At 43.6% G+C, this 138,159-nt stretch overlaps 4 protein-coding genes across 7 annotated transcripts; 2 read left to right on the top strand and 2 right to left on the bottom strand.

The window, feature by feature from the left end:
* Nucleotides 1–3,660: 3,660 nt before the first annotated feature.
* cin (Molybdenum cofactor synthesis protein cinnamon) lies at nucleotides 3,661–25,948 on the bottom strand. 2 transcript variants are annotated; one of them, XM_075867606.1, is made up of 19 exons: nucleotides 25,496–25,945; nucleotides 24,321–24,399; nucleotides 24,162–24,219; nucleotides 23,036–23,128; nucleotides 22,865–22,959; nucleotides 20,611–20,677; nucleotides 20,456–20,551; nucleotides 17,456–17,492; nucleotides 17,236–17,385; nucleotides 15,452–15,544; nucleotides 14,054–14,109; nucleotides 13,865–13,984; nucleotides 13,392–13,450; nucleotides 11,116–11,269; nucleotides 8,651–8,772; nucleotides 7,320–7,407; nucleotides 7,189–7,262; nucleotides 5,506–5,674; nucleotides 3,661–4,017 (listed from the first exon to the last, which is right to left on the bottom strand). In XM_075867606.1, exons 1-19 carry the CDS (start codon nucleotides 25,533–25,535, stop codon nucleotides 3,787–3,789), a joined length of 1,881 nt encoding a protein of 626 aa, XP_075723721.1. In that variant the 5' UTR covers nucleotides 25,536–25,945; the 3' UTR covers nucleotides 3,661–3,786. The 2 variants fall into 2 exon arrangements, with proteins under 2 accessions (XP_075723721.1, XP_075723722.1); XM_075867607.1 differs by lacking the exon at nucleotides 7,189–7,262 and having other exon boundaries at nucleotides 3,698–4,017; nucleotides 25,496–25,948.
* Nucleotides 25,949–35,557: 9,609 nt separating this feature from the next.
* LOC119168224 (uncharacterized) lies at nucleotides 35,558–51,261 on the bottom strand. The gene is made up of 4 exons (XM_037419629.2): nucleotides 51,126–51,261; nucleotides 39,916–40,060; nucleotides 38,002–38,268; nucleotides 35,558–36,789 (listed from the first exon to the last, which is right to left on the bottom strand). Exons 2-4 carry the CDS (start codon nucleotides 40,056–40,058, stop codon nucleotides 36,627–36,629), a joined length of 573 nt encoding a protein of 190 aa, XP_037275526.2. The 5' UTR covers nucleotides 40,059–40,060; nucleotides 51,126–51,261; the 3' UTR covers nucleotides 35,558–36,626.
* A 6,436-nt stretch (nucleotides 51,262–57,697) lies between these two features.
* Nucleotides 57,698–90,589, top strand: LOC119166911 (BTB/POZ domain-containing protein 7). The gene is made up of 12 exons (XM_037418304.2): nucleotides 57,698–57,915; nucleotides 60,840–61,002; nucleotides 62,650–62,799; nucleotides 65,318–65,563; nucleotides 74,428–74,620; nucleotides 77,788–78,111; nucleotides 78,167–78,375; nucleotides 80,028–80,103; nucleotides 82,308–82,612; nucleotides 83,107–83,287; nucleotides 87,222–87,583; nucleotides 89,999–90,589. Exons 2-12 carry the CDS (start codon nucleotides 60,967–60,969, stop codon nucleotides 90,140–90,142), a joined length of 2,226 nt encoding a protein of 741 aa, XP_037274201.2. The 5' UTR covers nucleotides 57,698–57,915; nucleotides 60,840–60,966; the 3' UTR covers nucleotides 90,143–90,589.
* Nucleotides 90,590–95,459: 4,870 nt separating this feature from the next.
* Nucleotides 95,460–136,586, top strand: LOC119166910 (protein phosphatase 1 regulatory subunit 21). 3 transcript variants are annotated; one of them, XM_075867605.1, is made up of 22 exons: nucleotides 95,460–95,655; nucleotides 96,279–96,347; nucleotides 96,407–96,547; nucleotides 98,680–98,772; nucleotides 100,168–100,332; nucleotides 103,587–103,645; nucleotides 106,015–106,109; nucleotides 107,290–107,504; nucleotides 107,969–108,070; nucleotides 111,662–111,750; nucleotides 111,809–111,945; nucleotides 115,070–115,168; nucleotides 116,647–116,774; nucleotides 117,296–117,457; nucleotides 118,134–118,232; nucleotides 121,386–121,424; nucleotides 121,491–121,553; nucleotides 122,963–122,993; nucleotides 123,062–123,171; nucleotides 128,111–128,209; nucleotides 130,935–131,075; nucleotides 136,339–136,586. In XM_075867605.1, exons 1-22 carry the CDS (start codon nucleotides 95,584–95,586, stop codon nucleotides 136,363–136,365), a joined length of 2,235 nt encoding a protein of 744 aa, XP_075723720.1. In that variant the 5' UTR covers nucleotides 95,460–95,583; the 3' UTR covers nucleotides 136,366–136,586. The 3 variants fall into 3 exon arrangements, with proteins under 3 accessions (XP_075723720.1, XP_075723719.1, XP_037274200.2); XM_075867604.1 differs by having other exon boundaries at nucleotides 122,963–122,999; nucleotides 130,935–131,072; XM_037418303.2 differs by having other exon boundaries at nucleotides 95,461–95,655; nucleotides 122,963–122,999.
* Nucleotides 136,587–138,159: the final 1,573 nt, after the last annotated feature.

The raw sequence follows: 138,159 nt of genomic DNA, 5'->3' as shown, positions 1-138,159 counted from the left end.
AGTCTGACTCAAGGCCCGATCGGCGCGACCAGCATCCATCAGCATGGCCTCGTGGCAACCAGCCCGAAATGCGACATGCTATGTTTCGCGCCGACGACACAGACAGCACCGCGTCTGCCTCTCTTTCTGACAGAGGGACACTGTGTGCGCTGAAACGCGCATGCGTCAAAGCAACGCAGCGCGGGCCTGCGAGTACATGGCAGGCAGATCCGCAATGGAGTGGCAGATCCACTGATTTCTACTAGGGGGATATCGGCGCCTGGCGTGGCATTGTCTGTGTGACATGATGAAATGAACGCCAGCGCGCATGCGCACAGGGTCACGTCGAAGTGCATTGGCGCTTGAGTGTGGCATGGATTAATGTTCTTACATGACAGGCATCTCGTGATTATCATGTTTGCACCCGTCACATACCTTCGTCAACCATTCACGTAACGTAATAAAAAATTTTGGCATATGTGAAGGTAGCGAAACGGCCGCGAGCGCATCATGCGTATGGGACGTAGTCATGTTGTTACATGACACGCATGTCATGATCATCATGTTTGGACGTGTCATTTACCTAGGTCGTTCGTTCGCTCCACATAATACCGAATTTGATACATGTGAAGCTAGCAAAACGGCCGCAAGCGCATAATGAGCGTGGCATGTAGTCATGTTACATGACACCCATTTCATGATTATCATGTTTGCACCAGTCACATACCTTCGTCGTTCATTCACGTCCCGTAATACCAAATTTGGTATATGCAAAGCTTGCGAAACGGCTGCGAGTACATGAGTGTGGCATGTAGTCGTGTTGTTACATGACAAGCATGTCATGATTTTCATGTTAGGGTCTGTCACTTGTGTTCGCCATGCAGTCATGTTATACTATACCAGTTTTGCGACATGTAATGTGAAAGAAACCACCAAAAGAGCAGCAAGATCGTGAAATGTAAACATGTCAAGATTTTCATGTTATGACAAGTCAGTTATGTTCTTCATACAGTAATGTTGTGCCATACCAAGTTTGGTATGGATACCATTATCCAAATGATAGATAGATGGATAGATATAGAGATAGATAAATATAGATAGATATAGATTGATTGATAGACAGACAGACAGACAGTGAGATACGCTCAAAGTCGCTGAAGTTTGCCAACAAATGCCTCGCATTTAATGATTGTGTAGCAGATACCACGCTTCTCCAAAGAATGATGAAGGATAGGATTGTGAACGCCGGCCAAGAAAAAGGATTTAAAAAACCACTCTTCCAGCTTTCACTGCGACTCTGCTGCGCGTTCCGTGCAGGCCTGGCGTTTTTCGAGCTTTTTCAGAAAATGCTTCCGATCAGTAGTTAAGGCTCCCGAAAACACGCGAGCCAAATATTGTAGCACAGTGCGTGGCTTAGAACAGTCGGCTAAAAATAGCTATTTCTTCTCGCAACAAATGAGGCTACAGGCTGAAAAATTGCATCGAATATCAAATATCGGCTGTTGGCCGATTTGAGCATGGCATGCTAGATTGTTTCTGGGGCCGCCACAGGAGCTGATAACCTGCCATTTACATTCATTGCTAGAAGCTGCACGCACACAGACTTCTGAATTTGTTAGTTTAAATGATGTCTGCAATGTGTGAGAAACTGCTTACTGCATTTCCAAGGTGTGTGGATAAATATCTGAACTTTTGAAGAACTTCTGCCTTAATCTACTTTCAACAGACATTCATTATTATCGCGTGCCTATTTCCACAGCAGGTAGAAGGCCCCTCCTAGTGATCTTCAACCCACCTTGCTTTGTGCTAGCGAATTCCATTTCATGCCTCCAAATTTCTTTTGGTGCTCCACCTAAACCTTTGCTCTCCGCGATCACACTTACCATCTCTTATGATGTTCTGACATTTGGTAATCTGTTCTGATGATGTAGCCTGCCTGGGTCCACTTCTTCCTCTCAATGCTCATTTACAAGAATGCCGGTTTGTTGTTTGTTCTCGGATCTATTTTGCTGTTTTTTTATACCTCTTAGTGCTTCGTCTATCATTCTTCATTCTATCGTACACTGGGTGGTCCATAGATTCTTTGAGTGCAGCTTTTAAGCACTTGTTGCTGTGATGAGAAGCGTCGCCATTGCCGTAATTGATCGAGTGAACGCGATGTCTTGATATCGTAAGCCACTTGGCCCGAGCCTCGCTTTCTTCTTCCATCATGCACTTAAGCTTGTCTGCATGCAGGGATGGCACTACTGCGGCTGGCTTCACTTGTAACGGGGCTGAGTGTTTCACTTGGTTTACGACGCCTGCTAGGCAGAAAGTAGTGTGTGCTACACTCGAGCGCTGGCAATTACTATGGAAATATGCAATGCATGTTGCATTGCTGCAATTGCGGATAGCTTAAACTACAAACATAATTGGTGTTGCCCCAAGACAAAGTTGCACTCACAATTCGCATTAGGCAGTATTGTAATCATAGGTGAATTTTTCGTTTTAGATGTGAAGCATCTAAGCGTGCGCTTGATCCGGTGGCATCCACACTCCACTGCGCATGTGTAACCTCCCCCTCTCTCTTCTCTAAGCATCCCTCTTTGTGGCACTAACACCCACATTGCACGTGTGCATCCCCTCGCAAAGTGTCTGCAAACCTATGTTCACTCCCCTGTTTTCTAGGCATCCCTCCCTGTGGCGTTTACACCCTCTTGGCTTACACCCCTCTCTCGCCTCGGAACAGTGACACAGACAGCGTCTGCTAGTGAGTTTCTTAATTGAAAGAACCGACTGCACACACTGCACAACCGTGCACTGGCCACCCCCGTATATATAGGCACTTGGAACTCTAAGGTAGTGAGAATTCTCCTGTTCCTTTTCGAACAATAAAAGTCTACTAAAAGCAGACTGCAGGTCTCTGTGTCCAATCGAGTTTTGCCTCTCATTGCCCATTAGCAGCGATTGGCATGTTCCAGTTAGAAACACCAGTCCATCCCTGAGTGCTTTGCACCTCCCCAGATTTCTCTCCTGTGCAATGCCGCGATGAGAGCCAGCGTTAACGCCACCGCCTGTGTAACCATTAACGCCCGCTGTTTCGCATCTACACATGGTACCCTTTAGCGAAATATGGTGTAATTTTATTGTTCTTCTCTAGGTTTCTGCCCCATATGTTAAAACAGTACAAGTTCGCTAGTTGTACATTTTTAGTAAAGCGGCAGTGGCAAGTTACTGGTCAGAAGTTGAAAGTGCATGTCATATGCGCACTAACCCATCCATTCATCCTAACCAGCTCATACTGGATTGCAAATGTTCTACATGTGGAGGGATCCACTTAGTGTGCGAATTTCTTGAAATTTATTTCCAGCAAGCTGGAGGGTCTTATTCTAAAACACCACAATTTTGTTTCTTGAAAAAAAAAATGTAGTTAGAGAGCCTGTTCTTTCTATGCACAGTGGTAGCATTATCTCTTCGTATGTCAGTGTTTGCAAGCGTATTCTTTTTTGATTAACACTGTAAACTAGAGCTTGGCTTTCAGTTTGTCTTCACTTCTTAAAGCGACTATACTATAATCTTTCTCAAATAGAGCAAGCTTAATCCAGATTGGTCCAGAAGTACACTGCATAGCAGCTGAGAATGGCTGCTGACTGCTGTTAGGATGACAATACTTTTTAGTCGGGATGCAATAGAATAGGAGAATGTCTTTGCACTCAACTTTATTGCAATGTGAACAATGTAAAAAAAGAATATTTATATTTAAATGCATGTTTTTGGTGAGCAGTGGTAGTAGCAATCACATACGTGACAGTGCAGCTCCAGTACTTTCTAAATCGTGTCAGTCACAAGTGCAGTGACAACCGTCCCTGCTGGAAGAGATTTTGTCTCGGCCGTTGCTGGGGGCAGCACTAGAAGGGCATTGGCTCCCTGTAAGCTGAGCAGCCGGCTGCTAATTTGATTTCCAGTGCTCTTGGCAACTGGTAGTGTGCAGTCTTCAGACCAGGACAGCACTGCCCTGTGGTACTCTGGTCTTGGGTCCAGGGTCGTGTCGTCTGCAAGCTGCGAAGAGAAAGAGTACAAACATTCTTTTATGCCATCTTAAAGCAGTCAGACACTGACATAATGATTCGCTGTGGATTACTGCTACAACAAAGGTACCCTAGTAGCACAGGGCTAGCCTGTTCATACTGTTCAAACAGATCATAGACTACGATCTTTTGCACGCACGTGCACACACACACACTCACTCACTCACTCAAAAAAGGACTGTCTTGTTCTCCCCTCTTATTTCGTTTTTGAAAAAACAACTTCAATCTGGTACATTGCGAAGATGTTGAAACTGTTTCCTTTAAGCGTCAGGCTGCAGCATGATCAAATGATGCACAGCAAAAATCCAGCGACATGCCTTGTGTCGAGGCAGACAAGGGCAGTCGTGTGTTATGCTTGTTCTCAACACTGCTCTTCCCCCTTAACTTGACATTACAGCCATCAACGACAACCGTGATGCACTCTGCAGTTTTAGCTGTGCGACTGTCTATGTAACTCCTGCACTCAACTCCAGTAGCCAGCTGAACAAACAAAAAGTACCTTAAGATGATCACAAATAAGCTTTTAAACACAGGCAATCTGATGGTGTCTTCAGGGATGAAGTTATGACCACAGATGTGTGGATCCTAGTGTTGATGGGGTGGAGAGAGCTCAACACATGAGCTGAAGTAGAATGTACTAGAGTGCTCGAGCAACTCATCCAACCAGTTGCCTTACACAATATTGCAGCTTCACATGTCGCCAATCACTAGATTTGCAGTCCACGACACAGCAAAGGCAATTTATCAATTCAAGGAAAGAAACCTCGCAGATCGCATCAGTGCTGAGCACATTGTAACACAGGCAGAAAACTCTTGCTGTCCACTGGAGGCTCAGTGGCGTGGACTATTGATTCACATCACTCACTGGTGCTTCATAAAGTAATAGAACAATGCTACGTATATAGCGAATTGGGTGGCTGAAGACATGGTTAAGCCGCTCTGATTTGCACAAGTAATTAAGGTTTTGTAACAATTTACACACTTGCTGTAGAAAGCTTTAACAGTTTAATGCTTTACACCAAATTGTCAAAGCCAATTCAGCATCACTAATATATACACATGAAGGTTGTAAAGTGCATATGAGTGATGCTAATTAACTACAGTATAGTATTTAAAAATAGATATTTTCCCAAGTAGTTCTTAGTTTTACACTTTGAGATGAAACTGTAGCACCCTCAATGTGCGATTCCTTATGTTTGGAATTATTTTTGGAAATGTTAAATAGCAAGAATTAAAGTTTTTGTAAAAATCTAAGTTGCTGTACGGAGACTGCAAAGAAATTTTTATCTTAGATGCTCATGAAGTGCTTTAAGTTTTCCATAAAGCCTAGAGGATGAAAACAGGTAGTATATAAAAGAACACAAGTGGAGTTTGGGTATTTATGCGTTCCCAATGCCGTCTGAGTACGCAAAATCTAAAATTGCATAATATTTTGTGGCCATAGTGTACACAGACTCGCCTTTGCTCTGATGGATGTCGGATGAACTGTGGTATGTCCGGACATTTTTCTGAGCCCGGGCAAGACAAAGAGCTGGCATGTGACAGCTGCCGACACTGGATTGCCCGGAAGGCCAAAGACTACCTTGAGCCTGTCGCCGTACACGAGAGACGCAAACGTTGTCGGCTTCCTGCAAAGAAGCGGCAGTTCTTAAATTATCTGTGCTAAACTTACACAAGCAGCTCAAGGTGTGGTCGTACGGTGTCTTGCATGCTGTTGGGGTAGTGAGATTAATCTTGAAAGTTGTTACACGTGAACTGCATGGATGCACGAGACAGCTTCAAAGGTGAACCTACTACTTATGTAATATGAATGGAAAGTTAAGCATGAGATCTGGAAGTGCTGTTCAAGAGGGGAAGCTCATGAGCGTTGGTTGCTTTCTGATAGCACACAAGTTTGTATCTCATTATCCAGCAATTATCAGTACACTGTACTTACAAACAGCTGGAAATGAAGCTTAAAAGTAGGCTTCGGACACTTTAATTAGTCAAACAAGTATTGCAGTATTTAAAATAAACAAATAGGTGTAAATTAGTCCACATGTAACCTTTCTGCACAGGTGGTTTCACTGCTGCGTATGGGTATTATCCCGCAAATACAAACACCTATTAAAAAAAACGTGCACTGCCATGAAGTCCCAGTTTAAGGTTAAGTGAACATACAGTAGGTTTTCATAAAATGGAAGTTGAAGGGACTGCCAAAGTGTGTTTCATTTAACAGGAGTTTCATTTAGTGAGACATGAACTAGGGTGCAGTATGCAGGGATGAAACCAATCGTATCAGAGGCAGTTGTCCCATTTAAGAGGACCCTGAAACGATTTTATTGAAGTTTTGTCAGAGTTTAGGCTCGAGTCTCGTCAACCCATAGCACCAGAAATTTAGTGACACGCCGTGTACCAAAACCGCTACGCACAATTATATCACACTCTCCTTCTCACCTCTGCCTGGCCTCCTCAACTCGTGAGGCACGCTAGCGATTGCAGAGCTCTCATGAGTGCGCTCGACAATTTGATCTTTTACCAGTCTATAACTCAGAGATGGGACGTTGACAGGTTGTATGCAGTCATCACATAGTGCGCCCGACAGCAAGCACGCTGTCCGGCAACGGAGCCTAACATCATGGAGGGGTTTATATCTGCTCCGACAGGTGCCGCCACCCCACCAGCGGATCTTACTTCCATGCATTCTACAGCCCATGACAACCTATCAGATTAGCAGCCACAATGACATGGCTGCTGACATGCTCTGGCCTTTTAAGGTGGCCAGAGCAGGTCGCTCTGTGAATGGACGGTTGAAAATCTGTTTGGCCAAGTCGCAAGGATCTGGACTGATCTGCAGCGATTCGCAGCTTTAAAGCGTTGTAATAAATTACAAAGTTTATGCTGAGGGCGCAAATTGGTCTCTAAATAACCCTTGGGACTTGGTCTACCGGCCCAATGTGTTCGTAAAAAATCCCCAGAACCGTTTCAGGGTTCTTTTAAGCAGCTGTTTTGTCAACAGATTTCTATTTACTGGGAGTACACTGAATTACCTTCACAATGATTCATAATTTTGAAGTTTAAAAGCTTGTTATATTGGTTTTGCAGCTTGTTATATGCTTTAAATGCACACACACACACACGCACACACATATGGTCAACTAACCCAGGCTTCATGAGGACTCGCCCAAAGTGGATCGTGGCGGAGAACTCCTTGACCAGCACTGCTTTGAGAAGGTCCTGAGGAAGTACTAAAGAATGTTAAAAGATGCACACACATGCACATGAGCATTCTACCTTTTCTCCCATAGAGACACCTCCCGATGACACGATCACATCTGTTGCCTCGAAAGCCCTCTCGAGTTTTTTCACGAGATCTTCAAACCTGAAAGTATGAGACAGCTTTTGTCAAGGAGGTTGATACCTTGTCTTCAGAAAAAGATTTGGCTTAATGTGAAGTCCAATTTCTGTTAAAATGCATGAAAGAAGGAGTTTGTAAAGTAATGCTCTTGCAACATATCTGTTGTAATATAGTTTCAAATAAATTTGTTGCCCATTTGAGAGAGTTAGAATTCTAGAAACTCTAGGATATATACATCCTTATTTGTTAGCACATTACCGAAAAAAATTCACACAAAACACGTACAGATAAGTGGTGCACACCATTCGGATAAGTTTTTTTTTTATCAATGCGTTTATTACGTCATAAAATTGATTGTATTGACCGTCCCGCAACTTCTCAGCACTACCTCCCGAATCGGTCCACCTTTTACAGTTTACAATGCCAGCTGATGACGTCATGATGTCCCAAATTTTGGTGATCTGTGACATCAGTGCTTGTCTGGAGAAGGTCACATGGGCCTTTGGACTGGGTCTTGTGAGACCTTATGATCTCGCAACTTTTCGTGCAAGTCTAATGAACAGGAGCACTAACTTATCAACTCAGGCCTTCCTTTGCCTTTAATAAGATCAAGTGAACAGCCACAGGCTAGCCACTTTCGTAGTGTTATGTGCAGAGGAGACGTGCATCCTATAGCACTCTAGAACCCTGAAAGCAGAGTTTTAATTTGGAGCCCAAAGCATTTTACAACTATGTTCAAAAGAAGCCAGGAAGTTTACACAATCAGTAACTATACACTAAAAAGTGTCTCTTTTCCTAAAACTGCATTGAAGCAGATAAGTTTGATCTATGAACTTACAGCGTACATGAAACTGTTTTATGTATTAGCAAGAATTTTTCTGAAGTCCTCTTGACAAGTTTGTGGTATATTTCAGGATTGTGAATGATGCGTCAATTTTGTCCATTTCAGATGTACTAGTCGGTCCAGTTTACCGACTTGTGATGTTGTTCTTTATTATTGGGTTACATAGTTGTAAACTTGATGATTGATTTGTTTATTTACCAACAACTTCCATTAAAAATTTTGAAGCATAAATGAAACATTTGCTTCATTGGCCACCAAATTTCAATTTCTTTTAAATGCAAGAAACTTAATATAATTTGCTGCAGTGGTTGCCAAGAAAACACATTTCTCAATTTCCATGCATGCTTCGACAGCAGTGTCTTGAAACCATAGCCATGATTGAAACGACTATAGAAAGCATGGGAAATGATTACGACAACATACTCGTCACGTGCAATTCCAGCATCGAAGGCTGGAAATCCACTTTTCCCGAGCAAAGCGATAAGTGCTGTCTTGTTGCTGTCCCTTATCTGGCCTGGTTTTAGTTCATCATCGGGGCGCACAACCTGTAGATTAAAATAAACATGAGGGGATGAGATGAGATAGACGAGAGACAATTGCCCAAAGTTATCGACTGCAAAAAGTAGCTCCTCTGCAATTTGACCCGACTCATACATACAACTAAACAAACACAAGCAAAGCTTAAGAGTAGTCTTCATTTTGCTCAAGAGCTTTGTAATGGCACTCACACTTGTTATTATCTAAAATGAACAATGACTATGTGCTTTAAAGGGGCCCTGAAACACTTTTTCAAGTGATCATGGAATGAATTCACTGGAAGAGCTTATTGTCTCACGAATTCAACGCCGCAAAAATTTTAATAATCGATCCAGTGCGAATGGAATTACAAATGTTTGTCGCGTGCTGCAATTGCATTCTCTCTTCTCTCGTCCCAACGAAAGCGCTGGAAGCTAAGCAGGCAGTGATAGCAGGGCCACAGAAAAACGTCACGCGCGCCTCGTGACCTTGAGCACTTTTTTATTTTTCTTCGAATGTGTGGCTTTTCAGTGTGATCGCGCGCGCATGCGTAGACAAGTAGCGGTCTTCCGCGACGATCTCTGCAACAATCGAGCGCGCCAAGTCAGCCAATGGCTGATAGAAGGGTTGTTGACGTGTGATTTTTCGGCATGTAACGTGATTTGTCGAGAGAATTTTCTGCTGACTTTGATAATTTATTGTGAATTCCAGGCCGTGTCCTGTGCAATAATATTTGGCTCGCATGTTGTCGGGAGCCTCCACTACCAATTGGCAGCGTTTCCTAACCATGCTCAAATAGTGTTGCAGGGGGTTTTAAGCGCAACTATACACTCAAACCTCATTATAGCAAAGTTGTGTTTTACATGAAAATAACTTCTGTTATATCCAAAAATTTGTTTTGAAGGTATATTCTTAACACTGTCTATTGCAAGATTATTTATTTACTTAGTTATAACCAATATTTCATTTTATCCAGGTTCATTATATATCGAGGTCTGAGTTTAAGTTACATTTGCTGTATTTATTGGTCTAAATTTCAGAAAAATACCTATATTAAAGGGGCCCTGCTACATGTCATCCTCAACATTGAGTGACCGAACTTGAGTGCCTAAAAAATTTTCTGATTCTGGAAATATGAGTGGAGTTGCAGGAATTTCCGACCGTTATTTTGTCCCAACGAGTACGCTAAAGACGGGGTTGCCAGACGCTGTTGGGCTAAAGATAAAAAAGCAAATCATCAGAAAAGAAGCCTATAAGAAGCGGACATTTACCCAATTTATTTGTCAATTCATAAATTAATCTCAATAATAATAAATTTCACTGAGATATGAAGAAAAGTAGAAAAAAATCAATTTAATTATATTGTACATTGAAAATGTACGCAATTATGAACGAAAGCACACATTTGCTTTTCAACATTGTTTCCAGAGTAGTCTCCACTCAGTTGAATGCACATTTTATCAATGTACGATTAACATTACTTGTTGATTTTACCAAAATATGTTTGACACTTCAACACTCAACTACTCAACTTCATCGATAAATGTGCTATTAGTGCATGACGAACATGCTATTGGTAAATGTGGTCATCACTAATGTAACTATACAGTTTTTTAAGAAAATGCAAATAAATCCCCCGAAAAACACGACTTGTGTCTGGAAAATTCTACAAGTGACTTGGCAAAAAACAAAAAACAAATCTGCTATTATTAGCGGAAGTGACAACTTTGATTGGCTTATAACATCACATACACAGATAATGTTTAAAAATCCAATTACACTTTGACAATTACAAATCCAGATATAACGAAATATGAGTTAAAAGTAAATGAAAAATCGTCTTGCAATAGATATAGTGTTAGGAATATACCTTTATAATGAATTTTCGGATGTAACGAACTTAATTTCGTGTAAGGTGCAATATTGTTGTAATAGGGTTTGAGTGAGTGAAATAACCTTATTGGGTCCACAATAGACGCGAGTTAACTCAGCTTCACCTGGCTAGGCTCACTCGGGGACGGTCAGGTTAAACTTGACCGCCCTCGCGTGGGCCTTCTGGACGGCCAGGATTGAGAGGCGAGGTCCTGTGCCTTAATCAGCTTGTTCATTTCTTCTTCTTGGAAAGCGGGACCGGCAAAGGCACAGCCCCACAGGTCATGCTCGAAGTTCGCATAGTTCTGCTAATTAGAGTAGTAATGTATGAGCCAGTTATAGACATCAGCATACTATAGTGATTATTATTATTATTAATAGCCATTATTATTAATATCGCGGCCCCTGGCGTCCCTATGCTCCTGTTGCATGGAAAGATACCAGGAGTGAGTAGCGTTCCCTTCTTTCCCGTTTCCATAATGAGTAACTAAAAGCGTTACCTCATTTCCGGTGGAGAGGACGGCCACTTGCGGCACTTTGTGTATTTTAACTGTGGTTGCGCCAATGCTGGCAAGCAAACCCAAGTCTGAAGCGCTTAGCTTCATTCTTTGAGTCAAGATACGCTGTCCTCTTTGAATGTCTGATCCCACTGGGCTAGGAGATAAGACATCGAATTACTTTATGACATGGCAATCAAAAAGAATGAAAGTACACGAGAAAAGAAGCATGAAACAAACAAGAAAGTTTGACACAAGAATAATATCTGGGGATTAATGTTTCAAAACTACGATATGATTATGACAGATGTCTATCTGGAGATTAATGTTTCAAAACTACGATATGATTGTGACAGATGTCTATCTGGCAATTAATGTTTCAAAACTACGATATGATTTTGACAGATGTCGTATTGGAGGGCTCTCGAAATTTCAACCATCTGGTGTTCCTTAACTTGCATTGACGTCGCACAGTACACGAGTCTCTACCATTTCGCCTCCATTAAAAGGCGACCGCCATGGCCGGGATCGAACCTGGGACCTTTGAGTCAGCAGCGAAGCACCGCAACCGCTATGCCACCGCGGCGGACTGACAGTTTGACACAAAAATGGAGATAACGTGAAAGCAACAGGCGTTGTCTTGATTAAGACAAGTCTGCTGAAGTGTCGAAACGAAATGAAATGATGGCTCCAGATAGTACTGTTAATCACTAAAAGGTTAGCAATGTCATTTAAGCAGACTGATTTTTGGCTAAAGAATAAACCAGAACTTATACTTTAAGCACACGTCACATGTACAGTACTAACTTAACATAACTCAATCTAACCTAATCTAACTTAATAAACTGACCTAACCTAATTGCTCTACTGCTCAAGATAACCACGTCACGTCTCATGAAATCTGGTCCCTAAAGATAATGTTAGCTTTTATGTACACATTTGAATCAAAATTATGCTGGTATGACTTGACCTGACAATGTAGGAAATGAAATTATGCGCATTACTGAACACGCATGTACTTTTAGCAGACATCTCGGCGGGATGCACTGGAGATTTTTCATTGCACACTTTTACAAGGCTCATGAAAGTGCAGTGGTTTGCTGGTGTTCTTTAACAAGCACTGACAATGCTCATACTGTTTAAGCTTAAGAAAAGACAAGGCCATGTACTAACAATAGGACATAGTCAAAACCATGAGAGATATTTTTAAAACAAATTAACAAGTAAACAAAAACATCTCCCATTTGTTCGAAGTTAAATGTTAGCTATGCAGGACTGACGTTTCTAAGCAAGACTAAAGGTCTTTCTGTATTAAAATCAAACCAGATGAAAGTAAATGTTGGATTTTCTTGGTGTTTCGTGATGATTTCAAATGCGCAAAAATTTTTCTGATTCACCAATTCAGAAGATCAACAAAGCCGCCTGTCTACTGCTTCTGGAGATAGTAGGGCAAAAAGCACACACACAAAAAAAACCAGCTCCGTGCAATCTTAACATTACTGAATTGCTAAGTATAATAATATGCAATATGTACAATGCTACAAACACTTTTTAGGTCAAATAATAATTAGGCATTCTGCAGAAGATCCAAATTAATTTTTTGTGCCATGAATACCATAAAAAAGCAGAATATCAAATTTCTGAAATATATGTGCAAATAATTAAAGTCTGTTCTCAGCACTTAGCGATATACAGGTCAAGCTTTTTGTTAAAAATATTTTTAATAGTTAATATAACTCTAGCAATACTAGCTCATTACATATGACAATGACCATAACATTTATTTTTGAATCAATGCAGTGTAATTAAAAAAAGGGGTCGGTGAAAAAACCTATCCTTCAGACAGCTTGTTGAGGCCACAGGCTCCTCATTGGCAATAACAGCAGCGATATATTAGCAATATATCAACATAATTCCACAATACGTATCACTCTCTCAAGCCAAGTCGGTGACCCAAAAACATTTGAAATTGAGCTTGTACACATTACATAGTTTACAATGCAGATGAAATACTTGTAAGGCCTAAGTTATGCTTTTCATGTGAAAAAGACACCATATATATATAGTTGTTGATTTTGATGCTGTCATAAAAACATTCTATTTATAATTTCTTAGTTTCAACTACTTATGCCTGCCGTTAACGTCAACGCTACGATTACAAAAATGAAATTAACTGGAATGCACATTTAAGTTGTTGCAGGCATTCTGCCACTTGACAATGAGCAGCATGCTTCCAAAAGATGGCGATACTTCTACAGCACAGAGTCTCTCTTACATACCGAATGTCCTGTCCGGCTGTAGGGGCAGCTAATATGTTCACTTTCAATTCCTGAGAGCCCTAGTAATACAAGGAGACAGGCATAAGTGTCAAATTTTGGGTGCAATGCTACACACAATACAGGAAGTTACCCTAAGAAGCATTCCTTTACAAGCCCTAAAAAGAGAGACTAGGTTGTTATTAGGTATCAGAAGTGATACATTTCTTCACATGATGTGGTCAATACACTTGGTATATAACACACTCAACGCAGCAGAAAACCAAGAGTTGCAACAACAGCAATCACGATATCACGTCCCAAAACAAACTGAAGCAAAAAGAGTAAGAGCAAAAACATATCTGCAGTGATAATGAAACAGTTTAAATTCACTGAAATTTTTACATGTGCAAATCATACAAAAACTGGGAAGTAATACAATTGTGGATTCAGCCAAATGCCATTATGAAATAGGTTTCAAAAAGACTTCTACTCACATCTTCTGATGCTTGAATTAGCTCAGTGTCTTCCACTTGTACCACTGCATCGCAGGGTTCTGGTACAGGGGCACCTGTGCTGATTCTCGCACACTGTCCGGGCTTGACGCGGAGCAGAGGCTTTATATGCAAGAGAGTGAATTCTGCGTTTTCATATCTGTGATTTGGTTAGAAAACTGCAAGACTTACGTTGGAGCCTGCTGGGATAGCATCTACCACCTCTCGTGGTCCGTCACCATCTGAAGCTGTCGTAGGAAGCATGAGTGTGAACTACAGTGTACCAGGATTCAATTTAAACAATACCATCACCATATTTCTTTTTGAGTGTTGTCGTTTTTCTTGTTTTCATTCAAAAGCTTCAGGACGTACTCCAATATGAAACAGTAAAACTTCTCTTGAACCTACATGTCACCATCACAAGAACACTTAGAACCCTTCGAGCTTCACTGACTGCAAAGACCAATGATTACAATACTGCCTAATGTGAATTCTGAGCCCAGCTTTGTGTTGTGGCAAGGCATACAGTGTTTGAAGTTCTGGCTTTCTAGACTGTATTGGCTACGCCATAAATCATAAATTTTGAGAAGTAGGACAGCACCTACCACGTCCTTATCAGTCTTTCTGCGAGACTGTCCTGGCTGGACAGCCGTTAGGGGTAAAGCTCCCACTTGTTTTTTTGCCAGTTGCAAATTCTGCACTGTGATTCATTTTTTGTGCACAAGAAACACTGCACCGGTGAACATTCCCTTTCATATGTGTGAAGTACATATGTGGAGAAAAGCTTATGAGTGCACAACACATGATCAAATGCATGTGTTGCGACTACACAGTGCGGGAAACTAAACAACCATCGATTTGGACATTCTGGTCTCGAAAGCTACAAATGTTCAAACAAGGCTGTCTGGCAGCAAAACTATAGGGAACGTCTTAGGAAAGAAGGAGTTGAAAAACTTTCTTCACGCTATTTAGAACAGGAAAGCAGGCTCATGACGGGAGTATGTTCCCATCAGGGGGATGTGCACATAGGCCGTGTAACAAACGATCTCATCAACCAACCAATATAGATGAGATATTCTCACAGACCCTTCTCTACTAGCAAGACGAAGCCCCAGATGACTACCACCTTTTCCCTGAATTTTGAAGATGCACCAGGGTGGGATGCATTTCAGAACCAGGGAAAGGCTGCCGAAAAGAGGTTTTAAACTACCCTCGCTTTATAGCAGGATAGTGCTACGACTGAGACGGAAAGAACATTGTACACCGCATGTAAAAATGCATTGATCTCAACAGCAATCAATACAAAAAATAGGAGGCAGTCTAAGCTTTACAAAAATGTATTACTCAATGGCAATAAACATGATTTTAATTGAGAAAACATAATCAGAAACCTTATTTCACAAACAATGCTCGAATTATTATTCAACACTACTTGGTGTGGTTTGGGGCGTTCTGCCTTTTATTTATGCAAGTTTCTATTATACCTCAGCTCCAAACTGTACCATCTCCAGCATAGGCCCACATTTCATAACAGAAATCTTCTGGGGAGCTGGCCACATAATGCTGGCACATTAAAATATGCATACTTGCCGATAACAGCATATCCATCCTTGATAGATGCTGGAAAGGGTGGCAAGGGGTCTGTGGCATACACATCCTCTGCTAATATTTTTCCCAGGGCCACTGTAAAATAATTTAAAGTGATGACCATTACTTTTGCTGGATACTCGTAAACATATTAGCAGGCTTGTGCAAATATTCAAACACTTCAAGTATTTCAATGAATGTTACAATATTCAAGTTCGCTTCGATTCAAATTTATATTATTGGAAATTTTGAAGTACTATTCAGAATGAACGAATAGGTGTATATTAGTCCACAATTAATTCCCCTGCGAAAGTCGTTTCGTTGCAGTGTAGGAGTGCTACAGTTAAACCTGGGTATAACGAAATCAATAAATTCCTGCAAAAGTTCATTACAAAGAGGATTTTGTTATATGCAGGTTCGACCCAAAATCTCGAAAATAAATGCACAAAAATAAACAAAGGAGGAACAGAAGGCAGAGCTACCCAAAACACTTATTTTACAGCAAAAACTACGTTATTATTGTGACAGCAATTGTATGGGTACTCTCGGCGGGTTTTCGCTGTCGCCGCCATGTTCTCTAACAAGCCTAAATTGATAACACGCCCCCGCGCATCATAACTTTCACGAGCAGGTAAAAGCACGCGAGCACTGCTGAAGCAGAGATTAAAAGAGCCCATTCCACATCGCCTAGAAACTGCATAACATCACCGGCGTGTTAGAACTGCCATCGCACGCCCAAACAAAAAGTAAACCACTCGTCTGGAATGAGCACTTCTCCCTGGAACAACCGTATTTGCTGACACCAGCGTTTTGTACGAAATCCGCGATATCAGATCGAAAGTGAAGAGCGACGACACGGACACAGACACAGTGCAAAAAACTATTCGGTAAAGCACATGTGGAACGCGGCCGTACATATGTGGCGCTAACTACAAGCGTGGCACTGCTAACGCGCAGAAGTAGTTTTCTTTTTTTATTTTGGCTTGAGGTTTAGGGGGGGGGGGGTCACACTTGCGCAGGCAAGAACGGTGACAACGCCAGCTCGTGGGGTGCATGCCCGCTTCGCGCACACCCGCACACACTAACGAGTGCTCCCTCTCTCCTGGTGCGACTTCGTCGACGGTGGAGCAGCCGCGGAAGATGCACGCTCGTACCAAAACACCAAAATGCGGAGCGAAATTCCTAGATTGTCCGTGGGGAAAATTCGTTACATCAAGGTTGTCTCCCGCTGTTACTTAGTTACATAGAGGTTAAAAATACATGTGCTTCTATGAAGCAACGGCGGGGAATCGAAAAAATTCGTTATATCGAGGAATTCGTTACATAGGTTTGTTATAAGCAGGTTTAACTGTATAACGTGAAGTCCCATTTCGAGATAAACGAACATATTACCCTCTCATCTATTCATCATAAGTTTAAATTCTTGTTATACCAGCTCATATGCTCCAAGTACAGTAAATGTTCAAACATAACCTATTTTGCAGGTTATCACTTGCATTCTATCGAAAATCATGTCGTGCTGCTATTCAATGTTGCTTGTACTTCCTTGAGACAAAAAAAAATGACATTTGCACATGCCTTGTTTCAATTTTGAAAAATATTCAGCATGCTGGTTGGCATGCTGGTCATAAGTATAAGTACGCTCTTTTTTTTTTTGTAATGTGACACACACTGTGTCAAGTTGGATTCGAAATGATTTAGCCAAATCACTAATCACTTCGGACCTTTAGGTTATACAAGCCTACATATTAGCATGATGTTATGTTTGCTTAGGAGTATAATGTTACCTTGTAGTACTGCCTCCTCAACACCGATTTCAGAACATCGCTCCAGTATTATGGCTTGAGCATCGGCAACAGAGATCAGTGGATAGGGAGACTGCCTTGGCCGAGAAGCAACAGTGCTGCTTTGGGATCTCTCTGTGGTGCAGTGGCAGCCTTTTAAGGAGTTAGACAATAAAAATGCATAAATAAATTGATTTACTAGCAAAATCTGTACACCACTTACCATGACTAGCAATGGCTGGAGATGGAGATCCATGCACCTATTAAGAAAAATAAAACCAAAAATATTTGTAGAGGAAGCAATCATTGAATTGACATTAAATGAAGACGATATCGCTGTAATCACAGAGGAGAGCCAACGTAAGCCAGCACCACCTAACATTAGCCGATGCTGGTCACACAGAAGTAATATCTGGGATTTAATGTCCCAGAACCATGATTTGATTACTAGGGATGCCATAGTGGAGGAAAATTCAACCATCTGGTGTTAGTTAGTGTGCACTGACATCGCCCAGTACATAAACCTTCAGAATTTCATTAAAATGCAGCCACCGAGGCCAAGATCGGACCAGCAACCTTCGGCCTTATGTGTGGCAGTACTTCTGAAGTACTAAATAAATAAACGAGAGATGCAAGAAATCATCATGTTAAGACTTCACCATGTGACATCACGATGACATCACAGATTGGCAAAATTTGCGATCTCATGATGATGTCGCATGACGTAGCACTGACATAGCACTATGACGCCATAGCTTAGTCAAAAGTGGTCCGATCACAAAGGCCATGCAAAACGAAGAGAGGTGCCTAAATCAAGCAGGCAGTGCGAACCCATGTTTGATGCAGAAAGCTTTCTAATAAGTAGTGGGGCAGGACTACTACATCAGCTGAGAAATAAAAGAAGATTGCCAACACCTTTGAGTTGTCTCAAGCGAATGCCTAAGGAACCCTGTGAATCTTTGCTTTTGTCTTTCTCAGTCAATTTTTTTTTACACCCATGGCAGAAAGACGGCTTCACCAAATGATCTTCAATTTACCATATCTTGCGTAAGCTGTTTCCATTTAGCACCCTCGAGCTTCTGAATTTCATCACTCCATCTAGCCTTCTGCCATCTTTGGCTAGGCATCTCACTTCTTGGTATCCATTGCGTCAATAAAAGTGACCACCGACGTTTCTGTACTATGCAGTACGCGACCTGTCCATGTTCTTCTTCTTGATGTTGGCTAGAACATTGGCTACTCCAGTGTGTTCTCCAATCCACTTTGCTCTCATCCTGTCTCTTAACTTGTTTAGTTCACTCGTTATTCCACAAGTCTCCACGCCATATGCAAGTATCATGTCATTCACAACTTCTGGTGACAGCACAAGCATGTGAATGCCTTAATTATCTGTTTAGTACTGGTGCTTCCAACACAGAGTATGTTATTGAACTGTGCATCTGTTAAAAATTGAATGAACTTCAACTTTAGTGTTAGAATGACCTGTACATTAGCTCTGTGACCCACATGCTATTCATGTAAGTTCAATAGTCAATCCCGCACAAAAGTCACGACCACAGAACCACACCTGTTAATGTGTATTTTTCATTTGTGTGGTCGTGATTTTGGTGTGAGATTGACTGTTTAATTCAGACATGCATTAACTAGCCCAACAATGAGTTCTACCATTCATATCTATTTCGCGCAAGGGTACCATATGATTGTTTTTTCTTACTTCAGCAATAGAAAATTAGGAAGAAATAAACTGGCTGTATTCCCATGCGCAGAAATTATCAGGAAGTGCAGGTGATGGTTCTATAGCCGATAAGGCCTGGCTCCCAGAGCAAGATTGTGAGCTCTCCAAACCTGTAGCCAGGAATTTATTTGGGGGGAGGGGAGGAGAAGCACCTGCTGAAAGCTGTGAAAGACCTGTATTTTTTATTATTTATTCTCGGAAAAATACCACCCTGCATTTGAATTTTAAGAAGGGGGGGGGGGGGGTGCTAGGGTGCCCCCAAGGCTATGGACCTGAGGCTCTCACACTGTCCCTGTTATGAATGTGATAATGCATTGCATCATACTATCGCATCAAAATTGTACTTATTACAGTGCAGTTTACATACTAAAATATTCTGAAGATATAAAAAATATTTACTCATAGTGGCTATCTGAACTAAAAAACTAATCGAGGAGGCCACTATTTGATAAGTATTCAAAATTTTTAGACGCTTTCAATGCACAGCTACAAACAACCAATCTACCAATCCATAGAGTGTTGCACCTCATAGTGGTTGTGGTCGTGAAAGGGAGATATGGCACTGCCTTCTGCAGCCCAAGAAGAAGCACGGCTCCTCAACACAAGGCACTCATCCAGGCCACATAAAAACTAAAGATCTTCCTCCCTCTCTTTACACACACATAACAACCAGATGAAAAGATCCATAAACAGGGGCTGTGTGCTCAAGTCGATGTTTTGCAAAGTCCACTTGTCGAAACGTTGGCTTGGGCACACAGCCCTTGTTAAATCATTATTTGATCGCAAGCTTCTATGTTCCTTTTTCTGCAATTTTCACATAACCGGGCTACATTAAACTCTGAAAACTTTCTTTGTTGCTTTAGTGGTGTAAGGGCTATTAGCCCTTTACTGCCTAATGCCGCGAATATGCAACATATCAAAAAACTTTGAGTAAGCAAGTCACGGAATGTGTGCCGCCTTTAATGCTGGCTGTGAAGTGTCCACAAGAAACGTAGCTTTCAGCATGAAAAATCTAGCGCTATCTTGTGAAATGTATTTTATGCTAGAGCCAATTTTGTTGAAGGCGCAAAGTGCATGCGAGAGCGTAATTCTTCATTCTTTCTCACCTGGCTGACGCAAGTTCTATCTTAAAATATTTTGTTTATTTGGTGCGTACACGTTTAAGGCATGGTACAGAACATGTTGCGTAGTTCTGAAGTACGTTCTTCATTGCAAGGTCCTCACTTCTGTGGCATGTCGAGAATTCATGATATACATAAGAGTATGCATTAAATGCGCATTTTAGATAATCTAACTGCAGAATTGTTGCCATTTAAAGCTTGAAAATGAAAACAATTTTTATTTCTTTGGCAGTTTCACAATTCAGGCATTAAAGGGTTACTATTGTATTTTCCAAAGGCATAGTACAATGCACACATTTCCATATGAAATGCCCAGAAGCATCTGCAGGCCTTCATGTCTAAAGAGCACAAAGGAAGATATACCTACAGAAAGCAAACTGTGAAGCTTGTCTGTCTTCATTTTGCGCTCCTGAAGTTGATCAACAGCGTGTGGGATGGCAGGACTAGCAAATTCGAAGCACTCCTGCAAGAACAAGAATCCATGAACCAAGCCATCTTCACAGTTTCATTCTCCACAGTTACCTGTGCACCTTTGCGGCTTCCTGGGAGATTTATTATGAGAGACTGGTTTCGAATGCCGCATACAAGCCTGTACACACACAAAAAAAAGAAAAATCAGCAGCAGCCACGTAGAGAGATCACATATGTACTACCTGCTTTCCAAGTGTGTCAGGCACACTAGAGTCGTTTTCCCTAGCTCGGGGGTGCCCTAGGGGCCCAGGTCTTTTCCAGCATTCAGATAAAAGGGGACGTTTTACCGAGAGCAAATTATGGAAATAGGTGTTTTTTTAAGGCCTTCACCAAAAGACCCCCCCCCCCCCCCCCACACACACACACACAGAGAAAATAATTCCTGGCTATGAGCCTGCCAGCTAGTAACAAGTTGTAAAGAAGCCCTGCAACTTTTTTTCAGCATGGTAACAAAAAAGCTGTCAATTGGTAGTTGAGGCTTCTGAGAACATGAGAGCCGTACATTATAGTACGGCATGCCGCCTGCAATTTACAAACAGTTCTCAAAGTTGGCTAGAAAGCAGCTCCCTTTTCTCTCTACAAATCAAGCCACATACCAAAATTGCTGCTCCACATACCCCAAGACCCCATCCATCGGCTCATTGTGAGCTGCGTAGTTACCGTGGCTGCCACTGCATGTTGCCTTGTGCCTGTGCTTGCGATAACACTGAAAGTAAGTCATGCGTTCACAGAAAAAAAAAAAAAGAAAAGAAACACCAGGCCTGCACGGATCGCACAGCTCAGTCACAGAGAAAGCTGAAAAAGCGGCCTTTCAGAACCTTTTCTGAACACACATTGGGCAGCTGCTGCAAGCACACTTACAGGGCACCCACTACGCCATTAATTATTGTAATTTCTTTGTAGTAGAAAAGTATTCACTATGCCCACCTTCGTAATTCTTCAGAGAAGTGTGGTACCCGCTACACACTAGCAAGGAACTTTGTGCAATTTTTTATGCTGTCACTGACGACAAAGTATTATGCCAGAAGTTTTTGTAATCCGCACAATCCCACACAGTGGGTATCAATAGGTGAAGAAGATAAAGCTTTATAAAAGTCGAAGAATTCGACCACCCCCTAGTAGCGTGATTCCCATTTTGTCTATGAGACTTGGTTGTTCTTAAGCTGTTCTAAAATCCTCTATCATTCATGTTAATGCGGTTCCTTTCCTGACATCAAGCCTGCCGAAGGCAAGTTTGCAAAGCAGTTTGAAGCTCTGGCATGGCTCAGGGGTAAAATACCGAGCTGGCACGCAGGGAACCTTGGTTCAAATCTCATTGTATCTTTGGCGTTTTTTATTTACGGAGTTCTTTTCTCATTTCGTGCGATAGTGGTTACGGACAAGGGTGGCAGAAGCGGCGTGCACGCGACCCGTGTTGTGATCTCATCACAGCTTTCACTGTAAGGAAAAAAAGAAAGTGCTCAAGGTCATGATGCGCGCTGACAAAGGAACCCGCCCTCTTGCCTTCCTGTCATACTCCTGCCTGTGTAGCTTATAGCGCGCTGGGTGGTATGAAAGGAGAGAGAAAGCGCTTAAAGCGTTGCTGCTGAAGGGGTTAATAAGAATAGCAGATATTGCGCGATAGCCTTGGATATTAAAACTACGACTGTGTGCGTGGGCAGCGGATGATAGCATTTTCCTTTTCTGAATATACCTTCAGTTGATAGTAGCATTGACGTCGTTTCCTCTCTTTGTCCGAGTGTGCAAAAAATAAGTTAATATGCATTCATACCAACTAGCTTGTCTGCAGAGACATGGTCTCCTTGGTAAATGACACCAGACACATAGCAACTCAACATATTGCATGCTAGGATGCATTAAAAATTTGCGGTTCTTTATCACAATGACATTGAGAGGGGCAGAGTACTAAATTAGCTATTTGTATAGCAATTTGTATCAATCTAGTTAGATTGTCTCTGTTTAACAACAAAGCTACAATCTTTTGAAAAAATGCTTGCTAGTCCAATGAAGCACAGTGCAACGACAACCCTCTTTAATGTTGCCTTTTCAGGAAAGATTATAGCATTCTTTTGATTTGCCATTCATGCAGTGGCTCATCTGCCCTACATCCTCATTGCCAAAACTAAAACGACTGATTCTGCTCATGGCATTCCATTACAGCATATGAAAGCCATCTATGCATATAAATACGTTCGTCTGCTTAAATAAACCAATTGTTTATCTAAGTGCGCAGTGTTGCATCCTTTGTGCTAGCCTCGTCCGAGTGCTCAATGTTTGTTGACTGCAAATGCACAGCTCAACTCACCTTGAAAGCATTGCCATTGGAGTGATGTTCAGGGACTTCTGGATGATAGCAATCGCGATGCCTGGTGCTTCTTTCGTTATGACTTCTCTTGTAGCCTGTTGGTGAACAGTTAATAATACGCTAGAGCAAGTACTTTAATTTGAGGTGATAACAAAAGTGCATGTCCGTTACCTCGGGTGTAACGTCTCGTGCAGAGAAACCAGTGCCACCAGTCGTTAGGATGAGATTAATCTTCTCAACATCGCTCCATTGTAACAGTGTCTTCTGCAAGCAAATAAGGACCCATCACATGTGCAGCCATTATGACATATGTGAATGAAGAATATAAAATAACAAACTTTGAAAGCATTTTAGGATGCGAGGAGAAACATAACATTAGGATAGTGATAGATTGCAAGCCCATCAGTCTATTTTTGTAGAAGTTCACACACAGGCCACGTGTTCATTCATTAAACAGTCCTTTTGTGGAAGTCTGAACTTTATTATTAAAATTTTGGTAATATCTCAAATGTAGAACACAGAAGAAGGCCCCATAGTCAGAAAGAGTATTGAGATCTGTACAAAAGCAACTATGGCAGTTAACAACTTGAGACAATGGTACCACATAATAAAGTAATGTTCCAGCAAAAACAAAAGAGATCATACCGCTTCTTGTAAAGCAACCTGATCAGGTTAGCTTTTGTGTGCAGGGACAAAATTAGTTTATAAAACATGAGCACTTCTGAATAACTTCGTTTGAATTGCTACATCCGATTGTTTATTGATGACCACATAAAAAACACTGCAGAAGCCACACCTTGCGCCACTCATTTTGATAACTTCAGCTACTGTTTCAAATATTACTTGAAAAGAGCAGCGTGATATTTTATTATTAGTGGTGGCGAAGTGAAACACCCACCTAATAATTGTTTTCATTTTCGGAATGCAAATTGTTTAGGCATAGTGTGCAGTATCAGTGTATCTTTTATGTCTGTCTGCCAGTGCTTAAATACTTTTTAAGTACATTTACAAATATGTCCAAGACGCAGCTGTATTTTGGCATGACACATTTTATACCAAACTAAAGGTAGAAGAACTAAAGTTTTAAAATTTCTCACTTTTTAGTTTAGTGCACAAACAGGCAAAGACAGAGTCTACCATGCAGCACCAACCAGCCCAATCGAGCACCTTGTTAAGGCAAAGACAAAAAGTGCTATGTCCGTGTCAATTTTCGTGCTTGTCTGTTTGTCTGCTGTAAATTGAGACATAAATTACCAACATATGCTTTTTCGAGACTCAAGGATAATTCATTCCTTACCTTGATGTCTTCAATGTCATCTGGAACACACTGTCGAGCTACAACCTTTCCATTTATCCTGTGCCAAAAAATAATAATAATAATAATGATAACATGGTTTAAGTTGCAGCAATTTTCAAAGAGGCATGTTCTGGAAAAGTCCAGAGGACACAAACATACAGTGTTTTTGCATTGACTATCGCCTCCAGGTTCCTTCCGCTAGTATCCTCGGCTTCACCTCTGGAGCATCTGTCACTCACTGGAACAATGGTGCACATACTTTGTAACATAATCCACGTGCCATTTAGTAGCGTTGGTTATGTCTACAAGCTTACATTGAAGTAGCACCTATGTGGCCTTTTTTTCTTTTTTTCTTTCGCTGGCTGTGTCTTAGTGCACATTACTGCTCTTAATATATGTGTGCGCATACCAAACATCTGAGACGCAGGCCTTACAGTTCAATAAAATGAGGCCACAATAGCTACCTTTGAAAGTAAAGCGTCACTAAATGCTCCTTCACATGAGCTGCTGCACAGAGTAGAATGGTAGCTCACAGAGAGAGCTGAGATCACCTCTTCAGGAAACTCAATTTTGCAATTATCATGTACGTCAAGTTAATTACTTTGAAACAAACAAGTCATTAGGAAACACAGGCCATTCCATACTGCAATCCACTTTATGACATTATTTCCCCAAACCTGAAATACGGTGCCTAATGTTTGAAATAGCTTGAAGGCTTTATGGATGCATTATTTGAACTAAAGATGTGATGTACTCGTTTGATTAATGCAAGTTTGTAACAGATGTTTCAAATTACTAGTGGCACTTGTATTCAGTATGGGTGACTACCACAAACCTACAATTATGCAAATGCAGTACCGTTACAAGGTATATAACTTTGGGGTTTCATAATGGAACAGCTGAAGATTTAGTGCAAAGTATATTCATATTATAAGGCTAATATATAACAAGAATAAATAATAACGTGCTGTCATCTAAAGATCAAAAAAAAATAAAGTCCGTGGGGTTTACAGTCCCAAAACTACGTACGATTATGAAGGGTGCCGTAGTGGAAGGCTCCGGAAATTTCGACTATCTAGTGTTCCTTAACGTGCACTGATATTACACAGTACACGGGCCTTCATTTCGCCTCCATTGACGGTATATATTGAATATATCGATGATAATAGCAACAAGCCGTCATGTCATTTCTCGGGAAAGTTCTGCGCGCCGAACATCGTGCCCGACGTTTCGGGAACCTTGTTTGAAAAACGAGCGCGTGTGTGCAACAGCCGCGAAACCAGGCGCGTCTCCAGGCAAGTACACCTACGCTGCTACAACACATTCACACCCACCTGTAAGTATTCCGGTCCTAATGCAGTGTTCGCTGTCCATTTTGCGCGCTCCGCAAGTGCACTTGAGGACACGTTTATCTCGTCAACTTCTTAAAATCGCGGCTTAGTTGATGCTGTTCTTGCAACAGTAGCAAAGCGTAAATAAGTTAAAACGCTCAGAAAAGGCGAGTTAAACCTACTACGCAGCAGAACACGTTTAAAGGACGAGTTTACAGGGACGACCAAGTTGTGTATCCCATTCGAAGCTGTCTGCTACACTATGGTGGCTAGAATTGGGAGGTGACGCCAGCGCCCGCATATTCGCCGAGCGCGCGCGATCCTCGTTTTCAAGCGCCGCCGCGACGGCCACCACGGCGCTCCTGTCGGCATAGTGATGCGGGCGAAGCGCGCGCTCCGCGCTCTCTCGTCGACTCGCCGCTGGGTTCGCTGGTTCGCCTCTGGAAGCGTGTCTGGGTGTGTGCAGTTTTCCGCGTTGATGTCTCGCTTATGGCAAAATGTATTTAGTTGCTGACATGACAGTGTGAGTGCCGACCTTAGGATGAACTCCAGCACTACGAAAGCGAGGCAACGCCACTGCTTTGCTCCTGGCTGCACGAGCGGCTATGTGTCATCGAGGGAGCAAGGTCAGCGGGCTTCTCTTTTCTCTGTTCCCAAAGACCCTGCCCTCTTCGAAGCCTGGCAACGAGCCGTACCCCGTGCCGACAAGTCGTTGGACGTGAAGTCGGCGCTATGTGAGCTTCATTTCGACGAGCAGTTTATTGAGCGTTTTTACACGCATGTGATAAACGGCGAAACTGTTCAGATTCCCCGAGGGAAACCGGTGCTGAAATCTGACGCGGTGCCAACCATATTCCCAAATGTTCCTGCGTATCTTTCAAAGAAAGTGCCGAAGAAAAGGACGTCAAGAACATCCACTTGCGGCCTACCATCGAAAATTCGGCGTCAGGAACCAAGCGCGTCTGCTTGCGAGGAGACAGCTGGCTCGTACAGCACAGAAAGCGACAGTAACCAAATACCTGTTCCGAATGTGCCCGCAATTCCCGACGTCCGCAAGTGTGGTCTTCCCAGCGCTTACTGGGCTCGACATCTAATTGCTGGAGCCGACAACGCCACGGTGTTTACAGTTTGCGCACTAGATGGTGACAAGTTGACTATTGACAAGTATGTGCTAATGACATCAGATGAAAACAAACTTCAAGCGACAGCTTTTGTGCAAGCCACAAAAATAAAGACCCTTGACATTACCGACATCGAAATGGCAGAAGAGTTGCTTCGCGACGTCGACTCCATGATACCATGCAGAGGGTTTGGTAAAACTGGTGAATTTGGAGTGAATTTAAAGTACAAGGAGAAGACTTTTGATGGCAGAACCTTCAGCCCATCTTGCCGTGGGGTTGCTCCAACGCCAGAAAAAGCCTGCCCACAATGCAAGCACCTCAGAAGACTACTCCTGAATCGTGAGTCCTACAGGCGAAGAAAAGGCAAAAATGTGGCCCAGTCCCAAAAGCTTTCATACAGGCTTAAGCTGCGAACAGCGCAAGCGAAAAGGAGTCGCCTGAGTGTCCTGCAGGCTAAATCACTCATCAAACAAATGAAAGAAAAGAATGCACGGAATGATTCTACAGCATTTGAAGAAGCGGTGAAGGCCCTACCCATTAAGCAGCAGCAACAAGTCAAGGCGTGCTTTGCTGCGGCTAAAAGAAAATCCACGAAAGGGATGAAGTATGAAAGTGAATGGGCTCTAGAGTGCCTTATTATGTCCATGAAAAGCCCACGCCTCTATGAGCATATACGCAAAAACAACATCATGGCGTTGCCTTCTCGAACATCACTACGTCGATATCTCAAGCGTTACAGGAGTGGATTCGGCCTGAGCGAAAAAGTGTTTGCTGCTGTGGCGGAAAAAACAAAATCTATGGACTTGTTCCAGCGCCATGGTGGGCTGTTAATTGATGAGATTAAGCTATCTGAACACTTGAGCTTGGGAACCGATGGCACCATCGAAGGTTTTGTGGACCTTGGGAAGTTCACACCAGAGAGTGAGCGCTCCGTAGCATGTGACCATGGCCTTGTAGTATTGTTCGTGCCTTTTACAGGCACGTGGCACCAGATTATTGGTGTGTTCGCATCACGCAGCAATGTGAAGTCCGAGACGTTAGGCAAAATAATCCTCGAAGCAGTAGTCATGAGCGAAAACGCCGGTCTGCAAGTAGACTTTATCACCACTGATGGAGCTGCGTGGAACAGAAGCATGTGGCACTCATTCGGCATACACGGCAGGAAAGAAAACACAGTATGTAGAAGGCAGCACCCTACAGACCCAGAACGTTTTCTGCACTTCATCTCGGACTTCCCACACCTTCTTAAATGTGTGAGGAACACCTTTGTTCGAACGGGCGTGAAACTGCCAGAAGGCCATGCCAGTGTTGACCCTATTGACTGTGCCCGGAAGCTTGATGAACAGCATGACACGACTCTCAAAGCCATGCCTCATATTAGCAAATCGGTTGTGCATCCCAATGGCTTTGAGAAAATGAGGGTAAATTATGCAGTGCGGCTTTACAGTGATGAAGTCCTCAGAGGCCTTTTCTTGTACAATGCAACCATCGAAGAAAAGCATGGGAGCACAGCGGCGACAGTCAGCTTTGTGGAAAGAATGAGAAGGCTCATTGAGGCCATGACTTCAAGGTGCAGTTCGGGTGCACTTAAGCCTGGAGGGATGCACGAGAAGTGCATTCAAAACTTCTTGACTTACCTGGACGATTGGGAAACAGCGGCTGGCTCCGGAGGTTTCCTAAGCCGCAGTACAGCCGAGGGGCTTCGTGTTACCTTATCAAGCACGCTACACCTTCTCCGCTACCTGACGATGAAGTTGAACTTCAGCTATATGATGACATGCCGCTTGAGTCAGGACCCCCTGGAGAGGCTGTTTGGAATCGTCCGACAAATGTCTGGATGCAATGATCATCCGACTGCCTCCCAGTTCCTAATCTCGGTCAACACTTTGAGCTTCCAGAATTTGGCAAAACCACCGAAAGGAAGCAATGTGTCCTCAGGACTGCTGAGAAGTCTGCTGGGAGCTGACAACGGAAAGGACCTCACTCCTCGGAGGAAATTAGACGAGCTTCTTGACGTAGGAAACCTTGCCGAAGCACATGAAGTGCTCAATGAATACGGCCACGGCACCGAGCATGCAGACATGGTCGTGCAAAGCAGCGATGCCAGACTCATATTCTACATGGCTGGATATGTGGCAAGAAAAAGCGTTGCAAGCACCAAATGTGCAGAGTGCAGCCAGCAGCTCCTACAAGGCGAGAACGATCCATCTCCAGCTGCAGCATCCCTCACGGCTGCTGTTGACCGAGGAGGCCTGCTGTACCCATCAGTCAAGCTCAATGAACTCGTGACCACTCTCGAGAACACTTTTACCCACTGCTTCAGTGTTACAGAAGTCAAACCTGACAGCATCATGGACTTGGTTTCCTTCTTGCAGTTAAGAAAGCTTACACTTGTTGGCTGCCCTGACCACAGTATGTCCCTCACAAACAAAATTATCAAGTTTTATGTTCTTACTAGGCTCCACTTTCATGTCAAAGCCCAGAACAGCAAACGAAACGCTAAGCAGGAAAGAATGAAATTGCTGAAGCTTAGACGCGTGCTCTGAGTTTGATATTGTAACTTTAAGCTCTATTGATTTTTTTTTTGCCGAGTGGAAAGTGATTGTATGCCTCTTATTACTTAGTGCCAAGCGATGCGCTGTCTGTGTGCAATGTTTCAATGTTTTTAACTACTCCCGAGCGTATGTAAATGTGCGTATTTTTTCATTTTATTTTATTTTACCCTGTATTCCATGATGTGCAATAGATCTTCCTAATAATATGATGTGCAATAAATATTTGTTTTATTTTCCTCGCCCAGAACTTTGGTAATATTTTTTTTTAAAAAACGCCGTCGCCTTGCACTCCAAAACACTGCAGGGATATGCGAACGAAAGCTTTAATTTGCGCAGATTCAACGTCACAGAAGTCTTGCAGCGGCAGCCAATTTCTTTTAATGCTTGAAATGGCGTTCTATCAGCCATCGTCACAGTGAGTTATCTGAATCGCCAATTCATCTGAATCATGCTTCAGCAACAGCATCTTTGAAAGGTCCGCGCGCTCAAGGCGCGCGCGCGTAACTAGCATCACCATTCCGCCGACAGCGCCACCGCCGCGCTGCTCGAAACGAAGGAGCGGCTCCGAGCTCCCGTTGGCGTCACCTCCCAATTCTAGCCACCATAGCTACACGAAGCATTTCAAACACCGGCTAGTCATGACTGGTATTGGCAAACATGAGTGACGCTAGCGACCAGTCAAGTGTTTGCCATAGTCCTTAGAGTTCCATAGAATAATTGTTGTATGAAACTACATGTCACAGTCTCTTCGTTTCATTACGTTATGGCGGTTATCAGGATTACATCTTGCTAAGCTTGACGCATTGATTTGACGTTAATCTAAATGGGCTTCTTTAAAAAGGAAACTCCGGCGGTTTTTGTTTTTGTTTTTTTTTTTGACATTCACCGATTTCAATAAATCTTGAAGGTGTGTTCCCGTCAGTACCGTGGTCATATGTGCCAAATTATAGAACCGTAAGTCATTTAGTTTATTATAAAACAAATTTAAAAGTAATAGTCGATTCCGAAATTATTTTATGTAAACGCGGACCACTCTGCGTGATTTCTTTTTTTTTTTAACCCCGCTTTTCACTTGCAACCCCTTCCACTTCAAGGCGTTTACCAGCTCCCGCGTAATCGCCTTCAGAAGTGGGGGGGGGGGGGGGGGGGTCGCGATTTTGCCGCTGGTTTCATATCAGCAACCACGGAGGAAGAAGAGGTCACCTTCCTCCGCCGTGTCAGCAACGAATGGTTGTTTTGCTCGCCGCGAGATGACGCGAAAAGAGACTGTGGTTGTGTCGTATTTTTGGTTCCTGGGCTGACGTTCGGCAATGCGGTCTTGTGCATGAGATCAGAAGTTCAAGCAAGATTAGAAATTAAGCAACGTTGATTAGGTAGGCTTGCTTTAGGAGCTCACAGGAATACACCAAATCAGGGAGTACAAGGTGATACGAGATGGACATCATTTGAGGGCAGGGAAACTAGCAGCAAGATAAAATTTGAGAAGCGATTGAGAGAAATGGGGGAGGAGCGTTGGGCTAGGAAGGTTTTCAGCTGTTTACATGAAGAATGTCGATACGGAATGGAGGAAGCGAACCAGGAAATTGTCTGGTCAATACTTAGAAAACAGCAGGTGGCCAAACCAAAAAGAACTATCGGTTAAGAAGAAAGTGAAGGAAACGGAGACTAACATATGGAGAATTGGCATGATTAAGAAGTCCGCACTAGAGATCTATCGAACTTTTAAGCAGGAAATTGCCAAGAAAAGGATCTATGATAATACTCGGGGTAGTTCTCTACTGTTTGAGGCCAGGACGGGAGTATTGCGAACCAAGACATATCGGGCCAAATACGAAGGGGTAGACACAGTATGCAGTGCGTGTGGAGAGGAATAAGAAACTGCCGAACACTTGATAATGTTCTGTAAAGGGCTTCATCCTATAGTTCAGGATGATGGCGCAGAGTTTTTCAAAGCACTGGGGTTTAAGCACAGGGAGGGCAAAATAAACTTTAAGCAGGTAGAATTAACTAGAAGAAGGTTATCTGATTGGTGACTAAAGTCAAGGCATGCGTGAAAATTAAACCCTTCACTGCAAAGTACCAATCCTCAACGGAAAAAAAAATATAAATCTAGTGGCTAGTTCACTAAGTATTACAGCTAGATGGCGTTAGCCGCCGCCCGATCTAAAAAGTACAGCCTTACAGGGGTACAGCCACATTCATCCATATATCCATCCATCGTTGCGGCTGTGGAAAAGAGACTGCGGCTAGATGGCGTTAGCCGCCACCCAATCTAAAGGGTACAGCCACATTCATCCATCCATCTATCCATCCGTTGCTCTCGCTCCCGCTGAAACGCGCCCCGGCGCGCAGTCCACGCGCTCCCGTGTTCTCTTTCATAAAAATTGGAAAATTGGCACCGTACGGGCACGAGTGGTGCGCCGTAATTAACGAGCAATATTGTCGCCGATGGCGCCTTCAAACCACTGGGCATTCCTTCGGTACCGTTCTTCCGCGTTGGCTTAGACCTACTTGGCCCTTTCTTTTTGTCTTCCTCTGACAACAGGTTGATAGCTGTGACCACAGACTACGCCACGCGCTACGCAATTGCACGAGCTCTTCCAACAGGCTGCTCCATGGATGTTGCCGACATCCTCCTACACGACGTGATTTTGCAACATGGAGCTCTACGCCAGCTCCTTACAGACCGTGGCCGTAGCTTTCTATGGAAGGTCATAGCCGACATCTTGCAGTCGTGTAAAACGAGGCACAATCTCAGTCCGTCATACTATCCGCAGACAAATGTGCTCACCGAGCGCCTTATTCGAACAATTACAAACATGCTCGCTAAGTATGCTTTTTCAAACCACTCGGACTGGAATCTCGCTTTACCATACGTGGTATTTACCATACGTGGTAATTCTTCGTGCCATGACACTGCTGGTTACTCTCCTTTTTTTCTGTTAGAACCAATATTGCCTCTAGATACAGTCATATCGTTTACGGCAGTACCGACCAGCGAATTCGCCAACACTCGGGCTGCCCACGCACGGGAAATCACCCGTAATCGCCTTCTGGCCTCTCAAGAACACCAACGGCGATTGTACGATCACGAACACCGCGACGTGCACTTTTCGCCTGGTTCTTTGATCCTGCTGTGGTCTCCGACTCGTCAAGTCGGCTTGTCAGAAAGGCTGCTTTCGTGCTGCACAGGTCCATACCGAGTTCTTCATGCGATTACTCATGTGACATGTGAGATTGTCCTTGTCGCCTCCCCGCCTTGATCTGTCCAACAGGCTACCGATGGCATGTAGCATTTTGGGAAGGCTATCAGGTTTACGCAGGTGTGCGCCGGGTCTAGAGCAGCCGACAAAGATAGGACAGAGCACAAGATAGAAAAAAAAAAAGTAAAGCCACATTTCCGCCAAATTGGTGAAGCAATGAATGTGATAGCAACATATTACAATGTATTACCGCGGCCTTTGGATTACGAAGCAAGGCTAGAATTTTTAGGAGCAATAATAATTGTAGTGATCATGCGCTAGCTAAGTAACCAAGTTTCTTGCGACGCGGTCACAGTAGATGACCACAACAAGGCTTGTGCATTGTGACGGCGTTGATATACGAAGTTAGACTGGCAGTCAAATGATTTAGATCAGATCCCACGTAACTCTACAAAACGTTGTATAGGAGAACACGTCCGCTCCAGATACACTTTTGGTACCGTGTGTGTGTGTGTGTGTGTGTGTGTGTGTGTGTGTGTGTGTGTGTGTGTGTGTGTGTGTGTGTGTGTGTGTGTGTGTGTGTGTGTGTGTTAAGATCGCAGCTCGTAGAAGCTCCCGCCTGCTGTAAGGGCACAAGCCACGCGGTGATCGTTGCTCATCGGTACACGTTTTTTTTTTCTTCTTTGCACGACGAAAAACAGCGCACGCTCCAGCGAAAACACATCAGATAGGCGCAGCGGCTTTTGCCTACCAAGCGAAACCAAACGCCCAACAGTGCCACCACATTTTCGTGACGTGTTCGGTGAAATATAGGACATGCAGATAGATGGTAGACGAACAAAGTCGATCTATTTTTTACACCATGTGTGTGCTATCTACGCTCTGTAGACGGTATTGCACACAAATGTTTCGCAGCTGCGCTTTGACTACATAGACGACAACGGTCGGACATCGTGAGGACCCAAGGAACTTCACTTCCAAAAGCAGGCACCGTTCCATAAAACGCAGGACGATTACCACCGGAATGCCGATCCACAGCAGGAGCCGTCTAGAACAGTACATCCAATGTTGCTAGCATCAAACGAGGCCTCTATATAGAGAAACCTCGTTTCGGCGATTTTATAAAATCACCGATGCAAGAACATGAGTACAAATGAAGCTGATTGCAGGCGTGTATAGGTGCGTTGTGTGGTCGCTGCTGTGCGAGCGTGCCACTGGAGGCATCGCTATCGGGCGACTTGGCTTGCAAACAGTGTGATTGTGTTGCAGGGTAAAATCAATTGATTTTGAGGTTTTGTTGTCTGCGGCATTCACGAGAAAAACTGACGGTGCACCGCTCTTTTAACACGCCGTTGTGGCAATTTTTTACGCTTCTCAACAAAACATCCAAACAATAATTGAGGTGGTCTTAGTGCGCTCGCACTTCAGACAAAATGCCTGAGAAATTGAGGAAACTTTCCACAAATAAGTGGTGCCAAGCCAGAAGGAAAAACAGAATTGGGCAGCCTTCCTTTTGTTTTCGTTTATTTTTACTTTTTCGCTCGTTGTTTTTTGTCTTGTTTTTATCATTGTTCATTTTTATTTCTTTCACCATCTAATTCTGTCTCTTCCTCGCTCTCTCGCATTTTGCTTCTTTGTTTTTCTATCTCTCTCTCTCTGTCTTGCTCTTTGTTTTGTCTATATCTCTCTCTGCTCTTTCTATAGGTATGTCTTTCTCTATTCTTATGTCTTCGTTTCTCTCCACTCCCAAGCCGAGCAAATTTGCACACTCCTTCTGAGAACCAATCAGAAGATGAAGAGGAGGACGAAAAGAGCGCGTGCAGGTCGAGTTATTGCGCTCATGACGATGATAAGTTTTTACACGACCAACAGAGTTTCTCCTCGCGAAGAAGTTTGATTCGACCACGAAGTCTATAGCTGTTTGTGACCATGTTTAGAGGTGATATGTATTTTAGAGGTTTTGTGCTTCGTGGGTCCTAGTTATGATGATGCTTCAAGTATACCATTTCTGCAAGGCTAATCACCAGATATCTCGAGCCAGCCGTGGCCGACTCACTTCGCTTCCACCTCTGCTCTTTACATCGCGTCGAGATAGACCGATGGCATGCGTAAACGCGTGGCATCAGAGTACAGATCGTTATGGTGTTCGCAAAAAAATCAGCGTTTGAGCTCGCATTTTGATCGCGAACGGCGTCCACCTTGCTAAGGATCGGAATCATAGTCGACAAAAAATCTGGAGCATCATTCAGATTCACCCATGAAATATATTTTGCCCTTAGGAATCACTCGGACTTGTCAAAACGTTCCTCGAGAGCACTCGCCGAAATTGTTCTTCAACCGGACTAACTCGAACTCACACTCATCAGTATATCACTCACCTGTACTCACTCAAACACAGACTTACGGCTCGACCTGAGTCTGCATTTGCCGACCTATGGTTTCGAGTGACGGCAGGCAACTGCGTTGAGTTGCCCGTTCGCGGAGTTTGACTGTTCTTGTAGAGCGGAGCATGGTTGTACAGAACTGTTTGTTTTGACGACAAAAGTCTTCCGTGCGTGCACTCCGAAGTGCAGGATGTGGGCGGAGCGTGCCATGAATGGTAGGAAGCAAGATTTGTCACGGGCTTTAGACGATTCACAAACAAGGGCGTCCGCAAAGCTTTTTGAACAACAAGAGCCTAATTTGGGCGAGTTGGTTCATCGTGACCTCTAATCGTGGCACCTTCAATCAATTCAGTTGGCAGTCAGCGCTCTTTCCTGTCCATTTAGTCTCTTAATTCCTACCGTTTTCGCACTGTCACTACATTACAACCACATTTCGGAGGGGAGGGCGGGAGGGCCGTAGCTTTTTCGTGACATGACCGTATAACGTGCGAAGTTATAAAAGTAGCTCACAACCACGAATGCCGTTTCACCTGGATACGCGGCTCCTTTTCTCTAGTTTTCTTCTCAGTCGACGAAAAATGGTTTCCGCACATTCACACTATACGCAGATGCTAAGTTGCTGACGGGTGGTCACCGCTCAGAATTTTTGACATTAGCAGAGCACGTTTCATTTAATTAAAATCAAACTGGAGACTGGCGCCGGCACCATAATGCAATGACGTGCCGCTTTTATGTCGTCTGTGGTGCCAGTCAATGTTGGCGACCGTCTGTACAAGCGTGGTTGGCATGAATGAGACATACGTTATTGCAAAAAAACGTTTAATAAATATCCCAGCACGATGTAGTAGAGATCGATTGGCACAGACACATGCCGCGAGTTCCACAGTCAAGGTCGCATCCTTACAACACGACGTGACGCTGCTGAAAAGAGCTGCTTCATTAATGCGAGGAAAGAATTCCTTGTACCTCATACAATTGGCCTAACACCTATCAAATGTTGGATATTACCATGATATATAACCTTAAATGCCACATAATACTGTATCCTGGGCTGCTTATGAAAGCTGTTATTGAAGTCTGTTTGCGTAGAGGCCGTCTTTTCATTTCTGTATATTAATATATTTTGCAGCGCGTGAGTGCGAAGATATTTCCCGGCTTAGCGAGTCAAATGGAGTCCAGATCCAACTAGGCGCCGCATTTAGAGGGGAACTAACGCAACAACTTTCGATCTGGCATTTTTTTTTTAAGCAATAAGTTGCCCGCGTCCCTTTAGTCATAGCACGACACGTCCCTTGCCGCTATGCGCGACAGATGATTACTTACAGTGTGTTTATGCACTTGAGGCTTCCACACTTTTCACGCGTTCGCCGTGGGTGCGCACTTGCAGTCATGCTGCAGAGCGGCAAAATGTCGACTATGACGTTGCGGAAGTTGAGGGTCGCCTTTCGGCCACCTTGTCAGTGTCGCGAGGTGCGGCTCTGTACTGCGCAAGCGAACGTCAAAGTTCATAAACAACCAACTTCCATGTTATGTTTGTTGTTGAGAGTTGCTAGATGACATACGCGTGTTCACGGTAATCTATCCCGCAGGCGCCATCTATTCCGTGAAATACTGCAGTCAGAGCCCGTTGAGTTACGCATAGTGAAATACCTATGTGATTCAAACTTTACTCTTTAAAGCTTTGTTTTCATCAAAATACTTTGTCTGGACTGAAGGCCACTACAGCCGAGAAAAAATGTACTAACGGGCGCGTAAGCGTCGAGGAAAAAAAAAGAAAAAAAGAGAGAGCGACGTTTGATTTCCTCGGCAGCAGCGTGAAACACTTTGCGAGCGTGAAGTGGCCCAGGTTCATGAAGTCCAATTTCTTTGGACTATCGCAGGAAGTATCCGACGATCGTCTGAATGATCTCGAGCGGAGAAATGATGCAGCCGTCGTACTGGCGCGAGCAGTCGGCGTCCTCCTGGCGTCCATAGCGAGCCGCGAGCTGGTACTTGGACACCACTGTCGTCGGCTCGTCCGGTGCAGAGTACGGCCTGTGGGGAAAAAACGAAAAAAAGCTAAGCGCGTAGCATTTTAGGGACCCAGCTTGTCGACCACCATCGCGGTGTCACGCACTGTTCAACACAGTCGATCGATGCAGGCCTAAAACAATAAAAGCGGCAGAGACAAACGAATTTCCGCGTGCTAGTAAAGCACAGTTTCGCGATACCGAAAGGCTGTTCTAGACTTTATAAAAAGCACTGGACTAGAAACTAGACTGTAGGGTACTATGCTAAGTGGCTACCACTTCTTCTTGTCCCCATCATCACCCTTCACCCCCTTTTCCTTCCCCTTTCTCTTATTCCCTGTGTAGAGTAGCAGGCTAGAGCGAACTAGCTCAGGCCGACCTCTCTGCCTTCTAATAAATTCTCACTCTCTCTCTCTCGCGATCCCGAAAACAGCACTCTTACCGCGAGACGACGCTCAGTAAGCGAGAAAACGCGCGAGAAGAAAAAGGAGACGCCATCTTGAGATTCCCGCACTCAAACACCGTGATATCAGGGCCGTAGCCAGGAGTTAAAACTCCGGGCTCGTGCCCCCCCCCCCCCCCGAAAAATTTCTACATACAAACCTGCGTGATGCTATAGATTTTGACGGGGTCTGCTGGGTACCACCCTGTTTCCGATTGGTAAAAATGAAGTACATCGTCATCTGTGGGTGCCATAGGCCTAGCATGCCAAGTTTCAGAAAATTTCACCGAGCTGCTTACTGGCACTTCTAACACTCTTGCTGAACTCCCATGAGCCCACCTGACATTAGAGAATAATAGACTTTCCAACATAGACCACATAATTACGAGGCACGACGCGCATATACAATGGAGGACTGTATATGAAATTTCGACCATCTGGTGTTCTCGCCGCAGCTGTGACTGAAACCGCGACTTTCAGTTTTTCCACCGATCACTGCAGGTAATAACCGTGGCGGAAAACCTGCATGCAAGCCAGGTCAAAATGCTCTTTCACTCGAAGGAAAATTATTCCAGCGCAAAGCAACACACGCGGCTATTTGTCTGTCCGTGTGTTGCTAATTTGAGCTTGAATAATTTTCCTTCGGGTGTAATGAACAAACCCAAGAAAATGTTTTTCTAAGAAGCCGGATGGACTCCTGTGTTATTTGCCCTGTACAAACTAGCCCGACGGTGCATTCTCCGTCAAATTCCCATCAATTCAAGCGTGCACATCAAGTGAAGATGCCGTACTCACGGGTACAGCAGCTGCAGGGCGAGGCCTAGGAGTCCGTACTTGTTGGGCTGGTTGTGTGCCTCACAGACGCTTCGCTTCATGCACTCCTGCGGGTCCAGGCTCGGAATGCTGGGGAACTTCTCGAGGCCCTTGTCCACGCGCGTCATCACGAACTCGCTCAGGCCGGCCAGCCCGTTCCCCAGTGCCCGGTTGCTCTTCTTCTCCCACGGCGGCAGCAGCAGCAGAGCAGACACCGCGCTGGCGATCAGGCCCAGCTCCAGCGGAGACCTGTGATAAAACGACGCCTCTGACGATCTAGCGGAACACTTCAATGTTGCTCACCTTGGCCCGACGTTGTAAAGGATGCAAAAGTAGACTCCTTCGTAAACCGATGTTGAAACACATGACCTTTCCTCCGAAAGAGAAGGTCTGTATAACTATTTCATTACTGCAGCGACAAGTGGTCATCATCCCTCTCGATTTCTGGAAAGTCATTGGTCATCTAGAACTCCAACGGATTTCAATTCTCTCCATGTTCTCTGACCGATTCTCATCAAACGAGAGAGTGAGAGAAACTTGTACAAATATTTTGGTGTTGCCGAAGGGCAAGAAATAGATTACGACTTCAGTGAAGCAAAACTGAACGGTCGTTAAAAGTACATGCGGCACACGAAGGTTACTGATACTCGACAATATTAGCAGAACATCTTTATCCTCAACGTTTAGAGTAAACCGCAGAGTAAACAACCCAAAGTGCGAGCACTGTTTCGGAAGACCCTCGCGACAGGGGCAGTCATGCGGTATTAATTGGAGGAGACTTTTATGCTCAACGCGCTGCACGCGGTCATAAATTCGAGACCCCGAAAGGCAGAAAGCTCAGCTGGACAGGCGCACAACGGAAGAGCCAGTAACTAATCCTCCAGCTCCCAAAATGAGAGGCAGCAGTGTTTGCGTTGACACTACTCCAGACCTTACACTTTCCCCCCAAACCTAACGGACACACAGTAGATAAATAGGTGGGAAGATATAGGCAGTGACCACAGCATAATAGAATTAAGTCATGACGCGACCACGTGAAAGCAGGGGGAAAAGTTCAGAATTCTAGATTGGGATAAATTTCTGAACATAAAAAACGCGGGGCAATAAAAAAAGAAAACACCGAAGACTGGACTGAAAAGATCGAGAAAGACGTAACACGAACAGTTCCACCAGAAGGAAAGTTACAGTTTATAGTCAGTATGCAAGATGAGTGCAGGATTCACGCATTCATCAAGCAAATGAGGTGCGCGAAAAAAATTGAAGTACAAAAAGAAGACGCCTAGACACAGCGCACAGTAAGGTTAATGTGCGCTGTGTGTAGGTGTCTTCCTTTTGTACTTCAATTTGTACTTCAATCAATTAATTTTGTGCTTCAATCAAGCAGTCCGTTCTCCTCAAGAAAATGAAACTGCATTCACGCAACAGCTTAACAACGCAGTAAAAACTAAGATGAAGCAAGGAGTGAGCAACACACCACACAAAGCGCTGACTATCAACAAACTGAAATTTATTCTGGTGGGAAGCGTATAAATACATACATGTATAGGAACACCCGTAACAAAAACAAAATACGTTTTGACCAAGAAGTACATAGAAACAAGAATATCAGATGATGCTGCATACGCGTAGCGTAAGCTGATGAGCAATGACAAGTTCGGCGAGACATGAAATTTTGTTGTCAGTGTTGCTCGTTCCTTGGCTCGCCTTCGTTTTTACCGTGCCGTTTCCTGGTTGAAGATGATGAAGCTAACAAGTTCACGCTTTTGATGCAACAGATATTTGCTTGTTCTTTTGTTGATACTTCCGACATTTAAGCATTTCGGTTAGTTCGGTCATTTTTTCCGGTGCTGACGAACTCTCACTGCAGTGCTATCGCATTACGAAGTGCCAGCTCACCTGTAATACGAAGAGTGCAGCGCACGGCCGGTTGCGTTGCTCGGAGCGATTTCATTGAAAACGTGGTCGCGGCTGCCGTCTGCAGGATTGTGAGCCAGCACGGTGCACGCGAATAGAGCCAGGAGGACAAGGTGGTAGGCCATGGCTGCGAGGGTACGAAAGTCAACACCCCATTCGTATTACATTCCAAGTGCTGTAACAAAACTTCAACGCCAACATAGTGCTCTACTGGGAGCGTTATTAATTTATTATTGATTATTAGCACCCGCCACAATGGCCTAGTGATTACGGTGGTGCAATGCCGACCCCAAGGTCACGGCAGCCGCATTTTCGATATAGGCGAAAATGTTTATATTTAGGTGGAAGTTAAAGAACCCAAGATAGACGGAATTTCCAAAGCCTTCCCCTACGGTGTCTCTCATAATCAGATCGTAATTTTGGGACGTTAAACCCAAATAATTTACAAATAATTAAAGTAAATTATTAGCCACCAACATCAATTAAGAACAAAAAGGTTTATGAATTCAAGGGTTTGCACTAATATATATTCTCGATATTTCGCTCACTAGCTTGAATCCTGTCGTTCAGTTGATGCTGTAAATCTCGCTTCAAATTTCTTCAGGCGCACATTCGGCCGCAGACATTTTCTATTACAGCACGCCACCGCACTATGGAAATAACCTTCCAGGCAACATAGTTTCCCTAATCTCGCTGAATTCAGGTTCATGATATCTTGACTCTGTATAACGACGCTTTTCAACATGGAAATGTTTTATGCCGGGTTCCACCAAAATTTCAGTGATGTACATTCGTCATGGAAATTAGGTCGGTAAAATACAGATGACAAAAAAAATAGTTTATTTTTTTATTCGGTAGTCGAACCAGAAACCTCTGAGTTAACGAACCGGTTAGGTGCCAGGCACTGCAATAATTACGATTCGAACATTTTTTTTTCTTTCATGGTATTATTCTAATGTGTATTTGAACTGATCACAAATGCCATGACGTAGTGATGCACTCACTCAGCAACAACAATACACAAGCACATACATACATACACACATGATTGATTTGATTGATTTGTGGGGTTTAACGTCCCAAAACCACCATATGATTATGAGAGACGCCGTAGTGGAGGGCTCCGGAAATTTCGACCACCTGGGGTTCTTTAACGTGCACCCAAATCTGAGTACACGGGCCTACAACATTTCCGCCTCCATCGGAAATGCAGCCGCCACAGCCGGGATTTGATCCCGCGACCTGCGGATCAGCAGCCGAGTACCTTAGCCACTAGACCACCGTGGTGAAGCCTATACATACACACATGTATGTATGTATGTATGTATGTATGTATGTATGTATGTATGTATGTATGTATGTATGTATGTATGTATGTATGTATGTATGTATGTATGTATGTATGTATGTAAAGTGTTTCATTTTTCTCGGTAACTTAGTAACGTACTTACTTTACAATTTTTCGGTAACGTGTTGTGTCACGTTGCTCGTTACGTTTTCATCTTGTACGTGCCATTTTCCCAGACCCCGATGAATTGTTTTGCGCCTGCAGGCTATGACATGAATTGCGAGGGTTGAAGTGCTTTTTCTTTCTTTTTGGGTACAAATTGCCGATAGAAATTCCTGAAACGCCTTGACTCCGTGGAGGTAGTTTTGAACCATCGCCACACAAAGCTAGAAGAAAGGCGCGAAATCCACCATTAGAAACATCCTTTTAATTAAATTGGATTGTGGCATTAAAGTGGATTGCTGGCTTCTGCGCCTTTCCGTGCCCAATAGACAGGCTGGCCGAAGAGAACGCGCATGGACTGGTTTACTCCATACCGCGTGCTAATTGTCACGCTTCGTACATTGGTTGGTGGTGGTTATAAGAGGAAGAAGACACCTAATTTCTGCAGCCCGGTAGGGAGCACGGCGCAGAGCCTGTACTCGAGTCGCTTGCTGGATTTCGGGCTGACCGGTCGCGCGCTCGCGCGCTCCGCGCGCTTGCGACCTCCGGCGTCAGCGTGGCTCTGGCCGACTGGGCTCGCCCTACGTCACCTCCTGCCGCCGACGACCTTCCACCTCCGACGACAGTGCAGCTCTAACCTACTGGACTTGCTCTACGCCATCCACCGACGCCGAAAGGTGGTGGTGGTAAAAAACATTTATTTCAGAAAAAGTTTACTAGAGAGTGCCGACGTGGCCCATCGGCGTGCTAGAGTGGCAAGACCCTATTCCGGGACGCCAGTGGAGCTGGAAGCTGCCCGTGCGCGCTCCACCAAGGAGCGTTGTGCAGCCAAGGTAGAGCAGCCGAGCAGGTGCTCCTCCCAAGCCTCTCTAGTTGGGATAGGAAAAGGGGATGAGAAAGGGACGGGATTAACTGGGCACGATGCTACGACGTGATATGTGTCGGCGAGCACATGACAGGTCGAGCAGGTGCCATTGATTTCCGGCAAAAAGTGCCTGGCGACCGCCGGACTGATAAAAGTGTTCGTCTGCAGGCGGCGTAGCAGTCGTTCGTCCGCTTTCTCCAAACCGCGTGCGGGGTCCGGGTAGAGGCGGCGCGAAGCCCGGTAATAAGCCAAAATTTCGCGAAAGCGCGTCAGGTTGGTATTGCCAGATTCCGTCTCGGGACATGGAGGGGCAACGGCCCGGACAGGAGAAGCGCGGGCAGCGGCATTTGCCGCCTCGTTGCCGGGCAGGCCTGAGTGGCCTGGGGTCCACACTATACGAATGGGATGAGGGTTAAAGCGCCAAGAGGCTGCCTGTAGTAGGCTAGCCGCCAGCGGAGCAATGGAACCCTGAAGGTACTGAGAACAGGCCGAGCGCGAGTCCGTCAGGATGGTGCGTGAGGCAGGGTGAGAGGCGGCCAAAGCTATGGCAACCTCTTCAGCGTGCGTTACTGTGTCTGCTCGAAAGGAGAGGCCATCTACGTGTTTGCCCTCTGTAATCACGGCAGCCGTGAAGTGACCCGAGGGGGAGGGACCCGAGACGTCCACGTAGAAAACACCAGGACGATCGGAGTGTCGCGTATGAAGGGCCGCGGCGCGTGCTAGTCTACGGCCAGGATGGAGGTCAGGGTTCATATTACGGGGTAGAGGTTCCACCCATAGCTTTTGACGCCAGAGCTCTGGTATCGGCTGCAGAGGGTCTTGGTCAGATATCGGGTTAAGGCCAAGTCTGTGTAGAAGACGGCGCCCTGAAGGCGTCTGCGACAGTCGATTGATTTGGTTAACGCGATGAGCTTCGCGCATCTCTGCAAAGGTGTTGTGTACCCCCAGAGCCGTGAATCGGCTGTTGGAAGTTGCAATAGGTAGGTCCAGAGCGCGTTTGTATACTGAACGAAGAAGGACGTCCAGCTGGTGCTCGTGTCGACGACGCAGGCGAAGGTAAGGCAAGGCGTAGAGGACGCGACTGGTCACAAACGCGTGGGCCAATCGGAGGGACTGGGACCCGCGGAGGCCGCCGCGCTTGGTAGAAACTCGCCGTATCATGCGGCTCACCTGTTCGCTGGTGCGTCTGAGGCCTGATAATGTGCCCTTTGGATCCAAGGACGCCGAAAGGAGCTCTCGCAGGTGCGCCCCGTCCTCGGACTCCAGTGACCGTGCTTCATCTTTCCTATCTCTTCTATCTCCTCATTTTGTCGTCTCTCGCTCTGGCTTACCACCTCACGTCTCTTCCTCTCTTCTCCTTCTTCGGCTTTCCTACATCTTTACTCCTATCCTTTTTTATCCCTCTCCATCCCTCGTGAGCTACTGTGGCGGTGTCGCTCACTGAAGCAGACAATAACGGGGCTCACTTTTCTCTTCTTTTCTCTTTTTAAGAATCACTTCAGAGCCTGTACTCGGGGGAAGCAAAGAGCGCGGCGGTTTGTCCCTTTTTCTCTTGTGTCCGCGTAATCGTGCGCTGTGTTAAAATATGTTCAAAAATAACTTCAAGAGCCTGCGGAAACATATATAATATCGAGTTAGAGTGAAAAAGGAGTAAACTCTCCTAGAACAGCGGGGTGAATGACTACCGCATCAAATCGGCCAAGTTCGGCATCGGCCTTTTGTGGAATCCTGGCCCATCCAGAAGACAGCCCGTAAGTTAACCGGTCTACAGGTGCATTATCAATGGAGCCTGTTTAAACGAAATCTTGCACATCGTGGACAATAGGGCTCACCCCCTGGCAGGACGAAAATCTTTAAAGAGAGTGCAAGTCAGGCGCGAAACGTCGATTTTTTCGTCGTGAAGAAGAAGAAAAAAAAGCTTTATTTTTTCTCGCTATCTTGGTTGGCACGGTTTCTCGTTATCCGCTGTTTCAATCAAAGCCCAACAATACCGCTGTCACACGAACATTACGGCCAACAACAGTTACAGGCAACAACACGACGCAAAGCAGGGCCTTAGGCGTAATTTTTTAAGGGGGGCACCTCTTTGAGCTGAAGCGTGGACCGGGCAGACAAACGGCCGTTTCGCGCTATGTATGCCATGACGAAAAAATTTTAGAATGGGCCCGATATGCCATTCCTTGGTTAGTGTCGCGAACGGTAATTCCACAAGAGATCGACACCAATCCTAAAAAATGTTATTTTCGAATTGAGTATTTCATATTTCATGCATATAGCATACCCGAAGGAAACTCGGTTCCCTTCGGGCTTCTGGATGCTATATCGAACATATTCAACACGGAGGAACTGATTTCATCATCACTCGTTCTCGATAGTTCATCATAATGTAACACAGAAATATTACCGTTACAAAGAATACATCTTGTGTACTAAATATATACACAACAGAGAATGGAATGATATTGTTTGGAACTTTTAGAGCAAAGAAAAAACTATTTTTGAAAAATGTCTAAATATGGGTGATTTTACAAAATAGTTGCTACAAAGTTGATAAGGCTTATCAACTTTGTTTTTAAGACAAGTTTTGCTTCTTTCTCTCCCAACAGCAGCTACGTTTTTGGTTATTGACCTCTTGAGCCAGCTCACATAAACGGCCACAAATTTGTATGGTAATTATACAAGCTGAAGTGAACGAGAAATGTTTATGCACGAATATTTTTCCGTGACTAAGTCATAAAGCCTTTCCTCAACGCGTCGTCAGAATAGGCCTTTTCTCTGTCGGTCGTCAGTGCCTGGGACCCGGCGTCGATGAGGCACGCCACATAAGTGTTGGTGACCCAAACGAGACGACAGAATTCACGGCAGGAGTGGACCAAGAAACATGTGGTGTCACATAGAAACCATCGTGAGGCCGCATCTAACACACAACACACAGGAAGAAGCAGACGAGAACCGTTACGTATAGTGTGTTGTGTTTAGTTGCGCCCCCCGATGGTTTCTATGTCAAAGCACTGACTCGCCCAACAGCCAACTAACTCTCTAGAAGTTCATATCTGGTGTCACAAACGTGCTAATCCCCCCACCCACCACCCCCAAAAAAAGAAAAGCTCCAATGCAGGCCATCGCGATTGCCTATACTGGCGCGCGGCGGGCAATTTCAGAGGCCAAGGACCGCCAGTTTCGATGTCGACGATCTCCACGGGAGGAGATGTCCGGACCCGGAAAATGCTGATTACTGCAAATTCCTTGAAAGTTCAGCGATGTTTTCTTTGCGACTGGCACAGATGATTGATTCTGATATTGTGTATTATATGCCGCATTGAGAAAAATGACGTCACCATGTGCCACAGAGTCACAAGCCATCCCACGTTACAAGCCACTATAACATTGCTAAGGTCCGGTACATTTGTACAAATAACACTCGTTAAATGAGCATACTGAATACAATCCTTTTTTGGGGAGGGTTAGATGTTTTATGTGAAACATATAAAAATGATATAAAAATGCTTGTTATGAGTTCCTGTTCCCCTGGCGTGGCGCGATTTGACCGGGAGGACGGATCACTTAAGATACAAGCAGGCCAATCACGTGGCTGCCGGCAGGTGAACGAGGTGAGAAGCGCGAGCGAGCATTTCGGAAGGGGTATACATCTACGAAGCCATAAATACACCTTGTCAACAACGAGGCGGTTAGCGAAGGCGGACGAAACATCAATTCTGTCGTTACAACAGCTCGCAGGCAGCCTTGGGATTTGGCTCGAGCAGCTTGGACGAGGACCATCGCCAGATTTATGCGCTGAACTCAGAAGGCTTAACATACATCCAGACATGTCAGATATGTGCGTACACTGAACAAATCGGCACCCAATTGTTGACGCGGCGCAGAAATGCGTACGCGGCAGCTTGGTGGGCTGCTGGTACGCTTCCTCTCGTGCTCCAATTGCGAGCTGCCTCGGCATCTAGCTAGAGGACCAGAGCAGCCAACCGAATGCGCCATAAGGCAGCTTTGCACAAGTCTGGAGGAGGTGCGGAGCTGGGTGACCTTCTTTGTTTCTTGTTCACCTTCTTTTGCGGCTCATGTCCACTCTGGGGGATTGGTCAAGAACTGAGTGGTCTTGCAAAATCTTATTACATTTTAGAGCAATTGAGGTTTTTTTTTTTTGGTTTTCCCCCTTTTTTTCTCCTACTTTCTTTTTCTCTTCTCCCGTTCTCTCTCTTTATTTCTATTTCCTCTCTGTTTGTCCATTTCTTTCTTCTTCTTGCTGTTTCTATTTTTTCATATTTTCTTTTTTATTTTCTTTCTCTTTCGCGCTTCAGTTACTTCCTCTTTTTTTTCTATTTGTATACGTGGTTTCGCCAGTGCTACGCGAAGCGCACTAGCTTTTTTTCTTCCTTCTCACTGATGACACGCACTCGTTATCAAGGTACTCGAAGAACAAGAGGAAGAAAACTTCACTTTGGCCAAAGCGCGCGCTCAATATGCTACACATGAAGCGTTGCGCCAAGCGGAAACGACAATAGCATGCGATCAAAGCATACGACAGTATACTTAAGAGTAAATATGTTTGTCCAGCTCCTTGCTCCAAAAGCTTATGATGTGAAGAAGCCCCAAAGAAGGGGAAAAACAGACGAATAACGCGAATATGACAGTGACTACATGTCACTGACCGAGCGAGCATGAGTGACGCTTGGAAGAAGGTACGAAAGAAGTTGCCGGACCGGGTGAGCGGAGGAGCCACCTTTCAACCCAGTGACCCGCGGACAGGAAGTTTGGCTGGGAGAGAAGAAACCGGTTGCCCACAGATAGGCGGCCGTGAAAGTTGCAGTGAGAAACGGCGTAACGGAAGGTAAAGCTGAAATGCGTCGCCTGCTGAGACTGTGGTATTATGGAAAAGACGCCTTTTCCAGAAACCGCACTAAAAAAAATAAATGCGTAAATGCAGAATAATAATAATGAATTAATCTCATTATGCACAAGGCTATCACCATTATCACAGTAGCGTATACATCAGTTTCTATAAGAGGGGAGGGGCTCCTTGATTTGAAGTAAGGGCCGGGCAGTCTCATTTATGCCATGGTAAACAAAAAAATTGGGGAGAGGGGGGGCGCCGAAAGCAGCCAGAAGCAGTTTGTATAGTGCTCTCGCCTGAAAATCGGAGCAGGCGCGGTACGACGAGTAACGTGGCTTTGGAACGGCAGTCTCCGATTGTTTTTTTTTTTTCAGCAGACGAGTGCGGTGGCAATGGTAGCAACTACAGTGTTTACAAGCAACCATGTATAGTTTAAAACCGCAGTTTTTTACGGGTGGCAACGCATTGACAGCTGGACATCTGCCGAATGCGTTGTTGCACAAACATACTGTGTTTAAGGATAATAAAGAACAAGTGACTATCCGATTTCACGCATATTTTGCTGCTGCCCCGCAGAGAATACGCCGGGAATTGGAATGTTTCGATCAACTGCTCTCCGGGAGCGTGCCGCATTTCAGTGGCAGATCGAGTGGCCCTGCCCCTCTACTCCTGTTCTCTCAATGGAATTCGCCATAGACAACCCACGCGCATTTGGTTGCCTGTTGTCAGGAAGTTGCTTTCCAGCAGATAACCGACGTAGCCGAAGACAGACAGGAGGCAAACGTTTAGGAAGACGATAACATTTACAGCAGGTTTCACCGCACAACGGCTGCCAGCTCGACAGAAGCGGCTGGCACGGCTCCCCTCCAAGGGGCTTCGGGTGTGGTCTACATTGTCCACCACATTTAGGACGCCCTCCTACGCAAGTGGGTCGTTGACGGATCGTCGTGAAGCAGGCAGAACACTGCATGACACTCGAAAAGTCAGATTACCACAGGCGCGGTCGGGGTATTGACAGTTCGTCGAAGGCACAATCGGAGAAGGACAGCACAATCGAAGAAGGACCTGTTTTCTAGGAAGCATAGCGCAATGGTGTTTGTGAAGTGGCGGGGGGACTAGAGTTCGCCGAAACTGGTGGCCAGCCGATGGTCCCCGTGAGCAAAAGCGTTGTTCGAGCGCAGTTGGACGCCGGGTGAGCAATGGACGGTTGCTGCCTGGGCTCGCACCTGTCAAACTCTCGACGGCAACTGTCGTTGGCGTCTTCTATTCCGACTGAGTTCGACCACATCTTCGCCATGCTGGAAAGTCACCGGTTTTCGTCGACGTAGTACATAAACACCAGGTGAAAGCGTCGCGTATTACATCACCGCACTGAGAAGTTTGCTAAGGGCATGATCTGGCAACAAGTGACGTCAGATAAATCTACCGTAAAGAGTCAGAAGTTCATCGTGTTAAAGATAATTCAAATGAGATAGAAAAATGTTGAAATGTCACTGATCCTGCAAAAAGCAGGAATGCTATCATCGTGATTCGGCGGAGCACCTTACAAATAGCACTCATTGCAAGGCCGAAAATGCGTGAAAATTGGCCATTTAGAAAAAAGGTGTTTAATTCGTCACAAAATTCGCAAAAGATGTTATACTTTGCACGCCAGCGTGACGTCGATAACGTTTTTATATTGAATTATGGCAGTCTCATTTGCTTCGCCGAATGTGTGCGAATGACATCACTCGTGCCGTGTGACAGCGCCTACCTGCGCTAGTATGCACTACTCTACCCAATGGGCGCCAACCAACCGACTGGTATTTAAAAAGTGTTCTCTCCGGCCCATGGAACGAGCATAGCGTGTTAGGGGCGATGCTTCTTAGGACTTTGTCTTCCGTCGTGATGCGAGACACAAGAAAACGCAGACATGGGCTAATTATAAAATAAAAGATCGATGTTCCTGACGAAAAGTACTTACTGAGAAAAGTACTGAGGAGTTGATCTCTTACCTTTTTGAGCATGATCGGAAAACGCTGCCGATCGGTAGTCGCGGCTTCCGAGAACACGCGAGCCAAATATTATAGCGCAGCACGTGGCCTGGAATTTACGTTAAATTCTCAAAACGAGCTAAATATTGCATTCCCTTCTCTCTACAAATCAAGTTATATACTCAAAAGCCATTCCGTCACGTATCACGCCACTGGTTGATTTGAGCATGGCCCGCGAGGGAGGTGCCGGGGCAGCCGCGGTAGGCCGCGACCTGTCCGCGCGCGAAAAAAGCAAGTTCTTAGGGTCACAAGGCACGTGACATACCGTCTTCCCCCATGCCATCCCTCTCTGGAAAGCTTCTAGCACTTTCGTTGGCACGAGAGAAGAGTGGAATCAATTGCAGCGTGCGACAAATATGTGCAAGTGCGCTGCGAAGAAAATTCTTCCGAAATGTTCCTGGAAAAGCGGATAATCTTTGTAACTGAACTGAAGCAAGCCAGAGACACGCTCGTTCCTTTCTCGGTCCATGTCTGGAGGGGTCAGTCACCATGCGTCTTGGATGACTTCCGTGATTTCGCACTGTCACTTTCGTTTCGAAGATGACGATCGGCTCCATTGAGAAGTCGGTCTGGTACTTCGTGGTGCAGTGTTTTGCGAGAGCTCACGGGTTCATCTCGCCCTTTCGTTCTTCCTCTTCGGGGCGTCGAGTTGAGACGGTTACATTATTGGACAAATGAAGTGAACAATATTTTCGCTAGCAGCTTTAATGAAATACTGCCACGAAATTAAAAAAAGAAACTGGATTGTTGCTTTAAATAAGAGTACTGATGTCGAGAAACCTCAGACGAGTATTAACCATTTGCAGAAATCTGCAAGGTGGCTTTTCTGCAAGTACTAGTACACTGTACTGCAAGGTTGTTTTCCAACCAAAAGGAAAAAAAAAAAAGAAAAACGCTCGTGCCCAGACTGCTTTGCTTGCTCACTGTGCTTTTACCACTCCCATTCCAGTGAAGGCACGCGAGTGCGGCAAAACGACTTTTTCCCCCAACAATGAGGTTGTCCCACCTCGAAAGAACCCTCACATCGCGTGGGGGGCGAGACACCTGTGGTTCCTAAAGAAGGGAGTGGGGGAAGGCAAAAACACAATGGGTGAGAAACGCAGTCTGGGAAGGAGACCTTCTTGGCTGGAAAACAACTTCGCAGGAAAGCCAGCTTGGAGATTTGCGCATGGAATATTCGGCGCGTGGCTTCTCAGTGACACTAGTGACGTGTCATAGCGGTGTGACGTCACAGGCAGCTGGCGACGTACGGATGGCAAATCACGTGTTGTGCGACGACGAGTGAATGTCGTTCGGCGACCCTGACAATAAGTTTGGCGGCTGCATGCAGGACGCACATTTCGCAAACCAAGTGAACACTTGTGACATTGCAGTTGAGCTGGCTTGCAGCGCTCAGCGGCAAAAACTAAAATATTTTATGCGTGCTTTCCGATTCCAGAGTGTGTTGACACTGCACACAAAATAAATAAGAGATGTCCCTTTTGCGATGTGTTTAAACCGTGTCAGTACCACTATGAGCCGGGCTTTGCCCCGCTGAAAGAGGCACCCGCTACCGACATGTAATGAAGTAAGCCTATCTTTACTTTTAACTTCCTCACTGCTGTCTCGACGGCTCCAAGCAAAAAAGCGACTCCTTAACATTTCTAGGCGCTGAGCTGCTGTAAATATGCGTCACCCTCTTCCCTTCCCACCAATGAACTCCGTGAATTATTCACCGAGGAACGACACCACGAGGGAGCGTAGAACCACAGTGACCGCCGCGGCCGGGATTCGATCCCGCGACCTGTGGGTCAGCAGCCGAGCTCCATAGCCACTGGACCACCGAGCCCGGTGTAATGTGCATGCAATTAAACTGTCGATTTTGACACTAGTCAATAAGAAACGTTCGTCTCTAGGCGAACGAAGACATGAGCTGTACTCGCGTCATTAATGAAGTTCGCTTGCAACATAAACAGAGAAAAGGTCTGCAACCTGACAACACGTGGTCCCACTCACCTTAGCAGCGGCGCCCGTCGAGACGGAGCCAGCAGCCGTAGTGGCGACGCAGGAGCGAGTGGCTCCATTATCCCTCTCCCCGGCACTGGACGCCTTCTCGCGGTGAACTTGAGAAAAGCAGTGCGTGGTGGCATCCAGGAGGGCTCGTGAAATTTCGGTGAGAAAAAGAAAAAAGAAGATAGACGGCAGCTGCAGTTGTTGAGTTCCATTGCCGCCGGTTTTATAACGGTGGGGGGAGGTGTGCCGGCGCTCTTTCTACCATGCTAGCTCTCTCTCTCTCCTTCTTTTTCACCTTCCCCAAACACGCTACGCAGTGAAGCGCCTTCGCTCGTTTGAAACCGAAAAAAAAAAAAAAAAGATTGGTACGACTGCATCGGCTCGACTACCACCGGGATGGCACCCGTTTTCGCATTGTCGTCAAGTCGTCACGCGTACACAAACGCTATCATATCATGAGTAGCCTTTCTGAGAAAGCGCGTGCAACACTAAATGAAGCGCTCTGTGCTCTCTTTCGTCTTCGTTTTCCGAACCCTATCCGAACGCGTGCACCCGGTGCATGCTATCCCACTGCGCCCATTTGTCCGGCGTAGGATGCAATAACTCGTATAGGGGAGAGAAAGAGAGATGGCAATAAACAGAGAAACAAAAAGACTGAATGGAAAGTGAAGTAGTCGAGAAAGAAAGAAACGCGAAGAGAAAAAGAGACAAAAAATAAACATGACAACAAGAGCTAAAAATAACGGACAACATGGCAGAAAGAAAAAGCGATAAATAAAGCAAGAGGGAGAAAGGAAGTCAGGAAAAAAATAGAAAGAACGAGAAATTTTAGAAATAAATATAGTAAATGCAGAAAGAAAGAGACTGACAAATATCTTTACAGATACAATTAAGAGACAAAAAAAAAAACAGACAGAGTAGGGAAGGAAGTCAGAGAAAACTTATTAGCAGTAAGGTGATTCGCTTTCCGTGTGTAGATCCATAATCTCAGCTTCTTCTCTCGAGTCTTCCCCTTGGACTGTTTTCGCTTCTTTAATCCATAAACACTTGAGTACAGTGCGGTTGGTGTGAATGCCAGGTCACCGAGGCATATTTATAAATGGAATGGCTGACACTCTCGCGTGGTGGTCCCTGGATGGTCCTGTGATGCCCATTGTACCCAAAGTTTTTAGATGATTGTACCTGATACCAGTTTTGTCAGTGAATCTTGATTTCGTGAATATTCTTTACTTCAGGATTCCACGAAAATGAGATTACCGGTTCCAGAAAACGGTCATCTTTCCTTTGCTTGGAATATAAATGGTGCCCCTCTCGCAAATTGGAAGTGCGCACCACAAAATTTCGATGCCGGATTCCGGCTCTTAATTTTTATATTTATACAGGTCTTGTCAGGTACTATTCTCCCTTTGCTTTTACTGCCAAGCTCCACAAAACATCAATCATTTTTTGCTTATTTGCGACGTTTTACAAGCCATAGGAAGAAACACTTAGAAACTATATTTAGAAGATTGAGCATTACTCGTAACTCTGGAAATATCCTCTCCCTTGGTGCTTCTTCTCTGGGCCACAGCAACAGCAGCGTCTGCATAATAGTTTGCGAATTTCTTAGACTCAAGAAGGTTTGCTTGTTAGATTTCTTACTAATGAAATTCTAGTTCTTTGGTATTTTAATTTATTTATTCATTCCAATAAATAGTTCTTTACCTGATTTGTAGATAACCATATGATTGTCCATTTTAATATTCCCTAAATGTCTGATTAAATAATTTTTCTTCTTCAAGATTTGGAATTCCTTTTTCCCGATTACATTAAGCGCCAATTTAATGGGCTATTTTGGGCTAGTCTTTTTGCATTCTTTAAAATAATGGAGTGAGTCACACCTACCGGGTGCTCGGTGATATCACACACTGGCGTAAATCACGGGGGGGGGGGGGCGGTCCTGACGCTCGTAGACCGTGCTACGGCGGGGTAAATGTCCCCTCCCTCTTTTTAACAGTGTAGTATGGCGCATTCGAGTTTGATATTGCTTGTTTATCTCGTGTTGTGCACCTGTGTTCAATACCCCTAGAGACCGGGGCAGGCAAGAATTTTTCCTAATTTTTTGAACGCGTTCGAACAGCGCGATGTATGTACATCGATGAAGATGCACGCTGTGACTTTCGAGAACATATGCGCGCGCTCAAGTCTTGCAGAGAGAATCGAGTGGATTTCGCGGGTCATTGTTTGCCCCTCAACGACTCACGAAGTACAAAATCTCTAAAAGACGTCTCAAAACGCCTACAATGCTATAGACGTCTTGGTATACGAGAACACAGTAAACTAGACATTATCTAAATGGAATATTTGCGCCTTAAATGCTATGGCATACGAAGCCTCTTTAACAACTACGAGAGCCTGCTTTGCCAAAGAAGTTAATAACGCCTAGTAGAGAGATCTTGTAGGCCTGATTCTTCGAATGTTTTGTCGAGAAGCGCCAAAATGCCGGAAAATCATGTCGAAGGAGCGGTGACTGTCGGTGTTATTAACAAATAACGCAGCTAAGCAATCCCCGAACAATTCGATGGTTTTACACTGCCCCAGCACGGGTGCATACCTGCTGATATATATATATATATATATATATATATATATATATATATATATATATATATATATATATATATATATATATATATATATATATATATATATATATATATATATATATATATATATATATATATATATATATATATATATATATATATATATATATATATAAACAGTTGGGCAACTATATTCTTTCCACTCCAACGCGATCATACGATAACGATATGCTTCTAGCAGCACGCATCAGCGTTATGGAGAGAGAGAGAGAAAAAAAACTTTATTAAAAAGTCAGTAAATTACTTCAGGCAAGGCCCGTCGCAGGAAGGGCATGTTCGGCGATACGTGATTCTCATGCCATGCATGAATTGCTCATGATGAAAATTGTGTTTCCGCGAGGCTTGATCGGCAGGCCACTGGTCATCGTTTCGCGTTTCGTTTATGTATAGATTCGTGATTATTATCTGGCATCAAGCATCAGTGCTCATACTGTCTTCCGCATATATTCGGTCAGTGTTTCGTAAAACAAGTTACACTGCGCGTTTTCGTCGGCGGATCTATAACTTCGCATGTTCGCATAATGTACTTTTTTTGGTAAATGAAATTAATTGTGCCTTACTTTTCGTCATTACTACTGGAACTTTTTAGCTGTCTGGTAATAATAAAATGTAAAATATGACAGTTTTTTTTATGGTGGTTGAATCTAATTGAGTCTTCGTCGAACGCAAAACCACATTTATAGATGGACGCGCTGGTGCAAGCCAGGCTGGCCCAAGCTTCGGATGATATTTTTCATCTGCGGTTTACAACAGAGAATATCTATCAATTACAGCTCGTGTGCGGGTGTCTGCGTTCAAGCGCTGACCAATAAAGCGCGACGCTTTTAAAATGCAGGTGCCTCGCTTTGTGATGTGCAGTTATATTGATTGGCGTTTATATATGAAAGCATTTTATCACATATTGACACGTGACTATATATGTTATCGGAAATCTGTCTTTAGAATGAGTGATGCTGTGCTATTTGTTGTAAATCATTAGTAGTTTACTTGATTTTTCTCGTACGCAGTTTTTATTCACTGATGTTTGTGCAGACATTGGGTCTGAGACCACGTCAGGTAATCGCGGAAGCAAGTGCAGTTTTTTTTATGGGTCCTGGAGTGCATTGTGAGGAATATGAATTTATGTTGCTGCCACAGTAATCAAATTCACCTTGCGCGGCATCCTTCTGCCGTATTTGCTGATGATAAGCATGATTATTTGTGCGTCATACTCTAAACGTCATTGCGAAGTACTACGCGTTCAGATTACGTAATTTACGTGTTCAAAATTGCGTATGTGTTGTACGCTAGCTTTGTGTTCAGATTTATTATAAACTAATGTGTTCTATCAGTCATAAAGTTTATTCGGGTCCCAAAAAACTACAGATTCGTAGTTGCGGGCCGCGTCCCATTGGAGCCGGAAGACCAGGGTCCTCCATCCGTTCGCCAGCTCTGGGCATCCCTTAGTTGTTCCTGGAGGTCATCACTTTTGGTGGCTTCCTCCCGGTCCTCTTGTTTATTAAAAGAGGCATTGGAATGCCGAACATTGCCAGAACGCGTGCGCTAACCAGAATACTCTTCATGGTACTGAGTTAGTGTGGGTCGATGTCTGGAGCAAAGCAACAAGACCATACTCTTGACAGGAAAGATCTTGTTGGTAAAATTTTCAGTGTCGGAAATTGAGGTCTAATATAGTCAGCTTTGGGTGCGGGAGCGAGAGCTTCCTGTGCCCAAGCTGATGGTGTTTCACTATATGAAAATTGGATATATGCGGTCAGCACCTTAACGCTGATGCGCGGTGAACTGAAGAAGACATTAATTTTCGCGGCACATGGCACGGAACTTTGAAGTACGAGGGAGTGAAACAAAGTTATTTGGTCTACAATAGACGTGAGTCGGACGCAACGTCGGAAACCTGTAGCATTCACTATGGCGTACTAAATTAGAAGTCACAGTGGGAACATGCGTGGTTGTCACAGGAAGTGGGAGAGAAAAAGAAAATAACTCTCGCAGGAGCTCTTTTCAGCCCCTGAATCTAGAACTTCATACATAGCGGTCGGCGAACATAAAAAACGTGCTGGAAAGGCAGTTAAAAGTTAGAAATAACAGTGTGTATACCATGAAAACTGAGCCTTTAGATTGCTACTTCTTTTTAGAGGCTTTTATAATCGCTTGTTTTATAATTCTAATGCCATTACAACAAAATACCAAAAAAAGTCTAAAAAACGTCTTAGCCTGGTCTTTTCAAGACGTTCTTTGTGCGATCATTTCATCTAACATTAGCACGGCTATTCGTGCACAGCTACATAATGTTTTGACCAAAACATCTATTATTTATCGGCTAGCAATTCAAGACGTTTTATAGACGTAAAATAGCTTCCTTAGAGTTTTAGGGGAAGTTAGTGGTGGTGGTATTTCTGCATGGTAAATTAGGACGTTGCCTTCTAAACTACATGGTGGTGGAGCTAGTGGTTAGAAGAGGAAGAAGGCACCTAATTTTTGCAGCCCCATGGGGAGCACAGCGCAGCGCCTGCCGCATGAAAAAAAAAAAAAAAAAAACACAGCAACAACGAGCTGCCACTCTTTTTCGATTAGTGTCGGTCGCTAACGTCACCTGCGGCAGACGATGCAACTACTCGACAATTTGCCACGGCTGCCTGGCGCGACCCAGGTGGCCGTGCATTTTGCATAGCCTCCGAAATAGTGTTTAGTTGTAGATCACGAATTAAGGAAAAAGGTACCTTTTCCTTCCTCCGTGTTGTAGATCTTGAATAAATGGATGGATGGATGGATGAGTGGATGGATGAATGAATGGATGGATGGATGGATGGATGGATGTATCAGGCTGTGCCCTTAGGTCGAGCGGCGGCTATGTGTTGAAGGGTTGAATTTCACTCGCGCCTTGGTCACCAATCAGTTAACCTCCACTTGGTTATTTACCCGTTTAAAGTATGTTTTGCCTTCACTCTCCTGAAATTCCAATGCTTTGAAAAATTGCGCGCCATTATTTTAGTTCAGCCGTTTCCTCCTCCGCTCCACACGCGCTACATAATGTGTCTGTGCCTTCGTAACTCTCTTTTTTTTTTTTTAGAGTGTCGGTCGCAAGCGCCACCATGCAGCGCTTGCTCAAAACTAAAGACAGGACGAATCACTGGGAGCAGCTATTCGTCAGGCATCTTAATAAAGAAGGCAACGCCTCAGGCATGCATAGAGTTTCCTAAATATTAATTCTAGAAAAATCTATGCAGGTATTTTAACAAAAGAGGCAATGACTAGGGAAATGTCATCTGAAAGAATACAAAGAAAAGTGAGGCCGATACTTAAACCTACAACATCAATCGTGGTATCTTGTCTTCCCATCACTCGACCACCGTTGCGGTTACAACGATGATGCCCCTTGGTCACATCCACGATTCTTTCTTGACCTGCGTGGTTTCGTGCTCGGCATTACGGGCTTTATGAATAAAAAATAAAAACAATATGAAAATGTCTCCTGTATCTTTTCCTTTTTCCTTCGGTATAGCTGCAAAAAAAAAATGAAAATGAATAACTGTTTCTGACAACGTTTTTAATCCCCGACTCCGGCATTCAGGGACTGAAGGTGTACGACAGTAAATAATTCGTGGAGTGCAACATAATAAGAACGTTCCTGCTCTTCACAGAAAGAGCCAGGCTGGTATCCAGTAAACTGCTAAGCGCAAAAAGAAAAAAAAAAAAAGTAGTAGACGTGACCATAAACTAACTGGCCCGATCCTGCATTTTAGTCCAGCCTACCACACATTTGCGTACCCTATGCGTAGCCGCGTGATCGGATACCGAATTAAGTCCTTCCGACATCCTTCCTCCATGCCTTGCGATTATTTTGTTTCGGTGCTCTGTGAGAAAGCGCACAAATCCAACCATAGCTGTGTTGCGCGCTAACGCCATCTCTCGGCTGATGTTTGGAGCTATGGAGACGTCCCTTCCTCGACGAGTGACACTGTTTGTGCCAAGATAAAACCAGTGTGCCAAACGTCCTACCATGCGTGATAAACTATTATAGTGTACAATCGCTACATCTGAGCGTGGTCAACAATCGCCCAGGAAAAGTGCCGCTGTCGATTCTCGCCTAAGCCACCCTATCCCTGAACATGGCTATCCGATTTGCTCTGGTTTAAGGAAAATACGAGGTAAGGCTCGCTTTTTCTCCGCCTGATTTGCTTTAGGAACGTTGCTCGTGGTCGATATTTCGACTTGCACATGATCCATTTACATTAGTCGCTTCGTAAGCTGATGTGTGGGCCAATCGGTTCGATCAAACATTTTTCGGCGCACGTATCTGGTTGTTTCTACTAGGCGGCGCTTGTTCTTTTCTTGTTTTCTAGGCTTCTTCCTGTACTCTTGCGTTCATCCGTGGTCGTGCATAATAATCGCATGACTTTATTGGGTCCCAACGTAAAGCCCACCCGAGCCTCAATCTACACCACTGCTTGCTGGCCTTCTTGAGCCACAGATTTTTTTTTTTTTTCTCGCGCGATGACTGAACCTGAAGCCCTCGGTTTAGTTTCGTCTTTTCCCTTATCGATTGAGGGCGATCTGTGAGAAACGTGTTTGTCGTAAACACAGGTGTTGACGTGTAAAGAAACCCTTTGATGAAATAGAAATCTTGGCTGCTTGTGCACAAAATGGGGTTTGTAACTAGGCTGGCACGCCATTCGGCTGCGACATCATTTATAGCATTTCGTCGTAAGTCTTTACATGCGGCTACATATATACACTGAATCTCAATTTTTTGTTTTAGAGGCATCCGTTGATTTAGCCTCTCTGGCCAAGTTTTAAAACCACCAAAGCTTGCTTAATCCAATCCCTGCCGCATTTTTGGTGGAGGGTAAAATGCTTGAGGCCCGTGTGCTTAGATTTATTTAGGTACACGTTATAAGAAACCTCAGGCGGTCGAGATTTCCGTAGCCCACAAGTACGACGTCCCTCACAAGCATGTGGTTTTGGGTAATTGAATGTTAACAATTATTATTACTCGGACGTTAAGAAAAATTGCTGAACATACTTGTTCTTTTCTATGAAAAATTGTATGGTTGCCTCCGTAACTGTAGTAATAAACAATCTACATTGTTAGTCAGTAACACAGCACACTTGTGTGGTAAATTGTTGCGTGTAAATATTTTGGTACATGAAAAAAAAATGGAGTATGCTTTACCCCCTACATAGCAAAATCCCACTCGTTGAGGCATTCTTCTTGATGGTTACTTTCAGAAGTCAGTTGGCATGGCAGATTGCTTCTACACCATCAGTCTTCAACTGCATCTCAAACACTATCGAACTTCCAACTGATGCAGCCTTAGTACACATATACATCCTCTTGAATTTGAACCAAAACTTACCACTTCCAAGTTAATTGGCATGAAAAACAGTACAATATACACAAATACCACAGGACCAGTGTTGTCGCGCTTTTCACGCTTGCTAACTGCACAATGTTGCACCAACTTGCCCAGACAAAATCATTCCTAAAACAGTTATTATGCCTGCATTTCTAGGGCTTTTGGCAAAAGTTGCTCACGTTTATTTATTGGCAGATACCTGAAAAAAAAAAAGTGCCAAAGCAGACTAAGAAAGGTGATATAATACTAACATTCTGTGCAGCTTACTCTGCTGTTTGGTGGAAACTGAAGACGGTTATTTATATGTTCAGTCATACCAAATGTGTACTTCAGCCATTTTCAAGTTTACATCTGTAGGGCATACTTCAGAATATAAGGCTGGCTGTCACCATACTACAGCCACCCTTGTGCGCCAAGATTAAGCCAGTTTATATGGCCACCCTTACTTAAGTGCATAATTTATTCATCAAGTAAAACACCCATAAATGGCAGAACACAACAAGACGACGAGCGGCTAAGTTAAGTGAATACCAATTATGCCAGCAAACACCTTATGCCAGCAAACACCTAAAATGCATCGTATTACCTTGTAAACCAATTTGCACATCTCGTCACACTGCAGAAAGCGTGGCACTACAATCGGGAGAATTGGTCATGAGTTTTACTGTTTGTTGTGCTGCTTTGGTGTGTCACTACAGATTCCATTTCCAGTCGTTGTTTTGATGAGGCAGCAATCAAAAAGCAGTGGGGTGCATAAATTTACAGTCATGCTCAATACGATTTGCAGCGCTGGAACATGTCTCCTCACTAGCTCAGAGCTAACCGACAGCTTCCGACAAGACGGCAAGTTTGGCCAGTTGGTTTGTCTTTATGTTTGAAAATTCTGTGGTTGCGCATCAAAAAACATGGACAAGAATAAGTAGACGCTGTGCAAACGCTGTCCTGCTTAATTCTTTTCAATGTTTTTTGGTGTGCTTGACGAAATTTTCAAACATGACCGCAGCTTCCATAAGCCCGTATTACCACTACCAAACGCTGTTCTCTCACTTTAGGATTATTCTAAATAAGAAAATGCATTTCAGTTGTGGAAATGATTGTGGGTTAAAGTCGTGAAATATCTTTGAACTTGTGAGGCTCCTGTGTTGGGGGTAGGTTGTACTAAGTGTGACCTTGCAGTACTCATAGATAGAAATGTGACAAATCAAGTCCAAGTAATGTATACAGTGTTGTGTCCACCGTCTTCAGTTCATGTCATATCAGCTTAATTCCTACTTAGACACTTTCATGAGATGCACCGTTACCTTTAATGGAAGGTTTCATGGCCACAGGACTTGGTTATTTGCCGTAAGTGTGCCTACCAGTCATCAAACTGTAAGATTTGAGGTCATATTTATGTCCATGAGCATTGCACATAAATGAATGTGGTGGAAATCAATACAGTTGAAATCCTTCATAAGAGACAAATGGGTATAAGAGACACCAGTTTGCCTACAGTAAAGTACGGGTGGATAAGAAAATGAACACGAGTTACTCTGCTTAAAAGAGACATCTCATATGAAAGACAAGATTTGCTGCCCCTAGCATGCCTCTTATAAAGGGGTTTAACTGTACAGTGGTCCTCGCTGCAGGACCTGTCGTAGTCGAGATGTTGCTTTTATGAGCACGATAACTTGCAAATCTTGTATAAAGCGTGTGCGTAATGACCTTGTTTGCAGCGGGGCATGGTTATTGCTCCTCACCCCCCAGACTGGCTGCCAGCAAGGTGATGAGTGTTGGCACGGGAACGAGGCAGCCCTCTGGGTGCCCCTATGCGAGTCCCTGGGCACCACTGTAGAGCACGTCATGGGGGTGGGTGCATCATCGCCAGACCCTCCCCAGGTACGTTGTTAGAGGAACATCTTTTACGGTGGCACTGGACATGTTTCTTAGGAATTGAGCTGCGAGTATAAGAGTGCTGTTTTGGAACACACAAGTACTTTAAAAAGGCCTAACTTGAGCTTGTCGGCTTGGCTTTGACCATGAGACAAGAAAGACTGACAGGACTTGGCGCGGGCTAGCAACACGAGTGTTCTTTTCGCAGGTGCAAATATGTTTGCCATCATTTGTAAGTGCCCCATTAATCGTACTAACCCACAAAGAAATTAATGATCTCTACACGTGATCATCTCATTGTCATGAACTAATTGAGACGCATGCGTTGAACGGTTGCAGGCTCCGATGAGGCGTGTCCAGGAGCATGCGCAGCAGTGTCATGTGTGGTGGTGAATGCATGAATAATTATTTTTAAGTTACAGATAGCCACAGGGAATTCCGGTACTCCTGTTGTACCCGTGAACTTTCTGCTTATGTCTATTACATTGCAACCATTGGCATGTATGTGGGAGAAGTGGTTATTTTTGTGAAAACGAAGAGAAAAGTGCACCCCGCAACGGGCATGTATGTGGGAAGGGATGCTATTCATTTATTTAAAGGAGGGTGCCAACTCTGTCCTGTATTTTTACGTTGTTAGACATTTCAGGTCATTTTAATTTGCAGGCTTATGGCCACACATGTTTTTTTTTATGATAACGGCCAATGACATTGCATTCAAAGAACTGTTCACATCGCACATTTACCCCCAGGAAGAAGACCATGGCAGGCTGTTATGGGAAGCATGTTATAGTTATATTTTTGCATCCATTGTGCAGAAAAGAAAATTGGACTCAACCAACTGTAGTTAAATGCCCCAGATTGATGCAACCCTTTTTTGTTGTGCTGTAGCAGCAATTTTTCACTTTTGAGCAGCACACTCGGGGCCACTTGGCACTCTCACAGTTGTGCCAGAATGCTGGACCTAAATGTGAGTTCAAAAATCTGATTTCCTGAAACAATGAGAGTAGAATTAAGGAGGTTAAGAGGCATTCAGTTAAGAGGCATTCAGTTAAGAGACATTCAGTTAAGAGGCATTCAGTTAAGAGGCATTCATATTCAGTTAAGAGGCATTCTAGTGCACCCAAGGTGACGTCATGGGGGGACACAGTTCTCTTGGTCAGCCATTTACAACCTCGTGGTAGCCATGTTGACGGTATTCCAAACAGCAAGACCCAGTCAAGGCTGGAATTGTTTCCGATAATTTAATAAAGTTTTCATATTTTGAATATGCTTAGAACACTACCGTTGGCATGGCCATGATAGCGTTTCTGGCGGAGGTCTATGCCCCTGTGTGCATGTGCGTGTGTGTGTGCATGTGTGTGTGCGCATGTGCGTGTTTGTATCAAAACAGTGCCAATATATTTCTGGCTGAAGGTTAAGCTCTGACTCGCCTTGATCAAACATGCACCCTTTGGTTAAGCGAACAATCACTACAGCGCTCATCACTTTCTCCTTTTGTGTGTCAATTGTGACGGCCGCAGTTTTTAATGTTTAATTGTGTTACAATTGCTTCCATGGGCAAATATACCAAAAGCCCATTGGCCTGTGCCAGTAGCATCACCGCGAACCTTTCTTCTGGTGGACAGGATTGAGTGATTGAGCTGTGCATTGTAGGTTCCTTCGGACATGGGGCGCAAGAAAAGGGCTCCGCTGCTGACACTGCGTAAGCGGCTGGCACGTCGCCGGTGGAGAGCCAGCAAGGGCTTTGACCATGCACAAGTGTTCAACGATTTCCTCAACTCGGCCGGCTGGACTGTGCGAGAGGTGAGAGCTCTCTTGGGAAGCAGTCAATAATACCATGCAAGGCAGTGAAACAATCTAATGAAAGGCATCTTTGTGTGTTGCCTTGCACAAGCCTACAAGAAATGCTGCATTGAGGAAGTGAGCAATGTGTTTGTGTTTTCAGGTTATATTTTGCTGTCTTGACTGTGCTTCTCCTAATTCTTGGTGTGGCGATTGCACGATCACACATGGGCTACAGCGATTGTTGCATTGCAGTGTTTTCTGTCGTCGCACTCTGATGGTGGTATCCTTTGCAAACTTCTCCGTGGAGATGTCCATGGTCCAGAATGGGGTTTTGGAACTGGACTCTGCATGTCCTACCACTTAGCCACACAGCAATGTCTAACAAGGCTGCCTATTGTTGTCGCTGCAGCACCAGTGCTCAAGCTCCAAGGCACACACATTGTGTTAACAAAGTTTTGTGGCTTCCTGGATAAGTGCTGGAATTATGAAGAGGTACTCTTGGAGTATTGCAACACTTCGGGCGGTCCTACATACAGACCGTCATTTGTAGCTGCAGCACTTTGAGACTCTGCCTTGCAATGACAGCTCTCTCCAAAAGAGAGGGGAGGGGGGGTGCGACTGGCAGAGCTATGCGTCTCTGTTCACCATCGTCAACTACACATTTAAGCCAAAAGCCAAGTTGGATCAGCACGTAATTAGAAATGTTGTATGTAAGGTTAACCTAGCAGCTGATAGTTTCCTTTGGCTGAATTGGTAGAAACACAACCGCCCTTAAAGAATGAAACAAAATGTTATTATGAAAATAAGAAAGTTAAAAATGAATAGTTTGACTGTGGAAACAAGTAGTGTCAGTAATCCATCTACTAAAAAAAAGCTACATTATTTTTGTTGTAGGTGAATTCATAGCGAAAGTCAGTTGAGAAAGGCTTACTTGTTTTTCTGTTTATTTGAATGCAATGTACATGGGTCATTGTGAGTAAGGTTGCCACTTTATAAGATAAGACTCTGGCTCTTCTAATGAGGGGGGGGGGGGGGCTTATAGAGGTGCTTGAACTTATCTAAAATGGATGCTTGGGTGAAGTGGTTCTTATGAAAGATTTTGACACTGCAAAAAGACAGAACACTGCTGATCTCTAATCAGAGCTATGCCTGCATGTTCTTCCAAGTGTTCTGTCATGTTGTGATGTTAATATATTTCACAAGTAGAATTTACGCTGATTGAAAAATGCCACATTTGGTACTTTACACACAATCTCATGTATTGTAACATTGTTTTTGTAGTCAGCAGTCTACATAATGTACATGTACAAAACAAAACAGAGCTGAGCATCTACATATTCAGTTAGCATAAAAATAAATTCTGTCTACATGTATGCTGTTCACTTTGCCAAAGATTACTGTGAATACATGTTGTCCATGGCCAGGAGCCAGCTTTTGTTCTTAGGTCTCAATGGTGCTTTGGAACAGGCATTGATGTAATTTTCTTGCTTTGAAGGGGAAGAATTTACGCTCATGATGCAAGCACGTAACCACTGATGTTGATTTTTCACTTTAGTTGAATGGCTGGTATAACTGGAAAGATTTTACTTGAAGTTTTCATGGGCACAAGATAAAAGTTGTTTGAAAATGCATGAGAGTTCTGTTGACTGATGCAATAATTAGTACCTTTGAAGTTGCTGAATTTATGCTTATAAATTGTGAGAAAAAATAATTGTAATACAATTGCCAAAAGACCGGCCAATGACGGTCAGTCCTAGGTAATGGACCAACAACAGGCCCACTATCTAAAAAATGGCCGGGTTGAATTAGAACTTGGTAGGGTGCAATCCTAATTGTAAGTGGCATAAGTACGGCTGTAGAAATGTAACTCTTCTTGCAAAAGGGTGTCTCGAAAGTCTAGTTGGTACATGATACTGCATGAGAAAGTGCTGGGATGAGACAAGTAGAGGTAATACACAAAAAGCCAGGGCTAATAGCCTGCATTGGGGTTATGTACGTGCAAGATGGACAGTAAAGTTCTAGTTATTTGGCAAAGCTGAATTTCAAGGTCACAAGACTAAGAGAGTAGGGTCCTCCAGTTTGGGACGTTGATTGGGTAAATGCACAGGTTTGCTCACAGTTAGGTTCCCAGTGTCGCCGCACTTCATTGAGTGGCAGTGCATCCAGTGCAGTGTACACATAAACTTATGGGAGGTGCTTGCTTTTTCATTGTGAGAGTGGTGCAGAAGTAGAGTTAATGGCTTAAATGCTCAGACATGGACGAAAAAACACAGATGCGGACAAGTGCACTCTTGCAACTAACTTTTATTCTTCGCAGAACTCAGCTTCAGAACCCTCAAGCATGCGTTAAAGACCAAATAAAGTGATATAACATGATCTCTAGCAGTACCGCTTAACCAAATCCTGTCATGATGCTGTAGACCGGCGCGTTGCAGACTCTCCTTTCTCATAGATGTGCTCCATCTACTTGGAGGCTTATTGACATTGTTCGTAAGTTGGTGCTTAGGACTGGCTTGTCACACTGATATGTTTACAGGTGGCAGCCCTGGTGCACGATTATGAAGCCACTGGCGCCCTGCGAGAGCTCACGGCACACGCCGATGCTGCACGACCTCCCGCGCGCTCCTGTCGAGCCGACCTTGGCCGCTTGCTAGAATCCCGGCTGTGCACAGACGTGACTCTGGCCTACCGGGGCACTGCCTTTCCGGCTCACCGGGCACTGCTGTCGGCACGGTGCCCATTTTTTAGGGACCTGCTGTCGGAAGGAGCACGACAACAAATGGTATGAATGCTTGTCCATCCTCTTTAGTTTAATCTCGATTATTGAAAGGAGGGCAAGCAAGATATGCGTATCGTTTCAAGTTTGTGTGATTCAAAAACTAGCCATCTTGCTCATGGTCACACTCTATATTGGGCTCAGCTTTTGTGAGCAAAGTGCTCACTGAAGTGCTCGATAGTTTTATATTTTTTCTGCTTTCGATCGTTTAGTAAATTGCTGTTTGCTATGCACAATGCTGTGCAGACAGACAGACAAAGAACTTTTATGAAGTTCTGAGGGACTAGGTGGGAAGAACTTTCGTGAAGTTTTGAGGGACTAGCTGAGAAGGATCTGCTGAGTCCCTCGGCTCACCGCTAGCTGCTCCCATGTTAGAATCGGGAAGCCATGCCTCTCCGCTTTTTCATGCGCCCTCTGGACGGCCATTGACTGGATATTCAGTGTGGTACTTAGATGTGTCCACGTTGCTTTTCATCTTTGTCCATTTGTGCACAAAAATTTGAGGCATGTTTGAAATGAGGGTTTACTGTAGTGTGAAAAATGACAAAAATGTCAGACTGGACTGAGCTTCTTTTTGCATACCTTTGCCGCATGGTCCACAAAATACCGGTGGACATCCATCGGTATGCCAGTTTTGGACATACGTACGTCCAGTGGAGATTTCGCGGAAACCGCCATCTGAACTGTGGTCGTCTGTAGGACCCTTATGCGCGAAAAAATTGTCGATCGTTCAAACGTCCAATGTGTTACCGAAACCCTATGTTTGGACACAGGACGGATCTGCGCTTCGTCCTTTCAGTACATGCAGTGGACGTCCGTGGGAATATCATTGAAATTAACGGACGTTTATTAGACATGCATAGCCTTGCTGCACAGTAGAACGCTCGCTCTCACCATACGCGATTGGTCGAGGGTCCGGTACCCACTACGACAGAAACGTTTACGCGAGCGTCGACCTATTGCACATGACAAGAACGAATGTTCCATTTTAGCATGCAAATAAGATCATGCCCATAATGACCGCCTTGGTACAGAAGCATCAAACCTGCCATGTACAATGCATTAGCTTGACTGGCTTTTCTTTTATTATAGCATGCTGTAGCTAATACATCAAGCAAAACAGGAAAGAAGCAAGAAAAGAGGAGACAGACCCAGTACGGAGTGCAGGAATCTATATTTGTTTTAAAAACTTCAAATGACTATTGAAAACAATATAAGCTTTCACATGAAATTTCATGAACAATGACGATCATACGATGCACTTCAGGTCCCATCAAAGAAAGTGCACTGGCGATCGCGCTAGCAGGCACAGTCGCAGGCCCTTTGTCTTGCACAAACAGCAGTGAAGAAAAGCTGCATACAAGAAAAAGTAAGTAAGATGCGTATGAGTTCCAAAACATAAGATAGATTTCCAATAACAGATCTGATAAAAGGCTGTCATGTATTTGTAAATAACAATCAATCATAACTGCATCCAGGCGAGGCGCTTATACACGGCAGAAATGTTACACTTCGTCGGCGACTGGCCGGCATTGTTGATAGCATGCTTGCCTAAAAGTATGTCGGCTTATCACTCTCACAAACGTGCCCACAAACATGAGCTGTAACTCGCACAAGAACAAGATTATCAAAAATAGGTCGAGTCAGTCTAGCTTACGATTGTGTTCTGTAGCTACGTGTTCGACCAAGAATCGACTGCCAGCAAACAACTGTCATATTTACCGTATTAATTACAACTTTAGAACGTTTCAGTAACGAAATGATGAAAAGTCAGGGGCTCCTAATTGGGCTTGCCAAAATAAGTACTTTATTTGAGTGGGTGATGTTATCCGAATGGGCAACAAAGGTGTCAAGCAGATCCAGGTATTGAATTGCAATGAACCGTTAGCGAAAACACACAGTAGAAGTTGTTTCAGAAAACACTGATGCAAAATATGCGGAAAACAGAATGCGGACTGTTACTTGACTCCGGATAACAGCCAATAATTTGTACAGGAAAGCTGAACACGCCAATGACCAATGACCTGCCGATCGAGCCACCATGCATCATCGCGGGGGAAGGACAAGTTTCATGGCCGCTCAATAAAAAACACGGTCATGCAAGTTCCAACATGTATGACATTGTACTGCGTCAGCACTTACCTGAAGCCAGGAAGTGCCCGAAGCTGATGCGAGCTGGCGTGCCTGCCAATGAGCGCCTGCATTTTGCTCATGTGCTGCACCTGTATCGGTCGCAGTTGTGCGACCTTGTTGCTGCAAGCATCAATATACGAGCGCCTTGGCTTGAAAAGAATATGCCACACACATGTACAGCCAACCATTTTTAGGGGCGAAGCTCCTTAAGGTGTGGGCTGTGCATCCCCTGTATGTAGCCACCTCTCGATTAGTTCTTGCAGTGTTCACTAGATGGCGGTACATCCCCTGTATGTAGCCACCTCTCGATTAGTTCTTGCAGTGTTCACTAGATGGCGGTACGTCCTCTGTATGTAGCCACCTCTCGATTAGTTCTTGCAGTTTTCACTAGATGGCGGTACTTGTAGGTGATGATGAAAATAATGCAAGATGATATAAAATAGGAGCGTTGTCACATATGGCGCGTGTCATTGGTGGAAGGCAATCGTTCGATTTAGTGCGGCGACGTACGCCAGGGGGAGCGTTGTAATAAAATTGAGCGGGCAAAATGTACGGAGGATTCATGCTTTACCAGATTTACCGCCGGAGCTTCGCCCACTCATCATCATTCACTTCGTGGATATGGCGGCACTTTTTTTAAACCTGAACGTGCTAGCGTTGATCGAACAGTCTATAAGAGCCTTATTAACTGAGCACAGTGGCGAAATTATATAACGACAATACGTGCATGCGCGCTATGAGCAGTCTTCAGCTGTCATCTCCTAGGCTGTTCTGGGGCACGGACAATGAGAGACCTGGAAAAGGGAAATAATGACTCAGGGATCGGTGCTCGCACATTCAGGTTTAAAAAATGGGCAGCTCTACAATCGTGCTTGCGGTGTCAAGCCAATTATTTTGGGGAGGTTCTTAGTAATTGCGTCATTTTTTAGTAAAACCCACGGTCACTACTATTTTAATTGACATGACGTTTGGCATTTTGGCACTTTCTCGACACAACCTTCTCAGAATCACTGAGATGGACATACGTTGAACGCTGGCTCTCGGTAGTGCCTAAACAATGTCTTGAAGTACACGTTATGTTTGAAAGATCAGGCTATGTTTTAGTTGTTAAAAAAATACTAATGAACTGCAAGCGATAATATTTGAGGCGCTATTCGTCTCTTTTGAAAATGTCTGTTTTAGGTCTTCTCTTAGACCAAGACGTTTTTAGCCGTTTCTAAAAGTCTTGGAGGTTTTGTTTCTTGGGATGTCTCGTGAATGTCTATCTGCTGTCCAAATTATTGCCTCCACATAAAATCCTTTGTAGATACCCTTCGGATGTTCCACCAAAAAACAAAAGATTTGTAAAGAACAATTGAAATTCAACGGCCCTAGGTCGCCCCTCAGATAACCTGCTCCAAACGTGGAGGTTCGGCTATAATTCGAATGGCACGTTAAAGAACCCCAGGTGGTCGAAATTTCCGGAGCCCTTCACTACGGCGTCTCATAATCATATGGTGCTTTTGGGACGTTAAACCCCACATACCTACCTATAATGCGAATGTCCACCGGATTTTTGTGCCCAATTGGGTGCCTTCTTTACTGCTAGGACCGCAGAGACTGTAGGCTGCAATTATTAGCTTGCACCAATGGTTTGTCGTGTTGTATAAATCGCAATGGATTGAGTAACTGTTTGTCCAAGTCACACCATAATCTATCCTATCCGGAGTCTAGCCATACAGTCAAATTTTGATAATTCGAACTCAAAGGGGCTCGAAAATTTGTTTAATATTATAGAAGCTGAAATTAATGAAAACTCATTGAATCAAGGACTTACCTGCAGTGACACATCTGCAGTGAGCAAACACTTGAGTGGGAAGTACAGAAAGACTCATTCGTGCGTATTTGCATATCAAAATACATCATACCCATCATTATTAAATGTGGTTGGTTATGTGTGTCTGTAATCAGGGCTTCGATGAAGTATATATAAACATCCCGGAAGAAATCTACAGGGGATCAACTGCTATCATGGTGCTTCATAAAGAAAGCAACAGAATACCAATAAAAAAGGGTGTAAGGCAGGGAGACACAATCTCTCCACTGCTATTTACCGCGTGCTTACAGGAGGTTTTCAGAAGCCTAGAATGGGAACCGTTAGGGATGAGAGTTAATGGAGAGTACCTTAGTAACCTGCACTTCGCCGATGACATAGCATTGCTGAGTAACTCAGGGGACTAATTGCAACTCATGATTACGGAGTTAGACAAGGAGAGCAGAAAGGTGGTTTTTAAAATGAATCTGCAGAAAATCAAACTAATGTACAACAACCTCAAAAGAAAGCAGTGCTTCGAGATAGGTAATAGTGCACTTCAAATTGTAAAAGACTATGTCTACTTAGGGCAGGTAATAAACACGGAGCGGAACTACGAGATTGAAGTAACTAGAAGAATAAGAATGGGGTGGAGCACATTTGGCAAGCACTCTCATATTATGACAGGTAAATTGCCACTATCCCTCAAAAGGAAGGTATATAACAGCTGTATCTTGCCGGTACTTAGCTACGGAGCAGAAACCTCGAGACTTACAAAGAGGATTCAGCTTAAATTGAGGATGACGCAGCGAGCAATGGAAAGAAAAATGGTAGGTGTAACCTTAAAAGACAAGAAGAAAGCAGAGTGGATTAGGAAACAAACGGGAGTTAAGGATATCATAGTTGAAATCAAGAAGAAGAAATGGACATGGGCCGGGCATGTAGTGCGTAGACAGGATAACCGCTGGTCATGAAGGGTAACTAACTGGATTTCCAGAGAAGGCAAGCGGGTTAGGGGATGACAGAGGGTTAGGTGGGCAGATAAGATTAAAAAGTTTGCGGGTATAAATTGGCAGCAGCAAGCACAGGGCTGGGTTAACTGGCGGAACATAGGAGAGGCCTTTGTCCCTCAGTGGACGTACTCAGGCTGATGATGATGATGATGTGTGTCTGCACATGTTTTTCTCGCAATGAACTGATGAATATGTCTTGGAAGTGTGCTGACAAGTTTGAAACCAAATCTGTATTTTGCTGAAAAGAGAAGCAGCACGTAGCCAAGTCCAGCACCGACACAACTTTAGTTGCATTTGGTAGAGTTGAGGGTGCATCAAAGTACTCTGAGGACAGAAGGGTCCTCACTAGTAACTCGTGGCGGGCTTGTAGCCTGTATAACTTCTACATCTCGTGACAGTGGCACAGGTCCGTATACCCGTGTTCACGTTCACATAGCCCTTGAATTTCATGCAGCCTGAAAAAAAATTGCTACTCATTTAGGATGTGTCGTAATATCCAGAAGAAGTCTGCATCACTTGATCATTAGCCTTACCCACAACATTGGCCGCGGGTTCGCCAAAAGCACATCTCCGGAAACAATTGCTTATGATGTACACTTAATGGAGGGCCACGCAAAAGAGAGGTTATGTAGAGTGATGAGGTCGGCGGCATCTGTTTTCTCATTGTTGAGGCACAATATCACCCGTTCCGCAGTATGCTGCGCCTAGAGAGTTTTCAAATTTTTTGAATGACGCCCATATGAATAGGCTGGAACACAGCCGTTCTGATTTTTGGCAGAAAAATCTGTCGAATCAGAGGCGCCGTCATGTGATTTGAGGCATTTTCGGAGTGTGGCATGTTCGAATTCATTGTCACAAAAGCAGCTTGTGCACTCGAACTGCCAGGTGTTTCCAGCCATTGAAACATACAACTTTGCCGGGACCACAGCTTCAGTTTGACTAAACCAGTTCAGTAAAACCTCGTCAATTTAAGGTCACTGGAACCGTGAAAAATTTTGAAACTGGTAGTGTTTTCAAATTAATGGAACATACAAAAAGTAGAATGCAACGAACTTGAAATTATTCCAAGTAATCAGGGGCTGGTCGTTTGCTGGGCTGGATAGTTTGCGGCTCCAAGGGTTATGTTTTCTAGCACTATGAGGTCACGATTTCGCCTCAAATTTAGGGGAACGCTGGGCCTCGCAACTGCCATTGCAAAAAAAAAAAAAGAAGAAACTCGTCATAATCAATTGAAATGCGTGCCTGCGAAAAACAAACATGTTCGCTGCGACATAGTAGTGACACGCGGACATCATGTTACCTGCCCCTCGCTGTGTCAGTACGTCATGATGCGACCTATTGCCCATTTTTTTTTGATAAAAAGAAGTATTTAATAATGGACAGTGTGACGAAATACGCGATGTGTTTTGGCTGGAAAATATCACCACTGAAGCTTTCGAACCGAGTTTTAGAAGTAGGTTTTGCTGTCAAGAACACATCCTGCAGTGCAAGTGCACAAATTGCTAAAGCAACCGGCACTCAGAGGTTCACATACATTGCTAATTCCGCAAGATTTAATCTCCTCAAGTCCTCGAGAGAATGGGTAAATCATGATGCACTGACGTTGCAAGAAGCAGGCGACATGCTGCCCGCGCATCGCTTCTGTGTTGCAGTGAAGCATGTCTTGTTTTCTGCAAGCGCTGATTTCAGTTGATCACGAGACGGTTTTTTGATCTAATTTAATTTTTCGTACTGGAATTACTGAGGCTGGGTTGCTTAAGCTGCCACTCATTAGTATCACTACATTTTATTGCCTAGTGGCTCCTAAAGGCCGTCATTTTCGCGGATTTGCTGCTTAATCGGGATCAGGAATTGTACTTTGCACCGAAGTTTTCGAATTAACTGAACTGGTGCTGACCGCCGCATCAAATTATCCGCTCAAACTTGCATTGCAAAATACGGGACTATAAAAATGTTTTGAATTTAGCGGGATCTTGAAATAACTGAGTTCAAATTAACGAGGTTTTACTGTATTTCAAATTAGGCATATTGAAATAATGAGATTAGACTGTTTGTATCAGTTGTAATCTTATGGTAATTGAGATTCTCCTTGAGACCAGTTGATGTTTTCTTTTCTGGTGCTCTCTCTATTTTAAATGCACATTCGGTTACCTATTTTTATTAGCCATGACAGCATTCAAAGACATTGCTGCAGCAGTGCATCTGACCGGCTGCGTTGTAGTGAATTTATTGAAGTCTTCATTTCATGTGCCTGACACTCCTAGCAGTGACCCTCACAAGAGGTGGGTCTGAAGGGACAGCTGTGTTTCATAGCACATTGTTTTATGCCAGGTATTCTTGTACTAACTATTGGGAATCATTTATCCTAATACCTACATTGCCAAAATGGGACTTACTGTGGGGTCTTCTTGTATGGGCAGCAAAAGTCCTGCAAGGTCAGGCTCGCACAATGTGCATTGGCTGCCTTCTTGTCCTCACAAGCGCTTCTGAGCATCCAAATGGTTTGCACACAATATAAGCATAGTAGTTCGTGACTCGTAAAGAGTTTATGAAATCCGTCACAAACATGTTCTGTTTCATACAATAAAAATTTGACCTCCTGTCATTAACCAAAACAGATAGCTTTCATGTCGCAGCAGGAAAAGAGTTTATTCGTAGATCTTACATATTCAAGTTAAAGTACTGGTTTTCTGCTCAGTGGCCAGTCAGGTGAACATTCGAGCACTGCAGGGCTGAAGGATACGCACATTCGACCACGTCGAGAGCTTGTTTTCAGGTCCTGGATAGTCCTTGACATCAAAAGAATTCCTGGTGGCTTTGTCACTGGCACAATACTTGGTCACTAAGCTGATGCTGCTTATGCTTTTCAGTATTTCTTCGGGGAAATGTTGTGGGGTCTCGATATGGCAGGCACCACATCACACTCTTGGAGTGAACGGACACAGCAGATGCGGTCGGAACAAACTGAACAACACATATTTATTTGAAAATTTTTTAATGACATCATCAGCTGAATTATTAAAACACCAATCGAGATCAACACGCTAAGTCATCTTTACACAATATTACCATACACTTAAAAACATGACAAACATAATAACACACTCAAGGTGTGTCGCCAAGGCTTCACTTACCAGAGGGCCCTTGACGCGCCACCCACGGTGCCACACACCGGGACCCATGCTAGAGACAACCGTTCGCGGCAACCATTACGCGCGGAAGAGACTCGCTCAACTCTCTCGGCCGCCACCAAGGCTTGCCTGCCGCCAGGGGTGACCGCCGACTCTACCGCTCTACCAACCAAGATCATGATAGTGGTGATCACCGCTTGCGAACACAACGCCACGTATCGCTCAATAGTTGTTACCCCCGAAATATGGCTTCTATGCGAGACACGTGCACCACGCGGCGCAAACAACTTTACAGGGAGGTGTCAGCACCTTTACAACGTTTTACAAGGGGGGGGGGGGGGGGCGGCAGTTGTTGAACCTAAATATGGTCGAGTTTGTAAGGTTATCTCTTTAAGCACAAAATAGCATAAAAAAATCTACGATCAACTTCTGAGAAAATGCTTCAGTTTGGAGTTAGCGGGTTCGTTGTCTAGTTCATGTCTTTTTATATGTCTCTGAGTAGTAGTAGTAGTAGTAGTAGTGGTAAGTTTATTTCATTTCTTGGAATACAAGAAAAAGGAAGCAAAGGCAAAAGGCATTTAATACGCCTGACAAAGACCTCTGCTCCGGTAGTTCGTCACAGATACACATTTTTTTTCAGACACAACAAGCAACGAAACGTTGACATGGCATGTACCACATGCACTAACAAAAGGAATACAGTAATCAAAAACAAGTAAACACATCGTTAATGCAATTGTGTTCTCTGAACTGCCCAGGTTGTGCCTCATGCAGATCGTGTACTGTGCACTTCGTTTGCAGATGGTGTTGGAGATGGACATTCCAGGTGTTGGAGTGGAGCTGTTTGGGGATCTGCTGCGATACCTGTACACAGGCGAGCTCAGCGTGGCCGGGGAAGCCGGCAGCAGTGCAGCCCTCTCAACACTGCTGCGGCTGAGTGAACAGTTTGGAGTGCCTAATCCGCTGGCACACGACCTGCGGAGGATGCTTGAAGGTGAGATTTTTCGGAAACTGTGTGCTTTGCGCCCAGTAGTAGATACTCTTTCTTATCTTGAGGCTGAAAAATTGACTCGAAAAATATCAAAGCTTAATTTTATTCGGCTGCGCCTGAACTTTGGTTCGAGAATGATTGTGTCTCACTGGCCGCATTGCAAAGCACATTGTCCTCGGTACTATTGAGGGGCTTAAAGTACTCGCATGCCCCATCATTTCATAGAACAGTCACCGCCAAGCCATGTAAACAGTCTAGAGAGGCATTTTGTGCAATTAGTTGGTTGTCGGCAGCTATCTGCTTCATTATACCGTAAGGTTAAGTAGCGCACTTTCCAACATAGACAACAGGGACAAGAAGAGCTTGGCACTCGCTACACTCGCAACTAAATTTAATTGAGATATGTACTTTGTATATATGCACCCACGCTGACCCCGAGTGATACAGTAATGGAATAGCAGGCACTAAAAACTTATCAAATATCAAATTTTGAGCACTTGACTATAAAATAATCATGGCATACATAAAAATGAGCTTAACATTTGATAACACAAAAAAACGATTAAAAATGCACAGTTCAAGGTAATTTGCAAGATGTTCAAGTAGAACTCACACATGCTGAACATGGAAGTCGGCAATTAGTCGGCTGTGATTTATACTTATTAAATTTATCACGTTTTTTTATTCTTTGCGCTAGTGTCTATGGGAGCTGCAAGGCATAGCACTTCATCGAGCACGGGAATAATGGGTAGTGCATGGATTTGCCTACTCTTCGTACTTTATGTTCCTTCTGGCTTTGCATGGCTTGAAGCTGTTTTTTCACGAAACAACAATCGGCAAATGTTTGGAAGTTACGCTTCACCGCCTTGACCTTTTAGGATCAACATTTCAAATCAGTTCACAAAGTTCAAAAGGGTTTGTTCTTTCACTTGAACGAAAACCAAAACACAGCAATAAACGAAGCCACAAGTGCGTTTGCTGCCCGCAAGCACGAAGACTAGGCAAACCAATGTCATTGAAGCGCCAGAGCCTCCCCTAGTTAACTTAAGGAAGCTCTATGGTTTTAAGGGCTCATTATATGTGACGTCCTGCAGCACTGAAGTAGATATGTTACAGTGACAAGGCCTGTTCTCTCGTCTGCCTCGTTTGCAGACGTCATCAGGTGCCCATGAAATGTGTCTGGCGCAAGCATGGTTTTTTCTATATGCACAATGCACCTAGAAAAACTGTTTGCAGTACCTCAGTTTTACCTCAGTTTTACCTCAGTTTTACCTCAGTGTAGCAAAGTCAATAAGATCGGCAATTGGCTTTGGTGTAAAGAAACTTTGTCTTATTGAAATTCAGCTCTTTATGCGAGTTATATAGTTACCGAGGGACCTTTCATGCAAAAGGGGCCATAATTGTGTTCTGTATAAAACAAGAACCAAATTTGATGACATAAAAAAAGAACAATATTAAGCAACACCAGATCTAGCAAGTATGGCCTGATGCCGCATCTGAAAAGTCTTCTTCACAATGACTGTGAGGATGTTGCAAAAGCCAAAGAATTGCCGTGCCTATGCAAAGGTGTAATCAGAGCAAGATAGCTATCCTACCAATTCTGGTGCTACAGCTTTTCACGAAAACTGTAGGTGCTAACTGGAGTGATGTGTGTCGGGGGTTCGTCCTATGTATGGCCAACGTAGAAGCCCAGCTGATGTTCCATCTGACCACTGTTGTACCGTGCACGATTATTGCCCCTTTCCGTAGCTCGAGTTATCGCAGCTACACGGGTTCGGGCGAATAAGGCAACAGGCTAGGTGAACAAACAACACTTTATTGCTATACGTTAGCGATAACGCAAAAATGTCGCGTAGAGAGACTACAGATAACAAAGGGTAGACACTTACACCTTGGTCATTGTCGCCCTTGGCTCGCAGGGAGTTCCGGGTTCGTCCTTCTTACTTCGTCGCTGGTGTCAGAGAGAGCGTCCGCCCATCAGCAGGCTAGTTTTCTTCGCCGTCCCCGTTTCCCTTTCCCTGACGAGAATACGTTCCCTCATTGAGAAAGGGAAAACCCGTTCCGTGCGCCGGAAAAGGGAATCGCGAGCGCCGACTGCGAAGATGTTCCATCCCTTCGCAAGAGGCTTTATTGTCTCGTGTCTCGAAGGGACAATCATGTCCTCGCAACTAGGCTGTCGCGCTGCCGTAAAGGGAAAAGGTGGCTGAGCGCACGTGCTCCTCCACATTCTCCTCGCCCCCTTAAGAAGGCCCCCGAACGACAGAGACTGGAACAAGGAAATAATTATTTTACTCGTATTCCAAGAAAAGCATTAGGGCCTGATCAACATCTATGCTTACCGGTCTGTCAGTCTCTGCCACGGGCGCCGCCGGAGCCCCCACCGCTCTCTCACTAGCCCCAAAGGTCACTGCTGCCACCTCCGGTGTCGTTGTCGTCGCCGCCTGTGCCCCTCCTGGCATAGCCGCCTGCTCCTCCAAGGTAGCCATCACTGACAGCCGCCAAGGCGGACTCGTGCGGGCCACATGGGCTGAGGCTACTTTCAGAAGCCACTGCGCGAAGTCCACCTCCCTGGCCGCCCGCGCCAGCATGGCCTGAGTCGCAGGGCTGGGGCTCTCCTGTGATGACTCACGGCTGGATGGCTGGGCGCACGTGCTCCTCTACATATTACACCAATACGAACCAACATGCATGTCACACACATGCATTTATGTGTGTGTAAGTGTGTGTGGGGGTGTATGGGGCATGCTCATGTTACTTTTATGGTGCTTGAAAATATTCTAGAAAATTTGGCATCGTATTGAGAAAAATATACCTGAAATTGGAATTTTTATCTCTCGGAATGGGAATTTTTTTGTATAGCATAGAACATCACTGAACATTGTGGCGAAACAATGGGATGAGAAATATACAGGATGCAGTGCTGAGTTACAACCCTGTGTCCTGTACATTCTTCATCCTGTTGTTTCCACTGTTTCATCATAACGTTCCTGAACCAACTATCCTTTTTAAATACCCTTGAACATCACTGATCTTGCAAGGGGAATAGAAGTCAAAGATGTCCCTGCGTGGGCCCTTTGTAAGTGGCGGTTGAGGGAAAGGGGAGAGGATGAGAGGACCCCTGAGGAAGGGCTCTGTAAGCGTTTGTAGTCCAGCAGTTTCGTGTGGTGCAGGTGGACACCTGGCGGATGCCACCTTGGTGTGGGAGGTGCCAGGCAGTGTGGAGCAAGAGTTTCCCTGCCACAGGGTGGTGCTGGCCGCACGGTGCCCCTTCTTTCGCGGTGTCATCCAGCGACGGACCACTGCTGGTGGTGAAGGGGGTCGCATGCGCATTGTCCTCGATGGTACCGTGGTTCCCTTGCGGTACGCTCGCATCCTGCTCTGGGCTCTGTACCAGGACACAGTAGACTTGTCCGTGTTGAGTGGATCGCTGGCTGAGGAGCTGATGGAACTCTACCAGGTGGCTCGGCTCATTGAGGTGGACTCTTTGGCTCAGGGTGAGGCATTGTTCCCCTCGTTACTGGCAAGAACCAACTGACTGTTTTGTTGCAGCATGTGAGGATGCCCTAGTGGAACTGTTGGGTCCAGACACCCTGTGCGGAGTGTTGCAGTGGAGTGAGCAGCCACACGGATCACCTTGGGTCCACCGGCAGGCCATGGCCTTCCTGGCTGAGGAATTCTCGGCACTGGCAGCCACTCCGCTGCTCTTCCAGCTCACAAAGGGACAACTGCTTGCCCTACTGCAGTCAAACTTTCTGCAGGTACACAGATTGTCTTTTAATGACTTTACACCAAAAACACAGTGACGAGGAGGAGCAACGTAAAGACTAGTAGAATATAACAACTGTTTTATTTTTTGTAAACATTGACCTACCAGACATTCGACCTGTGCCAACTAATCAAAATAACACATCAATGGCATGCATAGAACAGCACATTGTCACATTTAGGCTTGTGCGAATACTGTATTTTAAGTTCAAAGTGAATTCAATGCGAATAGTGATTGGTTGAATAATTTCTAATCCAATTCGAATAGTGTACGTATTGCATATTATAAAGAAAAATGGGAATTTTTGTCATCACCTAACTAACCTCCACAGTAATTTTATTAAATTGAGACAAGGCCCATGGAAACGTTGAATGGTAGCAGCATTTCACTTGGTAGAATGCAAGTGATAGCCTGTAAAATATGTTACATTTTAAAGTTTGCTATACTTAGAGCATATAAGTCGGTACATCAAGCTTTTAAATTTAGAAGAATGAATCGATGCGAGGGTACGGATTTATTCTGCATGTGTGTTTTCACGGTTTAGCACACCTCTACTGCAGCGAAATTATCTTTACAGCGTGTTACATGTGAGATAGTATGCATATATTCGTTCGTTTCTAGTCATTTGAAATTTTCAATAATTTAAATTCTATTTGATGAGAATTCAAATACTGCACTACTCATTCAAATATTCAAAGCCTTCGAATATTCGCACAAGCCTATTCGCATGCCTTAAGTAATAATGACAGAAGGGAAACTTTTTTCCTAAGCAATGCAGCAGATGGGTGGCTGACATATGTTTCTTTTTGCCTTTCAATGCAGAAGGCTCTCACTATTTCTCTCGGTGTTTGATTACAATGTCGCAATTCTATGGCGGTGTTATCAAAGCATGTGCAAGTGTACTCATGGCAGTGCGGGGCTGGACGTGTGCTAGGGTGATCTTTCAGGCTTGATACGTGCTCTCTTAGCCTCGTGTTTACACTACTGCCGGTCTGTCCTGCTTAGATATGGTCGCACATCATTGGAATATCATATGCAACATTTTCAGCAGATTTAACAAGTTGATTCTTATGTTTAATATCGAGCTCATTCTGTACAGTTTTATGTTTTTCATATTTATTGTTTGCTAAAGAACACATGCATTTGATTTTGTTCCTGACCGAAAACACAACACAAAAATCATAATTTCCGACCACCTTTTTTACTCTGTGGCATAGCCTGCGTACATAAAGGATCGCTACTGCCTTAGATCTAGAACCTACTGGTCTATCATCTTCACTGATTGGTTTCTTTTCTTCATTTAATTTTTTTAATTTGCCTAAAGGCTGAAGTCTGCATCGCACTGTGTGAGTAGCCGGCGTCCTGCTGCTGGGCTTTTTGTTCATCAAATGTACTGAACGTAGTGTGAGAACACGGCTCTATTAGTGTGGAGAAAGATGGACGTAGGAAGATGGCTGCATTAACTAGAGGTAAAGGAAAGGACACAGCCCGGTAGGCGACTGCATGCCAGGGAGCTCTCGAGAAGCAGGACTTACGGTGCCGCTTGAATTGCTTCAGGGCTGTGCTGTGGTGTGGCTTTCTTTGTGTTCTGTGAATTTCGTATACCAGGCAGACAAGCAGAAAAGCAAGTGTTTCAACTTGCAGGCGAGTGAGCTGGAGGTCTTGGTGGCTGTGCTCAAGTGGGGGGAGCAGCAGTTGCTCAAGAGGATGGAAGAAAGAGGTGAGCGTCTTGCCTTCGGATCAGTTTGCTTTGAGGTCCCATCTCTTACACCATTCCATTTTCTTTCGGCCTCTTGGGTATACAGTTAAGAGCTCTGTATGAAATTCTTGATATAACAAAGTATTTAACTTTCCACTAACATAGTATTTAACATTCAAGGTATATAGCAAAGTATCCAACTTTATAAACATAGAATGTCATGCATTTTTAACACCAAAATAAAATGTGTTCTTACAGAAATAGTTGAATGTTTACAGTTAATTGATATAAGAGAGCTTGCACAACGTCTATTGGTGTCGAGCAGCTATAGCACCTTTCACATAGACGCATCCATGTTGACGCTATCACGTACATCTCCATCCTGACGGTTAACATCCATGATCTATGGTTAAAGAACCTTTGTAGTAGCAATGGTAGTTAACAGTGAGCATGTAATCAGAGAAAGTGGTGTGACAGCCAGAAGAGCGTCGCTGACCGGACGCAGAAGTTGGGCTTAAGACGATGTTCCGAGACTGGTTAGAGAGCGGTCGAAAACCACAGCCAATCATACAAACAAGATGTGTTTATTTCTGACTTCAGTGCAGTGGACTCGTGAAACGACCGTGACAACTTGCTTGTTTTATTATGAGTTGTTCTTATCAGAAGTGCGCAGGTAGTGTTCTTCAATTATACCAGTCGAGAAACTTGGTTTTATAAGCTGGAAATGCCCATGTAAAAATTTTTGGAGGGTTAGAAACTGACGCATCATCTGAGGGAGTTGACAAAAAAACACACGGCATGGCCACAATCACTGTTGTCTCTACTGTTATTGTGCAGTTTGCCTCAGCAAGAATCGGAAGCGGTTTCTAGACAAGTTCATGCTATGTAGCATGGTCATATATAGGCTTTTGTGAATATTCGAATTAATATTACAGTATTGAACTTCACTTCGATTTGAATTTAAATTATTAAAAATTTGGGAGTATTAAAGTGAATGAATGAATGTACACTAGTCCACATGTAACTTTCTGTAAAAGTAATTTCAATGTCGTTGAAGAATGCTGAGTCGTGCAAATTCACTTCGATTTGAATTTAAATTATTAAAAATTTGGGAGTATTAAAGTGAATGAATGAATGTACACTAGTCCACATGTAACTTTCTGTAAAAGTAATTTCAATGTCGTTGAAGAATGCTGAGTCGTGCAAACATTTAAAAACTATATTAATTTGCGTGTAACTTTGTAAAGGTGGCTCCACTGCAATAGAAAGATGTTAAGCCATGAAACATCTATTCAGGGAAAATTTGCACTGCCGCAAAGCCCCACTGCATGATTAAGTTAACATGTTGCCTTCACAACGATTCGTCAATTCTTAAGTTTATATTCTTGTTATGCTGGCTTATACGCTATCAGTATAGTAAATTTTAGAATGTAACATGTTTTAGAGGTTATCACTTGCATTATAACGAAAGTCAAATTATGCTACTATTCAAAGTCGTTCCCACTTATTTTGAACCAAAAAGAATGGCATTTGCACAGGCTTTGCTTAAATAAAAAAAGTATTGTGCAGGTTTGTTGGTCATGACAAATATGCTCATTTTTTTTTATAATATCTGATGTATTTCATACCAAAACTTAAGCCATCATATCAATTGGAATAATGTCATGATCTTTCAAAAAAGAGAGAAATCTTTCTTCAAGACTCTACTTGGAATTCATCCTAGTTTAAATAGCCAATAATGTATTGAACAGAAATCATGCAACTCACCCTTTTATCTGCACTCACTGATTACCTCACATTTTAAAGCACCTGTGAACATTGCTTCTCTCATCCTCACTTTCATTGTGAACAAGGCTCTCACCAGAGAAGCTCAAGCTTTTTTTTGTATTATTTCTTGTTGTCAGTGTCCTTTTAATTTTATGGTGCAGGTGTGAGTTAGAGTAAAATGAAATGCTGCAGTAACTTTTGGGCATCAGCAAGTTTTAAATGTAGATTTTAAAGTGTAAGAAATTGTTTTCTCAATTTAATGAATTTCCCAAGCTAAGAAAGAATTAAAGCATTGTGAGCCCTTCATTAAATCGAGCTCCAAGTGTTAAACGAAAACCAGTCTTCTTTCCATTGTTGCTTTGTGTGTGAGGGGTATCAAGTGTGCTGTGGAGCACACTGTGTGGGATGAGGCTTTCGTGTCGTCTCATTTTTCTACGGTTTTGAATTAATGTGTGCAGAGCCGAACATTGTGAGCCAGACGACACACAGTGTTGCCAGGCGTGGTGCCCGCAGTCGGCGGGACCTCCTGAGCGACAACGAACTGCGGGACCTGCTCTCCGAGCTGCTGTGCCATGTGCGGACGGCACACGTGCTTCCCCCAGGTGCGGAAGCCTTGCTGTCAGCGCAGCGGCGTGGCCTTTTTCCTCGCCCACCGCCGTGCATGCTGGGAGGGGAGGAGGCACCCCCTTCCAGAGGAGCTGCGGCCTCTTGGTTGACTGGCCCTCGCCCTCGCCTCTTCACCCCTTACGTGGAAGAAGCCAAGGTCAGTACAGTCTGCTTAGGCTCATCATGCACATGGTACCTAACTGGTGGTAAAGCAAGCATGCGTAGTACATGGTGCAGTCTGGAATTGCACTTCTGTTGCTTACCTCTTTCTTCCAAGCTAACTTCTTTGTCCTTTTAGCCATTAAACATTCTTTAAATATTGCCGTCCTGTCTTGTCTGATGAGTTAGTCTACATGAACCATTGAAGAAACCACCTAATTGAGTAAGCGCCTTTCTCTAGCTTTGGCACCAGCAAAGCATTGGAGGTCAGTCTGATTTCCCAATAGTCTTGAAAAGAGGATGCACTGATAGAAACCAACTTATTCCATTTACTGTATTTGTACGGGAAAATTTTCTTACATACAAGCATTGCTTTTCTTTACGTTCATTCAAAATGGGGAGTTGGCCTGTTCTCAAAATGACTGAGCCCACAGTTGTGTTGGAGGTGTGTGAAATGAGTCTAGTACATTCAAGGTGAAGTTTGTTGTGCAGGCCTGGCTGGAGGAGCAGCTCTCCCAGGAGCAAGCATTGGGACCTGTGTCACCAAGCCCCCCCCACCTGTCACACATTCCAGACACTCTGTACATGGTCGACAAAGGAGCTACATTCCGAGAGGCGTGCGTGCCACACGGACCTGCACCGGCCGTGCGCCTACCTGACCCTTCACTGCCAGGTGCTCCATCATTTCACGTGCCTTTTTGTGGCGACTGCTCGGTTCATAATGTAGTGTGTGAATCTGAAAGGGCCAGAACGCACAAATAGGTGCATGCAAAACTAGCTTTGCACTTCATTCTGCAAACGCTACAGTTGAACATCAATATAATTGATTCTATAAATTGGCAATTTCAGTTTATTTAGCAATCTTTTTCAACCATTGTGTTAAAGGACAATATTACAGTTACAACTATTTGATGTTTTTATACAATGTCAATGGTCAACGCAACATAATGCATATCACATTACAAAGGGAAAAAGATGCAAGGACAGGAATTAAAATCAACTAAAAAGCAGCTTGACGAGATTCCTGACCCTTACAGCATATCACTTTGGCATCATTCTTTCGTTGCAGTATGCTGATACACCAAGAAAAATGAGAAGACAAGGGCAAGCGCGTGCACACTTTGTCATAATGAAGCGTGTTAAATTGAAATTCCTTCCGGTTATGCTCATTAATGTAGCCTACAAAATTTTCACATTTAATGTAGCCTACAAAATTTTCACATTTAATGTAGCCTACAAAATTTTCACATTTAATGTAGCCTACAAATTTTTCACTTGAAGAGTGCTACACAAATTTCACACCAGGCATATTTTTCGCACACCATCTTTGGCAACATGGTTAATCCAATGAGCAAAAGTGCTGCACAAGCTTCCTTTAATGACTAATTCACCAGCCAGAGGCAAATTTGAATCACAGCGATTTGCAAGGTGGAACTGAAGTAAAAGCTGGCTTGGCTTGTTTGTGCATTTATGTGACTGAAATTCTGGTTATTTTTATCATTCTAGCTGAAAAGAACGCTACATACTCGAACAGTTTGTTGGTATCCAACATCATTTGGTGCCACTTTTCAGTCAGCTGATACCTGATAATCAACACCATATTTTGCACACCGTGGCCTTATTAAACATTGCTGAGGGTGTGTTTGTAAAATTTTTGTGCAATTTGCAATGCACCCTCTTTTAAGAACCTTGAAAAAAAAAAAAAGGTAAAGTGTGGAAATTATGCAAGTTAGTTTGATACATCCGACAAATTCTGGTCTGATGTTTAAAACGTAAGGATTAGAGAGTGCAATTGTTTTTTGCATCTAAGTTATCGTACCTTTGATTGACTGCGGCTGCTAATGGAATGTTGTGATAGAAAATATGGATAACTATTGGCCCCTAAGATGAAAGAATGGAACCACTTCAGGAAAGTGGATTAGTAGCAGCAGGGAAAAAATAAGGTACAGTTAAACCTCGTTATAACAAAATTGGAGGGCCGCCGCTATTTGCTCGTTATAACCAATATTTCGTTATAGCCGTAGCGGGCATTTACTGCAAATATTATGCACTGTACTTACCCCCCAAAAAATAGCGGGCGAAATAGCATCCCATCGCACGGTGGTATGCAACAAAATAACCGCACTCCCAAATAAAAAGGAAAAAAGTCATGCACCTGTTTTAATGCACTTCAAAATACACAGCTTGCATTTCAGGCACACTTAGCTGCAAAGAAGTCCGTAATTGGACGTTGATGCATCTTCCTGATGCGTACGATGGCTCGCTCAGCTGCGGCCCCAATGTTCAAGCCATCTTCGCTGCCTTCGTGAGCGCCGAAGTAGCGGCGCAGTACGTCTACCGTGTCTAATGCCTCCGACGCCGTCGGCACGTTTGTCTCTTGTTCGTCGACAGAGTCATCGTCACTGGTTTCGTTACGATCACTGACAGCGCGTACAATATCGTCATCCAGGAGCTGCTCCGTTGCCACCACTTCCGAGTCCGCACTCACATAGTCGCAAAACGACTCGCTGTCAGGCACGACACCGGCGTCATGAACTGCCGTCCATGATGCAGCGACTTCGTCTGATGTGGCAAAACCATCCGGCACAGTGGGCTCGTCTGATGGCTCATCGCTGGCGTCTGGTGCGGCGGCAAATGAGGCGTGTCGAAAGCAGTTTGCGATCGTGGTCACCGTCACATTCATCCACGCCGCCTGAAGCATTTCGAGCGCAGCGTACAAGTCAACATCGGTGTCTCGCTTTATCCTCATGTTGAGAAGGAGCTTGTCTATCACACGCTTGCGGTAACCTGCCTTCAGCGACATAATCACGCCTTGGTCAAGCGGCTGTATTTTTGCTGTGCAGTTGGCAGGAAGGAACAGCAGCTCGATGTTTTGAAGCACGGCAGCGGTATGGTGGGCGGTGCAGTTATCTAAAACAAGGCACACCTTGCGGTTCGCCTTCGCCGTCCCATTCGCAAAGCCATTTTGAAAAAATCTCCCTGGTCATCCAGGCTTTGCGATTGGCTAGGTACTTGACTGGGAGCTGCCTCTTCCCCTTAAAGCAGCGAGGGGATGCACTTTTGCCAATTACGAAAATTGGCAGCTTCTCAGAGCCGGTCATGTTTGCACAAAGTAGCGCAGTGATCCGCAGCTTACTTTGTTTGCCGCCATGTCACGGCTCGCCTTTGAGGGCTAACGTCTTGTGCAGCAACATTTTGAAAAAGAGAGCGGTTTCGTCTGCGTTAAAAATATCCTTCGCACTGTATTTTTCTAGCTGCCACACGATGTTTTCTTTCGCGCACTTGCCTCTGCTTTGTCGACAGATTGCGATTCGCCGCAGACCGCTCTCCCGACAATGTCGTGGCGCTCCTTGAAGCGTTGGAGCCAACCCGAACTTGCTATGAAATTGTCATAGCACATGATGCAGGCAAAGTCTCTCGCTTTTCTTTGCAGCAAGGCGCCGCTCACTGGCAGATTCACGTCCCGCGTGTCCAAGAACCATTTAAAAACGGCCCTTTCGACCGCTTCAAAGGCAGGTGCCCTCATCCTCTTAGCGCTTCCTTTCACGCCACGTGCAACAGCGTCAATGATGGACTCCTGCTTGCTCAAGATGGTTGACAGTGTGCTCGTCGATACGCCAAAGCCTCTTGCCACGTTGCCTTTCTTGGTCCCCGATTCGACGGCTCTTATCATAGCCGCCTTCTGATCTCGCGTTATGCGCTTTCGCTTCCCGCTTGGCGCATTCATGTTGCTGGAATCATGAGCGCAGCACGATAAAAGATAAGGCGGAAGATGTCGAAAAAGAGAAGAAACACGCACGCAAAAGCAACGCGGCTCACGTCGGCGAGCGACAACACTTGTAGAGAAAGTGACTGTCAAGAGGAAGGGGCAGAAGGGGCGCTCTTTTGCGCTGCCTTCTAGGAACCGGTTACTCAAGGGGGAAGGGGGTATGTAAGATTAGGAAGCGCGCCTCAGCGCCATGAGAAAGGGGAGAGGGAGAATATAAAGAAGACACAAAAGAAAAGAAAAGGGCGAGACGTTCGCGGAGCTGCGGAGCGCCCCGCTGTCGGTGGTAGCCAAGCGGCGCATGTGCAGTGACCTCTCCTCCGGAAACGGCGCGTGCCGTCTGCTTTGCGCGCGTTGCTGGAGGGCACGTGGCGGGAGTTTTGAACTGCTAAATACAGTTCTCGCGTTGCGCGCCGTCTCAAATTCGCGTTGTGTACTGTCGTGACATCGGCTCAAAATTTTACTTCCTAACAAAATTTGTTCGTTATATCCCATAACAGGCAAATTTTGCCTTGTTAAAACGAGGTTTTGAATACATTGGTTTGTATGGGGACATTCAAGGGGAATTAGGATTTGCTCGTTATATCCATTATTTCGTTATAGCCTGTCTCGTTATAACGAGGTTAGACTGTATTGCTTGAGTACTGTCTTCCTAAGCTAATAATGTTGAGCATATTATGTGAGGATCATTTTGATTGATTCTTGAATGAAGGTTAACTGGCTATTATATAGAATTGAGGTTGAAACATTGTGACTAAAGTGTTAACAAGTAGCGTGGTTGTTTTTTACCGTTCACATAAGAATAGTGAATTGCAGAGCATTGGTTTCCTTCTGTGTGCAGTGCTAAGTGAAGAGCTGCTGCGCCAGATGCGGCAGCGGATGCAGGAGTTGCGGCACGGTGCGGCGCGCGCCTACTCGCTGGGGGCCAATCGGTGCGCCATCAGCCACCAGCTGCAGCTGCGTGTGGTGCGTGAGGCAGGGCTTCCCGATCAGGCGGCTTCCCTGCTGCCTTTGAACGACGACTGGCTCTCGGCCGCATCGCAAGACCCCCTGGACTTGATGGTGGCGAGGCCTGCTCGAGCTCCACCAAACCCCATCTTGGTCCCGCCTTCGCGAGCCCTGCCTCGACGATTGGCCCCCCCTTCAGACCTCAGGCTTCACAGGCAGCCACACCTGGGAAGGCGGGCGCTGCGATTAGCTGAGGTGCGTAGTCGGACGTTTTGTCAGGAGTCAACAAAAACCACCAGGCCTGTGCGGAACATGCAGCACAGTCACAGAAAAGCTGGAAGAGTGGCCTGTCTAGAGCCTTTCTTAAACACTCGTGGAGAAACTGCTAATAGTACACTTGTATGGTACCCACTACACCCACATTTACGTTAAGTAGGAAAGCGGGCACTATTCCACTAGTGTTTATAATTCCTCGGAGAAGAGTGGTATCCGCTGTGCACCTGTAAGGCATTATTTGCGCTTTGTTGGTGCTCTGGCTGATGTCAATGAAGAATTATCTCTGAGCTTTTGTAAGAGGTTGGAACGGTAGCAACCCGCCCGTTACGCATTTCACTTTGTGTGATTCCAGGTTGCTGCTTAACTCTTCTGAAAGGCTCTATAACACATGTTAACGCGATTCTGCTGTATTGGTGCACGCCGGACAAGGTTAGTTGAGTTTTCCAGAGAGGCCATTTTGTTGCGGTGGAGAGGAACGGCTATTTAACCGACATGAAGCCCGCATAGGCTCAGTGACACAGAGCCACCCACAAAGGTGGCTCTGTGTCGTGAACTTATCTCGGGAGCGCTTGCAAAGGATGGATTTGAGAGAGAGACGTGGGTGTGGCAAAATGAACGCACTTTATCCCACCAAACAAAACTGCAAATAGTCGTGCAAATACTCCCAACAGTGAAACAAGTATGTACACAATAATCGGCTGTACAAGCGAACCGTAACTAATACAAAGCCAAGACAAGTTGAGTTTAGTATGAAGTCTAAACTGTCCCGAGCCAAGATGGCATCTTGGTGGCTGCTCTCATGCGCTCTCGCAATAATAGAACTTTTTTACTGTTCATATGCCATTCTCGGAGCTACGACAAAGTGGTATCGCCTCGCCGTCATCGTCCTCGATGCGCGTCCGCTTGACGATCCACACCTCTGCATTGCCGGTGTCTCGGCCCTTAGCTCCATTTTCGGCCTCTCTAGGCCCTGCTCATCAAAGACTTCCCCCGCTGATGCGGCCACTCGGCTCACTGGTGTGGGCTGCTCCCTTCCTAATGCGATGTGGGAAAGCTGCAAGCCCACCAGGAACTGCTGGGAAAAATACGGCAAGTCCGGGCAGCCTCACTCGAGATTATCTCCAAGGTCGATGGCCACTTCCCGAGCTCTTTGTGCCGACATCCTCAGAATCGGGCGGTCATGCTGCTCCCGTCGCGGTAGCGACGCTTGTTTCCCACGTCTTTGCAGCTTGGCTTTCCCCCACACAGTGCCAATTCATTCTCTGAAATTTTTCCTCTCAGCTCGAGTCGCGTGCCAAGAGCTTTTTTCCGACCAATCTCTTGCGTTTACGTGGCTGGTGCACTCGCTCTCGGGCGACTCTCCTCTTCTTGTGCACCGCCGCAGCGCTTCCGCATTTGGCCTGCGTCTGGGCCTCTCCTTTACTCATAACACTGTGGTAGAATGCTGGGCTCCCAGCAGAGGGCCTGGGTTAGAATCCCATTCTATCCTGGGTATAGTTTCTTCATTTCCTTTTTTTTTTCACACGATAGTGGTTACGGACACTACCGGCAAACAACTACAGTGCCGAAATAGGACCTAGTGATCTCATAACAGCTCTCATTGTAAAAAGTGGGTTTGGCAATCTGTATACAGTTTATTGCAACTCACTTCTGTAACGACCTGCAAGGTGGAAGAAGAGTTATTTGAGGGAAAAATGGCGAGCACCAGTTTAGAAACAATGTTAACGAGACAGTGATGCCAAGGAAAGTATAGACGATGCTGTTAGTAGTCATTGCAATGTAAATGGGAAGAAAGAAAAGTGAACTAAAAATAACTTGTCGCTGGCAGGCACCGAACCTGAAACATTCGAATAATGTGTCGTGCTCTACCAATATAGAACAGCGGTCGTCATCTGCAGTTACCATTTTATTCACTTTTCTGCCTTCACATTTACGTTACAATGACTACTAATAACATTCTCTATACTTTCCCTGGCGTAATTGTCAGTGCTCATTAATATTGTGGCTAACAAAGAAGAATTATCACTTAAAATTCCCACTTCTTTTCTTCAAGCACCAGTTTAGTAGCACGAAGCTACAGAAATTGATTTGCTCTCACGCTGCCTGTTGCAAGCATACTGGTTAGCTCAATTGGCAGTGCGACCGGCCTGGAAAGGCGTTTGTCCCGTTTTTGACACCTGGACTGGAACAAATGTTTTGAGAGCTGGTGAGCTGAGCTTTTTCAGAAATCTGTATGGATCTCCTTACGGCTTTGTACTATGAAAATGGGCATTGTCGATTTTCCTTATCAGAATGCAGTTTGTACTCTACACAAAACCAGTTAGAGCACTTGGGTTCATGCTGTTGCCTCGAGGACTCTGCCTGATTCTGAGGTGAATTATTTTTTCCCTTTAGCTGCAAAGCGAGAACCTCAGCAAGATGATCCCAGACATTGCCATGGCAACGGCGACCCTCGAGCACTTGGACCTGGCAGAGTCCGACAAGGACGAGTATGGCTGCGAGGTCGGCGACTTATCGCCCGTCCATATGCTTGTCTGACCACGGCCACAACGGCGGCACGTCAGCCTTCAGCGGCTTGTGCAGCCTTGTGAGCAACGATCGTCATCTAATGTGTTCAATGCTGTGTTGGCCCGTGCCGCACAGTCCCGTGACGACAGCTTTGAGGGGGAACTGGCGACGTCGTTGTGGCATGTCAGGGACAGCTTTTCTTCACTGGGACGTCGTCCAGTGCAGAGACTGTGGTACGCCTCTGGTGACCCCAAGAGACACTGACTTGGTTCTTTTGTGTTTGTTATTGCTCTGCTATTTATTTATGATTCAGTCTTCCATTGCTCTTTGGATGCAGTGTCAGTGGGCACCCCCTGTTGGTTCGCAGTCTTTGTTCGTCTTTGTAAGCAATGCTGGCACACAAGTGGAAGGAAAAAGTGAGTCAACTGTCTATTTGGGCTCAAGCTTGGGATTTCGAATACAAGCTGTACAAACTTATTTTAGGGCTGTCATCTTTAGAACCATTTCTTTGATATGCGATATTATTTAACATGTATGCCTTTGAATACAGCAAGCTGCATAGCAACAGGATTAGTCGTGAAATTCATGCATTCAGTGCAACTGTGTTAATACTTGTAAGATTGAAATTGCTTTCCAAGAGCTTACTGCAGGATCTGTAAGTGCCTAGATTTTTTTAGGCATATTTATTTTGATATTTTGTAAATGTAGTTTAAACCAGTTTCTTTTAATTGCGATATTTTTTTTTATTACGTAAAAATGAGGTACCTAGAAAATCTGGTTGTCAAATTGAGAGCTCAGATTTATTACAGCCTAGCCGCATTATTGAACACAAAAGTACTCTCACTATATTTGACAGCGATGTCTACAAGAATAGCCCTAATCAGGCCCATGTGTGAACACATGTCCTTTTCTAGATGCCTGTTGGTAACATGTCGATACGTTTTATGGTAACAATAATAAATTATGTTGATGTGTTTTGTACCATCACTAATGGACCACTTGGAACACTGACTGCTGCCAGGCCAGTGTTTGTATTTCTTACTCGAGAGAAACCACCAACGTCTTAGTAGCCACCTCAATACTCTTTAATTAAAGCTGCATTGCATGGTAGTTGAAATATGGCAGCTGAGGTTTGTTCAAGGCTGCTGTTTGTACAGCATTCTGCATGTACTGTGCAATATTCTAAAATTCAGTGGCCTTTATACGCTTACTTTTTGGCTGTGCCACTTCAAGTACACTCAAGCCTCATTATTACGAATTTGCATCTTACATGAAAATAAGTTCGCTATATTCGAAAATTCTTTATAAACGATCTTAACACCTCATCTATTGCAAGACCCTTTTTCATTTACTTTGTTTACTTTGTTATAAACAATATTTCGTTATATCTGGCTTCATTGTATCATAGTTTGACTGTAATTGCACAACTTTGAAAAAAGTCACAGTTTGGCCACTAGGGTGAAGCAATTATTGCAGCAGGTGCAAGATGGATACGAGGTAAGGCTTCCTCTTCTGGCCTGGTCAACAAAAAGTGCGGCTGTTACAGTGCAAGGCAGCTGTGCGTCATGCACTCAGATGGGAGCCAATCTCACTCGAGATGCAGCCGTACCCATATGATTGAAATGCACAGTTTCTACAGGAAGCAACGCAGCCCCCCTTCGTGCTTTTTTGTCCAAAGGTCGGTGTGTTTCATCTCTACTTCATCCTTATCATGTGCTTTCACTTGCGCATAGGACATAATGTTATTGATTTGGTTTTCATACAGATCATGATGAGAAACGTAGAAATGCGCCTCGACTGTCCACATCATTCTATTGCAATAATATCAAGCCGTGGCTGTAATGGACCTTTGTGCTGCCAGAGCACACATTTTCAGCGACATTTAAGCATGCGTTGCAATAACCAATATTGTGCTTGATCCAAAATTTTCAGTTTTGCTATGGCAGGACCTCATTTCATGGACAGTATGACCAGCCATGTGTTTAGCTTACTATATCATATCATATAATTTGTTACATCTCATTATATACCCATGTGTGGCAATGGAAAAATTATTCTGCTCAACTGCCAGTGTGCTTTAACAGAACAAATTGTTGAGCTAGTTGGTTGTCCATGAACATTAGAAGAATAAAGCACAAACACGACAACAGTTTGCATTGGCTTGACTAGTGTGGTCATTTTGGTGCCACTAAGCCAATGTTTTAGGAGATATATTGTATGCTTTGGTCTTAAAATTGTAGCATATTTATTTATGCTTTTCACTGTTTAATGAAATTGCACACGAAAATTTCAAAGGAATTGGTGTAACACAATTATGATCCTGCAATCATTTCATCAAAACATAGGTCACGGTCACAAACCTATGCTTCACTTTTTTCTGTATCATATCACCTTTCTGCAGTTTGGGAAATGTAGCACTTCAATGTAAGCCCTGAAACATGCTGACAGAGTTTGCAGATTTGTGACGTAGGTTTCGGGTACCACTGTGAACTTGAGAATGCAATTTTTTTTTCTAGCCAATTGTCACCTATCTTTGTTATATTACAGGCCCTAAATTATGTTTCAAGTGGTGAATGTCCCATCTCATTATCTACATCACTATAAATTTTATTCACACAGTATGTTTAATGTTAGCCTAATCGGAGTGCACATCTCATGATCAGGAGACCAGATATCTCCTCAAGCAAGAAGATTGAAAGGCTCAACTAAATAAAAAACTGAACGTAGCAGAGTGTAGCATAAAATAAAATATTCCTGTTTTTACAAAAATTTTCTTCAGGATGTGTGAGCATAACTACCTTGTTTTAAAGGTACCATGAAATATTTATCCTACTTATTTATCCTCGAAACTGAGAGGGCCCAGCTGACTATACACACATACTAATACTTATTTGACTGGAAATTCGAATTTGAAATCACTGTCTTGAAACTTCTCCTACCAACACATCATGGCATGAACATTAGGCAATGAGGGTTACTGACTTTGCCTTGAAACAATGCAATAAATGCGTTGGTTTTGATGATGTCATGCCCAACAGCACAGAAAATGGGTGGCTGTTTTCTCGTGTCTGCAATTTTGTTATTAGACTGATGAAAAGGTACTACTCAGACACACATGAAAAAACATGATGTATGCCCAACTCTTGTAATCACATCCTGTTTTTACAGTGTAAAGAAGCGTGGCCCTTGAGATCGGCTTCTGTTACTGGAGTGAATTATCATTGTGAAGATCATTTTGTCATCCATCTGGGTTAGCTTGCTGCTGTATGGTTGTATTGCGACAGTGAAAAATTAAAACAAATTTTTGTGTTTTTATCTATTGCACTGAAATACGGTCGGCTTGGTGTGAGGTGCGAACATTTTATTAAGCTCTAAACTTTGATGGCATGGCCTCTTTAATCAACACATTGTGTTGGCACTTCTTAAATGGAACAACTGCCTCTAATATGATTGGTTTTGTACCTGATTACTGCAACTTTATTTGTGTCTTCATAAGTGGAACCTGCTTTAAATGGAACATGTATTTTTTTGGTCCTGTCAAGAGCCATTAAATGAGAGTCCAGTGCATTTTTAGTCGTTTTGTGCCTGGCAAAAGCACAATGCAATGTGTGATGATATGCAAAAGGTCTCATCTTGGGATTGCTTGACCATTTGATGGACATCTAGGAACAACGCTGGAGCAATGAGGTATAATTTCGAGCACATATTTAAAGAAAGATGCGAGTTGAAAAACACAACTATATTATAAAATTACATTTTTCGTTATTGTTTGCTTTCACCAGTTTAGTTTCTCTACTTTCACGACCAAAAATTTTAATATTGCAATTGAACTCGAAGCAGATAAAAAATTACTTTCAGAAAGCTCAAGGTGGCTACTAAAAACTAAAAAGAGCTCATTGTCTAGAGCCTTCTAAAAATTGTCACGTGGCTGTTTGCCTTTGCACTTTGCATGAGTAGTTCACCAAAGTCACATGCTCAAAATAACAGTGATTGCCAAGCTCTCATGATGAGCAAAATCATCTAAAAAAAGATATCTTTGCCACTCAGATGAGGTTTCAATTGTACCTTGGAAAATTCATTTTTCTGAAGATTCATTTTTTGGGCAACTTCTTGAGTTTAGACATCATGTTTTTGGTATTTCTGATAATCTGATTGGGATGAAATTTTGCCCTCGTATTCCTTAACATGTGAAAGGTGCAAGTATCTCCGTTGAAACTTGATATCACCTATATAATTATTGCGAACCTAAAGTGAACAGTTACCGGCTGCTGACCCGCAGGTCGCGGGATCGAATCCCGGCTGCGGCGGCTGCATTTCCGATGGAGGCGGAAATGTTTTAGGCCCATGTGCTCAGATTTGGGTGCACATTAAAGAACCCCAGGAGGTCGAAATTTCCGGAGACCTCCACTACGGCGTCTCTCATAATGGTATGATGGTTTTGGGACGTTAAACCCAACATATCAATCAATCAATTAGAGTGAACAGTTAGTATGAGCTGAGGACTGTAAGCATTCTCGCATTACAATTTTTTTGTCCATTAGGATGTCTTATATGCCTTAAAATATATTATGGCCTTTCGGAGAAAAAGAATATTGCAGGGACACGACACAGGGTTGGATCCAGCCACTCCTTTTGGGGTGTCCTGACTCTATGGTGTTTACCAAGTAGTTCCAGTCATCACAATAAACCCATCACAGCATAGGTAATCTTTGTGCTCACAGTGGTCCCCCTCATAAATTTGTCCTAGTCGGTTATAGGTGTTAGGCGACAGGCACTGAAGGAAGGGAGCTGAGGTGCTGAAACGTGCTAGGTGGGGGAAGGGGGTGGGGCACAGCCTCTCCCTTCACCCCTCTTAATCCGCCAGCAACTCCATATAATAATTGGTCGATTAAAATTGCGAGTTTATAGAGCGCGAGGTTGTCCACGTAATTACACTACTTGCTAAACTGCAGGAACATGCGTACACTGTGTCAGCAGACGCCTCAGGTTAGCGGGCAGCTTTGTGCCGCACTGAAGAGGATTTTTTGTACCGCACGGTGGCCTTTCGTTGATCGCCCTGGCTGCCAAGGTGTGGCTCACGTGTGCAGCCAGGGGAAGTTGAGTCTCAACCCCCCCCCCCTCCCCACTCCTGCGCGGCTGCCTCCGACGTACGAACTTACAGTACATAAAACTATGTAATACATGACACGAAACCATGGAGGAACGAAACAACTCATTCCTTCCTCCGTGCATAAAACCACATTTGTTTTTTGTGGTACTGCGGTATGGATGTGGCTACATACGGCTTGAAATAGTTTCGTTTTGCGTGGAGGTCGCGGCAGTCGTGTTTTCCCGTCAGATGTCAGACTGTTATCACCTGTGCATGTGTTGTGTGTTGCAAGGGTGTGTTGTGTGCATGAGCGGTGTGTTCGGCGCCTACTGCGGGGAGTCGGCCCACCGCCGGTGTGCGGCGGCGACGCCACTGGATCCCGATGGACGAGTCGTCCTCGCCCGAGTGTGGCTTGCCGGCAAAGTATCAGAAACTCGCCTACGAGTACTCCAAGGTAGCACACTTACTTCATCCTAATGCCCCACCGGACTGAGACTTCGCAGGGGGTGGAACACATGCATTGTGTTATGTTGATTAACTATTTATCCGGAGGGAGGCGAACTCGCAGAACGTACGTGGAGTGAATCGCGAACTAGCGATCTCGTTTAGTTACGTCCCGTGCTTGCGACGTTCGTCCCGCTTCAGTTGAGTACACTCGGTTTGTTCCTCGGAATCAGATCAGTCAAGAAAGTTCGTCGATGATGTAGCTTACGGGGGCTAGTTCGTTATTCATGCTTTAGCGCTAAACAGCGCTAAGAAGGCCGGCCACGAAACTAAAACACACGGGACAGCGCTTGTCCTGTGTGTTTGCTTTTTGTGGCCGGCCCTCTCTCTTTTTTTTTTTTTTTTTGCTGTTGAGCTTCAGTAAGTTCGTCAACGCACGCAGATTTCATTCTTGAGATCGTATCTTCGTCTTTGTATGAGCGTGCACCGGGACTCTCCTCACTGTGAGAAAAAAATTGTCAGTGTAGTCCTTCGATCATGTACGTGGTACATATGTAGCGCAGCCAACTAGCGTATATATATATATACAGGATTCTTATCGCAACGTCTGTTTGTTCGCTTATCTTTTGACAGCTGCGTGCGCAAGCTCAGGTCTTGAAGAAGGCCGTGGCAGATGAGCAAGCCAGGAATGTTGAATTCAAGGTAAGCAGAAGATTCATTGTGGCTGCAGTGTGTCACCATTTTTTAAATATGATTTACAGGATGCCCTGAAGGACAAAGAGCAAGCAATGCGAAAGTTGCTGCAGGAAGTTGAAAGCCTCAATTTTTGCAACCAACAGCTAACAAAGCGCGTCAGCTTCCTCCAAGAAGAACTTGAAGAAGATCGCTCGAAGAAGACCAAGGTGGGGAGACCTGCTTCGTTGTTATTTTCTTTGGTGCAGTAAAAAAAGGATGAAGTTACCAGAAAGTATTCTCAATACTACTTCTGCTATTTGTTTTGAATTAAATAAATAAAAAGCATGAATCTTTTTTCTCAGTAACACTAATCAAATTAACGTGGCACAGCCACCCAACATGAAATGTCTCTCCTACCTTCACGTAAATCATACTGTACCCATGCAATTTCAAACACTGCACACCTGACAAAAAGAAAAAAAGTCCTTAATATTTCCCCTCTTTTCCTCATCCATAGCGAAGGTCTTGTTCTGGCAGACCTGATGCCTTCAGCTAGTATGCAAGGGATTATTGGCTAGCTTGCAAAAAGATCACTTGTTACGTGATGTCAACAGGCACGAAGATAAAGGGGTTCAGACTCATCATAATGGCTACGAGCGGCACTGACCCACTTGCAGTTTAAATGCAGAGATACACATGATAACGCGTAGTGCACAGGAGGATGGCAGCTGCTGTAGCCAAGTTGGCGGAGCTTCGGATGCATTATTTGAGGGCTGCTCGTTTGGCGCCAGCTGGCAGCAAGCTCTGTTTTCGTCCACTTTCATTTCTTCACATTATCGTAATAGACTCAGATAGTGTCCCCTATAGTTAGCCTTATTGTCTGTTGGTTCTCTTTAATGTTTTCTGTCATGTTAAGGTCATCAAGTTAACCCTATGTAGCCAAAATCAGACCCAACTGGCTGTAATGTCTTTGCACAGTAAACTCGTGGTTTTGTTCTACACGATAGATCACAGAGACAGAGACTAGTATGTTTATAGCATTGCTAGGAAAGTGAACACGTACAATAAGCTGTACTCATCTCTAATATCTTTTACTAAATATGTTAAAGGTTCGGCCATGGCCCGGCAAATAAGCTCTCCATTTTTAAAATAGATGCCTTCAATGTGGTTTTTAATACGAACTAGAGGCAGGCACCTATATTTGTGAAAATCATGTCACTTGAGAAGCAAGTTTGTGTTGTCATCGTCATTCTCTGCCTGTTTTAGTGCACTATTGGACAAAAAACTTTCTCATTGATGTCTAGTTTTTCTTGTCCTGTGAGAACTGATTACATTTAATCCCTGCGAACTTACTTTCCTTGCTCCAACTCTCTGCCTTCCTCGACTGCATTTCCAATGCCTTGGTAGCCTTTCTGTTGCTCTTACTGCCTGCTAGTTATCCGATTCTACAGATTGCGTGGCCAGCCCAGGTACATTTCCTTTGCTTGATGTAAACTAGAATATTCTTTTCAGTGGCGATGTATACAATTGTACACATCAACTTCAGAGGTCATGCACTGTCAGAGGTCATGCACTGTTTGTTTCTTCAAATGGCTTGAAAAGCAGTGTGCACATTCGTGTGGGCTCCTTAAGTGATCTACTAGTGATTATTTAACATCATTGTGCTGCATATTGCAGCAAATGATCACTTTGCTGGAGACACTATCATGGTCGACGTGCAGTCCAGGACCGCCAATAGTTTTTTTTTCTTTGATCAAAATTCATTCAATCAAAACCAAACTGTGCTTGCATTTTGAGCTTAATATTTTATTCTTTTTATGCAAGGATTGAAGCTGACTGATTACCAACTTATTATTTTATTACATGCTAATTAACGTAAATTACTTAAAAACGCAAAACAACTTATTCCTAACCCATTCCTTCATTTTCTTTATTTGAATGCAATACCGAGTGCCTTGGGATCATGCAATGTGAATTTCACGCAGTTGCAGACAATGGATCATAATTCGTGCCTGAAGGAGATAGGTTACTTCTGCTTGTTCCTTGACCTATTCTGTCATCTTCCTAATGTTACTCCTATCATTCCATTGCATGATTCTCCACTTCTTCTCTAGCTGCGGTATTATCCTCAGTGTTTCAGTCCTTTATGTTGGAGCAGTAGCACGGCTAAATGAGCTTGTTGGTGCCTGTGTCCGTGTAAATTTGCAAATCACATCTTATCTCAAGATTAAAACTCACAGTATGACAGTGTTGTCACAATAGGCCAAAGATAGAAATTTAGTTTTTGTGACCAAATTTTGCTCTTGGCAGTGTCTTTGATGTCTCACAAGCCTTGATGACTATTATTTTTTTTCCTCAGCAAAAGAAACAGCATGCTTCTTCGGTGCACCAGGGCATCATTGATGCCGAGTTGCAGAGTCGCATTGAAGAGAATGAGAAACTGCACTTACAGGTATTTGCTTTGAATGCTTGTTTTCTTTTATTTTTTGTAGAAAAACTGTGGAGAATTCAGTTATTTGAATGTTTTGCATTTTAACTAGGCAGAGCGGGAGCGTAAATTGTATAAATCAAATGCTAGAGAGCTGTGTGTATAGCAAAATTTTTGGTGCAAAGCAAAGTATGATGTTGAAGTGTCAGTGCGAATTGAATATTTTTAGAATATTTTTAAGTGAAATTGCACACAAAAAATGTTGGACGATTCTTAAACATATTTTTATAAGATAGCAACATGAACGTGTTTCTTTTCGTTAGGTTGACGAAGCCCTGTTGGGGTGGTGTTTCATAATTGTCTTATCAAGAATGAGGCAATGCAGAAGCTAAATTGTATTTATGTACATTATTTGTTGCAACCAAAGTGTCGCTGACGACACTTTACACAATTAAGGCATAAATGCCACTTCCTCAGCCTCTTCTCTTTCAACATCTGTAGAAGCCCAGCTGATGTGGCAGAAAAGTGTGTGCTGCCTTCAAATCCGGATTTTAAATGTCAATATATAAGAACGTCTGAAATTTTGGATGCTAAAAATCTCTGGCATCTTATTTTTTGAACTTCCTGCCTAAATTTTATGTTGAAAGTTGCATTAATTCATCCCCCACATGTGCCACATAGATCACCTTTATGGTGAAACCGGCGTTTCTTTCAGTTAATACATTTGCTACGACTGTAGCGGAGTTTGAAAGAGAGCTTTGCCGCAATATTACTGTGTGATGAAGTGAAGCAGTTTAAAAATCTGAAGGGGGCCACTTTTAAACAAACGTTTACTGTATTTTTGTGTGTGGAAAGTTTGACTATTGTAGAGCCTTAAAGGCAGCTTTGCCAAAAAATAAGTGTAATGAGGTGAAGCATATTTGAATAGTTTGAATAGCAAAAATTTTAGTGCGAATGGAATAGCCAGCACCATTAAAAAAATTCGCTATTTCTAATATTTGAAAAATATTCGCCACAGGTTTCTGTTCGATATCACCATGCTGCAACATTGTTTTCTTGCACACTTGCCACACTTCCAGACCCGGGTGGTTGTTATTCTCTGCGTACTATCTTTCGCGTGGGAGTCTTAAGGAAGCTACAGACAATGGGTCCTTTCATGTATACATTGCCTTCTTATGGTGCTGATGCAAGAAATTTTCCATTTAGTATCAAAAGCTAAGGAAAAAATTAAGGAGGTACCTTCGGAATAACAAAAAATGGTGTATGGGAATCACTGGATGAATGAAAGGTCATGGTAGAACTTGTACCCATATTAAGTAATGACATATTCAGTAATGGCATTTCAGCATGAGCAACAAAAAAAATGTTTTTCTTCGATTACATAACGTTTTTCATATGTGTGGTCATTTCCCTGTCCAGGTGTCGGCAGCAGAGTTGGAACACAGGGAGACAGTTGAAAAGCTGGAGGCGAAGCTTGAAGAGGTGCAGCAGGTTCTTGCCACTCATGAAGATCAACTCAGCGATGCAGTTACTAAAAGGGAAGAACAGATAAACAGGCTCACTCAGGAACGGGCTAAGCTGGAGGTAAAAAACGCCTTGCTGGTCGGCTGTGATGCTGGAGATTTCAGTAGTATGTTTGGCATTGGTGCCCAAGCAGTTTGTGCTTGCAGCTTTGCATGGTTGTCACCTTATCTCTGAAAAATCTGCTCTTGCTGCTTAACTCATTGTGTGACGCACGCAAGTCCTCATGTACATCTAAGTAGACACGATCTGTCGCACTTTTAGGCAGATATTGATATGGTGGACCTGAACTCTGAAATAGCAGTATGATGCGAGAGAAATTATTTCATCATTAAAAGTCATAGATATTGTTACTGGAGGGTACCCAGCGCATGTACCCAGCACCTCCGCCAAAATGTTTCGAGAGGGTACACAGAGAAACGAGGTTACAGCTAAGGTATATTTACACGACGCCAAGCCTAAGCCGAGATGGCAAGCCAGATCAGAGCGTGCCCCACATCCCAGAATCACGTCGTCTTTCTCGCTGTCTGTCTTGATTCTTCAGCGTGATGTAGTCTCGTAACAATATGATAGCAGTACACTTTCATTACGTTAGATGCTCATTTACCACATGTTTGTTGGAAGCCTGCAATTAGGTAGGCAATGCACGCTTAAGCTGCGCTATGTCATTCTTTCAAAACGAAAGCCCTAGTATAGCTTCAAGTTACACTACATAGCTCTTGAACTGTTTCTAATTGGGCAGTATTTCTTTTAATTAGGTGAAAATCGGTAATGGAGTACAGTCCAAACTTCAAAAAGAACTATTTCCTAAGGGTGATTCATTGAAGAAATAAAACAGGTGCTCGTATTGTTCAAATAGAAATAAACAAGAGCTGTGCAAATAGCAAAATTCAACGTTTACTGTATGTGCTTGTCTTCTGCAAGCTCTAATAGTTCAAATAATAAAATTTCAGTGCAAATCGAATCAAATGGCAAATGCTTTTATGAAATATTCAAAATTTTGAATATTTGCACACTCCAAATAATATTATTTACATTTTGAGGCCACTACAAGGTTCTTGTTAACTACGAAGATGTGTGCACAACAGGGCAGTTATGTTTCTTGTTGCGTGTAGTGTGCATGCATATATCAGGAAGATTATCTGTGCCTAGTTAACATTTTTCATCTGCAGAAAAGGCTGGTCTAATATATGTATTTTTTAGCCATTGTAAGAACACATACTTGAGTGTATAGCATTACTTGATGGAAGAAAGAATTCTTTTTCCACCAATGTTAGTTTTAACATATGTGGCCAATCAACATAATGTGAAAAAAAAATTTTTTAAGCAAAAAGAATTGTAAGAAAACTGCAGGACACAGACAAAAATATGTGTTTTTATCAATATGAAAAAAAAAAAAATTTAGAATATACAGTAGAATCTCGGTCACGCCAACCCAGCTGGTATGAATTTGTAAAATTTGTCAGCTGAATGCTATTTTGTTCATTGGGCTGAAGTTTAGATGTTTCAAGCAGTTTCTCATGTTGAGAGAAGTTACATGAACTCGGGTACCAATACTATCGAGCATCAGCCAACTGCACCCTGTTCCAGAAGCAGCAAAAGCCTGACTAGCACGCTCAGCCAAGACTGTGCTTATCGTTTGCCATGACCACTCTGGACTACACTGTCAACTCGATCATGTATGTTGACAACTAGGCTTGCGGGAATAGTAAATTTTAGGTTTGAAGTGAATGGTGATTTGGCCCAATAATTTCGAATAGAATGGAAATAGTATATATCACATCTTATAAACAAAAATGAGCATATTTGTCGTGACTGTACTAACCTGCAAAGTATTCTTTTAAAATTGAGACATGGCATGTGCAAATGTCAAAGTTTGGTTCAAAGGAAGTGGAAGCAACTTTGAATAGTAGCAAGATTTGACTTTCGTTAGAATGCAAGTGATAACCTGTAAAACGGGTCACATTTGAAAATTGACTATTGATAGAGCTTACAACCTGGTATATTAAGCTTTTAAACTTTAAAAATAATGAATCGATGTGAGGGTAATAAGTTCATTTTACCTTGAAGTGGGGCTTTGCGGCAGTGGGAATTTTTCCGAGAAGAGTGCATTCACGATATAGAATCCCTTTGTCGCAGTGAAACCATCTTTACAGGGGGTTACATGCGGAACAATGTACAAGGGTGGCCACTGATAGAAGTAACAGGGCGCGTGTGGCCATGCTCCTGCGGACCATGAAGCGGGTACCACAGGAACTATTGTGGCGCAAATAGAGTCAGCGCCAGAGGCGTTGTTAGCTGCGCATCATCTGCTATGGTTCCTCCCACTTTGCCGCAAACATTGATAAAAGTGTGCGCAATTAGATTCTGCAGTTCGCAGCGAAGTGGGAGGAACCGTAGCAGACGACGCGCACCTAACTACGCCTCTGGCACTGACTGCACTTGCCTCACAATAGTTCACACAGCGCTCGTCGTGGCGCTCAGTGGAGCTCGGATACCCGCTCTGTGTTACCTGTAAGAGTGGCCGCACTTGTACATCTATATGTTCATTGTGACTACTTTGAAATTTCAAATAATATAGATTTTAATTGAATGAATTCAAGCACATTAATATTAACTCATATATTCCAAGTGCTCGAATATTCACGCAAGCCTAGTTTTATGGGGCGAAGCTCCTTAAGGCGTGGGTCTGTACATCCTCCGATATATGTGGTGGTAGTAGTAGTGGGTAGCCACCGGTGGCACATACCCCCTCTAGAGCGGGTATGTGCCACAGGGTATGCAAGATGGGAGATGGGAGACGGCAGTACTTGGAGTGTTCAATAGACGAATGCATGGATAGACGGACAGACAGACTAGCAGACAAATGGGCGGACGTGTGGACGCACGGATGGTCGCACAGACGAACGGAATCAAGAATGAACGGACGGATGGAAGCACGGACGGGCTGATGGGCGCTTCGCCCAACTCATCATTATTCACTCCGTGGACATGCTGTGATTTTTCTTCTGAACTAGGCGAGCACTTGTTTTATCTTGTCAAAGTGATGGGGCTCATTGGCCATGTGGCCTAATCAGATTACATATTGCCGCATTGTGTTGCGATTCATATTGAAATGACTTAATTTTTGAAGTATTTGGAAGTGAGCTGGTTGGTAAAAATGAATCTAAAAACAGCGCTAATTCACTCATGGACAAGAGAAGTACGTGCAAGGATAGACACTGTTCTTGCATGATGTATGTGTAAATTAGTGCTGTTTTTCTTTAGATGGAGTGTTTGACATTAAGTTATATACTAATTTCTTTCACTTTTTGTAGCTGAAGTTGAAGTCATGTGAAAAGGAGCTGAAAGAAGTGTCTCTGAAAAATGAACTTAGGTAAGACAGCTGGTATACTTAGCAGGCCCTATAATTTACTTTTATTTATTTACTGTTCATTCTTTTGTTAATCTTTAGTGAGTTCTAACCTTATATTTCAATTAGTCTTAATCTTTTGCAAATGAAATTTATGCTTTTGAAGGTTTTGTAGCTTCTTTGGTAGCGTTGGCATCGTGTGCATTTTACGCCATTATCGGTGAAGATAAATTTCACTCTGTCAGCTGCCTTGGTGCAGTTGTTGTGGTGCTCAGTTTCTGACCCAAAAGACGGGGGTTCGATTCCAACCGCGTTAGTCACATTGTGGTGGAGGCAGCATGCTGTATACCTGTGTATTGTACAATAGTTGTGCATGTTAAAGGGACACTGAAACAGTGCCGATTTGCAGAAAATGTATTAAGCCAATAGAACAAGTAATATTGATTATTTGCTGACGAATTAGAACTCGGTGCATCAGATGCAAAATTTTTTGCATGGCTTTAAACAAGCAGGTCATTGCCCGATGTGGGCAAGGTATTCGAATATACCTGCGACAATAATTGTGGTAATGGATACTAGTGCAGGTTCAGGAACAGTCAAAGCATACTCTTGCATAGCCCGTAGCAGCATTGTTTTTCATCTCGCTGCTAGTGTTTACCATTGTGGTTACACTGCACCTTACTCAGAGTCTCGTAGTGCCCTGATGACTTTGCACGTATTAGGTGAAGACAGCCTAATAAAATGTGTGTGTATTGTCTGCTGGCATAGAGGATTATCTTGTTCAATTAAAGATTTTCTGTGCATTTTCGATACCTTGAGATTTCAAAAATACACAATATTTTCAGTGTTCTCATGAGATTTGCTATATTAAGCCAGGCATAGCCTAACTCTGCTCATCGTGAACTTGTTTACAGTGCTGCAAACAAGTTCGCGATGAATCTCAACCAACTGGTCCAACTTACCACTTTACTGCAGTAACTGTGCTCAGCCTGTGTGGGTAATTACGTGCAGCCTATGTGGGTAATTGCGTGAAAAGAATCCTGATGTATAGTATTCTTCAAAAAGAAAAAACCTTTTCAAAATTTTTTGCTAGTTTAATGTGTTTTACCACCCAGTGGATTTTGTGCCTATAATACAGTCAAATCTAGATAATTCGAACTCGAAAAGGTCCAGAAATTCATTCGAAGTAAAAGAAGTTCAAAAATGAAAGCTAAATAAACAGAGGGCTCTTCATGCAGTGGCGCATGTGCATTGAGCTCGCACACGAGGGGGAAGTTTCAGAAGACTTGCATTCATTCACAAATCACAGGACATCTGTTATTAATTGAAGTAATCGGTGATGCGCGTCTACACAGGTTTGCCTTGGAGCGAGTAAATCAATTTTGCACGCAGCTTGCAAAGCATTTCTACTTCGGCTTCAGCATTCTCCTGGCAAGAGAAGCTGCGCGCGGAAACGTCCAGCGCCGATACTTTCTAAAGACGACAACAACGACCGCGTATCGGAGCCTACGCAGCCGCAGCATGGCCAGCACGTGACGAGAAAGGAGGAGCGTCTCAGAGAAGCAGATTGGCATTTGAGAGAAATCCAACTATCCACGGCAGCTCTTTTTTTGTTCTATTCACGCGCATGTTTGAAAGGAGAAGGGTTACGTGGCAGGGATGGGAAAGGGGGAAGCATAGCACCAGCGCGTGAGAGACCCCCCCCCCTCAAGGCGCAGAGCCGTGCTCCCGGGAGCAAGGGGCAACGGCTGCAGAAGATAGTGCCTTTTTCCTTTCCTTCAACCACACATTCATTCAACCCAGCGACAGCTTTCTTTTTTTTTCCCCTCTCTCTTCGCGCGCGACATTGGAAGGAGAAGGGTCTTTATGTGGCAGGGACGAGAAAGGGAGAAGCGTGACACGGGTGTGTCGCAGATCGGCATTTGAGAGAGAGCAAGCATTCCACTGCAACCTTTTCTTTCCGTTTCATTTCCTTCGCGCGCAGCGTTGAGGTGTGGCAGGTGCCGCCGCGGGATTGGGCGGGGTGCTGAGCGCATTTTTGGAGCGCGGTATGTTCGAATTAACCGTCAAAAGTGCTTGCGCGTTCGGATTACCGGGCGTTTTCGCCCATTGGAATACACATAGCTTTGACGGGACCGCATCGTGAGTTCGAATTAACCGGAAGTTTGAATTAAGCGTGTTCAAATTAATGAGATTCGACTGTATCAGTTCTACATTTTTATATGCTTCATTTTTTTCCAGCTCTGTGTAGCGGGACTTCTATATGAGTTCTTGCTATGAATGCTGTAGCACTTGCTTTTATTGGCTAGCAATATGTATGCACTCTTTCTGTGCCTTGTCCATGGCAGATAACAACATTTGTAAATAAATTCATAAATTATAATTGTTTTTAGTGAATCCAAGCTTGCCGAGTTGACAGTGAGGCTTGAAAAAGAGCTACAGGAGGCCAAGACCATTATAGAGCAAAACGTTCACTTCAGAGATGCCGGTAAGTGAATTGAAGTGTGTCTATGTATTTTTTGTAAACACGTACAGGCTGTAAGCAATGAAACCTTTTCGTTAATTTTCACAGTTTGTGTACACTTGCAGGTGTTTTAGAGGACAAATTTATTGTTCTGTGCCACGCCTTACTGGTATTTATCCCTAAACTGTAGCCTAGTAAATCAAATGATTGTTTCACCAAGATTAAAAGTGTAATAAGTTATATGTCTACTCACAGCAGCCGACAGTACGACCAGTCAAACGCAGATGTGCCATCTTGAGTTTGTATTCGAGGCTGTATAAATAGTTCTCAGCAGTTGCAAGTCTTTTAAAAGGTGAACATAAAGTGCTGTCAATCTGTTGTCGAGGCTCCTCTGGATGCTTTGTTGGCGGTTGTAGCTTAATGAGCCACGCAGCAGGTTCAGTAGTTGTTGGGTTGTTGTGTTACTGTATGGACTTGTGGATCCCATATCGTATGTATGGACTTGTGGATCCCAACTCTTTTGGATCCCATATCGTGGACCTCCGACAAAACGCTGATGTGAGCGAATATGGCCGCTCCAGGGAAAAGTGCTCTTTTCACACAGTCCCTTCTCGTTGAAACCGCACTGATACTCGCCGAGATAGCAAGCACGCCAGCGATCGCGACCGCCCTTGAAATCGTTCATTATTGCTGCTCAAAAAGCGATTTACCCCCCTCTCCCTGAGTTATTTCATGCTCGTTCAAGACGGATGGTTTACCTTCTGTATGAACATTCGACAGCAGTTCTAACACGCGAGAGATGTGATGCGATTTCCAGGCGATAGGGATGGGCGGACTCATTTTATCTCTGCTTCAGCAGCGCCCGCATGCTTTTACTCACTCGTGAAAGTTAGGATGCACGGGGGGGCTTGTTATAAATTTGCACTTCTTACAAAACATGGCGGCGGCGGCAAAAACCTGCCGAGAGTGTCCATGTAATTGCTGTCGCGATATTACTGCGTTTCTTTTTACTGTAATGTAAGTGTTTTGGGTTAGCTCTGCCTTCAGTTCCGCTTTTGTTTAATTTGCACGTTTATTTTTTGAATTTTCGTACCAGACCTGCACATAACGAAATCCTTTTTATAATGAATTTTTCCAGAAATTTATCAATTTCGTTATAACCAGGCTAACTGTAATCGGGATTGTGATCAATGCTTTGTGGCAGGTGACGGACGCTCCCCTGGGATGGACGTGCCCGTGACGTGGCATTCATACGAGAGTAGTGTGCGTTCCCTTCTCTGGCAATTGGCTGAGCTGGTGCCGGAGCTGAGCCAGACCCTGTCTACGTTGCACACGTACGCTGAGCAGCGCGTGCGCCTCCTCCTCACTGGTGCCATCTGTGGACTGGACCCGCAACTAGCGCAGGGCCCGCTACAGGTGGTGAGTTTGAACTTGGATTTCGCTTAGCTTCTTCATTAAGCGGAAAAATTAAAGTAGTACTGTACCAACACAAAACATTGAAGGCGAGGTAACCTGTGGGACATATTTATGTGGACATATGTGCATAATCTACAAAATATCAATGGGCGATATATCTTGGAACATCAATGCGTAGTCATTTTTAAAGTGTGTGCCGCACCACTAAACATATAATGCACCTTTGGTTTTCTTGTAAACAATGAACCTTTATTAGAAAAATATTTGGTATTTTGAATATGCACTATTCGCTTCAAGAGCCAAATAGAATAAAACCGCATTTTATTTGTTATATGAAAGTTTTGAATATTCGCACACCTCTGGCTTACGCAAGGGAAGTGTGTTTACCGTGTAATTTGTGTACTATATTGAAGTGTTTGTGATTCCGGTAATGCCTAAAGCCTTCACTTTTGCTCTTACGAGCACAGTTTGCCCAGCATCTGCATGGAAATGTGGCGTACCTGCAGCCCATAGAAGAGGCTTACCAGGCCTACTTTGACACCATTTGCCAACGAGAATTATACATCTTGGTAGGCATCCTTTTTCTCCCTCTTGAAAAGCGTGTTTTGAATTGAGGACCCACGTTAAGATGCAGCCTATGTCAGTTTGAGTTATCGGAAGGGGGAGGTCATCGCCTGTTGTACTTGGAATGCCCAAGTGTAATGCTGTATGTCCAGTTCGTGCTGTCGAATGTGGTGATGCATCATGACTAAAATGTACTCAGAAATTCTGTTTGCTTAACCTTTTCAGCTAGCCCTGAAGCGGTGGTCTAGTGGCTAAGGTACTCGACTGCTGACCCGCAGGTCACGGGATTGAATCCCGGCTGGGGTGGCTGAATTTTCGATGGAGGCGAAAATTCTGTAGGTCCGTGTGCTCAGATTTGGGTACACTTTAAAGAACCCCAGGGGGTCTGAATTTCCGGAGTCCTCCTCTACGGCGTCTCTCACAATCATATGGTAGTTTTAAGACAATAAACCCCACATGTCATTGACCTTTTCGGCTTGGTCACTATAGTGGCCTGCAGTATTGTAGAATAAAATAAATATTTTTGCTCTGCTTTTAAAGAGCCTTGCATACATTCCTGTAGTCATTGGAATTGTGGTAGTGAAGGGCAACGCAGTGTTCAGACGAATCCTACTGCATTGACATTCGTGCAAAATTTCATACATTAGCGGCACGAAATACTCCTGTAAAACCTGTTAATTTCAAACAATGTTAATTCCGACTCACTCTCTCATTCTGGCTAGTATATTCATGATTTATTGGCCACTGAGAAACCTGCTAAATTATCCAAACAAGGTCACAACAATGTTTCAATCACAATCTGATGTCTAGATATCGCACTTCGCGATCAGCAAGGACCACCAAAAGACTGCTGTCGCACCCATGTTGCCTTGTTTATCAAATAGGCCCCGAGAAGTTCTTGTTTATTGTTGTCCTCATGCTGATATCAAACCCTAGTTCATTCTAAAATCTGGAGGCCTGACTGACCTCTTTGTCTCTCTCTCACACACTCTTTGCAGCTAACACTTAGGTATAAACATCAGACAAACAGTTCTTGGGATGTTTTCTTTTTTAAATGAACAATAATGCAGCAGCTCAGTTGCCCAATATAGATACTCGGTATACCTAGTTCTGCAGCACAAGCGCAGGAGACATACATAGACATGTGCACGACACTGCAAACAAAAAGGCTGTTGCGAGGTGACCTGTCGATCGTACTCATTGCATGCGCTCACAGACTGGCCATTTTGCACACAACAAAAAACACAACATTCACTCGATGTTGCACAACCTTCTTCAAAGGACCCGGCAGCACTCTTTCAGCTGATTCAGAAAATGCTGCTTTTTGGTAGTTGAGGCTCCTGAGAACATGTGAGCCGAATTATTATAGTAGTGTGGTATGCAGACTTTAATTCGCAATTAGTTTCTCGTGTCGGCTAGAAATCACTCACTCACATCTGAGAAAACTGTGCCATAAATCCAAATGACCATGCCATAAACATGAAGTCCATAGCCATTGGCTGGCTTAAGCATCACGAGCTGCATAGTTGCTGCAGCCGCCGCAGAATGCTGTGATGTTCGCGCACTCTCGCCCGCGATCACATTGATAGTGAGCTGTTTTATTGAAAGAAGAAAAGAAAGTGCTCAAGGTCACGATTTGCAATGAAAAATGCCTTCTTGCCCCCCTTGTCATCCCTCCTCCTGCATAGCATTCAGTGCACTCGCTGCTACGAAAGAAAAGAGAAAGCACTCAAAGCATGTCACAAATCCCTGTAACTCTGCTCGTACTCAACGTATTCTGAAAATTTTGGGGGCATTTGAATTATCAAGCTTAGACTTCTTCAATGAAGATATTAGACGATTAAGTGAAGTCTCGTTAATACGCATCTGCCGGGAATGCAGTGTAACTATGCACTGATCGTAGTACGCATTAACCACCAACTGCAAACTCTCATCTCCTGACATGTGCCATTGTCACCAGCAAAGGAATAAATACACCGGTACAGGAAATATTGCCTACAATGCCCACCACAAAGCTACTTCTCTCTTTTTGCCAAAGTGCAGAAAATATTCTGGAACTCTCGCATGGCATTTTGATAGCATATGTTGATTACGCCAAGGAACATTTCAAAACTATTGTGGGGCTGGGAATCCACAGCGAGTGACAAATTAGCAGCGCTAGCATAATTGCTATTCCGTGGTTTGCATACTAAGCAATTTTTTTAACGCTGTTCAGTCGCAGAGAGCTGATCATTTAATGACTATCTGCAGGCAGCGCTTCATCTATCGACAAATGCCGTCACCTGCTATAGCGGCAGCTTGCTGTAGAATATGTCCACTTCGCTTCAGAACGCACATATGTTGCAAGTAGTATGTTGGGTTAACGTGGCAATGATGAGCTTTCCGCAAGCGATGCACACTCTGTGATGTTCTAGTGGTCCTGGCAAAGGGCGAAGGCAAATTTTGGGCTGTTGTCACATAAAAGCATGCAGTATGATCACTACGGCACTACGCTTGTTGAGCCGTACGTGTGCATTTAGTGTGATAGCGTCAATACGGCAAAATTTTTTGGTGCCCACGATCCGCAACGCTCAACTTCGCTAGCGAGCTGCTTTTGTTTCTGCGAACGTGATGTGTGCATCATTATTGTTCCACATGAAGGTGACAGCAATCGGCAGTCAAACGCGCTTAGGTAGTCTCGTATCAAAAGCTTGCAGAGACTTAAAGTAGGCCCTGCTAGAGTGTTTGCTTTTTCAGGAGCGTCCACCACTGAATTGGAAGTGCTTTGTTAACATGCTCAAAAAGTGTTGCATAACCCCTTTAAAGCTCAGCCCCAATTCTCTAAAAAATCTTCTTTTGAAGAGCAGCAATGTGGCCCTTCAGTAGACCATTAACAAAAACTAGGTACTAATTGTCCACATAAAGAAAAACGTGGACAGCAGTCTTACTCAGCTTGACGCTGATAGGCTGAACCACTTTGTAAAAAAAAAAAAAAAATGTGTCGCTAAGAATATGTTCAGTCTTGGAGCAAATACAGACTCCTGATTTCTTCTCTTCTGTTTGTGTTTCTAGCACAGCTGAAATTATTTTAAGGTGTACCGACAAGTGCAAAGCTTTATAGACCGTAGGAGCACGTGCTAAACTGTGTTAGTATGCCTTCTCATGGTTCTTGGAAGAAATCTAGAGTGTGTACAGTGCAGTTGCATCCTTTTTCTACCTGCGAGTCGTTTGATTGCTTCAACCTCGTGTGTGATGGAATATGAAAAAGAGCATTGTGCCAAAACAGCTAATGTCGGGGCAAAAATGTCTCATTTTGTATATAGTAATTGTGAAGCTGTCACGAGGCACAGCAGCATACTTTGATTTTCATAGTTTCTATCATGTTTCATTTGGCTGGGGCTAAATTTTAGTTTAAATGATCAATTCAGCTTAGCTAACAAGGTAAATGTGCATTATGAAATAAAACAATAGAAAGGAACGACCTATTTGATAGGCTCTCTTCCTGTTGCTGTTCTTTTCACACTTTATTTCATAATTCAGCTAGGAACAAGAAAAGGAAAAGATTACCTTTACACGCTTTCAAATTCTGGGCTGAATGCTTTCGTACTCTGGTGCAGGATGGTGGCCCCACGCTATCACCCTTGTCGGCAGCGCTTTGCAGATATGTCTCTTACCTGCATAAGCTTCTGCCCTATGTTGCACTCAGGTCAGTGCCTCTTTTACCCTGTGTTTGAGTGGAAAGTGACCCGTCCCTTTATCTTTAGCTTGCGCGCCGGGGCCAGCTCGCCAACTTCGGAGGTCAAGTGCCACGAGCTGCGAGCAAAGCTTGGGCACGTCGTCAACCGCGTTGTCATCAAATTCGACAAAATGAGCCGGTACCTGCTGTTGCTTTCAACAAAGGGTGAGCCTAAGCTGGATAATAAGTGCATAATCAGTGCCTTTGGAGGGCCTTTATTAATTAAAGTACTCTTAGTGCACATTCATTATGGAGTAGATCAGCTGTTGTTTTTGAAACGGGGTTAAGCACTTCTTGTGCCCTCACTTCGGCTACCCCTTTCACTAATATTGTTCTTTTACAACGTGTTTGCTGGCATACTATTAGTGTTGTGAACAAGACTACACAACTGGAATTTCTGCTCCTTTCACTATGCCCACGTGTTGTTGTAATCACAGAAACATGGTTGCAAAAAAATTTATCTGATGACTGCATTATTCCTCCCGGCTATAAAATGTTTAGGAAAGACAGGGATACACGTGGTGGGGGCGTTGCTATTCTAGTAAAAGGTATCGTGTCGGCTGTGATGATTGATTGCAATGTTCCTGAATCAGTGTGGTGCAGGATTTCTTACTATGGTGTTATTTGCGTTATCGGAGCAGTGTATCGCACAGCCTCTGCCTCGCCTGAGTTCCTGGAAAAAATTAGCGACTTTTTGTACGCCAATGTCAAAGTGGACACCAAAATTATAATGACCGGCGATTTTAACCTTCTCTACGTAGATTGGAAAAAACCCATGTTCTCTTGGAATCGATTCGTCGGGAGTGGAAAAGTTATTTGAAGTTATGTTCACGCATAACCTAAACCAAATTGTGCAAGAAAACACAAGAATAACGACAGCAATGGGGTCATTGTTGGATCTGGTGTTTTCGTCAGATAAAATAAGTGCATATACTGTTAATGTTGAAGACGGTGTTTCTGACCACAAGATGATTGTTGTTACGGTTGCAGTAGGAGCCTGTAATTGTTCCAGGCCCTACATTCCTGTACGCATTAAGAATTATGCTCGCGCTGATGATGTTTCCATTCAAGATTACCTGGAGGCTGTGCTTGATGACTTTGTAACTGATTTTGATGCTAAAACAGTAGAAGAGTTGTGGCAGCACTCCAGGTTAGTTATACAGCACTGTGTGGACAGCTATATCCCAACGCGCGTAAAAAAGAATAAGCACCAGAGCCCCTGGATAACCAGGGATATAATTTTCAAAAAAAAGAAAAATTAAAAGGCTGCGGAAACAGACAAATAAGTGTGCCCAGGTTTCTCGACTTCGAGCAGAGTTAAAGCAAGCACTGACCAGTTATAAAAAAGTTTTTTGGTGACACACTTAGCCGCTTACTTAGAACGACACCGCAAAGGTTTTGGCGATACTTCAGTGACAGGAAGGAAGAGATACAAGAAATTAGAAAAGATAATGAAGTACTGATAAACAAAAAAGATATTGCAGATCATTTCAATCACTTCTTTCAGTCCGTATTCACCACGACTGATACTGTCGTGGACGTAAGTTCGGAATGCACTGCTCATAGCCAAATGGATGACGTCAGTATCACCCAGGAGGGCGTACTTGAGCTGCTATTAAATTTAGATTCAAAGAAAGCGAATGGACCAGATGAGATCCCAACCCAGTTTCTTCAAAGATATGCTGAAATGCTGAATGGGTGTCTCATTATCTAACACTTATATTTGAAAAATCATTGAAAACACATTCTGTGCCACAAGACTGGTGCAGTGCGGTAGTCATTCCAGTGTTTAAGGAAGGAATCCGAACGACAGTAAATAATTACCGGTCTATATCACTCACATCCATCTTTTGTAAACATTTAGAACACATAATAGCTAAGCATATAATTTGTTACCTTGAAAATAACTCTTTACTTTACCCTCACCAGCATGGATTCAAATCAGGCTTCTCCACTATAACACAACTCATACAGACGATTCACGATTTCGCTAAGGCAATTGATACTAGGGAGCAGATTGATGTAATAGCCATAGATTTTGCCAAAGCCTTCGATAAGGTGCAACACAATAAGCTAATTTACAAGCTGGAAACAGTTGGATTAATGCCACTGTTATAAAGTGCATTAAGGCATACCTAACTGATCGCAAGCAGCAGGTAAAATTGGATGGGCATGTCTCTGACTCACTGTCAGTGCTTTCGGGAGTCCCACAGGGATCTGTTCTGGGACGACTCTTGTTTTTGGTGTATATTAATTACATCTCTGCTCTTATGGAGCCAGGTGTGCACCTTAAGCTATTCGCAGATGACTGTTTATTTTATTCCACTGTACGAAACAAAGAGGATCAAGTTAAAATTAACATATCTTTACAGGCCTTGAGCAAATGGTGTGAAAAATGGAATATGAAAATTAATTACTCTAAATCAACATACACACATATTACAACAAAGAAGAGCCGTCTTTTATTTTCATACACCATCAGGGACAAGCGTTTGATAAATACTACTCAATTTAAATATCTAGGATTAACGATCACAAAAAATTTATCTTGGAACATACCCATTAACAATGTTTGTTCAAAGGCATATGGGAGGTTATGTTTTCTACGAAAAAACTAGAAGGTGCAACAGCCGATGTGAAACTTTCTGCTTATAAAACCTTCATAAGGCCTGTTCTTGAGTACGCGTCGGTGGTATGGAGCCCTCATCAATATTATTTAAAGAAACAAATAGAAAAAATTCAAAGGCACATGGTGTGATTTATATGCTCCCGGTATCGAAGGACAGAGTCAGTTACAGAAATGCTCCAATCTTCTGGCCTCCATTTGTTAGAAACGTGCAGACAGAAAAATCGTCTGAAACTATTATTTCAAATTCTAAATGGCCAAATAAATATTAGCTAGGAAGTATACTTACTGACACCAGGTAAAAAGAGCTCAAGAAGCAACCACAACAGGGCCATTCAAACGTACAAGACTAGTACGGATAGATTCAAATACTCCTTTTTTCCTAATAAAATTGAAATGTGGAATGAATTGCCGGTGAGTGTTGTTGACCAGAACGATTTGTCGAAATTTGAACAGACCTTGGATGAGTATCTGTACAATTGTAGCGTTTGATCTTGATCCATCCTGTATTTGTGTATTTGCTAATAATGTTCTTTTTGCTATAATATTTTGTTATGTTGCCCTCTCTGTAAGGACTCTCGAATGCGAGTTGACAGTATTGCTAAATAAAATAAAATTAAAAAAAATACTCGAGGATAATTGTGGCCTTTTTATGTCATGCAGGTTGTGAGCCTGGTTCGAATACATGTCGTTGCGCTGGGTATCTGGCTGTTGTTGGAAAGCTGGTTGGCATCGCCAAATGCTTGTGGGAGGATTTTGAAGGTGAGAGCGCCGCATTTTTTTCTTTTCCTTAACTATTTCCCTACCATTAGCTAGTATAGTTGTCATGAAATTTTGTAATGAAATGACCCATAGCAACTATACTTGTCATCAATAAAGAAAAATTGGTCCGACACAAAACCAGTGACAACTATGCTCGTCATACTTGTGTTTCTTGATGCTGGATGGCCACACTTGTCCGTCTTGGGCCATTTGTGCCTCGCCTTTCATTTTATTGCCATCCTTTATTGTATTGCCGTGCAGTGAAGCCACCTTTCAGTTATCTTTTTTATGTGAATAATGGTATAATGAAGCAACCCCATCGAATTGAAAGAATGTTGCTATTTATTCAGAAAAAAAAAATCTTACAAATTGAGTAATCCTGGCACATTTTCTTTTCCTAGGTATAGGAGATTTATGTGCAAGTGTAAACTTTAAAAAATTATGTCAGTACTCCTTTTACAGTAGGTGAATAGCACATTGCTTAACTATAGATGGCCTGTTTTACAGTCTGAAAAGATTCTGTCTATCACAGTTATAGGTGATCATTCTTGTCTGATTCTATGTTTAAGTTTTTCTCCACACAGTAATTCATCTAGGGTCAACTGGGTTCATAAATCTCAGTTTGAATATGCAATACATTTTCACTCTGCTTTGTATATTTTTGTTTCTATGATTCTAACAGCTGCTTGTGCTTTTATTATTTGTAATCATCACCGAGGGTCCCATTGCAGTCGTGTACTTTGGGACCCTCGTCTGTATATTCTACTCCCTGTAACATTCTTTTATGACACGATAATAAACTGATTGATTGATTGATACTAGCAGTGCAGTCTGAAATATAATATGAGCACTGTTCAGATTCAAACCTCTTGATTCAGTGTGGCATACTTAAAATTGCTGCCAAGCACACTTTTTAAATACAATCGTTTATGAACTTTGATTGGCCCAAACCTCTCTGATTGGCTTAAAATAACTGATATTACGAAATTTTACTAGATGGTTGAGTTTCACATCTTCTAGAATAGCACCCCCAGTCGTTAGGCTTAAATGCTAGTCCTAAATGTGTGAATGTCCACAGTTCCATAAAAAAGAACAGAACTTGGTGGTTTCTCTAATGTATAACATAATAATGGGCAAAAACTACACAAGCATAAAGCACATAATATTGCATGAAAAGAGCAATCTTATTATCTTTTTACCTAGGAGGTGGCCGTTACCAGTGTTTTATGGTTGGCACTTTAAAGTAGTAGTGTGTATAACGCCGCAGCTGCAGAATTCAATGCTTGTTTTTCGTATTTACATTGTCTCTGTTTCAAGGGGTAGGGCCGTTTTAATAGTTCTAGGTCTTCACAAATGCTGACATGTCATGGCAAGTGTACATGCAGAATCACTGTGCAGAATCACTGTGGGCTGTGCATTTGCACAGCCCCTACTTGCGCAGAATGCACCCTTGCACAGAATGCATCTCTACCTTGCAGAGGTCAAGAGGCAGTTAAGTTCTCTCATGCTTTTTGAGCATGAGCTACCCACTGTGTCCCTGGAGGCCAAGAACACAGATGACTGTCTGGTCAGCAGCCTAGCATCTGTCGCCAACAGTTGTAAAAAGGCAAGTGCTGCCTCTGTTGTGCGGTGCACACTATAGCCAATAGCAAATTTCATTGGCAGATTCGGAGTGGCTGATGAAATCTGTGCCGGAGCACTCTGCTCCAGCAAAGAGTAACCAAAAAATATCTACCAATAGAAGACAGGGGCTCCCAATAGCGCAAATGGCACGGGATGCTAGCACACGTCTGCCTCCAGAAGCAGCGAGAATTTCTTGAGCTTGGTGCCATTTTCGCATTTGTGGGCATAGGCATACTTGGGCACTGCCTTTTATCAGTCCACGCTCTGCGCATGCACACGGCACTTGTGACTTTCGATTGAATTCACTGATTTTTGCATGGCAGGGAAAGCTGCTCTGCGGAGTAAATCTGGCGGCGAAACTGCTCCGGATCTGCCAATGAAACACATAGTGAGCACTCCCGATCTGCCAATGAAACAGGCTTGCTCTGCATGGAACAGGACAACTGCTAACAGAAGTGCACCGAATCTGCCAATGAAATTCATCATGAGATGGGTCATTCGCAGCTGTCACGAGCACTCGAAACCAAGGTGTTGCTCTCCAAGGAGGCGTACCAGTGCAGGGGCTTCTCTTCCCACACGAAGCCACCACTGTGCAAAGCACACCTGGAACCACATGCAGCACTTCTAAGGCAAAGGGGCGCAGCCTACCTCAGAACATGTCAGCTGGTGAGTTTCTGTTGCGGCTGTGAAAACAGTTTTCTCAACACTGCTCTTCATCAGGTAGTGCATGCCATAGAGTCTCTTAAAGCTAACCAGAGGGGAACTCTGATGCTGCGATCGGCCAGTGACCATAGTAATGATGGGTAGTACACGGATTTGTCTAGTCTTCGTGCTTGCGGGCTTAAAACTTACTTGACTTGTGGCTTTGTTTGTTGCTGTGTTTCGGTTTTGTTTAGAATAAAAAAAAAAATGGTCCGTTCTGAACATTGTTACTCGATTTGAAATGCTGAGCCTAGAAGTTTAAGGTGGTCAAGTGCAACTGCTGAACATTTGCCAATTGTTGTTTCGTGACAAAGCAGTTTTAAGCCACATGAGGCCAAATGGAGCCGACAGTACTATGTTTAGACAAAGCAGTGCACTCATGTTCGCTGAAGAGGTGTGCGCTGCAGCTCCAATAGACAATAGCGCCAAAGTTCCCTGTTGTGTATTTATAGGAAACTATGGTGCGTGCCGCAGTGCAAGACCAAAGTGTCCTCTTTGCTTTCATCTGTACATACTTTGTGTGAGCCCTCTTGCCAGACATTTTGCTTCATCATATTTTCTCAAATGAGTTCAATCCACGGAATGCACCTTGAGGCAGGATAGGGATGTACTCCAATGCGTGAAATGTTTTGCCTTTCAGTACACGAAAAGCCCTGAATGTGTTCCTTATGGCATTGCAATTGAGAATTCTGGAGCCCTCCAGAGCCATGTGGAAAATAAGGAGTCCTTTGCCCAGCAGGTATTTATGATTCCCTACAACAGTGTTTGCAAAATGTCCAAAGTACTCTCTACCTCATCATTGGAGATGAGTGGAGAAATCTAAATTCATATAAGGCACTGGAAAACTGATTGAATGGGTGCATGCCTTAACTACACAGAAAGGAGATTCTCTTTAACTGAAACCTGGAAAGCCAAGATAAGATTAAAAGTGTGAAAAATTGTCTTGTTGCTGAAGACACAAGTTTGATCAACAAGTTAAAAATATGCCAGGGAAGTTAGCATGAACAATAGCATCATGATTACACAAAATCATTTACTAAAGTAAAGTTTCATGGTCCCTTATGCATTTGCCCAAGACTGATCGAAGACAAAAGCCATCTTCTGAGTAGATTGTACTATCCCTTTCTCAAGTTGAATTCAGGCACGTATTGGAATCCTGGAAAATGCGACAGTGAAACTTCAGATTGGGCAGAAACATCGCGTATGACATCATTGGCAGAGTGACACATTGCTGTCAAAATGTGATTGATGTGATAAATAATCTACAGGATATTGAACAATTTGTGACCACGCCAGTTTTCACTATTGTTTGTTAAGGATGACTTCAAGTTCAAATTTTGGCACTCTGAGTGCTTATGAACGCCTAACATCATCGAAAGGTTCAAAAGAACATGCGTTTTATCAGTTTCATCTGTTAAATCTTTTTTTATACTGCATGAAAATTTTTTAAGCTCTATCACAGACAGGACTATGAGCGGTAATGGTTGTGATTATGGCGTCAATGTGGCTCGCGGGTCCTTTACTAAAATGTTGTATTTGAACAGATCCTGGCGAATCTGAGCGTTAGTCTGCCGTACTACTTTCTATTGCCGTAACTGCCATAACTATTTTCTATTGCACTGCTCTTTGTCATTTGTTTTACGAATTCTGTGCATGTATTTGTATTTTGTGAACGTCACTGAAATGCACTTTTTGTACTGCCCCCCTTACACTATGGCTCAACAGAGACTTGTAAGGTACTTTTAAATAAAAAAAAAAAAGTCTCTAGATAATGGTAGCAGGACAGACACAGAAGACAACAATGATTCCTGCAGTAAATTTTGTTGCCTTTTCAGGCTGTTTTATCACTGCTGCGCATCAACGTAAATGTATCCAGTGCATACAAAGGCCACAGCTTTTATCTGTAAGGTGTCAACTTGGTTCAGGTTTAGTGCTCGCTGCAGAAAGAGTGGGGTTCTGTCCGTGTAGATTTTGTGGAGTACACGTTGACTCAGTGCTCCACAGTGCTGCGCAAAGGCTTCATGTTGTTTTTCACAGCGAAGTTTTTCTGAGATATACACAACCACACAAATAAATATGTGTCGATATATTTTCTTATAGGGCCACTCACCACCCCATGTTCAAAGACGAGGGGGAGATTTTCTTCTCTCCTTCATACACACGATGCATTCTCCTCGCTCCTTAGTCCTTGAATGCACATGAAAAATATCAGCACTAAGTGCTAGAGCCTATCAGGATTTCGCGCTTTTCGGCTGCACGCTGTTATCGCCGCTTGCGAAGTTGTAAAAACAAAAAATTAAGTTTGATTGGTCGATTGTGTACGATATTCATGCAAGACAAAGAAGAACGGATAGGCGGCTGCATGGGAAAGCAGTACTGGAGACAAATCACATGTGATACTTCGCGTATATCAACAAATCGAGAGCATGTACACTGTAGACGTCACTGGAACTACTGTCTACGTCACGGTAGTGTGCCAAGAAGGACAAATAATATCAGGAAAAAATATTGCGCTCTTTTGTTGTATTTTGAGAGCCTGGTGAGTGTCCCTTTAGAGCCAATGCACTGGGAGCCAACCTTTTTTTCTTCACATCAAAAAACTGCCTCGCGGGTTGGCATGATAGGCACTAGTGCTTATATTTTTGTTTGTAAGTAAATAACTTTTCATTAAAAGCACTATTTTTTTATAAGGCCTTTGTGTTCAAGATGTGTATTTCGATTATATTTAGAATTTTTGATGGATCTTTCAAAATACGTTTTGTGATAATATTTGAAATAACTTTGTTTGTTGAAATTAATACTGCTGGAAAGACTAGTTCTTTTTCTGTAGTTTTGATACTGTACCTTTTAGCATTAATCAATTTTTGGAGAAGTAAAAAATAAAGTTCTCCGGACTACCCCAAAACAGCTAATTTTTCCATTTTCACAAAATTGTCAGCAAAACAAAATATACTGTGACTGTGGAAGTATGTTACTGACTTCATGAAAGTGTTGTCGTTTTTGTACATTGGCCCACCACGGTGGTCTATTGACTAAGGCACTTGGCTGCTGACCCCCAGGTCGCGGGATCAAATCCTGTAGCATCAATTCGTTGCACGCATGCAACTGGAATGAAGTGTTTAAGGTCATGCATAATGTAAGGCACCCATCTACCACTCATTGATAATTCTCACTTGCGTAGATCACTCAATTATCTACACAGTATATTCAGTTGCATTAAACTAAGTTAGAGTTATCATAATAGCATGCTCACTTTAATGTAGTTGAACTTGTAGCTGGCAATAGCAGTAAAACATCTTACAGAAACTAAATTAACTCACCACAGTGGTCTAGTAGTTGTGGTGCTCAGCTGCTGGCTTGCAGATTGCGTGATCGAATCCTGGCCGTGGCGGCCGCATTTTCGGTGAAGGCAAAAGTGCCAGAGGTCCGTTTACTTAGATTTAGGTGCACATTGAAGAACCCCAAGTGGCAGTAATTTCCAGATCCCTCCACTGCGGAGTCCCCCACAATAATATCATCGTTTTAGGGTGTTAAACCCCATAAATCATTATCAATGTGATCTTGCAGAAATCAAACATGAATTGCTTGTGAGATTATTGGTGACATGACTATTGTTTAGTATTCCACAAGTGAGTGGTGAAACAGCAGCAAATTTGTTAGTGCTAACTAATGGTGGGCCATTGCAGAAGCTTGCACCATTTTTTTTTGTACTTTATGGCAAAGAATTCTGTAGAGGACAACAGTTATAGGTGCAGATATGAGCTGCTGCTTTTATTAGCCCAGTACAAATATTGCAGAGCGTCTTGAAGAGAAACAGTGCCACCCTTCTTGATAGAGTTTGGTTGCCTTTTCACAGAGTTTTTTCTTTGTACATTTCTCATCGCTGTTATAGCTTGAAAGCCTGAAGAACAAAGTTTGGAAGCTTGAGGAGGTGAGTTGTTGCTTTAAACTTGGTTGTTGCCAGTTACCTTAGCTGACGTCCTATTCCTGAATTTAGGAGAAGGAGCACTGGATGCTGGAATGGCAGCTGTTGCAAGCCAAGTACGAGAGGCAAGCCAAGGTAAGACGATCGCTGCAGTGGTTGCATGCTATTGAAGTGAACTTTCGAAGTTGGGTATTTTCATACTCGTCAAAATATTGGCTCTAAGGACAGTCAACATCCAGCGAGCCTTTATCGAAAGTAACAGTGTGAGGCCTGCTTTTTCCTGGAGTATAACAATCAACCTGTCCAGCTTGCTATAGAGAACTCCTCTTGTTTTAGACCCCGGTTATTGCATTTCCTGTTTTATGCAGAATCAACCTACAATTAACGCTTGTAGGCTTATTTGAAGAATTTTTTTTTTCCGGCTCAGAACTGAACAGGGACACAGGAACACAATCAATGGGGCGTGTGATAACTTCCAACTAGCTTATTTCGTACTTCGAGACACGTGATTAAAGTGTGCATGCGTAATAGTTCAATAAAAACCAATCTTTTTACCTTAAAAGATTAGGGACAATGTGCTGATATGCAGGGTGTGTCTCGCTCTCCCTATAAACATTGCTTCATAGACCTTCAGATAGACCTTAGACCTTGCGATGTGTTGACACTGTTGTCGAAATCATTCTTAACATTTAGTCTCCATAATAATAGCACTTGCCTGTCTGCCCTGTGTCCCACATCGTTTCGGGGTGAGATGAAAGGCAGCTCTACACTGGTGGTGCCAAGCCTGAAAACTGCCTTGCTTGTACACATCTCTTCCTTTTTTTACATTTCTCTTACTCCCAATATTTTTCGCTTCCTCTTTTTTATTTTGTTCACGAGTACTATGCCTAGTGGGCGTCTAATGCCTATGGTCGACTAGTGCCTAGTGGTCTATTCCTAGTGGTCGATCAGTATGAATCAATGAAATCTAGTGTAAGTTGAACTTGGAGCACGTCAAAGGGCTAGTGCTGATTCTAAAATGGATGCTTGCAAGCATGTATTTCAGTAAAAATAAAGTGCCATGCTGTAATGAAATGTGGAAAGACATGCCATAAGAAAGCAGGCCATAAGTGGCTGGCAATGTTGCTAGGCATATTGGGTAGCCAACTGTAGGATGACACGCAATAAATCTGCGCTCAGAATTGGCAAACTTATCTGCCAGTAATCACACATGAATGATTAGCAATAGCTCTTTTGCTTGAGTTCCTGCATTAGCGTTAGCATTTGGTGGTAAGATGTAAGATGTTAGCATTTGGTGGTAAGATTTGGTGGTAAGATGTTGTTTGTATACTCGCATCGCATGCAAACATGTACACGCATGCCGAATGCGCATGGGAGTAGGAGCCTCTGTCAGGCAATACGGCCTTTAGCTCTTACTCCTCTTTCTGTATCAGAAAGAAAGAAATAAACTTCAAAAAAAAAGTGTGCTATGTATTTTGTCGTACAGTTGTGGACCGGACATCTATTACTGCAAATTATATGCACTTCATGTTTCTTACTTTCAGGACATGTTGCCGGTGTCTGGGCTAAGCCAAGGTGAAGGTCGGTCTAATCACCCCTTTGCAAGATAGGTTCTTCTTAGACAGAATTCATGTGTTTTGCAGGTGATAGTCACGACGGCCAGCTGATAGTGGATCACTTCAAGGCACGCATCAAGGAGATGATCCGACAGAACCAACTGGCCGATAGCAAGGCTGTCTATTACTACTCAGAGGTAAGCCCCTTTTTTTGCTACCCACAATAAGATAAAATACATACTCTCGATTTACTTGTGCTCCGACTTTCTCCAAACCTGGCAAATGCTCCAAAGTTATTTTAGTATACTTATGCTCTACGTAACTCTTCAAAAGCGGTGTGTAGCAGAGTGTGTAAGTATGGGATGAAAGAGTAGAAACTCTGCATGCATTCTCTGAACTTGGGCCCTCTGATATACGTGATCTTGAACCAAAACAAACTCCCCGAGCTTGGCCTTTACAAAGCAGTTTTTTTATGCTTCTGTGTCATTCTGCTTTCTATTGCAAAGGTTACCAAAACAGGGTAATATTAAGAAACATTTTGAAATGTAACGTTCAATGACGTTCTCTGAAGTACCACTATCATAAATTTGTCTCACATAATGAGCATGCTTCAAGAAAAAGCAGTGCTTAAATAGCTTTTAAACCACCCAGAAGTTGAATTTTAATTGTAGTATTGTACCTGTGTGTGAGTCTACAACCAATATGTATACTGGTTGGTTGGTTGCAAAACTTTATTGGTTGGTTGCAAAACTTTATTGTACCAACACGTATACGAGGGAATTTTTTGGAGTGATGCTGTTGTCCTCCTGAGACCCGGCTGTGAGAAAGTTGTCCAGTATGTTGGATATTGCAACACAGTGCGCCACAGCTTTCAAAGCGCTTGCTTGCTCTTGCAAAATATTTAATCGGCTGCTTGTGGGACCTGTGCTGCCATGTAGTGATCATAGTAAAAGTTGGTGCAATTCCTGCTTTTCAGAATCATTTGAAATGGTGAGATTGAGTATGGATGACTTTTCTGCTGTTGCATAAGAAGCAAGTGAACTTAAATTCATTCTTGAATGTCATAAAAGATATTTAAGCATTGTGATGGGTTCATATAAAGTTGAAGCATACAAATCAATTCATATATGAGCAAGACATGGGGTAGTATTTTTGCAGGCATTGCGAACTTGACTATGTCCAATATATTGGACATAGGGCCCCATTGACTACAAATACACAGCTCTTTGCTCGTGCGCTTTTTTGGGGCTGTACCAAGAGTGATATGTTTTTTGCTGCAGTTTTCTCCTTATTACATCTAAAATTCATGTATTTTCTTTTGTAGGTAATAGGCCCCGCGTAAGCCATGTGAGTAATGCCACGGCTGAGAAAAAATGCATGGCGCTTAATCTTTGCCTATACAAATTGAATGCGATTGGGATATCCTGTCCCCATTTCATTCTCTGAAATAGGTAGCGTGATTTAAAGCACGAGTAATTATGAGCGTAAAACGATTTTTTGCTATGCACCCTCCACGTGCATACCCTCCACGTGCAATTAATAAGGGAATATGTGCGGCAAGTGTGTGCCTTCTCTAGTGGGTGGCCGGCAGGAATGGATTCTCCAGAGTTCAAAGGGTTAAAATTAACCAAGCCCTCCAGTTTTTGGGGCCCCTCAAGGCTCAGAAAATATGGCCAACTTCATTGTTTTGCTCAAAAAGTTTAACTCTTCTGGATTATCTATTTATATCTATTGCAATAATCAATGCACATGCTTCAAAGAGCTCTTTCGTTGCACAACGTGCATAATCTTGAAGTCGGCTGACAGTTCCGCAGTTTGCAGTAAACTTTTTACTTGCCCAAGACCATGCATCGTGTAGAGGGAAGGAGCTGATCCTGCGGATGGACACATACAGTAGCCTGATGAGGATTTTAGCAGCTCCGGTTCAACATGCAATGCGAAGACGCATGAAGAGTGGTTCTTGTTTGAAATATCGTTCAATGCGCTGAATGAAAATATCTGGTATGAAGCTGACGCATAGGTACACTAAAGTATGCTTTCATTATAGTGTAAACAGCACATCATGAAATATTTGTATGGTACGGAAGGACTCCAAAGGAATAATGGTTTGATTCTTCACTTGTGGCATTGTCGTTCTGTATTAATTCCTGCTTGATAGTAATATAGGGAAACTTAAGAGACCATCACTTGGTAAAAGTGGTGCATAAAAAATATCTACAACATATATCTAATATCTGGCCACCAGATTGTGGATACCCCCTTCCTATATTGAAAATATTTTAATTTTGAACCATCTGTACTATGTGTTGTGATCACTAAGCATATACAATCTGGATAATAGCACTATATCGAAATTCTGCCTTAGAAGAGCTTATGTGTGCTGTTATATGAAATCAAAAGTATCTACACGATTGAAAGCGTATTTACTGTAAGTACAGGGAACAGTTTCTGAAGTAGGCCCACCTGTCAACTTCGGCAGTGCTCGCGCGCAAGCAACCAAAGCGTGTGCTACCGAATCAGTGAAGCTGAAGCAGATAGAGGGAGCTACTTTTCACAAAGGCGCTCCCTGGTTTTTGAGTGAAGATGTCCTCTTTTGAAATAAGGGTAAACAACGCTATAGGTTAAAAAGCCCCTAAACCACGCAGCAGTCGAAATTTAGTTGAGGTGAGGAAGTTTTGCTCGAGTTTACAATGAACACGTAGCCGTGGAAATTTTTCGACACGGCGCCGTAATAGCGGAGTTAAACGCGTTTGATGATCGAAACGAGACGATCACTTCTTTCCCTCTTTCCTTTGCTACCCTCTTCCAAAACCGCTTGGCCCCTGCTCGCTGAGTCAGCTGAGTGCCCCTCCTCATCTCGCATGGCATAAGTCACCGCTGACACGCTGTTTGAGACAGCGTCTACTTCCGGTTGCCGCGATCTGCCACTCCTACGCCCCAGCTCGCCGTCAACTGTGTTGTGTGTGTCATCTGGCTTCACTGATCGTTGACTAACCGCCATTGCTGTCGTGCTGGCCCGTGCCCCTATGCTAGCGACTTGTCGGTTGCGTTACAGGCCGCAAATGTCAATTTGCAAGTGGCAACACGACCAATAACAGCAAGGTGCGCGCGAACAGCTGTTTGCAGAGTGACCGGGAGTCATCTATTGTCGCTTGGCCATTCACAAACATCTAAATTGGTTACATGATTGAGTTTCACTGGTGATGTCACACAAGTCAGTTGCAAGAATGGTGGGTACCGGAAAGGAGAGGCAATTTTTTTTTTTCAATTGTGGCGCACCCGCTGCCCGTGGCGCTGCGGCGTGGGGCATCGTTGATCGCGACGGCATTCTGCACGTGATGTGCTTGTTTACTTGAAATGTTTGGGAAAATGTCGGAGGGGGTTTAGGGGCCCTTTAAGACAAATGGAAAAAACACACACCGTGCTTGGACTGCACTTCTAAATGTCTTAACTACTCGCACAGTTTAGTCTTCTTTCAGTATGATCCTTCTTTTTTTCAGACGAATGGAAAAAACGCACACGATGCTTGGAATGCACTTCTAAATGACTTAACTACTAGCACAGTTTAGTCTTCTTTCAGTATGATCCTTCTTTTTGTCTTAACTTCTCGCAGTTTAGTCTTCTTTCAGTATGATCCAACAAACCAGACAAATCATAATGCTGTCCATGTGTCTTCGTCTCCTGACATGATTAATTACTACGATCACAATCTCTCCACGTGTGCCACAGGAAAGAAAACGCCCAGGTGATATTAAACAGTCCAGAAAGGCTTAGAATAAAGGTGACTCATGTTCTTAGCAGCTAAACCTGAAAAGCATCGTCTAAAGCATGACCAGATGAACCGGGTCCTTCGCACTGTCAACCCGGCCCTGGTGGCCAGCTTAAAACCAGGAGGTTGTAATTATCACTTGTTGTTGTTCTAATGCCCGATGGCAATGTGCACTTGTACTATGCAATATTACTGCAATATTACATACTGTATTGTGAAGCCTGTATACAGGAGGCATGTGTTTGTAAAGCATGAACCTTATTTTCACAGCATTTCCAAGCGCAGAAATTATTTTCACTGTGTATCCAGACACTTGGTCGTTTTTGTTTTTTCGTATGGTAGAACATCTGCTTGCTACACAAACGGCCCAGATTCGCTCTTCACTCGGACCCGGAAATGTTATTCGTTATTTCATTTACATCTTTCTCGTTTTGTAGGCCACAGACAGCATGATTTTTTGCTAATCAATCAACTACGCTGATGCCGGAATTTCCGTGGAACGATCTGTTTAATGCTAATATCACTAATAATAAATATATTCTTTATTTGGAAACAGGAAATAATAACGTATTAGTCCTGCAAGATGTCTTTTTCGGTCACTGGCCTCAACTACGCTCCACTCTCTGTTCCTCAAAAATGTCACCCTAGAGTCCTAATGTCCATTGTATTGGAGAATGTGGTGCGGCCAAATGACATCATGTATTGAAAGAGTGTGTGACACTTTTCATCTTTGCACTCGGAAAAAGCAGTTGTGAAAGCTTGAGAAAGGTCGACCCTAAATTCACTTTGGGTCTCAGGAGATTATGGTGGTGTTGCGCTTTGATGGTTCAAAAAAGGCTCTCACTTTTCTCTGCTCTTGGCAAAGTGCTGGCGAACAGGGAAACAGGTTGTTTTGTGAAGGACGCAGCAGCAGCAGCAACAGCAGCAAATACAGCAGCTGAACCTTTGCTGTATTTCGCAATAAAGTGAATGCAGGCCACACTGAGTCACTTGGAACCAAAAAAAAAAAAAACGAAGTTTAGACAAATCCGTGCGTGACCCATCATACTCGTACTGGCTGGAAGCGCCCAGAATTGCAGCTCTCATAGACTCAAGGGACAGAGTTCCCTCTAGTGTATTTATTGGAAACTTTTGGGAATGCAAAGATTTAATCCATCATCGGCTTCATCCTCATAGTTATCAACACCTTTGCTTTATTTTTTTTTACCACGCCCTTCCCTTACATGATGCGGAGTAGCAAGCCACAAAATTGATTCAGGCCGACCGACCTCTCACTTTTTTTCTCGTAATAAACATTTCTCTCTATGGTGGAGGCATTTTTCAGCTGTAATGGCTAGATTGAGACTCTGTCAATTTCTTTTGCGCAGTGCAAGGCTCTCCAGAAGAGGCTACACTTGGCTGAGGAGCAGCAACTGGAGCTTGAGAGGCAGCTCCAAGACAAGCAGCTGGCGCTGCAGCAGCTCAGGGTGAGTGGCGCCACTCTTATTGGCTGGCTGCTCCGCCAATAAGTACGTACCGTGGCTGTCGCCATCTGGTGTAGAGCACTCTCCAGGGCACTCAGATAAGGTGATGACTCACCTCAGGCATGAATTTGGGAGAAATGGAATTTATTAAATTAACTCATTCATTATCACAGCTATTCTAATCGATCGTTGGGTATCGACGCTTTGTATCATCGATTTCGGCATTGTGAATACGTTTCTCATTCACCCAGCACTTTTCAGTAGTTAGCCCAGCCACTCAATTTTCAGAATCAATTTGAATTTGCAAATTTTTCCAACATAGTAAGTTTTGACAGACTTTCCCCAAACCAATGTACGCGTGTGTTGTGCGGAGAATACACTTTGCTGGGGAACTTGACAGAAGTCCGCGCCCGTCGAGGTTACGCTACAGTAACATCAAAGTTCTGTTATAAAAAGAACCTTCGCAAGTGAAATATCAAATTATGGTGTCAGCTTCGCAATCTGACACTGTTCAGCAGTGATAATTGCCCAAAATTTATGCCAGTTATTCAATAGGAAGCTGTTGCTAGGAGTGGGAAAATTTTTTTCGACAAAAAATATTTCCAATGGTCCGCCGCATGTATAAATTGCGGAGGTGGCCTCCTCGGTTAGTTTCCAGCAGCTTTGCTGGTATTGGTGTAATAGGCGGCAACTGGTGTCGCTAGTCACTCCTATGGTGCCGGCATCACGCGCACATTAGTGCGCACCTGCGCTGCAAAAAACGCGCGTCGCTCAAAACTGTCTTGCAACAGCACCTTAATTGAGTTAAGACAAGCTTAGAGTGCAAGGATGACAGCACCTCAGCTTCAAGTTTGATGGCAACAATGTTTTGCGTCATCCTGAGACACCCGTAATCGTTCATGGGTTTGTTTTGTTTATGGCCTCAAGTTGTCTCCTCCACCGCAAGTATGTAGCTGCTGACGTTTGTGCACAATCTTATAGCTACTCTGGTTACGTGCGAGGTTCACTCGTCGCTGGGGCGTGATGTGTTGATGCTGGCTGTAGACTTTTTTCACGACAAGAAGGCCACAGGAGGACATCTTGGCCCTGACTAAAAAGCAGCGCAAAACGTTTTAGAACTGCGAGCGATATATCTTTTTTTTAAATACGATGAGCGAAAATGCAAAGAAATATGCATGGATATACATATTGAAAAGGCAACCAATGTGGAGTGCAATGGCTCATGTAGAGAGTTGACGCTAAACGAAATAGTGAAGGTTATTGGACATCTGATTTATGGAGGGATTATTCACATCACGGATATCCATCCTATATTAAAACTCCTTCAGGCTTTTAAAGCAAAAATATAAAAGTACCAAGAAAAGCATACAAGTTAACTTGTGTCTTACAAAAAAAACAAAGCAATGCTTCACTGCATGACATGAGCAATGAAGCAGCACCTCGGTTCCGATTTTATTTGTCTATAAGAATGAAAACATATTGTAAAACATTTATTACTTCTTATACTATTCCTGGGTGACTTCAATATGTGTTTTGAATTTTCTTTGTTTTGAATATTTTTGCATATATAGTGTTTTTATTGCACTGTTTACCAGCTGGCTACCAAAAATGACAAACTTTTCACATTGTTATTCTTTCCAAAATATTTTTTCTGCTCTTCAACATACAATTTTTTGGAAAGAGCATTTCATTGTGCAAGATTTAGCATGCTGCAATGCATGCTGAAGTACTTTCCTAACTGGCAAACACTGAATTCCCGAGACATATAAAAGATAGCCATTTTCGTGCAATAGCGAATGAGTTAAAAAGGGATGAAGATCACTGAAAAAAAAGTTTGTTTATTGTCATATCCTAATGAAAATTGGCATGTACATGCATTACTGAATGGAGTTAATTGTTTTAGCACCTTTGCACCCTTTGCAAGTAATAAAGAAGGCTGAAAGGAAAGAGTATGCACAGACAAACACAGTCTAGCAACTCGTTTATTCTTAAAGAAGCATTTTCTTTCAAGTACCCAACATGATCTGTGCAATTTCGTCAAAGAACACGTCATTTGCACAATGCCGCAGTTCAGTGCATCCAGAGGACCAAAGGCACAACTAACAAATAACTGATAAAAAATGACATTAGATATATGATATCAGGAGTGAAAGCGCTTTATCTGACAAGGTTATTGAAGGGGTGCTGATGCACTTCCCTTTTAGTTTTACAATACGAAGTCATTTGCCCTTTGGAGAAGACAACGGGGCAGCAAAAAAGAGAGGCAAGTGCAGACTAATAACTAAAGGTTTGCTATTAATAGATTGCATATATACTTGGAGATAACAGAAAGTGAAAGAAGAAAAAATGAGCAAGCAGGTTGTGATTTGCAAAACAGTTTCTGACTGCAAACGCATGAGGCACTTTAGATTTATCGTTAGCACCTCCTGCGCATGCCACCTGCCATGAAATGAAGTTCTTTGATAGGGCAATAGGCGGATTCATTCAGTAAATTATATTTCATCATATACTGCCTACTTAACTGGACAGTGGCTTTGTGTCTACTGTATTGTCAACAAGGACCTTGTACAAGTTCCACAATGTCAAAGCTCTCTTTGACTTAGTCAATCACTGCACTTTTTATTAAGTGCAACACGTTACCTGAGTAGATGAGTTTTTCTCCTGTTCTTGATATATCTCTTATTGTCGAGATCTGTGGGCTTGTGGCTGATTTCTCGCTTATGTGCAGGATGAGATGCGTTCAACGGCACACAGTTACGAGGATCAGCTGAGCACAATGAGCGAGCACCTAGCCAGCATGAATGAGAAGCTGACTCAGCAAAAGGATGAGATCGATGCCTTGCGCCACAGTTCGTCCTCAACCAAGGTGGTGAGTTAACCTGTGTTTTATAAGACACTAGGCAAACACTAACTCACACTTTTTGTTCATATGACGAGGATTAAGTGCTGCTGCTTACTTGGCTATATTGGGTTAGTAGATCATGTCACCTCTTGTATTACTAGGGGAGCACAAAGCCATTCTCGGCTGACCGTGATATTTGCGCTGCTTACCATGACCACCATCCAAGGCACTCACAATACTTGACTACCACTAGCACGATTTTGCTTTCCCTCAACACTGTCGCTGCAACTTTCAGACAGACCAGTGAAATTATTGTGGTGCACAGCCAAGTGAGGCAGTTGAGGCCAACAATAGGTGTGTGCCACTAGACATCAGAGTGTCTTGATCATACGCACCTTATTGAACTTTATTGGTATTTATTCGAGGCACATACGACATGAGTGCAAACAAAAATTTACAAATAGGCTTGACTAAGTCTGTTTTCTTTATGGGCAATTCACAGTACAAGTGTATTCACAGAAATACAGAATGAAAAAAATATGTTGCCATGCAATTCCAGCTTGAAATAGATGTTCATGAATCAAAAACAAAAAATGGTTGAGTTACGCGCGTGTGTGTATGTGTGCGCACGCGCATGCGTATGTGTGTGTGTGTGTGTGCGTGCACGCAAATGAAATTATCAAAGGCTAGTTCAGACACCTACTTGGAATGAAGTGCAGCAGTTACTGAGGAATGTTAAAGGGGTCGCGAAACTTTTACAAAAATTTTCAACTAGATATTCAGAATCTTGGCCATCCATTCTATACTCTACATTGACTCGTTTCATCGTCTGGTCTTTTTGAATAGCTAAAAAATTACGGGACCCTAAAGCCTTGCCTTTAGGAGTTGAACATGATAGCGACATTTCGTTCATTGTGCGTACTTCAAACTCTTAGTGCATGAAACCTTTTCGAATTTGCTATTTACCCACTACACGGCCTTAAAGGAATAGGCTCAGTAGTGTGTGTGCCTTTTGTACTGGGGTGTACCGGCTTTCAACCACAGAGCCATTATGATAATCACATATTCTGACGCCCGTTGGCAATGGTTGCTTGTAGCACGCATTATTGCTGCAATATTTCATGTTGCATTGTGAAGCATGTATACAAGACACGTGTGTTTGTAAAGCATGAAGTCTGCTTTCACTGATTTTCCAAGCAGAGCAAGTTCTTCTCACTGTTTTCACAAGAGGCGTGGCCGTGTGGTAGAGCATCCGCTTGCCACGCAAACAACCCTGGTTCAGTCCCCACTCTACTCCAGGATTTTTTATCATTTATTTAATTTATTTGCATCGTTTTTCATTTTCGGTCACGCATAAGATGATTTTTCACTTACAACCAACAATGCTGGCGCCGACAGCGGAATTTTTGTGAAATGAGCTCTTTAATGCTATCGCGTTAAAAAAGCGCAGTTTCGGTGTCCCAGCCTACGTTCCTGTCAACTGTGCAGCTGACGTCACTTTAAGACAGGCAAAGAAAAGTATCTGTCCTTGACAAAACATGATGATGCAGTGATGTTCTTGAGCCTTAGTTGACCGTGGTTTGTAGGGTCATAGTGTTTTGATTACGGCACCATTACCACCATAACAATACCACAATTTCACGGACATATAGCGTCATAGACACACAGACCTTCCCAAACTACAGCATCGTATGCCAGCGCACCCATGTGAGTGCGAGATCGGCCATTGTGGGAACAAGACAGGGAGGGTGGCGACAATGGCAAAGGAGCCTGCACCCTGAAAGCACTCGCATCAACACCGCGTAGCAGAACCTCCGCTTGCGGAAGCCCCACCACGAGTGCCCATACCGTCGACACCATCGCACTTGATAGCTCGTAGCCACACTGCTCTGCGCTTTGGCTCGCTGGGCAGCTTGTGGAAGGGAATTTTGTTTGCACTTTCATCAGTTGTGCAGCACTGTCTGATGACTTACATGGTTGGCATAGCTAGAACTAAGCTACCCAGAACATGCAGTAGTACACAACCTGATGCATCAAGAAAGAAAAAACTGGGATGCTGCACTGGCTGCACCGACCGAGCCAAGGCCCAATGCAAGCAGCGGGAAAGCAAGGATACACACATGACAGAGCCCGGATCTACTTGAAAGCGAAGCCAAGCAGATCACTCGCTGTAATTGCACAGCAAACAGCTTAGCACAAAAATTGCTGTTATTTTTTTTTCTAGATTCCTAAAGATCTATTCATTTAGAGCAAAATAAAAGCAATGCTTCATTTGTACCTTCTCTCACTCTAACTCTTCACTGGCGTCACATGTTAGTGCTTATAACGGCCAGTGGCATGGTTGCTAGCGAGCCCAAGAAAACTGCAATTTCAAATGGCCGTCATTAATTACAGACTGTATATTATGCCGAAATATTTCGGAATCAGTGTGGTCTAATCTTTATTGAAGCATGAAAAATTGCAACCAAGAAGTTTATTTTCATTTCACGACCCCTTTAATGTGAAAATGTATGATTCCGCATTAGATTCTCGTGGTTCGTTGATGATTGTGAAAAATGCCTTGGCTTTCTGTGTACAATATAGAACGAGCCACTCGGACAATGCCCCTTTTTTTGCATGTGATTAGTAGATGACATCTGCATTAGTAGGTGATTCACACAGGGTGCAAATCCACACCATGTTTGTCAAATTTGGGTGCTGCAATGCTAGTGGCTTAAGAGGGTGTCTAGGCGAGCTCATTGGTAGGGATTCATTGGAATACACAGTGCTTAAGCACAAACACAAAGCAAGAACAAGAATGTGCACTGTTGTTGATCTTGCCTCATGTGTTTGTGTTCTCTAAAGGCTAGCTCTAGCAATTTTTTTACCATGTCAGGGAAAAGACACTCTTTCCATGCACACGATAGCTGAAATGCTTAACAAGTTTGAAAATAATTTTTAATTAGCAAAAAAACGCAATACTGAAACCCAACCGAGTGTGCTTTTACGTATGACGTAATACTTTGCCAGAACCATGGCCTCCGAGATGGCGGGCACACGGTGGGTTTCTCTCCGCCGTCCCATTGGCACGAAGAGAGAGTGTTTCTAGGGGTGAGCGTGGCTCGCACTCTTTTTCCGCATTGCAGCGCTCCTTCATATGGTTAGAAAGACTGCCACACTGTGGAAAAAGCTTGCATGGGGCGAGAAAAAAAATAGTTTTGCACTTTTATATAACTTCACGCTCATTTGGGAATGGCAGGCCAAGGTGTACGAGAGGCGAAGTCAATGTTTGGGCCTATGTATTCTCAAATGGATTTTTTCAGCTGTAGACTTGCGCTGCACTTATGAGTGCGATGCTTCTGCAAGAGATCCGCATCTACTGTAAACTTACTTTGAAGTTTGCGGGCTGTATAGTATAGGGAGCACTGGCGAAGAAGAAAAAAATGACAGCCCAATCTGCAAGCGAAGTCAGAAGAATACTGCGTTCTATGCTCAGGGGTTACAATTGATAGATTAAATGGTTTCTTTTTTTCTTTCTTTTTATTAAGTTAGCGCTGCTTTTCATTGCCACATCATCTCAAGATTTCTTGCAGACGAACTAATGTGATCACAGCGTTGCAGTGGTCACATGTGAACGGTCACCCATTCGCGCTGTGAGTTGTACGTTGTTCAGTGGATATGTTGGGCAATGTAAGAACAAACATCGAGATCTTTTGCTTGTTTAGGAATAACGCAGCATGTGTTCAGAGTTTTGTGTATCTGGTATGAAACACTGCGCATTACATAGCAGTGACAGTTTACACTTTTTCTCTCTTCAGTACTCTACCTTAACGGAAACGTAGTTTCAGAAGGACGCTGTTCTGCCGCATGTGCGACCTTTTGATTTGGATGCAGTCGAGAGTTCAGTAATTGAAACTTTTACTGATATTGCCATCGTGCTACCAAATTATAATAAAAATGCAGATGACAAAAAAAGAGATGGTAAATCGGGCACTTTTTCTTTGAAAGGCGTTGGGGGTAAATGTAGGTCGGCTAATCGAAACCTTCCGCGATATTGCGGCAAAATTACTTATCACCTTATTTCAGCGATATGACCAGGACAATCACTTATTCAGAGCGTAACTGTGCTTCAGTTGACCATGGCATAAATATTCATATGTGATAAAATACTAAAATTGTGTGTCACAATAGGAGGGCAATGGGATTCGATTTCGAAAATTAGCCCAGTTTTGCCCAATGCATGCCTTCAGAAATGAGGAATGCTAGAATTCTTCTATATTCCTCAAATCGAAGTATTTATGAAATGCACTGTAGTGGGAAAAAAGGAATACTGCCACAAACAAATTTCTATCTGCTGACAATATCAGGAAAATTCGGCAGTTGCTACACCTTTCTTTGTAAATTGGGCTAATGTAAAGGCAGTAAAAGAAAAAAAAACTTGTCTTCAGTGCAGCCAGAAGATTTTGGCAGTGATTCTCGCTCGTATGCAAAAAAAAAAAAAAACCCTAATGCACTCTGGAATCTCGTGCACTCTGCTGTCTGCCGCAATCTCCGCCACTGCGGGATCTGCGCCCCCTAGAGGTAGCCAGGTGGGCGAGCCAATACTCATTCGTTTTGCTGGGAAGTGCGGCGATTGGGATGGCTGGAGAGAAACACATTGTGCGCTCGCCATCTCGAAGGCAATCGGCTAAAACATTTGCGCTGTTATGGTGATTATATGACGAATTCTGTGCGGCTCATAACGCAACACCACATGCCATCCATCGCACGCCCACCAACACGGAAAAGGAAATTGCACGCTCAACCAAGGAAGCGCCATCCAAACACACCCAACCCACAGCAGACAAGCAGACGCTGCAGTGGCACATCAGTTTCGTCACTTTCACTTTGCAAAAATCAACGTCACACACACAATGTTGCCATTAATTCTGGCAAGCGAGGGGGACGTTTTGAGGCAAACTATAAAAATTATTTGAAAAGAATTTGTGAAACTTCCAAGCCTGCAATTTGGCATGAATGGTGCAAACGTGCAGATGAACAGACCCGGTGAATTTCATTGAGATCCATTGACCTTAAAAAATCACTGGAGTTTTAAGCACTCTGTATTGCAATGTAACTCAGGAAATCGACATTTATTGTTTTTTTTTTGTTACAGAGTTGTCGATTTCTAAACATTGCGCCCTTTATTTCATCAATGTTGCTAGTTTTCAGCAGTTTCTGTTTACAAAATTCTAGCTCTGAATAACAGCTCTGCAGCCTAGGGAAGGATGTTCTCCTCTGAAAGTGTTCTATTTGTTTTGTGTTTTTTCAGTTTGGGAAAAAGCTGAAGCCAAAGTGAAAAGCATTTCCTGGATGCAAGAAAGACCTGCTGGCTCCAAAATGGATTTGTCGAAGCACTGTAAGAAGAAGCATTCCAGAGTACCGCACCATGAAGGGGAAAGGACATACTTGAAATGGTTGCCTGCCCAGTTCCCACCCAGTGTCCAAACTGTGGCCATTCCAGTCTTCTAATGGTGTGACATTGCTTGAAATAGTAAATGCTCCCGGTGTCTCGTTTTATTATTGTTCTTGACTGGGATTGACATGGCCTGTACAAGTACTTTTTTTTTAAATGTAGTTGCTCGTCATGTTTCACGCTGTGTGATGCAAAGGAAACGGAAGACAAGTGTCCAATAAGTATTCACTGTTGAACATTGTCAAATACTTGGATTTTTTTTAGTAATGTATTTTAAGTAATACAGGGTGCTTTGTGTTCTATGAAAGCCCGTCTGGTTGGAATGATGCATGTTGAAGGTATAAAACATGAGTAGCTGCACTGACAAAGGTGAAAATTTTAAATGCACACATGAAAAAACGTTTTCGCTCCAGACTGGAGCCTTGTTCACAAGTAAAGTAAAAAAAGAAAAAATCTGCATTCAAAATTACAGATAAGAATTTTTTTCTAGAAATTAGTAAAATAAAAAAAATAATTTTTCAATACAAATCCTATGTATGACATTAAGGCTCCCAAATTTTTCGCGTGTGTCGACGCGGAAGCTCTTTGCACCAGCTGAAATGACAATATTGCGACTCATTGCAAGAACTTGTTTATTAGCTTTTTGACCATTGGCTTGAGGGCACTTGTTTATAACAGTGAGTTATGCATGACAATTCAAAGCATAAACATTTTTTAGAACTCTAAAAAGTTGAATGTAATTTGAGATATTCATCATTCAATTTTAAGGGTGATATAGAATCTGGTCAAGCGGAAAACATGACTACTCCTGCAGTGGCATAGCTAGGGTGGGGCCAATGCCTTCTTTATTTCTTTCAATGCTTGAGCAAATGCGCGCCTCTCGAAAGGAGCCGTCAGTCCGCCTAAGTTCAGGGAGTGGTCGTGATACGACGCTACATGAGGGGCAGCCCTGATTGCGTCGCACGTGCTTCCAAGCGCTTTCCCCCAGAAATGCAATAGACGTGTTTGCCACTCTAATATCATACGTCTGTAAGATTTGTTCCTTCGTGCTCCTTCTCTGCGGTTCGAAGCAATGCGGCTGTCGCATCACAGCGCCGTGCATGCATGCTGTAGCATTGCAGTGATGCTTTCCTATTGGCTTAGAATTACTGTACATGCTACCTAAAAGTAACAGTAACATAACATTGGCTGCCCACTTAACGCCACAAATGGCGACACGCTATAGAGTCAGGGTAACCGCCAATATTGTGAACACAAGGAATGCAAGATGCCACTGTGCAGATCTGTGCACAACTGAACAAAAAAATGACTTCATATGATTTTCGTCGCGAGACACTGCATGAAGCAATTTCTTCCCCTTGACCACAATGCACACGCGAAGACTAGGCAATGGGTGAGAACAGGAAAGGGTTATGGCTGAAGGTGGGGAACAGCTGGATTGCGCATCTGGCTGGCATTGTAGGTGCTGCACCGTGCTTCCTACCGGGCTGCAAGTATAAGGCGCTGCAGTCTTCTAACCACCACCACCACCTTTGATAAAATGGAGGAGGCGTTGTTGTGATACACCGGACCCATGCCATCCTCCCTCCCCATTTTTTTTTTTTTACATGACACTAGACCACACCTGTCTGCCAGGCCCCTTTTCCTGATAAAGACGGTGCCCCCCCCCCCCCCCCC

The sequence above is a fragment of the Rhipicephalus microplus genome, chromosome 6 (assembly GCF_043290135.1).
Source record: "Rhipicephalus microplus isolate Deutch F79 chromosome 6, USDA_Rmic, whole genome shotgun sequence".
NCBI lineage: Eukaryota > Metazoa > Arthropoda > Arachnida > Ixodida > Ixodidae > Rhipicephalus > Rhipicephalus microplus.
This window is presented reverse-complemented; position numbering and strand designations above follow the sequence as displayed.

Coding starts and splice junctions, on each gene's coding strand:
- cin (XM_075867606.1), bottom strand. CDS start 25,535: ATGGACAGCGAACACTGCATTAGGACCGGAATACTTACAG. Junction 15,545..17,235: donor TGAGGAGGCAGTACTACAAG/GTAACATTATAC, acceptor ATTATTTTACAG/TGGCCCTGGGAAAAATATTA. Junction 7,263..7,319: donor GTGTCTCTATGGGAGAAAAG/GTAGAATGCTCA, acceptor GTACTTCCTCAG/GACCTTCTCAAAGCAGTGCT.
- LOC119168224 (XM_037419629.2), bottom strand. CDS start 40,058: ATGGCCTACCACCTTGTCCTCCTGGCTCTATTCGCGTGCACCGTGCTG. Junction 38,269..39,915: donor CTGCACTCTTCGTATTACAG/GTGAGCTGGCAC, acceptor GTTTTATCACAG/GTCTCCGCTGGAGCTGGGCC. Junction 36,790..38,001: donor GCCCTGCAGCTGCTGTACCC/GTGAGTACGGCA, acceptor TTTTCCCCACAG/GCCGTACTCTGCACCGGACG.
- LOC119166911 (XM_037418304.2), top strand. CDS start 60,967: ATGGGGGTGGGTGCATCATCGCCAGACCCTCCCCAG. Junction 74,621..77,787: donor CCTGCGGAGGATGCTTGAAG/GTGAGATTTTTC, acceptor CGTGTGGTGCAG/GTGGACACCTGGCGGATGCC. Junction 87,584..89,998: donor GGGCGCTGCGATTAGCTGAG/GTGCGTAGTCGG, acceptor TTTTCCCTTTAG/CTGCAAAGCGAGAACCTCAG.
- LOC119166910 (XM_037418303.2), top strand. CDS start 95,584: ATGGACGAGTCGTCCTCGCCCGAGTGTGGCTTGCCGGCAAAGTATCAG. Junction 98,773..100,167: donor ATGAGAAACTGCACTTACAG/GTATTTGCTTTG, acceptor TTCCCTGTCCAG/GTGTCGGCAGCAGAGTTGGA. Junction 100,333..103,586: donor AGGAACGGGCTAAGCTGGAG/GTAAAAAACGCC, acceptor CACTTTTTGTAG/CTGAAGTTGAAGTCATGTGA.